At 42.8% G+C, this 113,692-nt stretch overlaps 4 protein-coding genes and 2 long non-coding RNA genes across 16 annotated transcripts; 3 read left to right on the forward strand and 3 right to left on the reverse strand.

The window, feature by feature from the left end:
• The first annotated feature begins 1,575 nt into the window (after window positions 1–1,575).
• On the forward strand, window positions 1,576–31,885 carry LOC115374887 (neurocan core protein-like). The gene is made up of 21 exons (XM_030074037.1): window positions 1,576–1,697; window positions 1,788–1,970; window positions 4,501–4,580; window positions 9,248–9,451; window positions 10,953–11,135; window positions 11,782–11,956; window positions 12,389–12,516; window positions 12,762–13,046; window positions 13,717–13,840; window positions 14,004–14,119; window positions 14,229–14,404; window positions 15,525–15,693; window positions 17,370–18,620; window positions 21,603–21,719; window positions 25,853–25,966; window positions 26,912–26,963; window positions 27,214–27,320; window positions 27,618–27,700; window positions 28,121–28,265; window positions 29,662–29,844; window positions 30,630–31,885. The coding sequence occupies exons 1-21, from the start codon at window positions 1,576–1,578 to the stop codon at window positions 30,743–30,745; spliced, it is 4,113 nt and encodes a 1,370-aa protein (XP_029929897.1). The 3' UTR covers window positions 30,746–31,885.
• Window positions 31,886–32,847: 962 nt separating this feature from the next.
• LOC115374993 (transmembrane 6 superfamily member 2-like) lies at window positions 32,848–36,817 on the reverse strand. Its single transcript, XM_030074217.1, has 10 exons — window positions 36,372–36,817; window positions 35,593–35,696; window positions 35,392–35,489; window positions 35,171–35,274; window positions 34,968–35,050; window positions 34,741–34,865; window positions 34,503–34,604; window positions 34,300–34,392; window positions 34,083–34,202; window positions 32,848–33,975 (listed from the first exon to the last, which is right to left on the reverse strand). Exons 1-10 carry the CDS (start codon window positions 36,461–36,463, stop codon window positions 33,766–33,768), a joined length of 1,131 nt encoding a protein of 376 aa, XP_029930077.1. The 5' UTR covers window positions 36,464–36,817; the 3' UTR covers window positions 32,848–33,765.
• Window positions 36,818–37,557: 740 nt separating this feature from the next.
• On the forward strand, window positions 37,558–43,495 carry LOC115374995 (uncharacterized). 2 transcript variants are annotated; one of them, XR_003929687.1, is made up of 4 exons: window positions 37,558–37,954; window positions 38,621–39,636; window positions 40,571–40,659; window positions 42,423–43,495. It is a non-coding gene; the product is annotated as an uncharacterized LOC115374995 (long non-coding RNA). The 2 variants fall into 2 exon arrangements; XR_003929686.1 differs by lacking the exon at window positions 37,558–37,954 and having other exon boundaries at window positions 38,390–39,636.
• A 1,002-nt stretch (window positions 43,496–44,497) lies between these two features.
• Window positions 44,498–69,900, reverse strand: LOC115374996 (uncharacterized). The gene is made up of 3 exons (XR_003929688.1): window positions 69,886–69,900; window positions 55,914–55,920; window positions 44,498–44,592 (listed from the first exon to the last, which is right to left on the reverse strand). It is a non-coding gene; the product is annotated as an uncharacterized LOC115374996 (long non-coding RNA).
• LOC115374991 (myomegalin) lies at window positions 52,207–102,691 on the forward strand. Of its 9 annotated transcripts, XM_030074216.1 has the most exons (50): window positions 52,207–52,382; window positions 54,325–54,377; window positions 54,503–54,570; window positions 58,337–58,447; window positions 64,418–64,494; window positions 68,593–68,716; window positions 68,812–68,969; window positions 69,061–69,217; window positions 69,737–69,790; window positions 78,663–78,800; window positions 78,938–79,057; window positions 79,709–79,801; window positions 79,934–80,164; window positions 80,269–80,427; window positions 80,511–80,612; window positions 81,614–81,751; window positions 82,445–82,624; window positions 82,889–83,083; window positions 83,245–83,427; window positions 83,524–83,640; window positions 83,739–83,825; window positions 83,967–84,073; window positions 84,172–84,314; window positions 87,161–87,276; window positions 87,442–87,629; window positions 88,000–88,342; window positions 89,601–89,805; window positions 89,940–90,056; window positions 90,162–90,433; window positions 90,551–90,765; window positions 90,966–91,031; window positions 91,148–91,265; window positions 91,417–91,534; window positions 91,665–91,719; window positions 93,265–93,509; window positions 93,604–93,705; window positions 93,810–93,971; window positions 94,255–94,512; window positions 95,061–95,192; window positions 95,309–95,425; window positions 95,511–95,700; window positions 95,811–95,932; window positions 96,217–96,453; window positions 96,695–96,796; window positions 97,017–97,237; window positions 97,352–97,495; window positions 97,667–97,805; window positions 98,013–98,059; window positions 98,312–98,366; window positions 100,117–102,691. In XM_030074216.1, exons 1-50 carry the CDS (start codon window positions 52,333–52,335, stop codon window positions 100,254–100,256), a joined length of 7,071 nt encoding a protein of 2,356 aa, XP_029930076.1. In that variant the 5' UTR covers window positions 52,207–52,332; the 3' UTR covers window positions 100,257–102,691. The 9 variants fall into 9 exon arrangements, with proteins under 9 accessions (XP_029930076.1, XP_029930067.1, XP_029930068.1 ...); XM_030074207.1 differs by lacking the exons at window positions 52,207–52,382; window positions 54,325–54,377; window positions 54,503–54,570; ... (4 more) ...; window positions 69,061–69,217; window positions 69,737–69,790 and adding an exon at window positions 74,732–76,888; XM_030074208.1 differs by lacking the exons at window positions 52,207–52,382; window positions 54,325–54,377; window positions 54,503–54,570; ... (4 more) ...; window positions 69,061–69,217; window positions 69,737–69,790 and adding an exon at window positions 74,732–76,888 and having other exon boundaries at window positions 97,020–97,237.
• Window positions 102,692–103,339: 648 nt separating this feature from the next.
• Window positions 103,340–111,251, reverse strand: prkab2 (protein kinase, AMP-activated, beta 2 non-catalytic subunit). 2 transcript variants are annotated; one of them, XM_030074219.1, is made up of 8 exons: window positions 111,166–111,251; window positions 109,252–109,432; window positions 108,822–108,976; window positions 108,564–108,657; window positions 107,811–107,925; window positions 107,433–107,566; window positions 106,536–106,604; window positions 103,340–105,512 (listed from the first exon to the last, which is right to left on the reverse strand). In XM_030074219.1, the coding sequence occupies exons 2-8, from the start codon at window positions 109,408–109,410 to the stop codon at window positions 105,435–105,437; spliced, it is 804 nt and encodes a 267-aa protein (XP_029930079.1). In that variant the 5' UTR covers window positions 109,411–109,432; window positions 111,166–111,251; the 3' UTR covers window positions 103,340–105,434. The 2 variants fall into 2 exon arrangements, with proteins under 2 accessions (XP_029930079.1, XP_029930078.1); XM_030074218.1 differs by having other exon boundaries at window positions 111,091–111,235.
• Between the last annotated feature and the right edge of the window lie 2,441 nt (window positions 111,252–113,692).

The following is a 113,692-nucleotide window of genomic DNA, read 5'->3' on the forward strand; positions in this document are numbered from 1 at the left end:
TTTTCTAAAGGGCTCCTTTCATCATGGCAGTGTAGTGTTATTTTCACATTGGTGGTAAAATGTCCTTCCCTCATCTTCTTCCTTCATCTCCTTCCTCTCCCCGCCCACAACTTTGTCTGTCACTCATCTGGAGCTGTTTTTTTTTTTTTTTTTCTGCTGTTCACTCCACCGCTCTCCAGAGGTAATGGTTTTTGTGAGACATGATTAAAGAGAAGGGAAAGAAAGGAATCACGTTCTCCTGTCAGGTCTCAGTAGGGGGAAAAGACAAGACTGACAGTTTGACTCTTTTTTCTTTTTTTTTTTTTTACTGTAAAACCAGCTTCAGTCTTGAAGTCTAATAACACAAATTTATTCTGGCTTCGCATCCTTATGCCTATTTCTAGCCTGTATCTGCTTATCATTGTTATTATTTAGATTTTTTTTTTCCTGAGAATTTGTTTTTCAAACTACATATAGAAATACAGAATAAACTCTTAAGCTTTTGCTCTATCTGAATTTCCTTTCCCATGGGGGCAAACTGAGTTCTCTCCAGGTGGGTGGAGAACAGTCTTCTGTCCAAGGCCGAGCAAAGGAGAAAAATAAGATTGTTTGACTGGAGAAAGAAGAATGTTGCACATAAACTATATATGTACTTGATTGTTTTTTTAGTAAAGAATAGGGCTCCATCACTTTGTGAAAGGTAAAAACTCTATCTCTTATTTAACTGATTTCCAGTGTGCTGGCTTGTGTGCACGTACATTTCAAGTGTGTATATAGTGTGTGTGTGTGTGTGTGTGTGTGTGTGTTTACCATTATGGCTGCATGTGTGTGATCAATCAACACTGGAGCGAACACTGGCCTGATTAACTAAATGACCTTAACAGTTTTTTTTTTTTCAATTGACTTTATTTTAGAGGCCACGGCAGAAAGGAGCTATGCTATACAACACACACACACACACACACACACACACACACACACACACACACACACACACACTTGCATGGCGATGGAAGCCTTGTGAGTATAAATATGTCATGCTGTGCACACAAACATGATTTAACTCACAACTTCGACAGGAGCTGACATAATCTGTTCCACACTTTTAATTTTTGTTTTCCAAGCAATTTTCCCACCAACTGCAAAACTCAAGGAGATTTGGGTCGAGGGGCCCATCTCTCCTGCATCACGATGATGGCGAGGCCAGTTGGTCTCCTGCTTCAACAGATTGACAGCTTAACGCTGAGCCATAATGTCGGTCTGCCAGCCTCGTCTGTTAACTCTCTTTGGATCTCTGTCACTCCACCCGTAGGCGCTCAGAATTTGTTCAGAATGCATCCTATTCAGACAACAACGTGAAAATGTGTCGAATGGACATCCACATTGAAGTCCATTGAAGCATTTTAGAGACTTCTGGCTCTTTTCTTCTCCAGACACAACTACGCCTGTGAAAGTGAAGAAAGGAGGTTTAGAGGGAGGCGTTCACGACATCTGATGACTCGTCGTTAACAATAGGCGGGACTAGTTAGTATGCGGCTGGTGTGATTGGATGGTCAGGGCACTGTATGTTGTAAATCCCCTCTGGTAAACCTTTGAATGGCTGGTGTGTATAGGCACGCAGACTTCTATGAGACGCCCATAGGTCGGTCTCTGTATTCTGGTGGTGTCGGCAGCGGCTGCTGGGCCCCTGCCAGTCCCATGCCCTCTGATGGAAGACTGTAACCCTCTCTCCTTACAACAGGATTGGGCAAACTTCTCTGTGTCATGACCCTCTCCAAGCCTTTAGAAATCTCTTGTCACCCACCTAGCGAGCTCAACCAATGGTTCAGGCCTTCAACATGCACCCAGTCCAATGGCTCGACCCCAATCTGTCACAGCCCATCACAGGGTCCTAACCCGCCTTTGGAGAAGGGATGCCTCAAAGTGTGTGGCGCAGCGGGGTCTCACCCCTACCAGACTCTCCTGCGCATAGACCACCATGGCTACTCTGTGTTAAAATGGCACAACAAATTGCTTTTTAATGACAGTTAAGTTTAGCGGGGATCAACCTCTATTCAGTGCTTTGCTATCTGAGAGGAATACTTTTGTTTTGTCCCACAAACTCCAGCTTTTTACTATATAAGACTTTAGTGAGGTTTCACATGACAGGAAAAGATAATTCACCATTATTGGGCTTTTTGTGTGATTTATAAAGGCTTAACCTGGTAAACTGGTGTTGCATAATCTTTTCTCTAAGCATCAGGGATGCCATTGGCATGGGTCGCTGTTACCTTGGTGAATGTTATGAGGCTTGTGCCTTTACTTCCATGGGTGAATCATTTACTTTAAAAAAAACTGCACTTTAGACAGCCCAAACATGTCGTACTAATTTCTGCTTCACGTGCTGCTCCATACCGTCTGTTAGCCTGTCTTGGGCATGTCTGTGTAGTCACGAAGGTACCAAGAACAGATTTTGTTTCCATTAGTAAATGAATAATTTAGAGTCATTTGTTTTTCTTCTCTCCCCTTTATGTCAACTAAAAGATGATGCATTATGTAACACAGATGTACAGTATGCTTAAAACAGCATATTCTCCTCCTCATGCCCATATCCTGCCAGAGCTGTGCAATAAACACTGTCTCATGTGTCCTTCCATTGAGCTGAGAAGCTTCAGGCCCGGAGCCAAATCCTCTGGCAAACTCAGCAGCTCGATTCTAATGTGGGCTAGGATTTCCTCTATGTTGTTCAGGAGGAATGCACAAAATCATGTTTTTACTGCAGATATTTGCTGAAGGGACTAAACTTAAACTTTAAGATGATGTTGAGCACTTATCAGATTTAGTACTTGGGTGAAAATGAACGCCATAGGTTTGGGATCATCAGACAAATTAAGATGAAACCAATTTTTAGATAGATATCTATCAGCCCTTATGTGGCACAGAAGTCAAGTTTGCTGATATGCTTTTAGATTTAATAATGGGGAAAATGTTTCATACCCTATTTCAGCCAGATACCAGCCCCTATTGAATACTGATTTTGGAAGTGATGCATCCTTAGAAGACAGGTTCAAAGGTCATTTTATCTCATTGCAGTGCCAGTGTGGTTTACAGCCTCTCTCACACAACACAGCAGTCGATCCCAGCGATAGCAGCTCATTTTGTTTTCCATGTAGCTCACTGCCTGCAAGGCATTGGATGCAGACACACTCACACATGCAGGCAGAGGTGGTCAGTTGCATTGCAAATATAGGGCAGGGCCTCGTCTGACAACAGATAAAGGAAAGTAGAGTATTTTTTCTTATTCTACATCACAAACAAGCTCCAGAAAACTGTTTCTGAATCCCAAAAATATACTGCAACTCTTTTCTTTACATTAAAATACCAATAAATAAGCAAATTATCAGTCAACGTCTACCTCTATATTCTCCATTTGCCTGAAATCGGCTTTTTGGCAATGTTTGGGCCATTCTGTGTCGAATGGGCCTGTCCAGCAGGGAGCTGGCTTGAGGCTGTCAACATGGTGCTAATGGCCACAGAGCAGGGAAATGACACATGCTGGTTACCTGAGCCTCAGGCCAGATGCTGTTTCAAGGTGGACAGCTCATCAAGATGAGTGACAGGTGTGGTTGTTTAAACGTAACCAAGTGAGGGGTCAGTGGGCGGGACCAGAAACACACACATCTGTGTTACCTTGACCACCACGCAGTTTATTCAGCTGATTTTGTAAACTTTTCATCCACTAAATGGTTGTTTCATTTTCTTAACAGTACACTATGCAAAATTACTGAGGGCCAATTGAAGCGAGGACTGTTCAGACAACTGACAAAAAACATGGACTAAGCATGTAATGTGATGGTTGAGTGTACGTGGCTCTCATCGTCAGACTGACCCACAATGTGCAATCGATTATGTGCTCATTCCATATTTTTGTCAGTTGAGTCTAAAGGGCCCTTGTTTCAAGCAGCCCTTCACAATTTTGCAAAATGCACCTTTAACCCATAGAAAAGCATTTAATCCTTCAACTGAGGGATTATATTAAAGGATAAAATAATTACATGAAAGATTTCAGTTGAAAGTGACCAAAGCTGAAGTCACAATGTTCTCACCCAACAGCAACAATATTGCAGCTCTGTTTAGTATTCCATGTCAGCGGATAAGATTGTGCATTTACGTTTGATGTAAGACCTACATAATTTTTTTTTGTATTAGTATCTAGCCTATTTATTATACAGTGGCATGTAGTGATAATAAGTAACTGTGTTGTCAAGTTTGATTCTTATCTTTACATTGATGCACAAACAATATGCTAGACTGTCTTTGAGGGGCATACACACAGAAATGTATTATTTTATCACATAAAGCGTGAGATGATGGATGGTCTGGGGAGATGTAGAAAAAACATTAATAAAATAGTCATTTAGCTCCAACAATACAGTGCCACGTGCACCATATACCTGCAGATCTTTGTGTCGCTTTCCCCCTCTCACCCCTGACTCTGTCTCTCTGCACCCTGTCTCACTCTGTCTGCCCGTCTCTCTGCAGGTCCAGGATGGTGCTCGCTCTGTGTGCTGCTGGGCGGCAGATCCTTACGGCTCTGATGCTGCTGCTGTGCGTCGGCCTGGGTGAGTCTGTCTCCCGCCTCCAGTGTGAAAATGTCCTCTCAACACCAACCTCTGCATCTCCAGCTGCTGCAGAAACCGACAGGCAGTTTCCAATCAAAAGAAACAATAGTCAATACTGGTGGATAATGACACATCATAAGTGCTTGAAGGTAGAGAAAGGGGGAGGATAGAGCCAGGAAGGAAGAGGGGAGGGGTGGAGGGAGAGGGAATTGGCCGAAAAGGAAAAATGACATTTGACAGTTAGAGGAAACAGCTCCATTTTATCTATCTATCTGTCTATTAATTAATTAATTTTATTTCTTTATTTATTTTAACCACACAGGCCAGTTCAATATTAATGTGGGGGTTGTAAGTGAGAGCTGACATGCTGAGGATGTTTGCAGACATGCTCTGTGGGATTGAGCTGGAAAACCTCCAAGCCCATTTATGCAAGTTAGTCGACCATCTGTTCAATTACAACTATGCATAAAATTCACAATTATGGAACAAAAAGACAAAACATCTCAGAGCTGCAGGTCTCTAGCTGATTGTATCGGAGGTTTGAGGTTGTGCACACACACTGCTGACTGCCTGCAGTAGAGATAAATTTCTTCCCTTAATTACTTTACCTATGATTGGCATGCATGATGGTCGGGGTCAAGGTTGGCTTGTTACTCCAGCAAAATACTGCATCAATACTTTTAAATGAGCATTACATTAGCTATTACTCACTGACTGTAGCAATTCATTACTCTACAGACAGCAGCATTCTTGTCATGTTTTTGCTTCATAATATTAAAATATAATTCCACTGGGAGGAAGAGACCTTTTTAAGCACAACTTGTGTGCACGTGAACAGCAAGAGTAATTACTGTTCATACAAAAAACAAACTGGAGGATGGTGATGGGATACTGGCTTTTGATTGCTCAGTTCTGGCCTGTTGTTGTGTATTGTTTATTGTTTATTGCTCATTGGATCTTCCTGGGATGCATGCAAACAAATGCACAAAAAAATCTAACATACAATTATAAATAGTGCACCTTAACACCACCAACAAAAATAGGAATATAAAGAAAGTAAAATGCAGCAAAAGGAAAGAAACTAAGATTAAAACAAGCATGGGAAAAGACAAGTTTAGACAAAAAGGACCCGGTTTCAAATGCTAAAGTAGGCCCAAACAAGACAAGAACTTTTTTTTTTAGATTTTAGATTTTAGATATCATAATATTCTGATTAAGGATAAATGTTGTCTTTTCCTGGTTTTAAAGGCTGCATTACAGTAAAGGGATGCAATTTTATGAACTTGGTAGACTGTTAGACTTACTAGACCTTACAAATGACTGTTCATCAACAATCTCTTGTGTATAAATATCTTATGAAAGCACCAAAAAACAGCTGCTACAATCATGTTACAATATTGATATCAAAGTATTTGATCAAAGATGTTGTGATGTTTGATTTTGTCCATATCACTCAGTCCTACGTGCCACCATGGTGCAGGATATGTTGGATATTATATCATTATGGTGATGTGTGTGTGTGTGTGTGTGTGTGTGTGTGTGTGTGTGTGTGTGTGTGTGTGTGTGTGTGTGTGTGTGTTGTCTCATTTGAGTGCAACAACTCAATAACAATACATTTCGGTAACTTCATACTTAGACCCCACAGGATCCCCCAATACAAAAGGTGATCATATTAGATGTTGCTGCACCTTGCTGCATACGTTTGCATACTGATGAGGGAAAATGGCAGGACATTAGGTAGCTCAAGTGGCTCCTGCTTTCAAGACTGGCTTCAAACCCCTGGAGCTGCAAGTGTCGACAGGCCCGCATCAGACTACCACCACCTCCATTTTCAGGCATTTTAAAATTCATTATGCTTTTCTTTCCCCTTGATGGAAGGGGATATTATCATAAAAACTGCTTCCGAGTTATACTATATGTTCCTCGGCCTCTTAACCCTCAACTATAAAGCAGTGCAGTAGTGATAGTAGAGACCCTGGTTCAGGTCTCTGTCATAACAAGTGTCTCTGCTGCTGAAGTGTTGGTGAGCAAGGCGCCGAACACCAACCAGAAACAGGGTGCTGCTCTATAGCTGAACCTCGCCACTGACCTCGGTGTTGTATATCACAAAAAAACTAAAACGAAACAGAAAAAGCTCCTTTTCAGTTTTTCTTGGAGGACATAGAAACACATACAATAAGAGAGTGTCTGTGGCACTGCAATAGATATTAAGAAAATGAATATGAACATACAGAATTTTGTTCAATGTTAGGAAATCCATATTAGAGCCAGGCTGCTATTCATTCTTCTGAACATCTGGTAACAGAAAATTATCCATTACTGATTGATGGAGGTTCCTAACTAACCACAGTACATAAAAAACTGCAATGAAAATGTATTTTCTTTGCACATTTTATTTATTTATTAATCGTGAAATCTTGTTTTCTATGAATTAATTTTGTATTCAAAGGCCTATTTTCTCAGTTTAGTTTCCTAGTTACCATTGAGTCAGTGTGCTGGGTCACCCTGCTGCAAAGAGCAGCTAACACACCTAAAGTAATGTCATTAATTTGGGTTTTAGCATCTGTTATGAGGCGTTTCCATCTTGCCAAAAACACTCGGGGAAACACTGACTATGTGTAATAATTTGGCATGAAAATTGCCAAATTCAGAGCTGCTTAATATTAGCACAAAATATCGTCCATCAGCAGCTGATATGAGCCTCAAAAACCCCGTATTAGTGCAACCCTGATCCAAACAGCCCAGTGTGCTCTCAAGGAGGAGTGACAGGAATAAGAGATGGCGTCTGTTAATGACAGCGAGTGTCCTTCATGTCACTTCCAGCACACTGTTTTTCTTACAGGCTGTTTTTCTTTTGTCCCGTCTGTCACAGCCACGCTTCAGGGTACATTTGTCATCCAAAGTCTCTCAATTTCCACTATTCATTTTCTTAGACTCTCTCGTTCTCTCCCTCTGTTCCCCTCTGCCTCCAGTAGTCTCTTTCTCTCTCATGCTGGCTCTCTCTCTCTCTCTCCCTCTCTCTCTCTCTCTCCCTCTTTCTCCCCCTAGTATTTGTGATTTTGTGATTACCTCTGATTTGAGGAGAAGGTGGCGAAGGCGTTTCTCAGCACAGAGAGATGCTCTCAGGGGGTTCAGCGTGAGAAAACATTCCAATCAAAATGCAGATGGAGATATCATTTGGGGATTCAATTCCACTACGCAGCTTAACTGCATTACTCCAAATAGGGCTTTGTTTTATTTCAGCCAGTGTTTCTTATTAAGCCCATATTGGTTTTCTTCAAATTGCTGTGTTTGAATTACACAGTGGAAATTTGAATGTGGTGGACAAAAATGGAAAGCAAATTGCAAAGATCCTTGAGCAAATTTTAGCTGAGTTGACTAAAGGTTTGAGAGAAAACCTAAAGTGGCGTCATGCGGGTGTGGATGTTTCTTGGAGAGTCTCACATCTTACAGATAGTTCATGGTATTTACTGATGTCACGAGCTGAGAATGGCAGCTCATGATGTACTAAGGATGAGATACTATAGTTATAAAACTCAGCGTGATATTTCAAAAGTGAATTAAAGTGATTTATGCCATGGAATAAAGGTTGTGATGTGTGTGGGGGGGTCACCTTTTTAAGGTTTATGGGTTTGGAATGGTGCTCTTTTTTATGGTTTGTTTTTTTTTTTTTAAGCTTGGTCTAAGTGTGAGGATGATAGAGGGAAAGCCACAAAGTGGTAACATTCGGAGGGTTCAAGGTAATGTTTTTACTGGTGATGCAGTTGCCATGGTTACATCGAGCCTGTATATCATGGCTACCAGACAGAGTGAATTACTGCTATCTATCTGCAGAGTCATGAACCTAGCACTTTATACAGTGACACTGCCCCTGACCCCTTTACATCAAATCACGCCAAATTAGTTTGAGTGGGAGGGGGGCGGAGAGGTGGAGAGTGACAGACGCAGTGAGAGGCAGAGGCCAAGAGTCATTTATGTTAAATACAAGAGAGGATGAGAGAGTTAACTTTTATTTATTTCCAAATATTTACACAGACATCAACACTACAAAGAACAGATCACGTAGAACTACAAGATACATTTTTTTCATTCCATCAGTGCACATGTTTATGTATTTAAGTATTTACAAAGAGAGTGAGCAGATTTGTGATGTGATTAGGATAAAATATACCGTAGCTGCACTGGTGTGCATATGTATGTGTGTGTGAGTATGTGTGTGTGTGTTTGCTCGGCAGCCTCATAATGGGCTGGTGTTGTGTTACTTTGCTGGAACATGAGAAACAAGTTTCTTCTTCTTGGATTCTGGTGTGGAAATGTGAGTGTGAAATTGCTAATGAATCCCCGAGGTCTTGTTATCAGACGCCTTGGTGAGAAGCTGCAGCCTACACTATCTATGTGCCTCCTCGACTGCTTGCTGCAGAATAAGTCATTTACCCTAATAGCCCAACAGATTGATTCATGTCTTTGTCAAAAACAGTTTATCTGCTGCACACTTGCTCAGAGCAGACGTGCACGTCCGAGTCTTCTCTATAGGAAATATGTTGTCTTTACTGCATTTTCTCCTGTCTCTCGCTCCCTGCCGTGATATCTCACCTGCAAGCGATGTTTCCTCTAGCATATTTAATTGCATACCAACCATGCCCTGCTCTCCCTCTGTTTCTTTCCAGGTGCAACCTCCTCCATCGTGAACATGCGTAGAGTCACCCACCCTACAGTACGAGAAACTCTGGCTGGCAGAGCCCTCCTCCCCTGTGTCTTCACCCTACAGGCCAGCTCCACCGGCCAGCCTCCCCACATCTTGTGGACTCTCCTCAGGCAACCAGCAGGGGCACCGAGGGGACCTGTGGAGCAGACTGTGCTCTCTGCGAGGGGTAAGATGAAGGGCTCTAGTTTCGCAGACCAGGCGAGGCGGGGGCGTAGCGCAGATGCGCTTCGCCAACTGGGAGTGGCCAGGCGGATTTTCCAAGTTTGGCACGCCGGTCTCGGTGGCGCAAGTACTCCGCCGTCCCTCCTACCGGCGGAGGGGAGGAGAGAAGGCATGGAGTGGGTTTGACACAGCCGATTCACATGTAACCAATCAAATGAGCCCCTGTCCTTGCCTTTAAAATGCGCTGCGCGACGGCGTAATGAAAGTTTACACAGCTGACATGGAGGTCTATTGCCGCGGGCGGAGCGGAGCTCAGGAGACAGGCGCGGAGCGGAGACCGGCGAGCAGTGCGGACACGTCACCAAAACCTCACCGGCAGGCTCCCGGAACGTCAGACACATGAACAATGCAATAAATACCGAAAAAAACACTATTCAATGCTACGATCACAATCAGCACATACATATATCTCCATATCAACTGTCCCGTCACAGCTGATGTCAGATCAAAGGAGATTGGCACCGTTTGTGCTGATTGTGAGGTTTTGGTGATGTGCGCCAGCCAGCCAAACTTCCACTGCGCCGGCTCCGCTCCGCCTTGCGCTGAAAGTAGACGTGGTTTCAGACGGCGAGCTTTTGGCGCACCTCGGCAAAGCCTTTTGGCACAAAACTGTCACTGCGCCAAGCCGAATCTGTCGGCACCTCCCCCCGCTGCGCCACCACTCCCATCTCGGCGAACCTCCGCCTGCGAAACTTGGACACTGTCCGCCTCTCCCGCTTCGCCGGTCGAAACTAGCTCTGCGCGGGGTTCGCCTCACTGCGCCACCCCGCGCTGCGCCGGGAAACTAGAGCCCGAAGGCTTGACAGTCTGAGAATCTGAACTAGAAATTACCCACACCATGCATATGTAAATGTTTTTTTAAAGGTGTCATAATATTCTCTTGATGGTTTTATTTCTCAAAACCACCCTGGCTTAACATAAGGATAATATTCTCTATTACAGTTTGCAGATAAATGTGTGAATGAATGTGAAATCCTCACAGGCAGAACAGGCAGAGTACTCTAATCTGGCTGTCTGACAACACCTGGTCCTATAATTAAAATGAAGTAAACCTGCTGATTTCCATTGCGGTGTAGGTGCAAAGTGGTGTAAATTTGCCAGACAAGAAGGATTTAGCAGTTTTTGTTTTTTTTTTTATGAAGGGGGGGGGGCATCAAGACCATGTCCAGCTGTGATGCACAGACTTACAGTCTGAAACTGCCTGTAGAAGAAGGTGGACTTGAAGCCATGTCTTTAAATTCCACCACTCAAACAAAATCTAGTTTTACCAATGCCTGAATGACACACTGTTTATATACATACTGTACTCTTTGATCATATATGTGCATAAACAGAGATAATTTTCAATTACCCTAATAGAGTCCCTGTTGTTTCTCATTTCTAAAATCTGCAGGATGTGAAGAGACACATTTTGTGATGAACAAACCTCTCTCTTTTTGCCAAAGGTGATGTAATCAAGGTGAATAAGGCTTTCATTGGCCGCGTCAGAATGCCAGGATACACTGCCAATCCTCTGAATGCTACCATGGAGATTCACGGTCTCCGTACCAACGACTCGGGCACCTACCACTGTCAGGTTGTCATGGGTAACAACTATGAGAGAGACGTCGTGCCCCTGGTGGTTTCTGGTGAGCGCAGCACCCACCGTGGTTGATTATTCCCTGGATGTTTTGCGGCACAGCCCTCCAAGGAGGCATTTCAGCTAACCGAAAATGCTTCAGGCAGACTGAGTTAATGGTTGTGCTCATACAAAGGGCTTTTTTTGGTTCTGAATAAACTGATTTGTGCATTTTCTCACATTCTTGGTTCCAATACACAAAAGATAATAGTGGCTTGAAAACAGGAGCACTGCTAACCTTCTTTTATTTAATCAAACATTGATTCACCATATCTGTATTATTATGCCAGATTTAAATAATCTATTTCTCTGGGATGACTTTTTCAGCTCATTGTGTTTGTATTGTCATTATCTGTGTTTCACAGCTGACTAATTGTGAAATCCTTTAATTAAGGTGTTTGGACTGAATATCGATGATCATTTTTCTGTCTAGTTGTCCATGAAATCATCACCAGAAACTCACTTAATATTTAATTGATTTGATTGTGGTCACAGGAAAATGTTCAATTTCATCACATCCCGCTAATCTATTGATTTTTAACTTCATTTATAAATGAAGTGCTCAACTATGTTGGCGGATCTTTGAACTAAGATGATTCACTAGTTTGACTATCTGCTGTCTATTTCACCACCTGTCTTCCCATCTGTCTGTGTAGGTGTGGTGTTCCACTACCAGGCACCCAGCACCCGTTATGCTCTTTCGTTCGCTGACGCCCAGAGGGCCTGCCAGGACAACTTGGCTCAAATTGCCACGCCAGTGCAGCTGTGGGCAGCGTACTATGACGGCTTTGCCAGCTGTGCGGCCGGTTGGTTAGAAGACCAAACAGTCCGGTGAGAAGATGTTCAAGGACTTGCTTTGTCACGTCCCTGTGGTGTTGCCAGCTTTGCTTTAATGACTGCAGTGCTTTCATAACCTGCCATTAGTGTTGTTATGAAGACATTTGCATTGCTGTTTGCTTACCACTTACCCCCTCCCCTCTTGAACAAATGTAAATGAGTTCTGGATTGATATTATAAAGTCTAAATGAACATTAATGTAGAAGTGACTTCACATCAAAAGGAAACACTGTCTTGATACTGGCAGGCTTGAAAAATGACAATGACAGTCCACGGGAGCACTTCAGTGTGCAGCCTCTATTTTAAGATAACGTTAATACATTGAAATTCCCATATAACCTTTATGCTACTTATTACCAGTCATTAAAAAGGTGAGAGATAAACAGTCAGTAGGCCCTGTGAATGACTCCTCGATTTTCTCCACAGCTATTCTGTCCAGTTGCCAGAGCTTGGTTGCTATGGACACAAGGAGTACTCTGCTGGCGTGAGGAACTATGGGAAGAGGGACCCAAATGAGCTGTTTGATGTGTACTGTTATGCAAGAGAATTGGATGGTACACACACACACACACACACACACACACTGAACTGATATTACAGTATCTCATGTTTGTATCTTATTCTGCTGCTCTATGAAGCATCAGTACCATTAGAATAAACAATTTTACTATTTTGCCATATGTCACATTCATATACTGCTTCACTGCATTGTTATCCACAGCACAGTCAATTAGGCAGGCAAAACTTTGGGAATCATCTGCTTCTTGACAAGCACCCGTCCCGTGTCTGTCCCCTCCAGGTGAGGTTTTCCACACTTCAGTCCCAGGGCGGCTGTCTCTGTCTTCAGCCTCAGACCGCTGTGTGTCCCTGGGGGGCCAGCTGGCCACAGTGGGGCAACTTTATCTGGCGTGGAAGGCCGGTCTGGACAGCTGCGCCCCAGGCTGGCTCTCTGATGGCAGCGTCCGCTATCCTGTTACGTGGCCTCGCCCTGACTGTGGAGGGGACCGGCCAGGAATCCGCACCATCACCCCCACCAGCGCCCCTGACAACACCACAGCACTCTATGATGCTTACTGCTACAGAGGTGTGGTATGACTGCAGTGAGATTGATTATGTTATGTAGTGTAGAGAGAAGAGCGTTGGTTGCATTTGCATGACATATTTGGTTACACAGTGAAGTGGTTTTGAAATCAGAATTTATCATCATTGATGGTTTAGGCAGCACTTAATGTGTGTATCCAGAGTCTACAAATGGTTTTATAATTTGAATGTGTAGAGCAGGAGGTATGATAAAGGTTGAGGGGATAAATGGATACACTGGCATTGCTTTCCTCAAAGAAGTCCTGTTAAAAGACAGCATGCCTTGATTGAGTGCTAGCGATGTAGTAACCATGACAGTAAACACTGCTGCCACTGGTGTAGCTATGGCAACACTGATTTCTGGCCTCAGTTATTTTGAGCTATCCCATTATTATATGTCTGCTTAACTGCAGGATTGACAGAGGCCTTGAGAGGGAGATGGTTTTAAGATAAGTGAAAAAGAGGATCTCCTAAAATTAAAACTTCTTGATACATTACTGAAATGATTAGATGCTCAGCTTTCAGTTCAGTCCTCCACACTCTATGTCTCACTTCTGTCACTTGATGTTGGCCTATGTCTGCGGAAGAAAAAGTAATCCTTTGAGATACTACACTGGATACAATTCTTCAACAACTACCACGCCAGCGGCAAATCTCTGCAACCTGTCTCTTAGGAAATGTGAAGAAGACGAGTTCCATCTCTAAGATCTACACCTCCCTCTGGAAGCCCTGGAGCTACCTGGCGGGTTCAAGTAATGCTGACTCCCCCGGGACAGATAGTCCCAGCCTCGCTACAGAGCAAACCACCACTAACAGAGGTTGTACATTTGTCTACGGTTATCGAATGTGTAGCAGTGTCATCCATTCAATCAGTCAGTGAAACAGCCAGTTTGTAAAAAGACACTGGAAGGATGCACAGAATAAAACAAACATTACAAATAAACAAACATTATAAACCTAGAAATACAAAATCTGTTTTTATTCACACAGATAAGCCATTCTTGGATGGCCGTGACCTTTCACCTTCTAACTGGACAGGACTGGTTGATTTGGAGGAGGAGGCCACACCGCACAATGGTGATTCTTGTAAGGCAGCAACAATGCAGAAATAACTGCTGAAATTTTCTTCAAACGATAGACCAAAAATGTGGATTCCTAGTTTTCGTGCAAACATTTGTGTCCTCAGCCTCAGACCCCTGGTCCTCAGAGTCTTCAGGCATGTACGTGACCCTTCAGCGAATCCCAGGACAGCTGTCCTTTGACTGGGGAGAGCCACTGGAGCCTGGGCCTAATTCACAAGAGTTTCTTAGACCTCCAGTCCCTGCCACCACCAACCCTCCTCCCACTCCTACTGAGAAGAAGGTTGAGCTCCTTTTACATGTTTGCCTTTAACAACACATCTTATGCTTTTGTATGATTATTATTCCACCAAATTTCGGCGTGTTACCGCACCCACATTACCCCCATACGCCAAACATGAAAAATGTACAGCCCGATTATGAGAAGTGGGCTATTACTTTTCTAAACATTCCAACTTGCTGATATTTCGCAATTCCAGTTAAAATGCGATTTTAGAACCAGGAAGGTCCGGCTGTAGGCAGTTGTCTTCTTGATGTCTTTCTTTGCAATTGCAGTTTAAGTGGGATTATTGCAGGATGTTCAGAAGCGGGAGCTAGAGAGCAGGTCCCCTCTCACTGAGCATCCCAGCAACCACCCCACACACCTTAGCAAGTGCCTAACAAGCACCCAAAACCCCCTAAGACCCACCTTGCAACCACCCCAAATTCCATGGCAACTGCCTAACAATGCCCTGGCAACCACCCAGAACACCAAAGCAGCCACCTAGCAACCACCTTGAACACCCTTGCAACTACCTAGCAACCACCTTGAACACCCTTGCAACTGCCTTGAAACCCCTTAGCAACCAACCTGAACAGCCTAGCAACCACCTTGCAACTCGCTAGCAAACATCAGGAAAACTAGAATACCAACACCATAGCAACCACCAAGAACAACATAGCAACAATTTAGCAAAATATTACACGTATATCACCATCTATGATCAGCATAGCAAAAGAAAGGCACACAGCCACATTTTTAACACAACAGACAACCACATTTAAAGTTTCTTCAGAAATTTTAGCCAATTCTAGTTGTGTTTAAATTGCTTGAGCAGCATAATGGAAATTGGATATATTCATACTAGAAACAGTAAGTGGTAAAATAAAAAAGCAAACAAACAGACAAACACATAAATAAATAAATAAACAAACAACTTTCAAAGTGCTTCCAAAGTGGCTCACAGCATAATCAAAAACAAGGTTGGATGCTTTTGCTTGCAAACACACGTTTAATTTAATGACGCTTCATACGCTACATGCAATATCAATATGAAATGTTTTGAGCTTCCTCTGATGACATTTTTTGGATTTTGATTGGGTAATTTTCCAAAATGAATCCTTCCATCCATTCCTTAATTCAGGTGATCTCAAAGATTGTCAAATCCATCTGGAAGCCGTGGAACTACCTGGCGGGGGAGGGTGATGAGGAAGGAACACCGGGACCAAGTGAACAGGACAGGAAGGAGGAGACAGCCACCAAGGGCAGCCAGACGGATACAGGATCAGATCCCCTCAGCACACCAGCTCCAGGTGAGGCAGTGTGTTACTATGCTGTTTACCCAGGATCAATGAGGTTATATGATCTATCAGCTAGGGTTTACACCCTTACACCATGAGGTCACACGCACTGACTCAGCCTTCTCAAATTTACTAATCACCCAAGCTGCTCCACTGGTCTCTGTGGTTGAGGCTGACTCTCTTATGAGCCCGCTGGTGAGCTGTAGTTGACACCAGGTGTGATGTTTGACAAGGTCCAGCTGTAGGCAGTTGTCTTCTTGATGTCTTTCTTCTCCCTCTCTCTGTTTTGGCTTTTTTTTTTTTTTCCATTTCTTCTCCTGGCGGGTATGTGTTGGCCCTGGTTGAAAGCGGTTTCCAAATGGCAGGCCTGCCTTGAGCTTTCTATTAAAGTCTGTGGTAATTTGTGAGATTCTAGTGTTTAGTTTTGTAGTGTTTAAGTCTGAGTCTGTTTGATCTGCTTGTGTAAGTGGGCATGTTTGTGCCTATGTTTGCATATTAGTCCTTCTGCTATATGTTCCCATCTGCATTATAGTTGTTGTTGTTCTCTTTGTACAGCACTTTGGGCAATGATGGTTGTTTTTCATTCCATTGTGTTTAAAGAGAAGTGTGGCTACCCTTTGCCTTTTTCTGTCACCGAACTTTTTACTATTTTGTTTTGCCAGTACATTTTGTCTGTATTTGATATATTGCCACCTAAAATACTTTTTAAGCTTTCATGACCGATGCACCAGCAGCTTGAGCACTGACTATTTGGTCTCTTTGGTGCTCTGTTACTTGTCTAATGTTGCTTTGAAAATTCACATATTAAAGAGACGAATGCTAGACATCTTTTAAACCCTGTTACTTGGCATCCAACTTCATGTGGCTTTCCTGTTTATGAAGGCCAAATTGTGATGTAGTTACTTCACAGTCCTTTTCCATGTGCTGTTGTTGTCACTTTGTCCACTCCCTACATGTTCTCTGGTCACAATCATCCCAATCTTGGAACCCATCAGCTATCATCTAACGACGATTTAGCCTCTGGGGGCAACAGATATTTTGGGGCTTCCGGTGCAGCTGCTGGCTGCTCGTTTCCATTACTGTTTCGATTTCGGTTTCTTTTATTACATGAGTCATACATTGCTCCACACAATACACACACATCAATACTTTTTGTAGGTGTTTTAGGTCCAGATGACATTTTAGCCAATGCTTTATGCCTCTTTTTGCTCCCCACACAGACTCTTTACCCCCGGCCACGTGCACACATCTGACACCTCAAATCTTGTCCCTTGCCAACAGATTATCTATCTATCTATCTATCTATCTATCTATCTAGAGATTATTCATCCCAGTGGCATGAATGTTTAACATAAATCTTCAGCATGTTGTCTGCATTATTTAAATCTTCTCTTCAAATAAATGTTTTTCTTTACTGCTTCAGTGCAGAGCTAACAGGCCTAGTGTTGATGATGGGGGTGTGGAGAAAAAGCTGGTGGAAAGACAGAACAAAACAGCTGACAGACAGCTTAGACAAAGAGCTTAGAGCTGTTTGTTTTGTCTATCTTGGCACCACAGAGAGAATTCATAAGATGATCTTCGCTTTGTTTGTCACTCTTGGCTTTGTCTCTTCCACTCCTTTTTCTGTCTTTATTAATTCCTCTCCCAACTTTCTTTGTTCGTTGCTTTATTTTCTGTGCTCTCTGCAGGTTTGTTTTCCTGGGGACGTTCATGGTTCACGGGTCCCTCAAGGGGAAATGCTGCATCAGTGAGTGAAGAATCACCCACTGGTCAGTCAACCACTCTGCCAGCCTCCACTGAACACCCCACGACTACAGAAAGCAATCACAGCTCAGTGAAGCCAGAGATCCAGACCTCCGCCACCTCCACCCCTGCAGTAGAAACCACCTCATCCAGCGGGGGAACCTGGGTCCGTGTTGTGCCCTCAAAAGCGGAGACCACAACCCAGCTGAGTGACAAGAGGGAGGAGACGGTGACCTCTAGGGCTAGTGGTAGAGGAGGTAGAGGAAGGGGAAGGAAGAGGGGAGAAGACAGAGGGAGAGGAGAGGACAAGGGCAGAGAGGAGAGGGGGAAAGGAGAGGAGAAAGGGAAAGGAGAAGAGGAGGGGAGTGGCGAGCTTGGTGGTGTGGAAGCAAAAGGGGAGATCCAGTTCACTCGTCGACCAGTTGGAACAAGTAAACCAAGAGAAAGAAACAGAGAAAGATCCAGAGAGAGGGGTCATCGGAGAGGCCAGTCCACGACTACCACCACTACCACCACCAGTCCTTCCCAGTCTACATTTATACCCGTAACTGGGTCAGACAGCACAAACCTGTCCTTACCCACTTCACCATCTCCTACCCCATCACCAAGCCCATCAACATCTCTATTACCAAACACATCCCAAAACGTTTCCTCTCCAGAAACTCCATCACCTTCACCCTCCCCATCACCATCCCCCACAGCATCCCTGTCCAACTCTTCATCCCCGCTCCCTTCTTCTCCATCCCCATCTCCAACCCAATCCTTGTTTGAATCCCCATCCCCGCCCCAATCCACATCCCAATCCCATTCTCAGTCTCCTTCGCCATCCCCTTCATCATCTCCCTCATCGTTCCCATCCCCATCCCTATCGTTTTCACCATCTCCACCTCCATCTCATACCCAGACTTTGGGATCAGGGTATCCAGCTCCACCCCCACGGTCAGACAGCCAGCCCGTCTCCAGGGACGTCCTCCCGTCGCTTCAGTGGGTCCCAGTGGAGAGAGCAGTTGTGCGAGGAGCTGTGGAGCACGCAAAGGGGCCTCCGGATTCTCCTCCATCACCCTCCGGCCCCCCAGAGGAGGAGGAGCCTGCTTGGTCTCATTCTGTGGGCTCAGGGGCTCTGTTACCTGGCAACATGGAGGACGAGGGCAGCAGAGGAGGATTCAACCTCAGCAACATGACTCTTGGCCCAGCAGGTTGGTCTTTTTTATCTCTACTTTTGGGCCCTTGTACTTTTGTCTGCCCTGTGATTATTGCTCTCTCAGTCAACCAGTTTTGTTTTTCCCTTGTCTCTGTGCCTGTGCATCTATATATTCCTTGTACTCAGTCGTAGATTTTTATTCCGTTCCACAGAAAGCCTAATAAAATGCTCCCCTGCTGGCGCCCTTAAAAGTGAGATGGAGAACTGCCGTCGTTTTCCTTTAACACCATCATATAATGTCTCCTCTCCTGACCTCGCCACTGGCTTATTTATTCAGAAAAACTGTGTATCGCAGCCTTCTGCATGCCTTTTGTTGAGATATAGCTTGCCTGTATTCCCACAAGGGGGAAGACACCACATTCCCGTCTCCGCACACAATCTGTTGATTAGGTTCACAGCACGTCATATCTCAGTGAAGTTCCTGGCTGGCCACCTGGTTTACTGCTTATTTTTCACTTGATAATGAGAGCGCATAGAGGAAACATCCTATCACCAGGCAGTTGGATGCCCCGTGGGCATAATACTATCACACATTTCTGTGGTGATTTATTTTGCTCCCTTTGCAAACAGCTCATGTCTGTTGCAGGGATGGGTGAGCTGTTTTCTTCACGGAGACGAGCTGCTGCGAGGAGTCAGCCGTGGATAGAGAACAACTGTAAACTGTATCGACAGGGAGCCAAGGGCAAGCAGCTCTGATGCTGGTGTATATAAGGGTTGATTGATTGACTGGAAGACCCTGAAGTCATCTAGGAACCTTGTGTTTTGTAAACCAGTTGCATAAACAGTTCTGATATCTTTGCTGCACAAACAGAGAAAGTGGATAGAGGAGCTCACGGGAGACTAGATCTGAATAATGAGTCACAGTTTGCAAATCTTCCTGTCACGCACTCACATTCTCTCATTTTCACTTCTCCCAGTCTGGTGTAGTGGGGGTCAGCATTTGTTCTCCTGACTGGATCACAGAGCACTTCATCAGTCACTTCAATCAGTGAGAGAGAAGATGAAGAGGAGCCCCATGTTGGCTTCACAGCTCTCGAGGACTCTCAGCAGCAATACACATTCTTGGCATCATTATCAGTCACACACATACACGCACACACACACACACACACACTCTCTAACATATGCACGCTACCACTGTCTGGTGTTTTTTTTTTTATACAAGCGTCTATGTCACCGGATTTTTCACTTTTGCATCAGTTTCTTTGTTTCTTCCTTCATCTTTGATGCCCTCCCCCTCTTCACAGAAATGCCAACATCAACTGCAACTTTTAAAATGCTGGAATACTGTGTTTGTCTGAAAATTGTATTTCCAAAGTAAACTTTATTTCCACTGTGTCTTGGCAGTCTTACGGTGGTGAAAGAAAGGCAGTGTGTGACATGTGGATTAATACATGCAGGTATCTCGGCATGGCTTTTGCGATGTATTATCCCCTAAGCGTGCTATCTCTGTAAACTTATTTGTTGGATTTTGCTGTTGCCAGCTTGTTGTTGTTTGTACTGCTGGTGTCAAATGCTGTGCAGAGCGAGGGACCGTCCACCCTGTCAGCTCCTTCTACAGCCTATTGATTTTTCTGCACCACTTGCTTTAATGAATGGTCAGCCGCACAAGGTTTATCTTTCTCTCTCTCTCTCTCTCACACACACACACACACACACACACACACACACACACACACACACACTCACGGACGTTTCTTCTTGTCATAACAGTTGATATTTGTCAAGGGATCCCATGACCTTGACTGAATCAAAACATGCTAGTGCACACCGGCCTGAAGTGATGCACATTTAATGAAATGCATCGCCGGTTTGAGCACCTGACTTCAGCAGAATTCTAACTGTGAGCAAGGAATTAGCTCGCAAAACTCATCATAAATCCAGTTGAGGTCAGTGAGAAAATGTGCACTGTTATTGGAGACCTGGCAATGGAAAACTGAGTGTTCATTTTATGTTTCCTAATATAGCAGGAAGTATGATAATTTAGAGGCTGTGAGCTTAAGACATCTACTGCTGGCTGGCTGTTGACTATGATCAGCCTCGGGGCTAATCATAGCCAAGGTATTGATTTTCGCTCAGCTTACTGTGTAAACACACACATGACTACACACACACACACACACACTCTCTCACACACACAGGCACACAACCTCACACACCACCCCCTCCTAAACAGTGCTCAGTGTCAGAGAAAGCTGGCAGAACAAAGACTCCCACAGCCTAGCTTTGTGGCCAGATTGAACGAGTGGTGGTTTTCAAAGACCTTAAGTTGCCATAATGAGCGGCTCAGGGGAGAAACACGTGGTAGTCCATCCATTGATATGGAAATTTATAATTGTGGTAGGAGACCACACACACGCACACATTTAGTGGGTGAAAAGCATGGCCCAGGCGCTCAGCGGGAGGTCTGCTCATTTCTGTTGAGGATAGCTAACGTCTGAAGTTCTCTCACTGCCCACTACATTCAGCGGAGTGAGCCAAGGCTTGCTTTCCATATGGTAACCATGACAACTGTGGCTGTGAGTGGATGGTGAGGTTGGGGCTCTCTGGCTCCTGATCCCTTTGAAAAGAGAGTGTGTGAAATGGATATGTGCGTGCGTTGTAACCCTTGGTTTTGGCTGTCGGATGGAAATTGACAGCGGGGTATTTTTTCCGGTGCTAATATCTGCACAAAAAATTGCAAATCTATTCTGCATTTGCCCAAAGCACTAGTAGCAGTCAACCAGTGGTAAAGTAAGTTGCATTTAAAGTAGCCAACTTCAGGGGATCACCATGGAAAAGAGTGTCTGTAATGCTTTCATGAGCTAATTTCTAGGTTCAGATTTGCTTTTCCCCCCACACACAGTGAATCAAATTTAATAATAAAATGACTGTTCTATATACTATCCTTAATTAATCCACTCCTCTCATATTGACTGTCTCATTTACCCCCAACCAACGCCCCCCCCCAACACCCCCACCCACCCACTTCTATTAGCTGAGGCGGAGCCCTGCGTGACTAACCCGTGTCTGCATGGGGGAAAGTGCCTTCCTCAGGGAAAAGGCTACAGCTGCTACTGCCCACAAGGATACACTGGGGAGAACTGTGAGATTGGTGGGTATCCTGCTTAACACACACACACACATGCACTTACTTGCTCACTCACTCACACATGTCGCTCCCCCAACACACACTCACACAGACACGCACACACTCATGCACGCACGCATGTGGCATGCACACATTAACATAATAAAGTCAGCTCTGAGTCGGTCCGCACGTATCGACGCGAGGCTTTTTAACGGGCTGCCAGCGGGTCAAAGGTCAGGCTCTCCATCACAGTAAGAAAGGGCCCGCAGTGGCTGTGTGGAGGCAGGGGTCAAAGGTCAGGGTCTGACAGTTAGAGCAGGGTGAGGGTTGTGGGCCGTGAAGGTCAAACCCTTGTCCTCGTCAAAGAGTGGTAGCTCTCAGTGCAATCAGTTTGGTTTTACACACACACTGCCCGGCCAATCAAGTGTCAAGTAGCAAAGGCGCTGATGTCATGTACAAAGGGATCTTTTTTCTGTTCAAGTATGTATGAACCAGAGAGCCGCGCTGGGCAAAACTCCACTTCTACTGAACAATTTCCCAACTTGCTGTTACACCCAAAGACATCAGACTATCTCTTACGTTTCAAAATCTTCAACACTGCCGGTCCCATAGGTGGTTTTGTCGTTGCTGTGTGGCTGTGCTTTGTTCAAACCCACAGAACTTTATTTTAAATTCTAGTGGAGATCCCAGAGTTTTCAAAGATACCAGCTATGTCCCGCTGAATTACAGGGAAATGTTTATGAAAAGATGCACAAGGTATCTATGTATTTTCTTTTTAACGTAATGGTACAGTCATGACACAATGGCATCTTGGGTTTAAGTATTTCACTCAATATAAGTGTGATATAGGTTCAGTGAAGAATTGAAGCAGATATAGGATATGTGTGTGTGTTCAGTGTGGAATGATTTTTTTTTTCTAATTGTGAAGCCATTTAAGGGGCAATTTAATAGAAAAATCAGAGTTCATGGCGTTAAGTTAAATTGATTCCTTAAGGCCTGCATCCAAGTCTGTCTCCATTAGTTTCACAGTTGTGGCCCAAAGATTTACTAATGGCAAAAATCACAGATCCAGATCAGTACCAGAAACTTGGTATGTGGAGTTCTTTGTATTATTTTTTAGATGAGCTGCAAGCATACAGTAAGGTGAAGAAAGTCACAAGCCAAAAGATTCTTTGCGAAGGTAATAAGACCACTGAAAGGAGCTGATCAGTGGTGACTTTACTGTGAGAGATTTGATAGATACAGAAAGGACAAGGTCAGGACAGGCAGGCAGCCATGCTGAATCAGACTCTGCTGATGGTGGCGTGAGAAGATGAAGGATAGAAAGAGATTGACAGCACCTGTACTCCACATTCGCTATCACTCCTATCTCTGTCACTCTGGCCAGCTGCGCACTAATCCAGACAAATCTGAAAATGCCATTTTCGTGTCAGATTGTTTTCTGTCCACGTCAGCATTTTCACAAAGTTTTTGACAACTTGTTTATGCACACCCAAACACCCAAAACGCTTAAATTTATTTTAAAGACAAGCGCAGAACAACACTTATATTGCTTCGCTCACCGTGTTGAATATTTTGTTTCCAGCCAGCCAGGATCACACATCATGCATCACAAAACTGCTTTCCCCCATTTTTGCTGGCTACACTACAACTGGCGTTTGCAAAATGATCCACTTGGGAAAGCATTTTCAAAAAGCTCGGTGGATGAAAACAACATTTTAGTGAGGACCACAGGGCAAAAATGAGAAATAAAAAAAGTGTTTTCAGATACCCTCGGATTGGTGTGGGCATGGTCCCTATTGTTTTCTGTTAGGCAGTAGCCAGGACAGCTGAGGGGTCCAAACTGTCCTCAACATGTGCTCAGTTAAACCAAATGAAGTATTCAAGGAGTAATGAAATGAACTATATTCCATAATTATATGTGTTAATAGTCCTATCTGTGCTCTACTCTTACTTCAGTATTCACCTCTATGACCACCTGAAGGCTTATAAAGTGTGAAGCTTCATCTCAGTCATTTTATTACTGAAGCCCTACTGTGTATGAGGAGCCATTCTCTGAAGTCATCATTCCCAGCTATCACTTTGGATTTTCCATGCTCTAAATGTCCAGGTCCAGGTCTCTGTCAAAAAAATAAGAATTTCCCAGCTTCTATTAGTACACGCATCTATCTCAGGTCACCAAGTTGATACCAGATTTTCTATTTTACCTCTGTTTGGTGTCGCAGACAGACGGATGGATGGACGGGCAGATAGGCAATCCGACAGACAACAGCTGATGCTTGGGTAGGCTGGGAAGCTTTGTATGGATTTGCAGAATTTGCAGTATTATCTCTCTCAGGAGCAGCTTTCCCTCTGCATAATGGATGAGAGGGATGAGAGGATCAGACGTTTTATATTTAACAACAAAGAGCCCAAGTGTTTTTAATGGGGAAAGAGAAGCGGCGGCATGCGGTAAACAGCGAGATGGAGTGTCAGGAGGTCAGCACTGAGAGGTCGTTCAAGGTCACGCTGGTCATGATGACCTCAGAGACCGCTGCACAAGATATTTCATATTTGGACAGGGCTGCATTTTGAATTACTGGCACATGTGCACCACTGGGATTGTCCTGAGATTTTTGTATGCTATGTCATTATATTCTGGCTGTTAAATTATCAAATTTTGTAAAAAGAGTCTGAGAAGAGCGTGAGTGATTACATATTCCTGGGAGAGCCATTTTCAGGAACCCATGAACACAAACTCCCTCAAAAAATGAAAATGAAATATTTCAGCACTGTGCCCATCTGCCTTCAGGAAGTCCAAGAACTGCACCTGTTGGCTAAATGGGCTAATATGGGATTTTAAGATTCATTATGTCTCAGCATCCACAGTAATGATTCTCTTGGCAGTGCCATCCGTTGATCTCCCTTCCCCAAAAATGAAAGCCTTCAACATGGTGCAATGAGTCTGTCACTTGGAGAATGTCCCGTATCTGTCATACATGCGGAGCTGAGCCCTGTGGTCTAAAATCATCACACTGACTTGAATAATGGGCTAAAGGTCCTGTTAGTTTGATCTGTTTGACACTTTTTAGCTCTTTACAGTGGCTGACCTTTTTCAGAGTTCAGTGTCTTGCCTGAACTGAGTAACCCTCACCAACCGAGGACATCCTTTGAAGTATCTTTGAGCTCTTAAGTAGCTTTTATCCTTGCACTCTCACTGTGAGTTTTAATAGATTTCTGTGGGCCTATGGTCCAACTGTTACTCTTTTCCAAAAAAAACAAAACAAAACAAAATAATAATAATAATAATAATATGGTGAAATAATGTTGCATGCTCTACATTTCTAATGATAATGTGATGCTTTATTGATCTCTGTCGGGACATTTTCCTTTTGCTTGCCTTCTTTCACAGAAAGGTCAGAGAGCACAGTCAGAGAGAGCAGAGCAGCAGCCCTGGAGCTGGTGGATTCTGTGTCTCAAGGACACTTCAGCAAACAAAACTCTTACAGGAATGGGGGCTTGAAGTCGTGTCCTCCAGTTTAGGGCTAGTTTCCCAAATGACTCATCCAACCAGTGTATTTCCATACCCTCACGCTTTTAAGGAAAGGCAATACAGTTTGCAGGTTCTTGTTATTCCTCTCTCGTGCCATCTCACATTTTGTACACAGTTCTTATTACTAACAGTTCATCTTTTGTATAATTTACTTTCATTGAGGAGCAGAGCTTGGTAGTCATCCCAACCTTACGTAAATAGAGAAAATATGACAAAAAGAGATAAAATAACAGATTAAAAGACATATGTCATGTCAACCTTAAACCCTGCAGATGCATAATGAAGGACATAATAATCCCTGAGAGGCTTTTAGAGATCTTGCTTCGTGAGAAAATGAGGACAAGAAAGAAAAGCAAAAGAGATTAGCGTGTCTCTATTCTCCTCACACCCAATTTGGGTTATTACACTGTACTTCCTGAGAGATATGCATGTTTTCCACAGCCAACATAGACACATTTCTCCAGGGCTAATGACCAGCTAATGTGTTAGTGCTTGATTGGCAGCAAAAGCCTGTGACACGGTTTTTCCTTTTTGAGCAATCTGCTCTCCAGCAAAATCAATCCTTTTAATCATAACTCTAATGAGATCTTCAACCTGGCTGCTTTTGCTCCTCTTTTCCCCACAGATGTTGACGACTGCCAGTCCGACCCATGTGAAAATGGAGGCACTTGCATCGACAAGATTGATTCGTTCCTCTGTCTTTGCCTGCCCAGCTATGGAGGCGACATGTGTGAGAAAGGTCAGAGAGAGACAGAAGGAGAATACTGCACACATAGAAATGAATAAAGAACAGATTACTCCTAGCTACAGTATGTGAGTGGAATTGTCATGCAGTATTGGTTCATATAAGATGTGCATGTATTGTGTAGTATCAACAAACTCAGTAAATAGATGTTTATTTAGAATGTATGGTAAAATTGTTGCAATTCTTTACCATCTGATACTAGCAGTAATGGGCCCGTTGCCAGCTGTGCTGGTGGAAATAATCCTGATCAGTGTGCAGAGTGTGTTGCAGGCTATGTCACAACCCAATATCACAGGGCTGCATCTCTCTGCTGCTATCAGACAGTGTATCTGCAGGTGTCACGGGGCTGCAGGCTGACAGATGCAGACTGAAACTCCTGCATACGCACAAACACAAAGCACATGCACACCCTGAAAATGGAAATATGCACACACACTCTCGCCCATGTGTGCATGTTTTCGTATAGTTTTTTTCTTCACCCCGTTCTGCAGACATTCACACTTTTGTACATGCATATGCACTCCATCCCTCCCTCCTTCTCTCTCTCTTGCTCCCACATACATACACACACACCCACTCACACACAGTTTCCTCACCTCACTGGCTTCAGCCACCTCCAGCTCTTGATCTCTCCTCCCCATGTGCGTATGTGCCGTGCACTAATACTAATGAGGATTAATGAATATCTAACCTTTGCAGTTATAAATGAATCCCCAATCCTTGGCGTTAATAATGAATACTAATAGCACAGAGAGAGGGCCACATGTGCTGTGAATTGAAAAAGAGTTTGCATAATTACAGTTCACATATTTAGGTTCTTACGATGCCAAAGTCATATGTTTTAGCTCTTATTGCTTCTGCTCCCTCTCTTGGCAACGTATTTTATCTCACATGTTTTTCCCATACCCACTGTCCCTACTCCTCTGTACATCTCTACAGACATTGAAGGTTGTGAGCATGGCTGGAGGAAGTTTCACGGCCACTGCTACAGGTAGGAAGGATGAGAAAGTGGATGTGCCATGTAAAGAAATGAAGGTGCAAAAAATCTACCTGTAAGCACCGATGCCCTGACTATCTGGATTACCCTCTTTATACCCTTGGGTTATCCTTGACATACTTACCACAGCTCTCTGTACAGTTTGAACTCATCTTGCAGCATAATATACTCCATACGCTTCTCTGCTATCGCTGTTTTTGCTTTTACATCTCTTAGCCTATACATGCAAGTTTTTTTTCTACAGATACTTCACACACAGACACACCTGGGAGGACGCAGAGAAAGACTGCAGAGAGCACAGTGCCCACCTCAGTAGTGTCACCTCCGCCATCGAACAGGAGTTCATCAATGGTGTGTATGTGTGTGTGTCTGTATTTTCACACCTCCCTGTCATTGTTCATGTTTATATGATGTGGGGAAAGCATGGAAGAGAGGAAGGAAGCCACAAATAGAATAATGCACAAATGAAATGACAGAACAAAGTGTAATAGCTGTGAGAGAAAGTGACATGCAAAGAGAAAGAGAGGGAGAAAGAAAACGACATCATTTGGTGTGTGTGTGTCTGAATGTGTGGCTATCAGAGTTTTCACAGATGTAGCTAAGAAGTTAAGTCTCATGAGAATGTGGCGGTGGTGTATTTTTTTCCAGGTCTGGGTCACGACAACGCCTGGATCGGCCTGAATGACCGCACAGTGGAGGAAGACTTCCAGTGGACCGACAGTAATGAACTGGTGAGGCTCAGGGGTCACCTGCATATATTGAACACCGGATTGTTCAGTTTAATTCAGAATGAGCTTTGAATAATACTGCTGCTACATGGGACCCTCGGGCCTCCAGTTTTAGAGCTTCTCATTTTTCAGGACTTATTTCAATTAGAATCCCATCATTCATTTCATTCATGCACAAAATCCTGTATTTTTTCAAAAGCTGACAGACACATTAATCTGAAAATATCAGCGTTCATCATGTACCCTGGGTAAAATAAAAAAGATTGTTTTGGAGATTTGAAGTTTTTGTCCGACAGTGGTGACAAATGAAAGCACAAACAACATAATTAAAATGGGACTCAGGATCACTTTCCTCACCAAAACATCCACACATGACATAAAACACCTGCACACACAACAGTAAAAAGTCTGGCATTGTTGCAGGTCTACGAGAACTGGAGGGAGAGCCAGCCAGACAACTTCTTTGCAGGCGGGGAGGACTGTGTAGTGACCATTGCCCATGAGGACGGCAAGTGGAACGACGTGCCCTGCAACTACAACCTGCCCTACATCTGCAAGAAAGGCACAGGTAGACCGCTCTGGACTGACTTGCACCAAGCATCGAGAATTATTCATGAACGAGTTAAAGTACTGAGGGCTTCTGTACCTCGAGTGTAATAAGACGTTTGGGATAAACAGTCTAATGTAAGGCACATTAAAATCCAGTCAAATCTTGACCACTGGCATTATATTCTGTCAGTGGGTGATGAGGATGATAACAGTTACATGCTTGACTCGATCCGCAAAATATTAATATTATATGATCAATGGATATTCTCGTGGGTGGAGAAATTTTACTTATTTCATTCAGTTGTTTTTTGCTCGTGTGGTATCATTGACCAGCTCCTGTTACACATCAGTCTTGCTGCTCTGTACTGAAGCGTCTTTCCAACCCACTGAAATTACACACAAGGTCAGTCAATAGGCTGCCTGTCAGACTTCAATAGCCACTAAACATTACTTGCATTTTTTTCTCCGTAATAGATCACAATAGCACATGCTCGAAAAAATTGATGAAAAAGACAAAGTAAGTGAAAATTGTGGCTGCATCTCAAACTTTTATTGATTTTGAGAGTCATATCAAGCTCTATCCACCTCATTTTGCCATTTCTCTCTCCCAAGGGCTCACTTCACCAGTCCAGACAACAACACTATGATGCAGTTATTGTCAATTACTGCCTTGTTCACAAATAACATCTGAAACTCCCAGGAGTCATTTTTGCCCGGTTCTCTTATACTCACACCCCACCCACACCTTCCCTCCCTAACCCTGTCCAGCCAACCTGAATGTTAATGCAATGAGATCCAGTGGGGTGCAAAGACATGTAGAGAAAGAGACAGACTGAGGGCACAGGAGATAGTAGGAGGAAGGAGAGAGGAAGAGAGGGAGAGAGAGGGAGAGAGAAAGAGTAAGCGCTGAAGGAGGGGGAACAGGGGAATTCAGCACTGTGGGGTTTGTCGTTTATCTGGCCATGGTCTCATGGCTCTGTGGTTTGGCTGTGGTCCCTGTCTGCTGCAGAGACCCGTTACCTCCCTCTGGCCACGCTACAGCTCCACTCACGGCTTCGATTCAGCAACAAGGCTGCCATCTAGAGGCAGCCAGTGCCTGCAGCACTAAGGACAGCATTTGCTGTGCATAAATGAAATCTGTGCTCAGTAGATGCATAATTAGTGAACAACTTCTATGCTGCTCTGTATTTTATCATAGATCTCCATAGTAGACGTTATGTTGCTGCCATTCATACAGTGACTACAACTTTTAAATAGTTTAGTCTTTATTTTTGGTCCACATTCGTCCTCTAATGTGAAAAAGATATTGATTAAACCCTGAGCAAAACAAATAAAGCTTCATCTCACTGTCATGTACTGCTCACTCTTTTATCTGAATGTGTCATCATTCATTTCTGTCCAATCACGTTTGGCAGTGTTATGTGGGACCCCGCCTGCAGTGGAGAACGCCCATTTGATAGGCCGGCGGAGGTCACACTACGATATCCATGCGGTGGTGCGTTACCAGTGCTCTGAGGGTTTCTACCAGCGCCACATCCCCACTGCACGCTGCCGGGCTGATGGCAGCTGGGAGCGCCCCAAGATCATCTGCACAAAGTGTGAGTGGCCAGCGGCTCAGTGACACACAGCGGTGCTCAGTGCAGATTTAGCTATCCTTTATACTTTAAATTCACGTTTGTGTCAATTACTATTATCATAACATTATTTTATTTTTTCCTCCCTAAATTCATCTTCATCAGGATGGATTTTTCCTCATGTCAAGCTGTCATTTCTTAAAGGGACAGTTCATTCAAAATTATGTTTTCCAACCCTTGTGCAATCTGTCCATGCAAAGTTTCCATCCAGATAGTTACTTACTGATTTTGCAAGATTTCCAGCGACATGGGAGAAGCTCCACAGACAGTGGCACGGAGACATAACCCACAGCCTTCATTAGCGACAGGTTGGAAACTATTTCCTGCCAAAGAACACCATCAGACCTCCCAATGAGTAGATATAAGAGGTGGGTAGATACAGTTTGCCATCGTTCTTTGGCAGGAAATAGTTCCCAAAGGAGCTCTTTGCCCCCAAGGGCTGTGGATGGAGCTTCACAAAGGAATACACATCCAGCCCCATTGTACTGGTGTAAAGGGAGATGATGTTTTCCTTTAACACTAAAATTACAGCAAAGCCACAATAAGGAATGCCTAAAGGTCAAAGCTTTAGTGCTCTTAAAAAATCCTGAGACCATAGAAAGATTATGTAAGATAAAAGTGCACGGGACAAGTGACTAAGAGGTCAAGGCCATAATGATCTACAGTTTGAATATGTGTATACACACATGTATGCCATAAATCCCAGTAAACCCATGTGTGTTTTTTTTTTTTTTTCTAAATGCTCTCAGCCCGGCGATCCCACCGGTACCGACGCCACCACCATCAGCACCGTGAGCGCCGAAACCACAGGAGACACGGAGGAGAGGGACACAGGGCCAGAGAGGACACACACAGCCACTACTGAACCAAATAATACCATGTTCGCAATGCCTGGGTGCTAACCACGGCCCATAAAGAAAGACAATAGTTCACATCAGTACCATTCTCATCCTCTTTTCTGCTTTCTTCCCATTCTCAGTTTAGGCTTATTCCTGTCGTTGAATAATTTACTCCAGTTCTAACATTTATCTCCATAACCCCATCACTGATCTCTGGTGTTTTGGGGCTTTTTTTGTTGCTGTTGTTGTTTTTGTATTTTAACTCCTGTCTCCTTCCCCCAGGTCCATGTGAACACTAACTCTTTGTCTTATTAACATGGTCTGTAACATCTCGGTAAATCCTCAAACTGTCTATTAATAACCTCTCTCGATCTGAGAGACCGTGTGTGTGTGAGTGTATGCATGTAAGAGAGGAAATTAGAGAAACCTGAGTCACTTTTTTTTTTTTTAAGTTTGCTTGTTCTACATGGAAAATTATACTCATCTTAGTATTCTGTTTACAAAGCACAGATGTAATTGATGCAAGATAGCTTTCAGTCCCTGATAACCCTGAGCTTTTTTGTATGTGTACTGTAACTGTTACTTATTCCATAGAAGAACTGAATAGCTGCTCTGTTTTATTCTACATACATGCTTTTTTCTAATATATGCTATGTTTTTGTGTAATGTTACTATTTATTATGAGCCATTTGCTAGTGAGTATGCTTTCTTTTTTACTTCTAATTCAGACAGCCAATGTAACATCCTTTTTCTATACCGGTGTACCATTCCTACAATCAATCAGTAACAGCATTAATTCTTGATTGCCTCTAATCACTGTACTGTAAATATTGTAACGTTTGTCATTGGCTGATCCTTGATTAGTAGCTGGACATTGTCCAATCAAATAGTTCCCCATCATCATAAGCATTCTGAGCTAATGAACATGTCCCATTGACCTGCAGTAGATTGTGTGGATGGGATTATACAAGACTTTCCCGAGATAACTGCTTGATTGTATCTGAATTGCTAAATACTCTCAATCTTTGCACGGCTATATTCACGTGATGGGTAGAATGTCACAGCCTTTGTCCTTGATCCCTTTGATATTTGATCAACCATCCACTTTTTTGGTGTTCTTAAGACTTTTTGTCCTGCTGTTGTGTTCCATTCTTAATAAAGTGAAAAAAAATGAATGGCAACATTTCTGATCATTGTTCTTCATTTACCATCAACTCTGCGTATTCTCAACATGCTCGTACAGATTAATTTAATCCGTCATCTGTCTTGACCGAAAAGTGCTGAAGTGCACACGGATTGCTTGTACCGTACCACCTTGGCTCACCTTGGCAGATGAAACCCCATCGACAAGCTTTATCCGCTTGTCCTGTTGCTAAGGTTTCTGAGCTTTATTGTTCACGTCATTTTGTGCGCAGCCCAGTGAACAACAGTTTCATCCTGTCTGGTGCAGGAAGTAATTTTCTCATCTCTGTTGTGTTTTTGAGTGGACTCTTGAGAGAATGGAAAAGATGATCCAGCAGGTGAGTGTGACACAAGATCGTGTTTCCACGCATGACTCCATTACCCAACAAAACAAGAAAACCCACAGTATCAAAAAACAATTCCTCAAAAAACATTTTCTGATGGTGTATATAAATTTGATTTTAGCCCACTACCAAAGTCCAAGCCACAGTTTCCCCCGGGATACACTGCACCAAGGTCTGCAGCACACAGCCTTCCTCAAAAACTAATGTCTGTTGACAAACCCATCTGCAGACTTCACATGTGTGCCTTTTCTTGTATGTGACAACTCACCTCAATCCAGGGTTCACCTCTTATCACTTTGAGAGCCGTGGCCACGAAGGACAGAGTTTACTGGGTCAGCAGTCCATGGTGCACAGGGCGCGATGACATCACCAGCAGGAGACAATGTTGACATCCAAAAAGCTAATATTCTGTCCCAATACTCTGTCTTTCTACCTTTCATTCTGAGAATTAACACTAATCAGCTGATGGCCTGTTACAATTTAAAAAGGACAGACTTGAAAAGAGTGGTCAGCTACTGGAGATCAGAGGTTATTTCAGGTTACTCACAAATACAGACTAACACAATTAATACTGTAAAAGGAGAAGAGAGAGGATATGGTTGGATGCAAATATAATTTAATCAAATACATAGCAAACAAAAAATAGAATTGTCCTGCCAAACCTGGCCAGATCAAATGATCTGTATCCCAGTCACAAGCAGTCCTAATACAAGTAGTCCTAATTCAGTGTTTTCACCTTTCACCTTCTTATTATTTAAAAAAAAAAAAAAAAAAAAAAGCATAGAATAAAAACACATGGAAAAACTAAATGGCAGGCACAACATAGTTTGATGACAGCAAATTTCAAATACTATTTAATGTAGAAGAAGCAAAGACGTTAGACAGTGAAAAGCACTATCTTTTATGGCTTCTTCCTTTGTCACTTTGGGAAACTTATCAGCAACTCCGTTATCAGCAACTCTGAGTCATTTGGCTTCTCGAAAACTCAGTGAAGTCTGTAGCATGAACACACACTCACATGGGTAAAAGGTGAAGCCTGTGGTTACAATAAACAACAGTTTTCAATGATCCTATTAATTTTAGAGAAGCAAAACAAAAAACTGTGTAAACTAGAATTGCGGGGTTGAAAGAGTTTTGTTGTGGGTTGCTGCGGATTGGTCTCATAGATAATGACTGTAACTCTCTTGCAGCATCCCACTGACCCGTATGATCCAGGTTAATAGTGTTGGTCTGGGAAAATGGCAACTAAGTGTTTGTGTGAATCTCTTGAAAGCTGTGTGAGCTGATCACAGTCCTCACTTCCACAAACAGCCTTTATCAGGGTTCAATAGTCCATGCAGGGAGTGCTGCATACCTGATTTTGAACAGTGGAGTCAGAGAGCAGCGTTTTCAGACGATTTCCTCCAGGTCTTTGGTTTAAAAATGCTAGTTAAACACACTTTGTGTGCCAAGTCCAAAAATCAGCTGTCATAGCACAAAACAGAGAGCAGAGCCTTGACAATCCACAGTCAAAGTGCGGTCTAGTTTTTCTTCTTCTCATTGTTGGTCTGTCCCTTGGGAACGGGCTTCATGAAATAGGCGGGGTTGGTGTAGCACCGCAGGGCCAGTAGTACAGGTGTGGCGACATACAGTACATTCAGGATGATCACAGGCCACCATTTGTCTGCTGGGGTTCGGTACGTGAAGGGAGTGCGGGAGTGTAGAGATGCCCCGATATGGCACCACTGAGTCTGGAGAGAACAGAAGGAGAGAAGGTGGAGGCAATCAGTAACCAATGTGAATCCTAAGGGTTTTTTTGTTTTGCTTTTTAATGGGATATGAATAACTGCAAGGTTACCTGGGCAATGGCCCCGGCAAAGAAGAGGGTCCAGTCCAGCATCCAGCTGCATCCAGGTGTCCTCAGACCGTAGATGAAGACAGCCAGGAATGGCAGAGCATAGAACAAATACACCAGCATCTACAGTGATGATACACAAAGAGGGAGACGGTGCGACTGAATGTGCATTATGTTGTAGTCAATTAATTTTGTGTGTTTCTTATGTATTCAGACTCACCATAACCCTCGGGAAGCCAACTGGGTCTTTGAGGTACGGCTCGTACTGGTAGATGTAGTTGAAGCAGATGTCTAGAGGACAGTCCAACACTACCTGTAGAGGGAGGAGGGTGTAGAAAGAGTTAGTATCCACATAACCTCATCTCATAATCCTTGCTGAGTCCAGCAGGATAGGCACCAAGGCTTTTATATGCTGATACTCACAAAGCCCCTGAAAATGGAGAAGGCCATTGCTCCTAGCAGCAAAACTGAAAGCAGCAAGTCAGCAGGCCGAGAAAGCAGGCCTCTCTTCTGCTCTGCGGCAACCTGTTCAATACAGGGAAATCTTCAGTAGGTGTAGACAGAGAGACTTTACTCTAACAGTAATCATTTGAGAGGAACAGCACCTCTAAAGTACAATCAGCAGAAGTTATCCTTCAAATATATCTGTTCTGAAAGTCACCTTGTCTGCCGTAATGACTGGGGTCTCCCTAGGCCTGCTAAACAGGAGGGAGGCTGCCCAGAAAGGCAGCAAAAGGAAGGGTGTGTTCCTCCAAAAGGCAGGGCGAATGTTAGACCCATATTTACCTGGATGAATGAGAATATAATCAATCATAAGCACTCTAAAATAGCACTATCATCTGAAGGACAAAAGTAGGCGTGGGTGCATGGACTGCAGGTAGCTTTTACCAATGACAACCCCAGGGATGAAAACAAGCTGTTGGGCGATGGAGGAACCCGCCCACAGCAGGCCAAGAATGCGATAGGACTTCCTGCACAGGCAGGCAGAAAAAGACCAGGTTACATCAGAAGTCACACTGAATGCAAAGCAGATGGCAATAAGAAGGGGAACCCCACTATGGGGCACTGAGGCTAAAAAGAACATAGCTTACCCTCTGGCCATGCGATGAATTATAGTGAGGAACAGGACAAAGTGAACCAAGCCTTCCCAGTAGCACATCATCACAGAGTGGGCAGAACTCAGATGAGGCTCACCCTGAAGAGATGGCATTAGTAAATTTAAACTTTTGTTTTCAAATGATAAATGTCTATTAAACCTGTAAACCAGGGACAAAAGAGAAGAAGCAGAAGTTTAGCCAAGACTCCATCTTACCATCCTCAAGTAGAAGCCCATGAAACCGGAGATGAACCCATCCTGCTCTAAAGCATTGGTAAGGCCCACCAGACAGGTGAAAGAAAACTCTGCAAACACTGTGGGACAAACACACAGGGGCAAAAAATTACTCTGCTTTATTCCCAATTATCATCATTTCATTGATAGATCTTGGGTGTGTGTGTGTATCTGTGTGTGTACCATAGAATAAAGGGTCCACACTCTTCTTGTGTCGCACAGTGAGGAGAAGCAGGAGAAGTACTGATCCCAGGACAACCATTCCCATTCCCAGGATAGGCAGAGGTCTGAGGAATAGAGTTAGTGACCACATAAGATGATAGCCAGTGCACAAGAACAGGAGCTGAGATTTAGAGTCAATTATAAACAGTTTAGGTTTTAGACAGACCTTCATCTATTTGTATAACTCCACAAACTCTTAATTTTCATTATTCTATCAGGGGAAAAATTTTCTTCCATTATTTGTTCAGTGGGGGTTTTAGGGGAGCAACCCATTTCCCATTTCCTCAAAGTTCTCACACTCAGATATCAAATTCAAAGACTTTTCAAGACATTCAAGGTTTTCCTTGGCGTAATTCAATAACTCAAAGGTGGTGTGTTTTGGGGTCATGCTGAAATGTCCGGAAGTACAGAGGGGAAAATGAACACTGCTGTGTTGAAGGGAATATCAACTGATGTTACGATATAACGTGATGATCCTTGGAGACCAAAGACAGGAGGAAAACTGGAGGATTTATTTCAATTCATCAATGTCGAGAGCAAGCAATCATTTTCAAAAACTTTCAAAACCTTTTTATTTTTTTTTATTTATTTGTTTGTTTGTTTGTTTGTTTGTTTTTAAATACAAAATGCCACAGAATTCACAGAACGGTGAAACTTTTTTTTTTTTTTTTTTGGCAACCTGACGTCGTTTTAGGCTAACAATATCGGAAGAAGAAAGTCCAATAAGAGTGCATACTTACTCCTGAAGCGCAGGGATATTGTTCATGGTGTATAAAACTCCAGGAGCTAAAAGGGAAAGCAGAAAAACGCAAACTTCAACCGGCGGCCGCATATTGCAAAATTTAATAGTCCAGCAAAAATCTAGATGGGGGGGAATCCTGAGAGAATTATTCTCCGCTAAATGCTCTTGGTTGTAAAAAGAGGCATGTTAGAGCCCAGGGTCCTTCTCACTGCCGCCGAGGTGAGGTGATAATTAAAAGGAGTGTCATCCGCTGCCTTTTGACCAATGATTAGGCAACGCATTGCTCCCAGCCTGTGATGCAGCCACTATCTGGGTTTCAAAGTCCAACAACTGTGACTGATGCAACTCAATTTATGAAGACAGGGCGACATTTAGTTCATATGTAATCGACTGATGAAGCAAAATGTTCTTCCACATGCGATACGCATAGACCGTAAAGGTGTTGATATTTGGACCTTAGTGTCCTTAATCGGAGCCCGTGCATTGTGGAAAACCTCTTTCCCATCCTTTGTGTGTTTACTTGAGGAGAGACTGCCACCGTGTGGTGAAACTCATATCGCCCCAGTTGTGTGACATGTTTTTTCACCCTTACGTCTTTTTCTCTGAGCTTACAGGACTGTAGATGTCTTTCTGCTTTTGCTTTCTCTCGTTACTTCATTTTATACAATACATGAGATGAAACTGTTGTAGCTGTGGAAAAATCTCAAGCGAATTGCATACCTGTCTGCATTAAGTCTCATGTGTTTGTCAAAGAGCCATCTGTCCTAGTTAAGATTAAAAATTCCTCCATCTGATGTCTCCAGTCTTGATTAGATTCTGGATTATATCAGGGAGAGAATAAAGGCTGGGTAAAGATTATGTTTTGTGAGCCAGGGTTGCTTAAAGGTAAATGGTTCATCAAAAGCCCCATTGTTAGGAGTTCTTCACAAAATGCTAGGTGATCAAACATTTAAGCTGCCCAGTGTTTGAATATATTCCTTACTTAAAATTTAATGTAAGAATGCTTGCACTACCCAATGCCCATTCATGGTAAAGCATTTATAATGTAGGCCTACATTTGATGCAGCTTTATCTTCAATAATGAAGCAGCTGAAGAGGATTATAGCGCTGTAGCCACGTAAACTTATGGCAGCCAGTGGAAAGAGTGAGTGAGAGTGGAGGGAGGGGGAGCAGACAGAGAGGTTATTCAATCAGACATATGACGCTCTTCACACACACAGCAGACACATGGTGGCATATCTTTACAAGTAAAGAGTCCACCCAGTCTGCGACATGCTACACCCATTACTGTTTACCGCCGCGGCTTTCAACATCTCTGTCACCGTGATCTACTGGCTCACCCTCCTCAACGATCTCTATGACAAGTGGAAGTCAGAGCCAGAAGACATGCCCAAGAAGCCCACTGTTGCCCCGGCTGAAGGAGTCTGAACTGACTGAAATGTAGTCAACCAATGCGACCCAACCTGTAGCTTTGAAACTGATTTGGTAATTTCATCTGGAGAAGGTTTGGAGCCACACTAATTGAAATAAATGGACTGAAGCTGAATCTGCAAAGGAACAAGAAAGACAACATTTTTACAGGTAATGCATGTGATTCTCCCATCAATTTACTATGATGAGAAATCTTGAAATGTGATTTATTGTTTATGAAAAGGATTGCAGTGTTTATTAAATGGCCAAGTGCAATTTACAAATGGCAGGAGCTGCAATTTGTTGGCAAAGGTAAAATGTTTGACAAAACACCATAATAAATGAAGTATTGTGGTGCTACAGAGATGCCCTGGCCTCCAAATCATATTCTCCAGAGAGAAGAAAATATGTTTTCTTGGTACAGCCAGTAGCCTGTAGTATCACTCAGCTTTTCAAGCTGTGTATTTTAAATAATGCCAAATCAGTACCCATATTTTTTTTTAATAAGCTCTTCTACGTGCATACCCAGTTTACTAGTGGCAATGGCATGTGCCAGCAAAAACTGATCTGGGATTACAAGCTAACACCTATCTGCTCACAGCGACCGCCTTATTCACTCGACAGCCTCCTCCTGAACACATTCAGTGAACACATGTAGACCACCGCTCTTCCAGTTCAGGCCTCCTGTTTATTTTATTTTTCTACTTTCTTTTGGACTCTTTCCATCATCTACACAACATGGCAGACTACTTGATTTACGGCTTTCATCCCTTGTCTTTTTTCATTCTGGTCTTCAACACCTCTATAACTATCATCTACTGGGCTGTCCTCATGAAGGATCTGTATGAAAAGTGGAAGTCAGACCAAGAATATGTCATCAAGGAGCCTGAACCCAAGAAGACTGAGGAAGTCTGAATCAGTATGGACCTGCCTGACTGAAAAGACTGTATGTAATTTCATCTAGATTATATCAGTCAACCAGGGCATTCGTAATGTAATGTTTGTAATTTTGTAATTTCATGTGGAGAAGATTTGGTATCTATTGTTAAATTCAAATTAATGGACTGAAGGGAATCTGCAGAGGAATGAGGAACATAACACAAAATAACAGGTCATCAAACATTTTAGCTGCCCAGCGCTTTTTTGGACATTTCTTATTTAAAATCGAACGCAAGACTGTTTGCATTACCCACGTATATATATGGACATTCACAGTAATATTCACATTAATATTCACAGCATAATGTACGCCTATGTTTACTGCAGTTTTATCCTCAGTAATAAGCAGCTGAAGAGGATTATAGCACTGCAGGGACAAAGTTATGGCAGCCAGTGGAAAAAGTGAGTGAGAGTGGAGGGAGGGAGGGAGGGAGGGACGGGGGGTGAACATAGACGTGATTCAGTCAGACGTCTGAAAAGACACTCAACAGTCACACAGCAGACAAACAGAGTGACATATATTCAAGAGTGAAGAACCCAGCCAGTGTGCACCATGACCCACCCGCTGCTCATCAGCATTTTGACCGTCAACACCTCTCTGGCTATCTTCTACTGGGCCATCCTCATCAATAACCTCTACCAAATGTGGAGGCCAGACCACAGATACACCCTGAAACAGCTCAACGAGTTTGAACAAGTCTGATGCTGTGAGGACCAAACCGGCTGAAGTGGCTGCACATAATTTCATCTAGGACTAGTCAACCAGGGCAATCCAGCCTGTAGAGCTTCAGTGTCTGATTTAAAAAAAAAAAAAAAAAAAAATCATCTGGACAAGTTTTGATATCCCTTGTTAAATTCAAATTTATGGACTGAAAGGAATCTGCAAAGGAACGAGGAGGGAAACATTCTTACAGGTAACGTATGGGATTCCCCCGTCACTTTACTATGAGGAGGAATATTGATGTGAGTGATTTATTGTTTGTGAAAAGGGTTACGGTGTTGTTTGAGAGTGAGGGTGAACAAGAATAAGAAAACAACTTTGTTTGGCACTGACCATGGCAAGAAAAATCATACTTTCCTCATTTTAATGTTTTTTTTATTTTTTTTTATTTTTTAAGAAAATAATGATGACTTTATTGCTGAGCCCTAATTGAGGCATATTGTGTCACTCAACTGTTCAAACTGTGCCACAACCCAACAGCAACAGGTATGCCAAATAATGCTAAATAAATACTCTTTTTTTCTTATTTACTTTCTCCTGTGCACGGCCCCCATTTTATTTGTTTACTGGTGACGGTGACGTGTCAATGAAATCCCATTATGGATTACAGGGGAATACCTTTTTGCTGACGCTGACCACCTTATTCAATGGACAGCCTACTCCTAAGCGCACGGCAAGAATACCTTCAGCCATTACGGAGGCTCAAAATAAGATTCCTTTTATACTTCTTACTTTATTTTCAGTATTTTTTTTCTTGAATTACAACCCTTTTTATCCTCTGTATGACATGCCGCACACCTTTTATTACGGTCTGCATCCTGTCTCTTGGTTTATTCTCATTTTCAATGTTGGGGTCACCCTCATAGAATGGCACTGGCTCATTTTTCAGTATAAATATCTTCAAGAGCACCCCAGTGAAGAAACTACTAAGGACTAGAGGAAGAATCAACACCCAGAAGAAACTAAACAAATTTGGATGACTGCATCAATAGTATTTTGAATTACCCACCCTGTAGAGAATTGCAGTGATGGTGGGTTTCTTTTTCCTGCGATAACGTGCTCAGCAGGTATGCCCATTGCTTTGAAGACCTGTAACCACAGTGCTGTGTTTTTGTGCTTATTTTCAGAGTCATCAGTTTGCCCCTTGCACAATTCTGGAGTTCACACACAAGCTAAACAACACAGCCGACGAGAAGTTTCGGCTCTCCATTGCAAGGTAAGGACTGATGATTGAAAATCCTACCTCTCCCTTTCCGTCCTCATCTCCAGTGCTGTGCTTTTTTTTTTTTTTTCTTGTGTATGCTTTGTTAGAATGGAAGCTGAAAAAACTCTGATAGTGCCACATTGTCATTGCCAATGATATTTCATGAATGTGTGCTTGCAATTCAGTATATTAACATAAATATATTTATGTAAAGTACATGCAGCTTTGTTTATTATGCTTTGAGTGGTTCACAAAAACCCATTGTCATACCTGTAAACTGCATAAGAGATGGGAGATATATGTGTTATGCTTAAGGTGTAAAAAGCATGGGATATCCATAAATAACTCCCTCTTTAAAACCAAGAGAGGCTAGGTTTAGTATACATATTATATTTACTGTATGTATATGCAACCTCATCATGGAGAACTGTAAGCCTCTTTAGTGTATTACTGTCCGCCTCGCCTCTTTCATATCTCTAATCCCTGCAGATGGAAAGCTGATATCTCCCTGTGTCACAGACTCAATCCTATTAACTCTGTCTGTCCTATATTCACCTCACCTCGGTCTTCACTCCCCGGGAAATTTGACCAAGAATTCTCCTCCAAAGACCAGAATGAAGAATGCTGTGACTTGAGTCTAGACAAAGGCTTAGGAGAGCCGGCACACTTAGGCTATAAGAACTCATTTGTCTTGTGACCTACATTTTTTAATGTGCTGTACTGTTTCATTGCTGTCATTCCTTAAAGATGTACCACGTCTTGACTCTTGAACTTCACTGATATTTCCAAACCTCTGCCATCTGTTAAGCCTACCAGTGTATGAGACAATTTTAAATGCTCAAAAGGCTCAGTATTAACTCCCCCTCCTTCTTTCTGATGCACTTCTGTTGCTCCCTTTTCAAAGTGTCCACAGTGCCATGAAGGAGTTTGGAGACAGTTGAAGCAGAAAACTGATCTTTCATCAGCTGCTCACCAACAAAGAAAACTTTCAAAGTTACATCGTGGTCTTTGTGCAGACTCAATTTAAAGAGCTGTCGCTTATTAACATCTATTACGTCTAAAGTGGACCATGGAGCAGCGACCGCCGCTCTCTCTGAACTCGTCAGGAGGAGGCCTGACATGGAACCTCACACAGCTGCTGCTCCAACACCGACAGCTCCTGCAGCTGTCCAGAAGGAGGGATGAGGATGCCTATTTCGTGGACTATATCCCCCCGGCAAGAGATGCCATCACTCTTCCACGCAATGTAGTTTACATCCTAGTTGGTGTGGTTCTGGTTATAGTGGCCACTTATGCCATAGTGGGACACCTGATCAAGGATCTGATGCATGATCTAGCAGGTAACCCCAGGGTGCTGTTGTGAACTCTCAGACATATCCTGAACCGACGACTCTCCTTCCCACCACACATCTCCCATCCTGGCAACCCTGTTCTGCCTTGTGGTGTGTTCGCGGCCCTTTGTCATCCTTGGATCTTTTCGACTGTGGTTGAATCAGCCAGCCATCTTTTCCATTTCGTGTATGACCCTTTCTTCCACGTGTGTTTGTTCCTTCATTTCATCTGTGGTTTGAGTACATAGGTAATTTCCAAGATCATTCATACCTTCCCTCTGATAATGCCATCATGTTAAAATGCCATCAACAGAGCAAAGTTGTGTGAGTGTCTAGGTGGAAGAGAAAACCCCTACAAAGTGAGATCTTATTGGAATAGGTATAGGCACTGAGAAAACACTTTAATTTCATTCTCTCTTTTTCTCCCCTCTTCTTTTCTCACAGACTGGATTCTTGGCCCAAAACCAGTTCAAGATGACTCTGAGGGAGGAAGCACAGAGATAAAGGAGGAGCAGCGGGCAAGCATTTCCTGTGTGCTGGTGGAGGAAGACAGATTGAGGATGGAGAAGGAGAGGGAGGGGGTGTTGCCAGGGCTGGGAGCTGGAAGCTGCCGTCCCTCTATCGCCCCGCTAAGAAGCTCTATCACTTCTTACCCGGGGGAAAAGAGAACATCCACTCATAGTGTGTCCTTCGCTTGTCCAGTGACCCCTTACGTCACTTCCCTCTGAGTTTTTCAATGCCATTTTCTCACACAAATCACTCAGTCCGTTTTTTTGCCACCATTTCAATTTCCCATGAGCGCAAACATACATGTCCCCTGTTTATTGTAGTGATGCTTCAGAAAAGGCACTTGATATACTGGAAATGTTCAGCACTTTAAATTTGTCCTTGTTTTACTTCAAGAGATGTAATTGTTCCCTTACTTTGTAAAATATTTTGTAAATTAATTATTCCAGTCATGTTCCAGTACTTTATTTTTTCACTCTGCACAATTTCTCAAGAATTTCCCACAAATGATATTACAAACTAATGATAGTTTTCAGAAATGCTTGTCTGGTCACTGTTACAACCACAGCAGTCACAGTCTGTTATCTGGCAGGAGCACTGATGTTTTTCTCATAGTACTTCTGCATAAATGCCACCTGAGCCTGAGATGTAAGAAAAAAAGTGCATTTGCGTATAGACAGTGTAAAATTTAATGTTTTGTGGCAGTGAACTGAGTTCAGTTCACTGTCATTTCAACAGGGTGGGGATTACAAGAAAAGGCTGTCAGATCTTTCCAAGAAAATATCAAGAAAATCGGAATAAATTGCAAATGAATCGCAATTTCTATTTACTTATTGGTCAGACTGAGAGTGGACTGTCCCCCGCTGAGCTGTATATCCAACGCAACAAACAAAGCCGTTATTTTCCCAATGCATCACACGTGTTACTGTAATCTGTCCATCAAGTACAAGTACATGTTTTCCTGTTCTGCTGTTGGATTAAGCTTGTGTCTAATAAAGGACTGAACAACAGGAGAGTGTTATTGTGTCTGTCTCTTCTGCTAATCCATCTTACCTACCTCTAATACCAGGAGGAGCCCAGAGCAATAACCTTGTCTGTCAAGGCAAGGATTATATCAGTCAAATTAAATATGACACTGATAATGAGGTGAAGGACAATATTTCTCATCAGCTAACATAAGTTGATAGATAGATAGATAGATAGATAGATAGATAGATAGATAGATAGTGGGGGTGCAAAACCGAGTTGTAAAAAAAAAAATGAACCATTCACAATACACAATACATCCTACAAAGTGCACTGATACACATTCACTGTATGAGAGCCAGACAACCACACACAGTAAGCTGATGAATTAATGCATATACTAAGAGTATGTTTTAATTTGTTTTTAATAGTCTAAGTAGATTTTTGTCTTTGTTGATTTAATATATTTATCCCAAATCTCTGAATGAAAAAGAGCTATTGTTGCAAATAAAACAAAATACATAGAACATTAAAATGGTAGTGGGTTTTTTTTTTCTCCAATGTACAAACTAAACCAAACCAAAACTGAAATTGTAACCCAATAACTGCAATACAAACCGGTTTATTGAACTGTTACACCCCTAAAAGATAGGTAGATAGATAGATAGATAGATAGATAGATAGATAGATAGATAGATAGATGGATAGATAGATAGATAGATAGATAGATAGATAGATCAGCAAGCACTGGTCAATTAACCTCTGCTGCCACCGTGCCACTCGGGTAAACACCCTCTCCCTCATTGAGAAACCGGGCTCACAGCCTCGCTCCTCTGACCTTGAGTGGCTCAACCTGCAGCTAATCTGGTTTCCATCGACGCACTTCCACCGAAGGCAGACAGGCAGGCAGGCAGGCAGGGAGTTTGTTCAGGAAAACAAAATAAAAACTTCACTGATGACAGAAATACAGCTGTGTTTATAGAGTGAATGCAGTATCAAGTAGTGGTGCAGGCCTACAATACATTTAGGCAGAGGAGTGTATAGGAACTCAGTGGACTGGAGGATCCTCGTCTGCTTCACTGCTGTATGTACAGTATTATTCATGCCGCTAAACTCTGGGCAGCTTCACTGAAGTGTAATGCTTATTGTAATGTTTATTGTTTAATTTTTTTTTTTATTTGAACATCCAAAGTATATTGAATAAGTGCTCACATATTTAGTGTGGTTTTAATGCTTGGCTCATTTTGTTATTAGCAGAGTTGTGAAGAGCTGTGTGATGGAAACCACAGAGGAGCCGCAGCTGGGACTAAATGCTCGTTACAGAGAGGAGGATGGGACGGTGTTCTTCGAGAGCTACATCCCCCCTGCCAGGGACGCCATCCACCTGCCTCCCCATGTCCTCTACATGCTCATAGCTAGCTTCATTGTGCTGTTAGTCCTCTACGCTATCATCGGTCACCTCATCAAAGACCTCTTCCACGACTTTGCAGGTACCATTGAGTTCTCACAGAGTGGACAGCTGTTTCTTTTATTCTGTCCCCCTCATGTATATAAATAAGGAGGACAAAAAATAGAAACCTCTCAATATAATGGAGTCCAGTACAAGAGCTCTGCAAACTAAAACTAAATGTACACATTCTCCACAATGTCAACAAAAACTGAACAATATAAACTTTCTTGAAAGGTAAAATTTATGGCAGAGCTGTTGCATTGAAGTGCATTAGACTGTACAGTGGGCCTAATAAAGTGGCCCCTGAGTGTGTGTGTGTGTGTGTGTGTGTAAATGTTTATGATACAAAAAAGTGTATATGTGATTAACATTATGTTTTGATTTCTCAACATTCAAGTACAGCATGGAAACAATTTAATACTCATATCATCATATCCAGCCTTGCTCTTGGTCCTCATTTTCTGTGTTTCTTCCCTGTTTCCCTTCACTCTCCTTCTCTCCTGTTCATTTGATCCAGACTGGCTGTATGGGAAGCAGCCTGAGGAAGTGGTGCACAACTTCTGTGAGGCCAAGGATAAGTTCATGGTGGACTGGTGCCCAGAAACCTCCCCTGAACTGGAGGCGATGGCCAAGGCCGAGCAGAGCAAGATGATCCTTGAAGACTTCAGGCAACACATGGACAACCAGCCTGTGTGGGTCATCCCCGACAGGACAGACCCACAATTTGCCAGGACGGCACCACGTGTGGCCTTCGGGAGGAGTTAGACCTGTAGGAGGACCTGTGGACAGACAGAGGAAGAGGAGGAAATCAGAGACTTGTTGCTATCAGGGGTGGAAGTAACGAATTACTTTTACTCATTTCATTGTAACTGAGTAGCTTTTTTACACATTTTGGCCATTTTTAAAAGACAGAAATATTACTTTTGCTGAAGTACATTTTTGCTCAAGTTTTGTACGCACAGCTACATTCCCGATCACCTCCATTACAGAGTACAAATTTTATAGGCTTCCTGTAAGCATCAGAAACTGGACCATCATGAAGTGACTTTCCAGCCATCAGCAGAGAAAAGAAGATGAATCTGCCTCGACTTTGTTGATACACTTTTTTGTAATTTCAAAATTTCCAATTAAAAAGAAACAAGTTTGAACCGCGTACTCTCGTCCTTTTAGCATCACATGGAAAATATCTAACAAAGTGATTGCTCCAACAAATTATCTCTGTGGTTTTTACTCACAATTTAAACAAGCTACCTCTTGCTTTTACATCCACACATTTTCACAGTGGCATGACTGCTTTTGAGTAAAATATCAGCAAAGTACAATGCTGTGCAATAACATAAAATAAAATAATAAAAGCAAAAAAGCAATAGAGGTAACATAACATCTCTATCACAAAAGCATACACAAATGAATTTCTAAAAGGATAAAGGATACTCAAAGGCCTGTGAACACGTGTGTCTTACGTTTAGCGTTTAAAATGACAACAGAGGGGGAACACTTGATTGAAAACGGTAAACTACTCCAGATCTTTTGGGGTGGCTACTGGGAATCACCATCACTCCTCAGCCTCGATGGTGGGGCAGCCAAGAGCAGATGGATGAGGATGTGAGCGATCTGGAGGTGCAGTGGAGCAGAGAAGCTCAGAGATGTACTGGGGCATTTCAAGCTTTAAAAACAAACAACAAACCCTTGAACTGGGAGCCAATGCAGGGACTCCAGCAGGCTGCAGGTGTGATGCTGTCTCTCGTCCTGGTACCTGTTATGGAAATCTTCTTTCTTTGCTCTTTCATATTGCAATATGGAAAGACGCAGACATAATGTCAAAGTTTCCTAATTCAAAGAATGTGGGGAAAGTCCACCTTCTTTATATGTCCTGGTTACATATCATTACATATCATCAGGCTTGGTTAAATTCTGACTGGTTAGGACTGTTGCCGGGCAGAAAACAAGGCTGCCCTGTCTCCATGTTGGATATTTAGACACAAAGTGGTGAGTGTAATGGATTAAAAAGGACACTTCAATTCTATCCCTAATCAAAGGAGCTCAGCTTGCCAAACACAGCAGTCTCTGTCACGGCTCAGCCTTGACTCTAGTGTTTTCCCTTGTGTTCTGTGTTCCCTGCTTCCCTTGCGTTGTCCTCCTCTCCTGTTTGTCTGTGTATGTGTGTGTGTGTGTGTGTGTGTGTGTGTGGCGTGGGCATGATCTCTCTCTCTCCCCCAGACTCCTGTCTCACCACCTCACCTGCGTTGCCCTCCCCCTGGACCGCCTGCCCCTCTGCTCGGTCTCCAACAATCATCACACACCCGGATACCAACCCCTGCCTCTTCAGCCTCACCAAACCACCTTCTTCAGTAAATCCTCCATTTTTACCAGCTGCTCTGTGTCTGAGCCTGTGTTTGTGTCCAGCCAAAACAAATCCATAGCAGTCCCGCCACTGATAGAAAATCAAAAGTAAAGTGTAGTGAGGATAGTGTAGCCTGGGATTTCTGTTTTCTGCACAGCAACACACACACTGAGCTAAACACTGTTAGAAGCTCCCATAACAAAATGTGAACATGGAACATACACCAGCATGCACCTCAAAAGTATTATTATTTACTGTGTCACCGCACTGATTCTGGATGAATATGTCAAATCCATTAGATCATAGAAATGACACCAGAGATGCAACTGCTGGATGCTTTAGTTCTGTGCGGTTTTTGAATAAAAATCATAGATTTGGTATGCAGGATCACTTTTACTTTTACTGAGTCTGAAGACACAGTAAAAGTAAAAGTTTTGAATTTCAATACATTTTAATTTCATTTCATTTACATTTTGTAGGTAGATAGATAAATGTTGATATAATTTGTGGGTAATTTCAAAGAAATTTCTGATAGGTTAACCTAATTATCACCTACTTCCCATGAAATTCGCAGCTGACTAAAATAAAGTGTTACACTGTTATCTTCCATGTAAATTCATGCTGGAGTGCACAGTGGCCTTATGAGGACATCTAGTGTCTGTTGAAGTCATTACAGCTGATCTGCAGGAGCCGCCCTGAAAAAACACACAGCACACACCACCAGACCACACAAAAATGTCAGCATAAAGGTTTGTTAAACACTGACAAAATTCTGAATATAAGTCTTCCCTGATACCGACTTTACTCATTTTATCTTGCATTATTCCTTGTCTTACCACTGTGGTGGCTCTATAGTTGTCAAACCACCTTAACTGAAAACCAGTAAATTTTAAGGATGAAGTGTTTCAGCATCATTCCGAATGAGAGGCCTTTGCAGCTTCATTCTACCTAAGACCAAATAATTCACACCAGTGCTTTACCCTGCAAAACACTGTATTGATTGGAACTACTCTGCAGTCAATAATAACAATTAACAATAACAGCAATTAGATTAAGCGATCAATCACACCAAAGTATTCTTTCATTTTTGCAACAAGATACTAATGTTTCTTTAAAAATAGCTTCTTTTTGGCCTAGTTTTATGCTCTTTCAGTGAACACATCTGTCAGTGGCATTTTGAGCAATTTGCTTTTCACTTTGCCAAATTGTTTACAGTAGGATGCAGATTGCAGAGTGACAGTACACCTAAGAGCCTAGGAGGTCTTAGTTGAATGGAAAACATCTTCATGGCATAGACTTTAACGAATAAATAAGACATTGCAATGTGGAAAACCCAGAGCAGCTTTGAAGGATTTATCTTCCATCTTGTCTAGATATCAAAGAGCTAGGAAGATGGCTCAGAGAAGAAAGAATCCATGTCAACTGAGTGATAATGACTTTAAAGAAAATACTAAAGGAAGAGACTGCCGGTTCTGTAGGTCCACAAAATCTTTCACATTAAGGTTAGGGCTATAATGGCTGACAGGAAAAAAACAACACGGGAAATGGTAATCACAGGAAACAACCTAAAACCACAATATCACTCATTAACCTGCTTATAGATGAAAAGAGTAAGAAGTTCCCCAGAGACAGAAAAAAAGTCTGCTGCAACTCCAAAAGGAGACAGAAACTCACTCGCCAGAAAGGTGTGACACATTGAGTTTCAATAATATATATTTTAACGATGACCAGAATCTGATAATTGTGCAACCGACTTCTTAAATGTATGTTCATGAAAAGGTAAATATAGATCATAGTCTGTATTCTCCCAGAAACTGAAGGTACATGAGAGCAGAATCATATCTTCAGACAACTCATCTTGTCTCATCTCTTCTCATCAGAAAATGGGAACCAAGATATGGCAACTGAGGCAAAAGTTGGAGTTCTTTGTGTCCTTTACAAAATGACCTACAGGTGAAGAAAAAAAGATTTTTGAAGATACTTAAGATACTTGAAGATACTAAATATGGCTGGTCCTGTTCGTGGCATTGTCATATAAGACCCCTTCTAACAGAGGAGCACAATCCTTACACAAGCACTGTTCACAACATGTAGTTTGTGTTTCAGAGTTGTTGCAATGGCCAAGATTTTTGGCTACAGACTCAGCAACTTAATATAGCATCCACCCAATGAATACACACAAGAAAGGATGCCAAAAGAAAAGAAAATATGGTAGAGAAACTATATGTACTAAAGGAAAATGAAAGCCAAACCTCGGCTGCTAATTGTTTCGCCCTGCATGGTACAAGAATAAAATGGGGCCCACAGTTTCCCTTGTTATTTTAAAATATCTACATTTATGCATGATGTGAAAACACTGGCTACTGTATGGTAAATTATTTTGTTTACAGGGTCATGCTCTGCATTATCTAAAGAAATTCAATGTACAAGAGGACTCATCAAGGAACTGTAACATCTCATAAAGAGGGCAGGTATTTGGGATCTGACTAGGATCTCCTCAACTAAGGTTTTCTGCAATTTCAGTTTTAAAAATTTAATTGCAGAGTTGTAATACACTAGACTTTCCCTGTTGCTCAGTCTTGAAGCACAAACAGCACAATTGCAACATCCGTTTGAACGGTGCACAAAATAGCCTCTCCACAAAACAGTGTTATTTTAGATCTGTATCTACTTCATTCATGTTTGAGAAATACACTCTCAGTGAAGCTCATGTTCTTGCGATAGAGAAGGAGTTGACAGACCAGACTTGGTGGATGCATTACACCCACATGGAGCAGCAAATACCACGATGTGGGTAAGAATCCAAAGTATGACTTTAAAGGAAAGCTCCAGGAGCTGGTCATGAAGTACAAGGTCAGGGAGTTGGTGAGGGTGGACCTCCAGCAAAAAACTTAGGATCTCCACTCTGCATTGGAGGAGAAGACAGCTATGCTTGAGTCCTGTGAAGCTGACAACAGAGCCCTCCACCACACACTGGAGGAGTGGAGATTTAAGTTCCCCAAGGAGAGAGCCTCAGGCTCCAAAAGTCTTGTCAACCAGCTAAGGGTTTGTGCAATGGAAAAGCTTCACAGTGCCCACAAACTGGCTGAGACACACACAACCTGCAAGCCGGAGAAGAAGGTCCTCCAGCAGGAGGACTACTGCTGAAAAACAGAGGAGATGGAAGAAACACTCAACAAAGAAAGGGCCCTGAAGACCCAGGAACAAGCACTGAATTTCATAGCCAGTGAGGAGGCAGTCTGCCAAAAAACAGAGGAGCTGAACATGCTCCAAAAACAGACTGAGCCTGTAGGAATTTGCCAATAAGCTCAAGGAAAAGATGCAAGAGAAGGATCCATCTGGCAATAACAGGAGCATCTCTGCTGAGAAACTGAGCAGAGAAAGAAAATGGCACAGAGAGAAGAGGTTCTGCTCACCAAGGAGCAGGACAAGCTCAAGGCCTGTGAGGAGGCAGTGCTGACAGATTCAGAGGAGCTCAACCTACTGCAGAAACAGAAGGTGAGCGCCCACAAACGTGCTATTAAGCTCAAACTGGAGATGGAGACAGAAAATGAGACGGAGTAGGAAATCCAGGACCAGAAGCAGAAGACTTTGATCATCCATGATCTTACAACACAGAAAGAGATGAAGCAGAAGTAATCCCTAGGCCAAGAGATGGCAACACTTGCGACCCCTCAAGAATGAGACCCTCCTCTGTCTATACTCAAACTAAACAGCACAGAGGAGACTTTGGAGAGCAAGATGAAAGAGTTTGGACAAAAAGTACAAAATCGGTCCAAGAGGCTGTCCATCCTGAACAGAATATTCAAGATTTTTGCCCCAAGACATCAAATTAAATAAATAAATAAATAAATGAAGGAGAGGAAAAGGAAAAGATGGGGGGAGTGCTCAGGTGCTCACTCATTTCCCTTAACACACCTACAACCTAATCCAACACCCCTTTGCATATACACCCCTACCTCATTATTTTTGAAATTATTATTATTTTTTTCAATAAAATATATCACCAGTGGTATCCCTAAAACAATGCAGCACCTCTATTATTGGCTGTGTTGAATTGGTTGTGTTGTTTTACATTTGAAAGGCTCATTAATTCCATTTACCTCTACATGTACATGAAGTAACACTCGAATGCAGCTCCAAAACAGCTCTTTGCATATTGCTGAATATAGATATAATTATATTTGTTTTGCAATAGGCTGTGAAATGTGAGAAAACGGTTTGGAAAGCTTAATGTCCATCTGCAAGTGTCATTGTTAAGCAGCTTGCTGAAACAAACAATGATATAATCACCTCACCTTTGCTCCTGTTAATCTCCTTGCCACTGCAGGCATAAACATCTGTGGAGGGCAATGACGGGCTGCTCTTTTAGAGAGAGACAACTCCCCTATCTACTAACAGATAAAATGATCAGGAACAGCATATCCTAGTGTTTATACTCTTAAAAACCATGACACAGCATCACTGTGTTGATCAACAAATTTTTCATCAAGGAGAACTGAATGCAAGCTCTAATGCATTACGTAAATTATAGAAATGCCTGGATGTTGGGTCAAAACAATGTGAGCTCATTCTGCTTGATAATAATGATGTTCTGTCTTAGATAGGAAAGTGAAATAGTAAATGCAATTTTTCCCAGCAATGCAGTTCAATATAATTAGGGAGTGTATATGGCGTTAGAATGGGTGTAAAAAAAAATCTTGCTGGTGTCTTAATACAATTTGAAAGCTCATTTTCTGTGTTTGATCATTCCATTGGTCTAAATATAAACAAAGAAAAGGAAAAGATTTCAGTGTCTTATCGAGTTCCTCTTTCCATTTCAGTCATGTGCCGTCCTGGCGGTGGGCCACTTGAACAGCAGGGGGTCTGGTCTATGGTATGGGGGGCTCTGTAACACCCCCACACATCTCTGCCTCTTTTTTTCAGGGCGCGCATCTCTACACACCCCCTCTAAACGTAGCTGTGGTCGGAGCATCGGCCACGCACACAACCTCCTATGGCTGATACATCCGAGGAATGAATCATGGACGGGTGATTTAAAAGCAAGGGTTTACACCGGTGTGGTTGCCCTTGCATTGACGGAATATATGGATTGGACCTCATCGTCGCCAGAGCAAACCTGGAGAGAGCCTGCAAGGTAAGGCAGCGCATCAATACTGAGGGGGACGGACACGGCAGCGACAACACCGCTGCACATTATGCATTTTGATAGACGATAACCGAACAGATCGGCGGTAATTTATTAGTGATATTACCTATCAGCTAAAATGCTGGAGGCTATTGTCTGTGTTATCTCCGGGCTGTGTCAGGAGCCAGCTGTGCGCGCCTCCGACCCAATAAAGGCCTTTTCCGACACAAGACGGGCTTGGTGGCACATACAGTAGCCTACATCTGCATCCACCTTAATTACCTCCATTTGGGTCATTTCCCAATCTGACTTTGACTTTGAAATCGTCATTGTCACCAACCGGATGCTTATCATTAAAGAGCCATAGCGTCTCGTCGTTTTGATGTTTTTTGTAGTAGATAGGGAGCAGAATAACGAGCGGGATAAATAAATAAAAAGAGACGCGCGGCATATGGCTTTATGCAGGCGGGCATTTACAGAGACGCACACACCACCAGCGATACACTGGTATATAATGATGTGCAGTGATGCCATTGGCAAGGAGGCAGTAGGGCCCGGGAGACACTCACTGTACTGTATACAGGCCGGGAAGTGATACGCCTTAAACAAATTCCATCATACACTCAGGTGTGGACAGAGCCGCCACACTGACTGATTTAATGAGGGCAATTAAAATACACACAGGACACAGGTCCACCATGCGATTCTGCACCCAGGAGTGTGTGTTACATGTCGATCAGACCATGTCATTGTGATGGTGGTCTTATTTGCAATCCACATTACACATGGATCAGTGGATGATCGTGTGCACACAGTATGAAACAATATCAGCATGTGATGATGGCTCCCATCGGCTGCCACTGTCCTGTGAGAGAGACGGTGGCTGTTTATCCACCTGCTGAACTATTATTTCTCTGGCACGCAGCAGCTGCCTTTACATTTTCAGACCCAGCAAGTGCTAGAGGAATTTACCAGGAATGCAATGGGAATTGGTGTGGTCGGTTGGCATGCATGTGGCTGTGGAGTGGTAGGCCTAATTGTAGCAGTGGTAGCAGTAGTAATAAGCCTACTAGCTGTAGCAATAACACAACAGCAACAGCAGTAGGAGTAGCAGTGATTAGCAGTGGTTGCAGTGGGACTAGAGGCAACAGTAGGCCTACTATTTACAAGTAATATAATATCTAATAGTAGCCATATTAATAGGCTGTTAGCAGCAATAGTAGTTGTGGTTGCAGCAGCAGTTGTAATAGCAGTGATAGCAGTAGCCATAGTAGGTTACTAATAGCAGTATTATAGTATAATAGTACTAGTAGTAGCAGTTGTAACAGTAGTAGTAAGTGTAAGTTTAATTTTAATTTTAAGTTTAATTTGTAGGCTAGTTTGTGAGTGTATACTCTATATGGCCTTCTGCATGGGTCTCTGTGACTTTACATGATGATGTACTTGATTGGTTGTCTAAAATATTGTCTGCACCAGTGAGCATTTTTGACCAGTAAACACAGATTTGGGTGTAGTAGGCCTAATGTGTGGAGAGCCTGGAAATTGTATACGGAGAAGAATATAAAAAGGTTTTGTTAAACTCTGACACTCCCTGGCTCCTCCTGTCCCTCCAAATCTCTCCGCTCCCCTGCTGGGACTCCCTTGCACCTCCCTGATGACCCCGCTCTCCCATGGAGGTGCAAATGAGATAATACTGTGGTGAAGAAAAGATCTGAGTGGTTTTATTATTCCTGGAAGGCCACATTTCCCCCCTGGTTTGCAAAAAGGAGGGTTTGATGGCTTATTTGAAATAATATTAATAATCGTATGTGCAACTGATGGCATGACTGCTTGGCTTTTGGTTGTTGTTTGGTTGTTTAATTGCACCATTGTGTTTTTTTGCTTGCTTGGGTTTGTGTGTGTGTGTGTGTGAGTGAGATCTCTAACACTTTTTTGTCTCTGTGTTTCTCAGGGACAGTACTGTGGAAGAGGAGACCTCATCCAAGACCACAAGTCACATGACAGGTAGCCCTCTTTTTTTTTTTTTTTTTAACAACTCTTATTTGACACACAAGTTTACATCAAACTGCTTGTATGGCCTGTTTATGCTATGATTTCTTATATTTTTAATTTCCTTTACCCCTTTTCAGATTTGTGTAGTGATGAAACAGACAACTCCCCTCCTCTTCAGCTACACACACTCAAGCAGTTTGAGCAGGTGAGATCCACTATTATTATTTTTTTTCTTTAGACTTTGTGTTTTACCTTAATAGTCGGGCTATGACTTCTTAATCTCCTAAGTCACATTTGGTTTCACATCAGCACTATGTGGCCAATAATGAGATAAAAAAAATCTGCTCTATGGGGCCATCTTGTGGCTCAATGATGTTTTGCTACAAGATGTAATTAGATGATTTGGCACCAATTGTTTTGATGCAGTGTCCCCTCATGGGATCAGATCACAGACTGCTGGTGAAATCAGGAGTAAGTGTTGTGAACAGACAGGCAACACCTGCTGCGGATAATACAGCAAGGAAAATACCCCAGCCTTTCCCGGTATTTTAAATATGCCTCTGGCAACAGCCTGACCCACTTTAGCACTTCATATCAGTCTCTCTGCTGCCCTATTTCTGTGGTAGGGACCCAGACTAAATGTATCTTACAAAGAAAAAAAATGCAATAACTGTACCTTTTAGTGTGCAGCAGGAAGGTGGTGCAGGAAGTACAGAGACTGCCCTTCAGCCAGAGGAATGAGTTTCAGGCCCCCGTGTCAGCAGTAAAGCCTGCTGACCTGTCCTTGAACAAGACACCAATTCCCCACCAGCTTCAGGGGAACTGACCATATACCACAAGTAGAAACTGTTAAATAGGTTTAGTAACATCATTTAAAATTCATACTAAGTTAAATAAGCCTTTTACAAACCACCATGGACTATATTAATGTCACTGCTGTATGTTGCTGTTATAATGACATATAATACTGACATAGCTCACCGTTGCCATCATATCACACCAGAATATAACTCGGTGGCACTAATCTGCCATTCAACATATGCAGGAGCATATTTAAGGAGCAGAATGATGAGCCGTTGTTTGGCCAAGTTTTTCCATTCCTTACATCCAGTGATACAAACAGAACCTTTACCAATCTGTTTACAACATGTAGGATTTACTTGACATTTCCCTGGAAGTCGCATGTAGCTGACTCAAACTGCTGATTACGAGTGAGGCGTATCTCCTTCAGCTTGCTCTCTTCTTCTTTCAGAGGGAAATTACCATGAATATTGATGGGAATACACTCACTGACAAATCTGTGATGCTAAAATCAAGAGAAATAGACGAATGGTTGATGCGTCATGACAGACATGGAAAAGAGTTTGCGGATGTACTTGTGGTTTTGACAGCCATATGACTGATGGATAGAAGGAGGTCTTAAAGTTAGTTTGCACCCATAATCAAAAAGCATGAATGTCTTTCTCTTTCTCATTTCTCTTCTCCTTCTCATACTCCACTTACACACTTCTCGCCTCCTCTTCCTCCTCCTCCTCCTCACTGTTCGACCATGTTTCTGACACATGCCTGATCAGAATAACACACATGGTGGAAGACGAGCGCGAAAAGCTCTCGCTTCAAACTGTGATGGCACTTTAAGGCTATTCTGGAGACGATGCCTAGCCGCGTTAAAACGGGAGGTGTCACCAGCTAGTCACGAAAAGCTGAAGTTACTTTCTGAGAGAGAGAGCACCCAACTCAAAGCAGGAGTCACTTTCACAGACGCCGACTCTTGGATGTGTCACGTTCACACCCTCCACCTGTCATAAACACGCTCCGACACAGACGTCCAGTACATAAAAGTGCGCACACACTTTTTGTTTGATCAAGAACTGGAAGCGGTGGCTGTGTATAAACGGCACGGCTGTCTGTACCCTGTGTGGAGTTGTTTAAAAACACACACACACAACCCATGATGTCATCTCTTATGTCATGTGGAAGCTCAACTTGGCCGGGGCCTACGTCTCTGCTCTGAATTATTTAGCTCGAGCATGTAACATGACACTTTAATGGACACACTTACTGAATACATCAAGAATGCCAACTGATATGATGTAATAGAGGCTCTTGTCGGTTTCTTGTCTTTGTCACTCAGTTACAGAAGCACGTTGCGTTCAGCGTGCAGGCTGAAACCTGAGGATTTTAGAAGGAGTCATACACTGCTTTTAATAAGAAATAAAAAAGTTGAAATGGCTTTGGACTTTGCAGAGCCCCTGTTCCCCCCTTTTTACTTGCCCTGCACGTCTTCCTGTTCCCTCACCTCACCGAGGGACATTCAGGGATTCACCGTTCTGTGAGATTGAGGACGCCTCCCTATTAATAGCGCGTTGGCTCAGAGCTCCCAGGTCTCTTATTTCATCCAACTTGTTTCCCTCTCTCAGTGGATTCCTCTCATCTGCCTGTCCTCCTGCCCTGTCTCTCTATCATGAGTTTTCAGTGTGTGTTGTTAGTCTTAATGAAGGGTGTTTCCTATTTTGGGTGTAACCGCACATCTCTGTTCCCTCGCTCCGCACTTGATATGATTTGATTTAATTTTGTTCGCACTAGTTACAAAGCAAAAAAAAAAAAAAAAAAACAGAAAATAGAATATACAGTCATGTTTGGGTGAGGTGTAAATCCTTATTTAAAAAAAAAGCTCAAAATACTCGAAAAAATAAATAATATAAATAAACAAGTCAATCACAAAATCAAAAGCCAGTTAAACTCCACCATTAAGGAATGTGTCAAAGCCAGCAGAACACATTCACTCAGTTAACAATATAATAAAGCAATCAATCTTAGTAAACAGACTCATGCTTAAGAGACTTTTGCTTAATTTGACAGAAATATTTGACTGAAAAAATTACCACCAGATGTCTTATACATCATTATAAAACCATTAGCATCTACAGGTATTTATTTCAAGTAAGTGCTTTCATGTGCACTGTGCACGAAAAATCAAATTAAGTATAATATTAAGTGTATTATAAGTAAATTAAGTATATTATCACCTTTTATAATTTCCCTGTGAGGAAGAGTGACCTGTACGGCTGTTGAGATTGCATAAGTTGGAGTTTCAGCTGTTCATTTCTTGGAGATCTCACTCTACACAGGCATGGTATACTGAAAGGGGATGGGGAGGGGTGTAGAAATAGAGTGGGAAATTTGGTCAAATCCATTTCATTTAATTTCTGATGAACCTGAAACTGGCACAGGCAGCACGAGAAAAGAAGACAGGGACACGTTTCTGATTCTAACCCTCCCTTCTCTCCATTCTTTTCATTTCCCTGTTTGTTCCCTTTGCTGAGGGGTGTGTTTTCCCGTCATATCACAAGTGCCTGTGAGCCCTGTGCCTCTACCTCCCTCCCTCCCTCCTCTGCTCCCTCCTCCTCCTCCCCCTCCTGTGCCCATCTCCTCTGGCTGTCTGGGATTCCAGGGATGTCTCCTTCAGTAAAATAAGCTCCTGTCCCGTCCCGCATCAGACCAGAGCACACCATGGAGCTGACATGGTCGCAGCTCTGACCGCTCGGGCCGCAGAGTAGCCCTCTGCCCCGCCAACACCCCCTGTTCTCTCCTGTGTGTGTGTGTGTATGTATGTGTGTGAGAGTGAGTTAGTTTTAGCCTGTGTGTTTGCGAGTGTGTGTGTTTGCATGTGGCATCCCAATGGCCTTTTAGAGCCAAGGATGCCACTTCTTAAATAATTTGTCTCTTTCTTTGCTCGTTGGAGCTGCGTTATGCTCTTTGGGAAGAGGAGGTAGCATGTCTAACGGTTACCGGACTCTGACACACAAGGACATGTCTTCATAGGCGGCGTCCTTTTAAATGGATTCCGTATTCTCTCGTAATACGGACAGGTCGAAGGAGACTGTTCATTTCTGACCTGTAGCGGACATGTCAAACTGTGTCGGTGCTCTCTGACCGTCATGTCTAACGGTTACCGTACTTTATCACAGCACCTGAATGACTTGAAGAAGGAGAACTTCAGCCTCAAGCTCCGCATCTACTTCCTGGAGGAGAGGATCCAGCAGAAGTACGAGGAGAGCAGTGAAGATGTCTACCGCACGGTGAGTAGGCCCGCTCTCTCTCTCACGGCATCAGGAAATGAAAAGGAACCGAGTGGTGATGAATGGGACAGTTGTGTGGGCGCACTGTAGGGGCCAGAGGTTGACATCCTGATTAAAACTCATTGATTTTGCTTTGTTTAGGGATCGACGACTGAAAAGGTAATCAAAGTGGTTAAACCTCGCTTGTGTCAGTGGCCAGTGTGATTGTGCTGTATGTTATCCTGACAGTCTACCTTATTGAGCTGCTTCCACTGTTTGTTGTACAGCGTTGACTCAGCTGTCAGACTCAGCTGGTTTAGGTGATGTGACCATCACTGTGTTGACTTTACCAAGTGTTTATTGTGAGATAAACCGCCCTGTGAAGGAGCGCATAGAAACTAGATCTTTGCTCAGGATTCTTACCTGAGTGTCCCTTTACTTGAGTGTGCTAATAGGCCTGCGCAATACTGTGATATTCAGTATTATCATGATATAGTTTTTTCTAAATTTTTCTTTGAAAATCTCCCAAATCAAATGTTTTATCTCCATGATTTGCACATTAATCACCAGAATTACATATGCAGGTTATTACTGTGACTTTATGCATCTTTTAAGTGTTAAGGAGGGAACCTGCAACCAGCTGCAGTGGCAAAAATTTAACAAACTCCTTTAAATTAGAAGTTTAGTCTGAAACAAAAATCAATATCAAATCAAAAATGCATTTCAGTGCAAAAACTTGCACTGAAATGCACCCACTGATACAAGTATTGAATTGAGACTTCCAGCGCCTTTCAGAGTAAATCTATCAAAACAACTCAGATCAATACTAAAGAGTTGTCCTGTCTAGTAATTCTGCTTTGGTCCAGCTACAGTGCAGGGAGATTTGGTATAGTAGAAAATATTGCATATGGCTGCAAATATTGCAGTATCCAATTTCATTTTCATATTGCCCAAGTTTACTGTCACTATAGTAGAGGTTTGGGGCCTCAGGAAATTACGTCTGGTTTGGGTCGGCAGATATGGATGATATTCCAGTCGGAGAATACATTAGAGAGGATGATCAGATTTATTGATTTATTCAGAGAAAACTGCTGGTTAGTTACATTGGGTAAATAACAGAGTGTGTTTATGTGTGTGTGTGTGTGTGTGTGTGTGTGTGTGTGTGTGTGTGTGTGTGGTATCTAGTCAATTATGCACAAGGCAAACACACAAGGAGGAGAAAAGTCAGGAGGTCTTTCTCTGTATCTCTCTAAGACTGACACTTGCACGTGCATGACGTCACCGCTTAATAGTAAGGGGCCAAACAGGCTTTCTTATAGTTATACATATGTTCAGTTTTTTCTGCTCTTAGCTCAGATTGTGTAAATTTATTTTCACCCTAGAATCCAGGGTTCCTAAATCAGATCACTCTTCCTATATGAAAGCCAAAAGAACAAGCTTGTAAACACATAAGGGATTCCTGACAGTTTTAAGAAATATTATAAGGGAAAAAGTGGAAGTATATCATTATACAGCACAACATTTACTGTATGCTTGTGTGTTTCCTGGATAATGCTTTGTCTTTGTCACAGCTTTGTGTCCAATCAGTATGTACTCTGTGATACCTGGTTATCAACAGGCTATAAAAAATGTCAACACCTCTATATTAGAGATGGAATGAGTTACTTTAAATTGTGATAAAATATCCCACAGTTAGTTACACCATTTTGCCATTTTTGATTAGTACATTTTTTTTAAAAAACTCAGTTTTTGCAGTACATACTGTCTAACATCGGCCAAAGTCAGCAACAGAGAGTCAGTTTTCCTGTTAACACTGTGTATAGCTCTTATAGGCACAATAGACATATGATCTGGTTACATGTGGTTGTGTTTTTTCAAACCAACACTCAAGGAGAACTCAGAGAGAAACGTGTCTTTTTGGTTGCTGCTTTCTCTCATCTGCCACGTGCACAAGGTGCATGTCTCTCATGGCCATGGCACCATAATGCATTTGACATGTGTGTGTTTTGTACTCCACATGGCACTGGTTGTGTTATTACTATTTGAAAGTGCACAGTTCATAGTGCTGGTAATTTAATTTGTGGTTTTCAACACAAAACATGTAATTGTGATTTTGAATTTCGATTTTGTCCCATCTCTACTCTTAACACTCTCTGTACATATTTGTTTGTGTGTTTGCCACTGGATGTGTGTGCATTTGTCCCTGAGTTTGTCCCATTTGTCTCTGTGTAGGTGTGTGTTTGTGAGTGTGTGTGTGTGTAAGTGTGCACGTACAATAAGGTGACCCGGCTGCTCAGCTGTTGTCTATGTGCCTAAGCCAGCCGGCGTTTAAAAACCTCTTTCTCTCTCCCTCAGTCCAAATCCCTCGTTATGATCAGTAAACCTTTGATATGAGAGCCGTGTAAATAAGATGGCCACTCAGCCCAGATGAACAAGACCTGAACGTCCTGCCACTCACTTATCCTCGTTGATTACTGCATACCAGCAGTGATTGAGTAAACTGATCCTATCACATCATACAGGTTCCCAACTGGGTATTAATCTCTGTGCCTCACAGTCTCTCACTCTGTGAGGCTGAAGCTTAATTAAGTTTAATAACTTTTTTTTTTTTTACTGGAGACTTAGTATCACATTGTTCAATAGCTGGCCTGAGTCGCTCAGTGCCTTATTGGTTTGTGTCATGACATGGCGCCAATGTTCCTGTCCGCTCTCTCAAGCATTTCGCTGTAATACAGTACATACCAGTAGTGTTGGTTGTCTTGGGCACATACTGATCTCACTGAGAGCCAAGCCTGAGGTTGAGAGGGACTCTATTTATAGATCCAGCTTGAGTTCACTGATTTATTTATCACATGTATTCATATGGGTGTACAGCCTCCATTTGATGCAAGACATACAACATCACGGGTGTATTTCTTTTAGTGTAATCATATGTTTTTGTTCTATTACTGTGCCTTGTATTGTTCATTTTCAGTCATGTAGCAGTTTGTTAATATATTAAATGCCTCAGATTTTCTCTGTTGCAGTACAGGCATGTAAGTAAATAGATATTTAGCATTATGCACTGAATAGTAATGGTCAATTTGGCTGTTTTTGGAGATGCAGAAAAAATGTATCCAAACACAATGTTTTGAGTGTGGAATACATCAGAATAGGACTGATCATCATAATTCAGAAAAAAAGTTCAGGTCACGCTTGTCAGTCAGAGGTCAGTGAAACAATTTCTGATATCTGATTTTACGATCTGTGAAGAACTGAAAAGCATGTTCACATGTGTAGGCACCTAATCCAGGCAGGTTGTCAGGTGTGTGTGTGTGTGTGTGTGTGTGTGTGTGTGTGCAGGGTGACAATCCTAGTAGGCCTGGGCAACGTACTGATATTTTGTTGATTTATTGATTGATATTTTGGACATTGTAATGTTGTAATATGACATGTATGACAAATGTTTTCCTGGTTTTTAAACGCTGAATTGCAGTGGAGGAATGCAATCTCTGAATTTACAGGACTTTTTTAGATGCTCTATTATTTGCCTCTACCTTCTTGGTCATCATACTCACATTACTAATAATTGTCTATCAAAAATCTCTTGTGTGTAAATATCTTAATGAAAGCACCAGTGATCACCCCTACAGTACAGATGCAATATCAATATTGAAGTATTCAGTCAAAGATATCATGATATTGGAGTTTGTCCATATCACAAAGCTCTACCTGTTAGTTTTGATAGTCCAACCGTTTCCTTTCCTCCGCTCTGCCTGGTTATAAGGGGATCTGTTGCTGAGGGCGGCCGGGCCAGGAGAGGAAAAAAATAGCAGGTGCACTGTGATGGCGGGCTATATATAGAGCTGTTTGCAAGCCGGGAAAACATCTCTCTTACAGTAAAACATGTTGTCACACACACTCTTACAAAATATGTTTGTCCATTCTTACATCTTACACGCATCTTACATTATTCATTTTAACAATATTTAGGCCAAATATTTGAAATTTCCTAGCTACAGAGCATTCAATACAATTCAAATTACTGATGTATTGCAGATATAACAGGAGGATGTTTTGTGAGGTGTATTAAAAATATGAGGCAAGGCATTCATTTTGAGATTGTAGTTTTGATTGTATTCTTTCATCCTAATCTGAAGTGTCCAGTCAGTGTGTGGGTGGCTTCTGGCTGCACATGCACTCTGCATGTGCGACCAGATGGGATAGAATATGCATGTGATGTTGGGGGTAGGATGCCGTCCGCGAGTGGTGCTGCACGTGCAGACCAGGTCGTTTTGAGTGTTAAAGACAGATAGCACTGCTGACTGGGAAAGAGTCCTGAGAAACCCACTGACGGAGAGAAGGGAGGGAGGGGGGGGAGCGGTGGGGGGGTGAAAAAGGTCAGCAGACTTCCATGGTAGGAGGCAGTGAAACACCTCAAACAGAGTGAGAGAAGAACAACAGAGAAGGAGAGGGAGAGACACATACGGGGGATCAAATCAAGAAACTCTATGAAAGGGGCAGCTGAACTGAGATGACAGACGTGCAAAGAAAGTGACAAATGTCACGACGAATGTGATCCAGGCCGCAGTGATAAAGGTGATAAAGCCAGTGAAGGCAGCTATCTGATCCGAGTCCAGCAGGCAGACGGACAGACAGACAGATAAACTGTCCTCTCCTGCTTGTGTAAGGTCGAAATGGAAAGAATGAGCCCCAGGATTCTCACTGTTCAAATCCTCTGTCCCCCTAGCCCGGTCTAAGAGCCCTGATTGGCCCCCAAAAGGTTCCCCACGGGCCCCACAGGCCTGTAGGAGCAGGTAAACAAACTGCAGAGTTTAGCCTCTGGCCACAGGGATAAGTGTTTGAGCTGCCCTGGATTCCCCTGCTCTAAATATAACGGGACACGAAAGCACGGTGGGATGCTCTGTACTGGTGACATGCAACACTCACCAGCAGAGAGGGGAGGGAGCAAACCAGGGTGTGATGGAGTGATATAATGACTGAGGGAAGCTGAGCAAGGAACAGGTGGTAGATCAGTGTAAGTAGGTGTGTTGAGATTTGTGAGGGAGAGATGGATAGTAGAGATTTAGACAGACTGAGGTGTGCTGAGGTATAGTGCTACACTGACACATCTCTAAAAAAAAAAAACTATGAATCTTTGCTTTTCACTTAAGTGATTTAGCTTTTTTGTGTATAATCTTTAACTTAGTGCAGTGAAATCATACAGGCAGACACTAAGCCAAACACAAAATCACAAAAATATTTATTGTTTGATTCCAATGCAATTGTAAAATAGATCCATTGGAAAAATGCCTGTGTTCCATATAATCAGACATATCAATAACGCAGCATACGATTGACAGGTCATTGTCACTCCTTTAGTTTGCAGTGGCTGCATACTGTGCACCTTCAGTGAGCCTTGATTTATGCTGTAGGCCAGTTTCAGAAGGTTATTGATCTGTTGTTGCTCAATCTGTTGATGCTGCTGGTGCCAGTGTGCCAACAATGGGGATGATTGTACATCTTGTGATTGATTCATTGATTAGTTGATTGATTTATTGCTTGTCTCATCATCAAAACTAGAATTTTGAGGTATTTATGTATGTATGTATATATGTGTGATATAAAATGCACATACAATTGATAGGTGATACAGATAGTCATTACATCATGGTCCATTCATAGGCTAACTTAAGAACCATTCAGTTTTATTTTGCTAAATGGAAAATGCAGTAATCCACAATGGTTTCATGCAGTGAGGGCTTAAAGTCCAATGTAATAAAAAGCTACTGCAGCAGCAACTAGAGATTAATTCAGGCATCCAAATCCAGGTATATGTTTTTTGTTGTCTGTCTGTTTGTTTTTATTATTGTTTTTTATTAAAACAGAAATAAATGAGGAAGTGGTCCACTCAGAATTGTCTGTTTGTATGTTTACTGTAGTACTGCCATGTCTTGTTACCAATATGTGCTGTGATTGATTGATTAACTTCCTGCTTTCCATCTGTTGCAGAACATCGAGCTGAAGGTGGAAGTAGAGAGCTTGAAGCAGGAGCTCCAGGAGAAACAGCAGCTTCTGGACAAAGCCCTGTAAGTACTGGAAACCTCTGTTGTGAGACTGAGCATATTACACTGATGCCAGAACTTATGGGTGTCTCACACCAACAAGAGCACGGACTTGGCTGAAATGTCATCCAATTTCCACCAGATCATGTTGTGAATGGCCAGTGCTGTTTTTTTTTTTTTTTTTTTTTTCCAGTTAATTTTTTTTTCAGCAGTGAATCACAGGCAAAGTAGAAATCCATTGCCTCACTTCATTGAAATGTCCCTTTTAACATAATAAAATCCAGATCCCTAAATGTTTTCCATAGGCACATATACCTTTATTGTCTTATAGTACTTAATAAATTAATAGACTAAATAGTATGGTGGTATGCAGCAACACAAGTTACTCATATGATTTACTCAGGGCTTGAACACCATGAGCCTCTTTGTGATTTTTTTATGCAAGGCTGAGATGGGTTAAGTCTTTCATTATGCCGTTGGACTGTCTTATGGAAGGTGTGTGTGTGAGTGTGTGTGTGTGTTTGTGTGTCTCCATCATTGGGTCTTAGCATGCGAGGAGTAAAGTGTGCCCCCACCAGAGATTAGTCATGGCTCTCTACAGGGTCCTGTCTTAACTGTGGTAACACCTCATGTCTTTAACAGCTTATATGTCATACAGCAGCTGGTGGAAATGAAACACACACACACACACACACACACACACACACACACAGACATTCTGCTGGTATGATGAATTAAACTCACAAAAAATCTTCAAAGTCTTGTGATTTCACTACAGACTGCAAAGTGCTGAGACTCCTGGTGTGGCTTTACCCTCCTGTGAGAGCAACAATTGCAGTCATTGTGGTCCCTTTGTGTGTACGTGTGTGCGTTAGAGAGAGTGTGTATGAGTGCTCCTTTTTGCATGTGTGTGTTTCTTTTCCTGCCAAAGTAAATCCATGTATGAGGAGCTGTCAACAGTGGATCAGCAGATGATTTCATATATAGAGACTACATCATCTATAAAAGGGGGGGCGTGTAATGGTACTCCATTGGAGACAAAATGGTTTGGACAGCTTTGTCCCTGTTGACACCACAGTGACTTTCTTCATGCAGGGTTTCTGTCTCCCCAGTATGGAGCTAAAGTTGATGTCTGGCAGGCTGTTGGAGCTGCTGCAGGAGTTTCACAGGATGGGCTCCGGGTAAACAGGCAGGAGTGGATGCTGTTCACAGTGAAGGCAGATGGCTGTCGTTGTTGTTGGGTTGTTGGCACAGTCAAATTATTCTTCTGCTTCTTCAGTTTTCAAAACACCATCACTGAAGCCCTCTGCAAACCAGTCCTCAGTGCTTTTATGTGATGTAGAAAGACACTTGCTTCTGGCTCTGAATTTATCAGGGATGCTGCTGAACATATTTGAGGCTCATCATAAGGTATTGTTGTTGACCCTCGCGTTAGTGCTGGTGTCAGGGTTCAATGACGGCCAGCTACCGGTGTTTTTTAGATAGGATAGATTGGCTGGGAGTGCTGGTTGCTTCGTATCCCGGTGTGTTGTTTTATACAGTTTAAGCCATGGCTTTGTGTTGTGAGCCTCTGAGAGTAAACCAGCCTTTGTTCCACTGACTTTGATGCTTCTATTGATCTAGTTAACAGGGATGCTGCTTGGCAGTTTTAATGTCGGTGCTATAGTTGGGTAGACAATGATTTCTGCTGCTCATTCCCAGACCAATAAAAATGGTTCTTGCGGTCATATATTGTGGTATGATACTTTTCAAGAGTAGTTATTATTGGTTAATAAGACTGGTTAATTTGGCTGAACACACAATAGGCACTGCTCTACCCTGCCTTTACAGCCTTTTCTCCCTGCTGAAGTTGGGAAGAAGGTACCGGATACACCAGGCCAGCACTGAGAGGTGAAGAAGAGCTTCTACCTCTGAAATGTGGCCTCTTCCTAAGACTGACCCCTACTCCCCTCCAATCATACACATATATGTTACTTTTACTAGACTTATTTAAACTCTTAAATGCATAAATTGAAGGAACTGGCAGGATTACATTTCACTGTGATTATACCTTATATGATTTCATGAGACAAATAAACTTGATTGCCTAACTGACTGACTAAGAAGAATAAAAAAAAGTACTTTTTTAATGTACTTGATGTATAATATACTTCTCTGATGAATTAATTATGCTGTTGTCACTTAGGTATAGATACTCAATTGTATATATTCTGCTGTAATTATAGAGAAAATGTTAATCTTATAAAATACAGACATCAAGACTGCACTGTGTTGCCAATACCTCAGTGACATTTGGATCTTTGTTTTCATCATTGGTTTTCATTGGTGGACTGACATCACATCATCAACTTTTAAAACAAATATGCACCCAGAGAGGCCCCTGACCCATTCACATTCACACAGACCTTTCTTTAGTTGATAGACTTAGAAAAGTAGCCAAATTTTCTTATCCTCTACTTGGTGCAGAATGTATCGAGCTTGGGTCTTCTTCAGAGGGTTAACTTTGTCCCCTCACTTCACCTAAAGGACATTTGTCGGTGAGACTGCAGACAGACAGTAGCTTTACAGACTAGTTCAAAATATCCCAGTTATTTGAGCTGCTGCATGTGGTGGACAGAGTTAAAAACGTATGTAGAGAGCAACCAGAACAGACTCATGGCGACACAGTGGCGTGTGCCATTCTGGGAGCAGGAATTCTGGGATAGTTATGGTTGACTGACTAAGTGATACAGACAGATGCTCGCACGGTGGGAGTCGGAGGAGTGAGAGAAACACTTGGCGTCATGAGCCTCACGATGTTGGATAAGGAGCGTTCAGAGAAATACAACAAACTGAGGGAGGAATTTAACATTTCAGTTGTAAAGCTAATTAATTCTGTGATTGTTCCATGTTGGGCTCTTAAAAATCATTTGTTAGAATGATGTTAGAATTTGTTGGAAAATGTTTTGTATAAACTACCCCATCTACCAGTAAGCTGGCTCAGTGTTTCCACAATATTCCTGCAAAGCCCTGAGTGAACCCAATAAAAACCGACACCATGAGGTGTGACCGCAGCAATTGGAAGATCATTTAAGTTTGGGGAGCTGTAGTGAGAGAAATAACAAACCTACAGGGCAATGCTGGCTTGTTCTGTCGTGCGACCTGACATGCTTCTTGGCTTTTTGTATTACTAGAAATATAACATATACCACAGCCTTTTGCCTTAGATTATAGGTGTAAAAAATGTGCATTTTGAAACATGTTTTTCAGATGTTAGAATAAAAATCTGTTGCAAAGTATTTAGTTTGAGCAAAAGTGAAATGTATTTTTTTTTTATGTGAAAATTCCATACATAATGCGACATTGTAATATAACATACTATAATAGGAGCCAAATGTATGTCTTCGTCTTGCAAGTACCAAGTCCCATTGTGCACAGCAGACAACACCATATCCAAATACACACATTTAAAACATGTCCAAAAGCCCGTTGTGCACAGTGCATAAGGACATATCCATAGACGCACAATATTTTAACAGGTCTACTGCTGCCACTAATTGCCCAATCGCAGTTTGCTGCTAGTGTCTTGATCTGTTGATCAACAACAGTGAAAAACTCATGTTGTTGTGTTTTGTGTCACTGGTTCCATGGTTCTGCTCACTCTTGTGGTGGTGTCTGGCCCACCTGCGAGGCACACGTTTCAACCTTGTAGACCATCTCCTCCACAATTTCATCATCTCTAAGTGCCGCTATGTGTTCTTTGAGCACATTTGCGCATTCAAGTGGCCCAAGGGCACTTGCTTTGGAGCTCTGCAGGCTCCAGGCGACTACCTCGCAGGGCATCATCTTGCCATCAGGGCCTTGGGTGTGACAACTTTTTATTAGCTGCTTTGCTATAAGTGGTGGGTGTTGGGTGTCCCATGAGCACTTGAGCAGCAGACTGGGTGGTTATGACATCATATCATGTCCTGGCTATTATTTATGTCCCAGCACAACCCAGAAATGACTCAGGGCTGATTACATTTATGATTATAGACCAGGCATTAACAGCAACATAGTGTGTGTGTGTGTGTGTGTGTGTGTGTGTGTGTGTGTGTGTATTTTCATGTAGAGATCAACTGACTTCCCTCTTTTCTTTCTTAGCACAACAGCAGAGAGCTTGACCAATCACAATGAAGCAGAGCTGCAGCGGCGGTGTCAGGAGAGACAGCAGGAGATCGACCACATGCAGGAAGTGCTCGAGACCAAGATTCAACTCCTGCAGGAGGTTGGCTCCCTCACACTCTTGTCTTGTGGCATTGCTATACATTTACTCAGGCTTCTCAAACTAATCAGAGCTACTTCCATGTGTATGTCCTCCAGGAGGCCCAGCTAGCACGAAGCGAGGCTGAGCGAATGGCCTCACTTGCTGGATCACAGTCCCACACCTCCCTCCTCTCGCTAGACGCCCCCATGGAGGAAACCCCTGAGGACGAGAGACCTCCCACCACCCTGTCCCCATCCAACACCAGCAAAGACAGGTGCAAAGATTACTTACAAGTCTCTTAAAGCATTGCCACACACCAAATCAGACTGGCCCTGCCTTCATCATCTCCATGTGTTTGTATGCAGGCTGATAGAGGAGCTGACTAAAGAACTTTGCTCCAAGGAGGCCCTCATCACGGAGCTGAGTGGGGAGAAGAACACGCTCACGCAGAGGGTAGGAGAGCTGGAGGGAGAGGTTCAGGAGCTCTCCTCCTCTCTGCTGCAGAAAGAGAAGGATGTAGAGGTAAATGCTATCAAATTCATAAATGTAAAGGTTTTCTAGATTGTGTATTAGTTATGGACATAGTTGTCATATATTTCTGTCCCAAATGATACATAACAGCAAAAACACTTTTGAGGGTTTTTTGACATGTTCATGTGTCAGAACCCCTGACCTATTTTCTTGTATTTGCTCTTTATCCTTCAGACCCTACCTAATCTGTCAAAGCCCCCTAATATTAATCCCACATTATATAATCCTCTGGCACAGCATCTCACCCCTGGCCAGGCTGGTGTCATCGTATCTTCGGCCTTATTTTAACAGCGATGCATGTAGGTCACAAGAACTGCTTGTGCAGACAGGCTACTACTACAGCACACACACACACACACACACACACATTCATGTATGTCTGCAGGTACATACACATATATACACACACATAAAAAAAACCCACTTAACATCCTTGTCTGTTTGTCCTTAATCCCCAAGTTAAGTCCCCAGAGGTTCAGTCGGTCTCTATAACCAATTTTCTTCCCACAGTTTTATCAAGAAGAACTGGGTCGGGAGAGGCTGCGCATTGAACAGGAGATGCAGGTACGTGGATCATTATATTGTCATGCAAAGAGACAGTATTTGGAAAGCATGGCTAAAATTGGGAAAAGGTTTCATATACGACTATTACCCTGCACATGATGTTATTATATAGTTCTCCATTGAGTGTCAGTGCAGCATCGCTGTGCTCAACACTGAAGTGGAGGGCTTTGTTAGTGAGAGTATGCCTCCCCATGGAGAAGTTACACATAACATTTTTAAGCATTTTTAATGCGGCATATAATATAATCATTTACTACTTGTTATAAATAAAATATCTGTATAAGAAAGAGGGAGATTGGCATCGTCTCTCTTTAAGCAATTGCTTTTCTGTCTGAAAGTGCATCCAAACTCACTGGTGTGACCATTAAACAGTTAAATCAAATATAAAGCTGAGGTACATATCTAACTATGAGACTATAAAATTTACATTTTTTTTTTACATTTTGTTTAACTTGTGGTCTACAGTGTGTCTGCAGGATATTTTGTATTGCAATGAAGACACACACACACACACACACACACACACAATACAAATACTCTTTGTACTGCAAGAACAGAAACATCATTATATTGCACTTAATACAATAGCTGAAAGAACCAACTGTTGACCGTGTGTAACCAAAACAGGAAGTAAATACGGTGAGCTGACTCTGTGCTCATCTCCATGGCATCTGATCCCTGGTGTTTTGAGTCACCAGCCTAAAGGCAGTGGAGGTAGATTCCAATCTAGACAAATAATATGGATATGTATTGATGAATTCATACACTCCTCTCATGCTGACAAAATAAGACAGTGAACATAATGCAAATTACACTCTGTAAACACCATGTGCTTTGTGAAGCCCATGATGGATCGCATGTAAGCCCATAAGTGAAACGTACACCCGTATAGAAAGTACATCTCATCACGTGGAGCGCCACAGCGTCATTTTATCTAAGGGCACTGACGCTCCCGATGACACATTTCTCTTGATATATGATGAAACCACATATGCTCTATATTCCCTCGACAGCACTTCATCCCTGCTGGAGCATTTGGTGAACCATTTGTCAGATCTGCAAATCAATAGTCATCACGATAGACAGCTTCATGGATGTCTATTTGACCACATCTCACTCACACAGCGCTGGCTCTTAATGTTCATCTGTAGGGCTAATGCCTCACAGTGTAAAAACACAAACATTGCAAACATTTAACTTGTAAATCAGTTTTGGATGTGGGATGCAAATGTGTTTGGTAGGGAGGCTATCATGCTCAGATTTCACGTGTGTGTGTGTCTGTGCATGTGTTTGTATGTGTACTTAGCAGCAAAATAACAACCTACTGTACTCTGTGTTGCAATTCAGCATTTACAGAAACACCACACCACTGCAAGCTTATGTCATCATTGCTAAACATGTTCCCTCAAAAATAATTGGCAGCTTAAAATGACATCCAAGTCTCTTTAACGCTATTAAGAGGTTGCAAGGTATTAGTTTCAAATATATTTTTATTTATTTCAAATCAAAAATTCTCAATAGGAAAATGTGCACACCTGCAGATTGCACGTGTAGGTAAAGAAAGCCCTGGAGCTCAAAAAGAGATAATTCACCACAACAGTGATATTTGAAAACACTTACTCATTAGTAATAAAACAAGAGTGTGATAGAGTGTGTTTAAGTGTCAGTGCAGCAGGGAGTTATCTGTATTTAAATCATACAACAGTGAGAGAAACCGCTCAGCTGTATGCACTCATCTACAGTTTGGACTATAATTAAGTTACAACGATCAAAAGAGATCATGTAAAGATGAATGAGACTGACAGCCTTGCTTATGTGTCTTGCACATTCCTATGCGGTTGCCTTTCATGTGCGTGTGTGCGTGTGTGTGTGCGTGTGTGTGTGTGTGTGTGTGTGTGTGTGTGTGTGTGTGTGTGCGGGAGTGTGTGTGTATGTGCGCAGGCATCTCTGTTGGTTAGCAGTTGAACAGGTCTGGTTTCAGCTGGGTTGTCAATAGGTCAGGTTGACCTTTGGGTGCTCAGCGACCCCAACGCTGATATCAAGTTGTGTTGTTTCAGGCAGATGCTGTCATAAGAGCTCCTAATTAGTTCCCCAGACACCACATCCATTACGATCGTTTCTCAGTTGAGAGAGAGAGGGAGAGAGGGAGGGAGAGAGAGAGAGACAGGAGGGGTACTCGGATGGAAAAAAATCTCATGTGAAACTTTATAATAAATCTTCCTAGCGTTGCTCTTAATTAATAATAATTTCTAATGATGCTACACTCTAAACAGCTAAAGAAGTTGGCTGTGGTTTTTGATATTTGTCTCTATTAAAGACAGATTTTGAAAAGCATATAGTAAATAGGAAAAGGATATTGTGTGTTCAAGATGTTACTTGATTGCAGCCGTCTTTCACGTCTTGTTGGCTGTCTGCACTTTAATTCTACCAAATTAATGACTCAGAGTAAAAAATAAAGTCAGCCTATGTAAGCAACCTTCAAATCCTCAACATGCTTAATCAAGGACCCCCGAGCAGACATGAGGTCCCCCAGCCTCCCGCTATGACCTACTTTGAATCAGCGAGAATGTCAGGATCAGACTGAGAGTCCTGCAGGAAAAGAGCTGGTTCTTTGATGAAAGTAGATCCAACTGGGGATTGTAGCCACAGTATGAGAGTGTGGCCATCTGTCTGTGCACCCGCAGGGAAACAAAATCTGTGGTCACCGTGGAGACAAACTTAACACAGTAACATGCATAGTAGTCTGTTTGGGTCACAGGCTAACCATTGTTCACATACCAGCACAAGGGCAACGACCAGGGAACAGGGAAACCACCGATACTTCGCCTGGTATCACTAGCCTGTTTTCTACAGCAGGCCTGAACAGGGTCAGGGCCAGCTACACATGTCTAAACACAAGGTTTATGTTTTTGTTTTTGATATGACACCACATCCCAGCTAAATCTGCAAACTACAACAAAAGAAAGGAGTGACATTATTTTTGCTCTCAGGGAAATGCACAGGTATGAATAATGTGCAAGCCCTGGCTGGTCATGCGGTGGAATAGAGGCTGTATTTCCTGTAATATGCCTCCCTTTTGTCACCAGATATGATAATCTCATCAAGACAATGAATGTAGAAAGCGAGTCTGGTGATTCATCAAAAAAAAGGATGCTACAATTAAAAGTTAAACTCTGCAACTCAGACATGATATCTCAGACCTGACTAGTACAATTTTGACAAACTTGCCACTGTGCTCTGACACTTAAAAAATTAATGGTGGAACTATAATTAAAAGTGAAAATTTCAAACTTTGAAGGCTCCACTGTGAAAGACTTCTGAGGGTGAGTTGAAAGCAAAGACTCTTAAGACTCTGCTGACAAAAAAAAAAAAACATGGTGTAAGCACATAATTTTATAGTGGAGTCAGCATGTTTTTTTTTTTTATCATCAGATTGACTTGCTGATAGACTCCTTGCTTAGTCCATGTTTTTGTCAGTGGAGTTGAAATGTCTGCACTTCAGTCAAACATCAGCAGTTTTTGACTTGCGGACCTTTAACTGATCAAACTTGGGAAGGTTGGTGCATCTCACTTCTGATTGGCCCAAGCAGTGCCTGCATCATTTATGGTGGATGATATGTTTTTTTTTTTTTACCCATGAAATGATTATAATTGTATTACATGGCAATATTCTATCAAACAGGCCTCAGATCCATGATATGCAATCGAATTGTTTTGTCAGTGAGCTCAATGCTGTGATGCCGCCAAAGCACGCCAGTTAAAGTCGTCAGTCTGGTTCATCCTCATACTCCACACACAGTTACCAATCAATCAGGCCCTCCTTTGATGCACTGTGCACAGCAGCTGTCAAACACTTCATTGTCAACATTTTTGTTGCCATTTCATCAGTGGCCCTGCCCCTGAGCTCTGACTTGGTAACTGGTTCTGCTGCTCACTCATCCTGATATGAAATGGAAGTGGGACCCACCTGCCCGTCCTTATTCCATCCTCTCTGCAGCATGTGGCCTCTTCTCCTGATGGAAGACCAATGAATAACTTAGTAATCTGTCAGAGGCAGGCAGGTGACTCTGGATATATGGACAAGAATAGACTAGAATAGAATTGAATTGAATTGAATTGAATTGAATAGAATTGAATTGAATTGAATTGAATTGAATTGAAACAACCGTGGCCTGTATTCTCGTCTTGACACATGATTTATGACTTAGTTTGTCTATTTTGAAAAGTACTGGGAGGATAAGAAGCACATTTTTATAATTTTACTGGATATGAGTGTTAGGCGTCTGCTGTGCGCACGCGTGCGTACGGGCGTGTGTGTGTGTGTGTGTGTGTGTGTGTGTGTGTGTGTGTAAGTAAGAGAGAGAGACAGAGAGAGAGAATGTGCGTTTCTACGCATATTTATCAATGGAAGAAGTGCAAAGCATGAAATTTCGAGTGAGTCCAGCGAGAGTTGCGGAGTGTCATTTTAATTGGATAGCCTCCCCTCGGAGTACAGGATAATAGATAATGCCTTGCGCTGTTGGGAAGTCCTGCTTTAGCATATTCCATTCAGTGTAACTTAACGCGATTGTGGTCATTTAATTTTACAGAGCGTCACTAATGTTACTATGTTACTGTGTAGTAGCATTTCACCTGTTCAGTCAGGCGTATGGAGCTTAGTAAACTGGGCAGAAGTAAGTAATAGGCTCCCCGGGGAGCGGTGCTATTTTTAAATAAATATATCCACTGTAAGACTGACGTCCACTGGCTTGGCATTTATTTCGACCGTGAAAGAAAAAAAATCTAAATAGTGCTTAATGACAGGAATGCGGCGTGGCGACGGACCGCAGTGGTTTTAATGTGGTTGCACCGGACTCCTCCGCCCCCTGCTTTCCCTGAATGGTTTGCTCCGCCGCTGCAGGTCTGGTTCAGGCTGCCACATCATTATCTAGCCGGAGGATCTCCGTCCGCACCGATAACATATCCCAGCGTCTCTATCTCTCCACCGCTGATAACAATTCTGAAATGAATGAAGGCTGTCACTGATTCAGAGACTGAAAGGATTTCCCCGGGACGCCTGCTCCTCGTCCGTGTCCGTCTAAAGGGCAACCGATTCCCGATCCCCGGTCATGATCAACCTGCCGGTGTGCGGCTCCCGAGTCCATGACAGCCAAGTGATGCAGAGGAACGTGCGCTGCTGCTGGGAAAGGCGAAAACATCGGGTGGTGACAGGACTAAGACAGTAATTCAAAGAATGGCTGCATTTGATTGACATTACTTACGCTGAGCGTCTTTTGGAGTCCGGGTGTGCGCCATAATATTCTCATTGCACCTGCATTAGCAAATGAACGGAGCTCTTGGTCTGCTGGATAGTCTCCTTTAGACCCCGTGTCTTGTCATGCAATTTTTACTAAGAGCATTTGCAACCTAAACCAGTGCTCTACCAATATAGAATGAACTAGGTTATTGTTGTTTTTTATATTGTCTACCTCATCCGTTTATTCTCAAGACATTTAATTTAATGGCACTACCAGCACTGATGTCATCAATACCTTTACATTATTTATTTGAGACCTGAAGGCTTTCATTGTGGCCTGAAAGCACGTTAGTGTTTGATTCTTATGAATAATCAATGCAGATTGAAGATGATGCTCATTTTTATTTACATAGCAAATTTATTATGAGGACTCGGTTGAATGGGTGTATGGAGGATACTCTGCCATGACTCTTCAATGATTTCAAAAACTGCCCTGTCTCATCAGTGAAGCTTTTGGAATGCTCGACCTCAAGATGAAGGAGGCGTGTCGCATCTGTGCACGGGAGCTCTGTGGTAACCAGCGGCGATGGATCTTCCATCCCACTGCCAAGCTCAACTTGCAGGTACTGTTGTCTCACGCTCTTGGGAGAGAGCTGACCCGGGACGGCAGAGGGGAGTTTGCCTGCTCCAAGTGCGCCTTCATGCTGGACCGAATGTACCGTTTTGACACGGTGATCGCCCGCGTGGAGGCCCTTTCCATCGAGCGCCTGCAGCGGCTTCTGCAGGAGAAACACCGGCTGAGGCAGTGCATTGGTGGGCTTTATCGGAAAACTAACGGGGAGGATGGTGTGGGGACAGGGACTGTGGGAAGTGGGGGAGAAGGCCCAGGAGATGGAATGGTGGACATGTCCGGTCTCACCCACGCTAAGTACTGTGCCCTGCTTCAAGACGACCTAGTCTACTCTCTGTATGAGTCCTGGGCTGAGGATGGCCTGGATTGTCCCCATCACCACCACCCGCAGAGTCCTGCTGGTCTGGGGTCAGAGGGTGTGACCACAGGGTCACATCGATGTACACCCAGCACCCCTAGGAGATGTCGTGGATGTACCTACTGGCGGGTGGCAGATTCTGACTATGAAGCTGTCTGTAAAGTACCAAGGAAGTTGGCACGGAGTATTTCCTGTGGGCCGTCAACCAGATACTCAGCCAGTATTGTAGGAGGGAGTGTCACTGGTGGAGGAGTAGGTGGCGGAGGGGAGGAGGAACAAAAAAAGGAAGATTCAGAGGAAGCCCCCTCCTCTATAACTCTGGTCCCTGGTTCTCAGGACCCCTCGCGGACATCAGACAGCGACCACACTCTGGTGGGCCGAGCCAGCTCCAGCCCCTCCATAGCATCCCTTGAGACGGCTGAAGAATATACCCAACCCACAGCCATAACATATGGCAGCCTGGGCTTCCCCAGGGATTCAATAGATGACCGGATATCCGACTCCCTCTCTGAAGAGCACATCGGAGCCCCACTCGGCCACGGTGCACCTGGCCACAGCCTGTCCCTGGCTCTCTGTTTCCTCCAGAACTATGCTGTTTATCGACCAGTCCAGAGCCCCAAAGGCAGCAAGCTCCCAGTGCCACTCAGGCGGAGTCCCAGTAATGGAGGCACCAGGCTGGGCTTCCCCGACCCTGTCTTGGGAGTATCTTACGGAGGTCCGGATGGAGAGAGGGACATGCATGTGCGATTGCCTGAACTGGAAACCCCTCTGATCAGGCTGGATGTGGGGATGAATGGGGGTCTAGAACTGGCTGAGATGGAGGATTTGTGGGAAGATTTGTATAAAGAGTACCCACCTCCACGCCCTCACCAGGTATAATGCCTTCACAAGGGTGACGCTCAGTACAAAGATATGATTTATGCAGTATGATGGCACACTGTGCGGATAGGGAATCTTTTCTATGCAGTGCACATCTATCTGCAGCACTCTGAGCCTGGCTCAACCAACCCAAGAGGCTCTGCCGCTGGAACGCCAGATAACTATTATTCCCTCCACTTTATAGCTTAATTACTTGCATAATCCAGCTGTCAATCACTTAAATCTTCAGCGCCTCCACCAAAAGCTCTTTCAAGAGGATATGTGCAACTATGTGTTTAATTTGTGTGTATGTGTGTGAGTGTGCAAGAGAGAGAGAGAGAGAGTGTGTTCTGCTTTGGTGTCTTTGTATAGAGGTGCATTTCATGAGACCTCAGGTGTGGGAAAGCGGTGAGATCCAGCGTGTCCTAATTATCTTGAGTGTTTCATGTGTACCTGTGTGTCCAGAGGCAGTTAGCAATCCCAATGGATGCTCTTGTGTTTTTTTTTTTTTTTTTCAATATAGTGACTATATAATCCCTCAAAATTAAAAGACAGTGTTGAAAATATCGGATATTTTAATTTCATGTTTTTAGTTTCAGATCTAAGAAATGTGAGGATTTTAGCTCACACACTCACATGACTTACTGTGCATCACAGCGGCTAAATAATTTCGGGCGTGAGCACAACCTGCTGACAGATCAGAGGCGTCTTAAGAATCACCTTACCCTGTTTTTCATCAGGAAGCACTTACAGCCTCTCATAAAACACCGTAGGACCATAGCAAAGGATTTTCTGCTAGAGTATGTCAGCAGAAGTGTGTGTGGTGTGTTGTGTGTATGTACTGTGTGGGTACATGTGCGTGCCTGTAATATTTAAAATCCTACGTCTGCAAGCTAATAATCCTCAGTAACGGTTTTGGGAGGGTGTTGATCCCCTGTTCCTGAATTAGTTGCTTTTCCTTGATATGAGTGTGTGATCCCAGAGCAAGGGCAGTCGACTGAAGTAGGTTAGATATGGGGAGACGTTAAGACGGAGTGGCTCCACTATTGGCCTATTTTCACTGAGAGCCCTGCAGGCACACTGATTCACGCAATGTCAGACCATCCTATCATCTGAACATTGGTTGGCTAGTACAAAGTACAGTTACACTATATTTATATGCTATGTTAATATTCTAGTTTCCATATATAAAAAGACAAAATTGCATGGGACCATCAACTAGAAGAATCTACTGAATTTACTTTAACTATATTATACCAATATTTGGAATCTAAGTCATTATTGTTCCTTACTGTATTTTTGCACTATCCTTCCCATAGTGCTGTGAAGACTGTTGACTTAATATAAATACTTAGGTGCAGTAACATTTATGCACTGGTTATGTAAAGATAATAGTAGCACAGAGCGCTTGGGGCACACTCACTCATGCAAACCCACCCACATACATGGGCGTGCACTCATGCACGCACACACACACCTCTGCATAGACTGTCCCCTCGGCACAGCTTTCAACAAAGTGTACACATGAATGAGCAGAGAACAAGATATTTGCGTTTGTAAATGGTTTAAACACATTACACAATCCACTGTGGTGGTTATGCAGGCTGATGCTTCTGTATTTTTCATGGGTTTTGAGACTGAATTCAGCTTTTATGAGAGGCCTACACATTAACATCTTCCTCAAACATAAGACAGCTGCTAGACTGGATAAGAGGAATAATAAAGCAACCACACATTTGTAGCGATGCATTTTCAGACCTAAAAACTCTGATGTCTTAATTTATTGCAGAGTCTGGTTGAAGAGCAGCAGAGCCAGCTGAACCAGTACGAGTGTGCAGCGAGTCAGTGTGTCAGTGAGCTGCAGAAAGCCCAGCTCCAGGTCCAGTCTCTACAGGCCAAGATCCACGAGAGTGAGGCCAACAATGAGGTACGGCACCTTACAACACTTCATTACAGCTGGGCACATATCACTCATAATATGACTGCAATGCTGACGTATTCTGTATATATTCTGCTCTGATTCAAGCCTGATAATTGTCTCCTTGTCTCGGTCTGGTTCTACAGAAGCTACAGGAGAAGCTGAATGAGATGGAGTGTGAACTGCGTTCAATCCGCCAGGCTGCTCAGAACCAGGAAAGAACCATCCAGGGCCTCAACGAGTCAATCGGCACCAAAGACAGCGAGGTGTGTTATTATATTTGTATTAAGTGAAGTCATCTTACCAAAATTGTGGTAGCTGTTATCAGTGAAATTCTATGATTCTCGATACCTCATTCGATACCACACCAAGAAGAGAAATCTCATTCAGAACGCACTATTTTATTGGAAAAAACTGGAAAAACAGAAATTAACAGAAACTTTTTGTGTGCCATTATTTAAACATATGGGCTATGTTAGAATAAAAACACTGACTTACAAGTACAACATCGACCTGTGGCCTTACAAAATACTGATTTCAAATTAGAGGAGCTGCATTAAATGTCCTGCTCTAACAATAAATACTAATCATGTGTTCTCATTTTGATTTATAGTCCTGTAAGCATAACTGCAGCATTAAGTCTTTCAGTATTTAAATATGTAGACTAAAGTGACATTAGAATAAAAAAACTGAGTTACAAAGTGAAATATCAAGCTGTATCCATACTACTGATATTGAAAACACTGGTACTGGTACCATTTTCAAAATTTTGGTACAAAGACTTGCTACCTAGCTATTGATTCTTTCATCCCTGTTGTAAAGGGTGAATATATGAAGGTCAACCATGTGAGATTTTTGCCTGTATATGAGAATCCACACAGCTGAAAACACAAAGCTATGGTCTGTTTTGTTCCAAGACCCAGGAGCTGTACCAGCTGATTGAAGGCCAGAACGCCACACTGTGTAAACTGAGAGAGATCGCCCACCGCACCCAGCTTACACAATCCAATGTGAGACCTTGGACACTTGTGGCAGTTTAAATACTGTACTATAGAGCATCTGTGCGCAATTGAATTCGTTCCCAATTTGTTTGGAGAAATCTGGTCTTCATACTAGCTTTTCTTGATGTATGGTCATTCCAGCTCCAGGCTCCAGAGGGAGGCAGCGAGGTCCAGACGCTTGCCCAGCTGCAGGGCGAACTGGTGGGGGTGCAGAGCTCTCTGTTCTCCCTGGGTCTGGAGCTGGAGTCCAGCCAGAGGAGTCTGAGACAGAGCCAGAGGCAGGGAGATGACCTGGGCCGGTTCAAGGACAGAATTGACTCTGACCTGCAGGAGGCGCTACAGCACCGAGAGGTCACCGAGAAACACAACCAGGTCAGCATGGTCGAGAACGTGTACATGTGTGCGGGTGCACAGAACAAGCATGTCTTTGGAAGTTGAAATGGGGACATGTTTAACCTTTCTACTTTCTGCTGTAGGACCTTCGCAGTGCCCTTCAGAAAAGTCGCTCCGAGCTGCAGGCCAAAGAAGCTGCACTGAGGGAGAGCGAGGCAGACAGACACTCTGAGCTGCAGGAGAAAGACAGGAGCATCGCACAGCTCAAACGCTCTCTGCAGGACAAGGAGAGGCAGTTGCAGGTAACGCACAAAACAAAAAAAAAATTGTACTCACCTAGATACAAAGACACAGATTTCTTACCTACCCATATGTGTCTCTGCAGGAGTACTCAGAGATGCTTGAGTCAACAAAGAGCTCTAAGCCCAGGGACGCACTGCTAGAGAAACTAAGAGAGCGCATTAAAGAGAGAGACCGAGCTCTCGAGGTAAGACATGCGCACACACGCACACACGCACACGCACACGCACACACACACACACACACACACACACACACACACACACACACACACACAAAGACATATAAACCAGGGTCAGGAATTAATGGAGGCTCATGGAAATTAGAAACGGTCATTAGAAATGACCATGAGAAATATCCCTAATTTAAAATGAGGGATATTTCGCTTCCATCATTTCCATCGTTTTTTAGCTTTTCACAGTGTGTATCCAGTTTTTCCTGGCTCTCTGGCTCTGTCTGACTCCTTAGGCTATTGTCAGCTATTCACACATAAATGCAACTACTGTCCTCTGTGGGCCACAGAAGGTAATTCATGAGAGTCTATGACTGGGATATTTTTTTAGCACATTCTAGGCAAGGAAAATCAAGCTTTTTTTTTTTTTTATCAGTAAACAAAAGCCTAAAGCAGTAGTAAATGTTGGCACCATGCATCCAGTCAAAACAAAAAAAATGCCAACCACATACAAACTACTGTGCCATCAAAAGATAAAACAACCAATTTAGTGAAAAAACTGAGGTTGGAAGATGGGTGACATGGGGAAAAATGCACCGCTCTCCTCTCTAATAGGGTCGGTTGGAAGTTCAGCAGTGGGAAAGAAGTGCGAGGCATGTGGTAAAACAAATTTTGGCAGCACAAAATAAATGTTTGCCAATCCATTATTTCCTAGTTCAATAAATCCCCCCCACCAAATGGTTCAAAATCCCTCTAAAAATAAACATCAATAGATAAAACTGATAAAAAAAACTTGCTAGGGAAAGTCAAATACTTTTTTTCAGCAACATATAAAGGCACGCAAGGAGGTTTTGAATTCACAAGCATAAAAGATTCATTGCTCCTGGAAATCGTTGCTGGTCACATTCTGTTTTGTTCTCTTTTAAGATCATTGTATAGAAAGAGGTGAATTTCAGATGAGCAGTGTGGGTGCCTGTAAAAGCAGCGGTGTAATTTTCTCCCTCTCCTCCCTGCAGCGCTCCATCGACGAGAAGTTCCGCTGTCTGGAGGAGCGGGAGAGCCAAGTGAGGAGGCTGCAGCTCGCCCTCAGGGAGAAGGAGCGGGACCTGGAGAGACTCCGCTGCATCCTGTCCAACAACGAGGAGACCATCACGGTACGCCGAAAACACACCAAAACTAGCAACATCTACTTCTGCCACGGGCCCATATTTATTTTTTTTTAAGCGTGTCCAAAAAAAAAGCAAGTGGATAGTGTTGTTGTGATAAGATCTGTTTGGTGATCCTACATCAGCATCTCCAAAAGCCCGTATTGAAACTATTTTTCCTTAGGGACCCTGTTATGAAAACATATTTTGGTTTATGTTTTAAATTATTTCAATGTCATACTTAACATTGGCAAATGGATTCAAAATGGCGATATTAAAACATAACTTTAAGATAATCCCTCATGCATATTTTTGTATTTCAACAATTTCCAGTGAATTAAAAGAAAGTGAAACTAGTCCTTACTAGCCCCTCATGGAGCCCTGCAGGTTCCTGGACCCTGTTTTGAGAACTACTGGTTTATGTTCCCCACTTTCCTTTTATAAAGTCCCTCAACAGATAATTCCAGTCATTTTTAACCTGTTTTCCTGCATCCAGTATCTGATCATCCATTGCATGAAAACTGTAATAAAAGCAGTATTAGATGTGCTGTTTTAACCAGTGTGAGATCACTGGCAAGCAGCGATATTCTGTAAATTCAAACAGGCAGCATGTCAACCTCACAGCAATAATTACAAGTAGGATATGTGGGAATTTTTGGTAGGCTGTTTATCTCTTTAATTATGATGGTGTATGCCCTCCAGAGTCTGGACGCTCTGGTGCGGGGCAAGGAGCTGGAGCTGGAGCAGGCAGCCGAGGCCTACAGGAACCTGCAGTGGCTGAGGCAGCAGAACGAAGAGAAGGAGAGAAACACCATGAGAGAAAAAGACACCATCATCAGCCAGCTGCAGGCAGCACTGCAGACACGCAGCCAGGAGACAGAGGTAACCAACACACACACACACACACACACACACACACACATACACACTCCCACTTGCATACACATATATGCCTTTGTTGCCATGGCATTGTTTGCTGATTTGTGTTTTTCAAAGCCGTGAAAGACCAGTCTAACCGGACAAACCTGTGATAATTGTTTTGGCCTTTTCAAATACAACAGGTGTGCTGACACTGCCTTTTGTGTGTGTTGTGTTTGATGCTCTGTGCTGTGTTATGTGGGTGTGTGTGTGTTTGTCTGTGTATAGGACCTGACAGCCGCCCTCCTTGCCAGGGTTCAGGCTGGTCCCAGTGAGGTGGTGGAGGAACTGAAGGCCCGTCTGGCTCTGAAGGAGAAGATGTTCCAGGAGCTGTTGTCGGACAGGAGTCGCCAATCAAATGAACACCAAGTGCAAATCCAAACTCTGCTCAGCACTATCAGCTCCAAAGACCAGTATCTGCAGGTACGCTGTGGTACTACTGTCCTGCAGAGGCAGCAACATGGGAAAAGACGCATCATGTTAGAGAAAATAACAGATAGAACAGAGAAGAGTCACAGCTCAATCAGTTCACACAATCAAATGAAGCTCAGACTTGTTTTTATTTGTTGGCCTCTCTCTCCCAGGACTGCACTCATAGGCTGTCCCAGGTGATTGGTGAGCGGACGGGCCACCTGCAGGAGCTTCGCAAACAGCTGTCGTCCCGAGAGCGGGAGCTGTGTGAGCTGAGACGGGACAAGGAGGGGCAGACGGGTGGAGAAACGGAGCGTCTGCAGAGCCTGCTGAAGGAGAAGGAAGCCTTTATCAATGTACCTGCTCACATATTCACCTCACTTGTCTCCCTAGCTCTGCTTCCTTTTCCTTTTCCAGCACATCTGATCCTGACGATATGCTTAATTCATCAGGAGCTCATGCAGGGCCAGGAAGAAGCGATGGAGCCCACCTCCAAAGAGAGAGAAGCTGAGATTAAAGCCATCCAGGAGGAGCTGCAGCTGGTGCTGAAGAAGGAGATGGAGGCTCAGGTATCTGTGATTTCATCCTGTGGTGATCGACTGAGACTAACAATCCTCAACATCTTCTCACAGTGAAAATCTTTGACTTTTTTTCCCTCACCCTGCAGAAAGAGATCTCTGCCTTGCGTTTATCTTTGGGCCAGGCTCAACAGCAAGCCAAAGAAGTTTCCAGTAGAGGCAGCATTGATAACCAAGTAGGATTTTTTGCTTCATTCGCATAGAGAAAGCCTAGATTTGACAGCATTTGGGTGTTTGTACTGGTTCAGTTTATACATCCACCTCTCTCTTTTCCTCAATGTGCTTCCTCCCTCCTCATCTCTCCCTCCCTCACTAAGTCTGTGCTGGAGCAGCTTGTGTCAGAGTATCACAGGCTGAACGAAGCCCTCAGGGCAGAGAAGAGATTATACCAGAGTCTCACCCACATCCACACAAAGGGAGACAGGTAGGAAAACTTTACAACTCAGTTTCCTGCCAATATTGTGAGCTGCAGCTCGTTCAATTTACAGCACCTCTTCCATCTCCTCCTCTTCCTCCACACAGCAGCTCGGACAGGACCCAGGCCCTGCACACTGAACTGGACTCAGTTCAGGCGCTGCGGGGACAGCTGGAGGACATCCTAGCCAGGACCCGTAACATGGCCCTGGCACTGGAGAGGGCTGCTAAGAGGCAGCCTGACTTTGGAGGTGGGGATGGGCAGGGTCCAGCCTCCAGGGCTGCAGGGGGCACTGTCACTAACTCTACATGAAACCCAGTCCAGCACTCTCTATGTGAGACGAAGCTGCCTGTAGATACTGAGAGTCGATTTTGTTAAACAAATGTGACCCAGTAGCAGATATGGTCAGGCACACTATTTATTTAGTGTGAATTAAAAAAAATATATATAAAACTGACCTTACGTCTTCAGGTAACTTCGTTGGCTCAAGCACTCATGGTAGCACATGCTTGTTCAAAATTAACCCCTATTGTATGAAGTGGCAACGTGCAACTAAGATTTTTATTTATTAATATATTTTGTGAGTGTGAGTTATGAATATGTGTTTCTGTTGTTTTTGAAAACTGCCTGCGTATTGCTTTGCAGTGCGATTGTTCTGTATTGCCATTTCTATGTACCGTGTCTCACCGGTATCACTCTTCCAGCCTTATTGTCCCAGTGATGTTATTGTGGTGTGGAGAAACTGAAGCTCATGCCTTACAGTGAAGCGTCTTACCATCCATTATTTGTTTTTATATCATCTCTATGTGCACACTTATTTCAGGCCCAAGATACAAGTAGGACAAATCCAAAAAGATGGCCAAGTAATATGTTTCTGATCAACCTTAACCTCAGATTTGAGCTCTGATCCACAGTTTTTATAGCCTAAACCATTCCTGCTCTGCTTTAATTGTATTTCAGTCCAAAAGACCTGCATGGATAATGAAGTCAACCATATTAGATATGGTGCAGTAGATGATAAAGTCACAGTAACTTCATGGTAACTATGGTAGCTTTTGTTGTTTCTAGTGAATCTGCTTGTTGAAATCCAGTTCAGCTTCGCACCAAGAAAACAGAAAAAATATCAGCAAGGATTTTGCTTACAGTCTGCATTGTGCTTTCTGTAAATTATATGATATGTGAGTGATAGTAATAGAACTTGCCCGTATATTATTTATACTGGTTAGATTTTTCTTTCTTTGGATTTGTGCCCTGATCTCTCATTTAGCCTTGAAGATGGAATCCTCAATGACACATCCTTTTTGTATTTTAAATGGAACAAAAATAAACATGTGCTGGCTTTTTGTCAAAAGCACTTTTGGTATGGATTTCTCTTTCTTGTGTTTAATTGGGAATTTGTCTCAACAATATCCCAAACCTACAATCCCCTACTTGGACATGATGTGCTTCCCTCCTTTCCTTCCCAAAGAGCAACCTGTAGTGTGTTTAATCTATTTATCCCATCCCTCAGAACAGTAACACCTACTTTGATGTTGTTCTTGGCCTTCTCACAGTCTATTTGTGTCCCAGTTTGTTTCAAAATCCATGTTCATAACCACTACAGCACACATACTTCAAAAACTGAACATGTCGAAGTAAACTAGTGAAATGATCCAAAACTTTGTCAACAGTGCAAATCAAAGTTTTACGCTATAAATCACAAGGCCAACACAAAACTGTAAATTGTAACGTGCATTACTAGACATCACCACTAAAAATAAGTGTTTCTTCATGTTCTTACGACCTCATGCATGGAAGTGTAGCATGGTGTTCCTGTTTGCATGGCTGTTTTGGTGTGATGTGTGGTTACAAATTCACTGCACTAAATCTTGGACACAAAATGCATACAGGACCCCCCTCCCGCCCCCAAAGCAGATTCAGCCACAGTCACACTGTAATGTCTATGATCGGCAACACAAAAGGTTTGTGGAAAGTCAGCAAAACCCACGCAAACTGTCATCCACACTGTACACGCACTGCAACACCAAAAAAAAAAAAAAAAAAAGGGGGAGCTCACATGTGGATTGTTTCACCGAATGTCCCCTGACATTTTTTAAAACATGGAATACATATTTGTCAAAAAAAAACAACAACATTGTATGAAGTACACACATATGAAGCACCCCTTGTACAGTACATTCACCAGTTATGTGTGGACACATTACAAAAGGCTGCAGTATGTAAACAGGATCTCACATTGAGTTTATCTTACACTTGATTTGGTTTATATTGTTTAGTCAGCAATCCCCACCGCTCCTCTCCATCAGCTCCCTGTCCTCTCACTGGAGTGACACAGAGCTGTTTTAGTAAATCCAACTCTAATAACTAGATGGCGGTGACATTTGCTAACTCTGAACTTTCCGTGGTTATAAAACGATACCATAATTAAGTGCAAGCAACGTAATGGCCAACAGTGCTGATGCCCATATGCGTATCATGCACATTTTGCACATCTAGCACTACACTGTGTGTGTGTGTGCGTGTGTGTGTGTGTGCGTGTGTGATGTGCTTCATGAAGGCCTGTTATGTAAAACAATTCCTCTGAAATTCCTGCCAGTCACATTCCACTGAGCCTCAGCTTCCTGGCTGTCCACCAATATCCATGTATGTTTGCCTCTGTGTGTGCGCACGTGTGTGTGTCCACTGAAACAAAACTGCTCTCTTTCTCGCCTATATTTAGGTTCAGAAAACTGACATTTGTCCCAGCCACAAGCAATACGCTGTTTAATGTAAACCATTGTTCTTTTAAATCACACCAAATGTTCAATGTTGCATAAGAGATGTTCACATATACACACTCTCTCTCACACTCGACTGGGTTGGACTGGCTTGAGTGTGTTTTTGGTTGGCTGGCAACTCATGACATAACATTTCCCTTCAGTCCCATGACTTCCAAAGAGGTGATTCAGTCTAGTAAGAGAGACAGAGAGAGAGAGGGAGCATGAGTGGAGGCTAGAGACGGAGACATAAAAAGTGCAAAGAACAGTGGACTGGGGCATTAAAACAAATGGCAAAAAACAAGTGGATATCATCCTGATCTGGCTGTTGCATTTCCAGATATCAGCACAGAGGAAGAGGAGGGAGACGATGAAGATGGCAGCAGTGATGAGTTCACGGACAGTATAGAGGATGATGATGTTAAAGTGACACCCAGAAGTCTGGCCTCCACTCAGGTAAAATATTGCCATTTACATTTCACTAGTGCTCACTTACCTATCTCTGATCTTCTGTACATTTTGCCTGATGAAAACATGTTGCCTATCTAAGTTTATAACAATAATCACAATGTTTTATTTGTTTAAATGTTTTGTTCTTTTCCCCTTGCCTCTCCTCTGCAGGCCTCTGGGATGGCCCGTGGACAGGAGGGTTTGTCTGGAGGACTGGTGAGAGGGGTGCTGTCCCAGCGGGCCGAGGGGCAGAGGGATTTACAGCCACTTGAGGAAGCAAAGAAAACACCTAAAGGCGATGCTGAAGAAATAAGGTCACAACTAGAGAGGGATGAATACACCTCTTTAGCAACGATGAGGTGCATATTTGCCTTTAGCTTTGATTCTTTAAAATGTTAAAAATGTTAAATAATTGCAAACTACAGTAACAGAGCATATAGAAGTGCTCTCGGTGCTGTTCTGAGGTTAGTTGAAAACCATGGGTCTCCAAAATGGCAAGTTATTAACTGTGAAAGCAACTTTGTTATTAGCCTGATAAAAATGTGTTTTTGACCATATCCATTAGTTTTCACAGGGCTTCATAAACTCAAGGCTTGTAGATGTGTCTCATCTTGTAAAGGACCATATGATTCTTAAAACATAAAAATTGGGGTTGTGAGACTTTCACCCGACAGCAACAATATGCTCATGTCTGTTTGGGTGCCTGTCTCTTTTCATCCTCCTGTACAGGAGTGCGTCGCTGAGCCTGCAGCAGGACAACCGAGCTCTGAGAGAGAGTCAAGCCAGAGCCCGACTTTTGGGACTGAGGACAAATCCAGAGGAGAGACACAGCCTAAACCTGGAAGAGGAGGACTTTGAGGAAGAAGGAGAATTGGAGGAGGAGGAGGAGGAGGAAGAGGAGGAAGAGGAGGAGGAGGAGGAAGAGGAGGAGGAGGCACTTCCAGCGTCAGCAGGCAAGCGTGGCCCACCATGTGTCAGGCTGAGAGATGAGCGAGGGAAGAGGCACTGCACTCGGCCGCACTCTCTGGACCTGGGAACTTTATTATCCCATCAGCCACAACAGGCTGAGACGGTAAGTCATTATCCATTTAAAGGGGAATTAAGTCATTTATGAACTTCATTAGCTTCATTATCCTTGAATAGTAAGGTTGTACCTCCTGCAGATGTATTATGAACCTACCATGGATATATCATGGTTATTTTGTGCTAAGGGACAGTAAAATCCTCACTTACCAATATGTCTGTGGATCCTGAACAAGTCTTTTAAATGTCTTAAATTCAATTTTGTGAATATTGAGTCTTCAAAGTAATTCAATAGTCTTAAATTAGAATTTCAACATAAATGTTTTATCTAATTTCACTTCTCTATCTGTTTTTTTCTTGTGGGTCACGATCTTCTGTATTAGAGTCACATTTTTGATGTTATGAAACTCTTTAAGCCTGCCACTGAACCTATACTTTCCTTTTATACTGACTTGCTATATTTACCTGTTGGGAAAATGCTTGATGTAGAAGAATCTCTCGAACAGGAGTCATTATACTCACTTGTCAAATTTATCTGTAGAGAAGAAGAAGAAGCCAAAATCCTGTGCCAAGTTCTGTGGAAAAAGCAGTGGTTACATTTATTACAGTAGCTCCTTGCTATCTAACCTAAAGGAAAATATTCTAACTATTCATAGACTTGCTTACCGACCGTATTCTTACCTAAAACTTACATTTACACTGAACCTAATATACAGTACTTAACTTTACACTTAATTGCAATGCTTACTTGAATGACAAAAATTTATTATAAATGTTGATAAAATTTGCCTTAAAAAGCATTACATTTAACTCCCCGACACCACAAGACACCCCACTATTGCCCCTTTAACTCGGACAATCTGACAACATCTTAAGGAAACAAAGAAATCATAAACGGTTTAGTATATCATAGTGACACAATCCAAACTTTTGGTTTTAATTATTTTCAGTTTGTTGGCTGAACAGAAATATTTGGCAAACCCTGCTAAAGTAGCTGTTCCTCTGGGCCATCCTGTTTTATCTCTGACTCTCATCTCTGTAGTCTCTCTGTTGGTATAGCAGTCTCGACCCAGGCCTGTTTTCTTTGCCTCGTGATGGTTTATGTGAGCAATGAAGTCCTGGCAGCTACTCCTGTCTGTCCTCTCTCAAAGATCCCGGAATAGTTTGTGCACCGTGTGGTTCACAATGTGTTTCATAAAACCAAAGCACCTAAACATTGAATTGTCGTCACGCTCAAGTACTTCTAATGTCCATTTGTTTAGAATCCACATTGTTGAATTTTTTTCTAAAACACTGTGTTGTCACAGGAGGTGGAGCCTGGCAGTGAACGCGGCAAGGTCGGTGAGTTCTGGCAGCATGTAGAGGAGAGTCTCCGTGAGCAGGCGGCACGTCTACGCTCCGACCTAGCTCTGAGCCACCAGGAGAACAGAGAGCTGCAGGAGAGGCTGATGGTGTCTGAGGCCACCGTCCACGCGCAGGCTGAACAGCTTAAAGACTACCGGGACCTGCTGAGTAAGTCACAGTCAGGAACACTTAAGACACAGACAAATAAGTGCTCAAAAAAACAAAAAAACAAAAGCAAAACAATAACCAAGCTTTTCATTTTCCTGCAAGGGTCCAATGATTTGTTTCTCACCTCTTTGCAGCCGAGACATCAGTGCAGCAGGCCAGTAAGCAAGTGCAGGTGGATCTCCAGGATCTGGGTTATGAAACCTGTGGTCGCAGCGAGAACGAAGCTGAGAGAGAAGACACCAGCAGCCCAGGTGACAAACACAAATGCTAAATTACTGAAAAACAAAACACTTCCTATCTGTTTTTCCTTTCCTGTTAAATCACCCATCAACATTTCTCTTCACCTCTCCAATCAGAGTTTGATGACCTGGAGATGTGCACGTCACTGTCGCATCATCAGGACTATGAGGCCGTCGGTGGGACCTGGTACATTGGTAACCGCAGCAGTAACCAAAGTGCTTATGAGCTGGAGGAAGAGCCGGGTGCAGGCTCCGTCCAGCATCTGGTCCAGGACCTTCGCTCCCAGCTCACCCGCTGCCACAAGGTGATCCGTGGGCTGCAGCTGCGTGTCCGCTCCCTCTCCGCCACAAGCGACTATGCGTCCAGTCTGGAGCGCACTCCTCGCAAGGTAGCAATAACAAGCTGCTCTGTATTATTGATTGGTCTATTGTGTTGCTGGTTGATAATTCTGGTGCACAAAATAATTTACAATGCCTCACCTATCGTTTCTGTTGTGGTCTCACAGGTGAATTGGGCCTTTGAGGCGTCACCAGCCCCCAGTGGAGCGGAAGAGGATGAAGGCTGGATGTCAGACACCCTAGGGACTCGCTCAGAGCCTAAACCTAGCCGGGAGCTGCAAGAATTGGTGTCGCGGGTTGCCTCACTGGAGGCACAGCTGAAGAGCTCCAGGCTGGAGGGCAAAGGCCTGGGAGAAGAGGGGAAATGTGCCACCTGGCCTGGGTGAGTTGACCTAGAATAGAAGGTCAGGGTTGGGGAGCTCAGTATGCATTCTCTTTTGGTACAAATGCCTCTATAGTCTTTGTTCCCCTGAGGCAACTTTTATAATATCAAGCATTGTTTAATAAATGGACAAGAGAATAGCTAGTCATATGATAAACAGCCCTAAGCACTTTAAAAACATGGGATTTCTGCACTGCCAGGAATTTGCCACAGGGTGTCCTTTCCATTGTAAAGAGAGGCTGTGAAGACAAGTTCCCCTTGGACAAGTCGGATTGTCCAGAAAATTCAAAACATCTGCTTATCATGGTTTTAAATATGCACTGTGATAATCTGAATGATTTGAAATGTCATCGTGTTATTCTGGGGTTCATCGTCTCCACAGGAAGTACAACACTCTGATCCAGGCACAGGCTCGTGAGCTGTCCCACCTGAGGCAGAGGATGAGAGAGGGGCGAGGAGTCTGCCATATCCTCACACAGCACCTGGGCGACACCACCAAGGTACTGCAAAACCCTCTGCACGAGCCCAATTTTCCATTCTTGTTTTAATGTCGTCTGATGTGAATCTATAATATATATTCTACATGCTATCATGGGAAACAAACGTGGATCCAGGTGCAGCTGATGGCTTTACATGCGTTCAATTTCTCAGGCCTTTGAGGAGCTGCTGCGTGCCAACGATATTGACTACTACATGGGTCAGAGCTTCAGAGAGCAGCTGGCACAGAGCACTGCCCTGGCACAAAGAGTGGGCACTAAGATCAGTGGACGTAAGGAAAATCTTTACTTCACTTACAGCCTGCAGAGAGCCACTGAACAGTTTACATTTTCATTTTCATTTCATTTTTTTCATTTTATCTCGCTTTATCTCCTTTCTGCCCTCCTGTCTTGTTTCCATAGGCGACCGTGCAGAGGGCCATGATGACAAGACAGGCCATGAGCTGCTTGCCTTACGGTGGGTTGGCTTCTAGATTATGTGCACTTGGTATGTGTGCACATATGTGTGTGTGTGTTTGGTGGTTGGTCCACAAATAAAGACAAAAGCCGTTTACTGTCCCTGCCAGTAACCTTTAACTTGACAGTGGAAATATCCTAGTGTATCAAGTGATAGCAGTCTATCAAAATTATAAGGATAATGCACTGAAAATACTAAAACTGCACCTGCAGTACCTCTCTGTAGGTTAATACAAAGATTTATAAAAATGAACAAAGCCAAGGCAAAGTAAACTGCTACCTCACTGCCTAATTATACTCATCTGCAGTCATTTAACAGATGTTCTGTATATGTGTACATGCATAGTCCAGTATAGCTGTCAGTATGGGAAAGAATACCCTTATATGCTAATTGCACACGTGGTTAGAGTCAGGGACCTGCACATGTAGAGGTTTCCCTTTATCAGCTTAGAGATGAAAAAGCCAAACACAGAGATACAGCTCATGTTCTTAACACTCATGTAAAGTGAGAATAAATGTTTTGTGGACTGGTTTTATTTGCTGTCATGATTCAGATCACAATTAAAATGGACACATTCTAAATAGTGGCTCTGCATGCCTGTTGTAAAGCTTTTCTTGTAGTGTGGTCCTGCTGCATTGTGATATGTCACTTGAAATTGTGATATTTCACTCATAGGCTTCACATTAGCTTAACGTGTAGAGCAACCTCTCTTTCCCAGTGATTAGTTTGCCTTGTCATGTGACATGGTCTGGCAGGAGAGGATCCGTCCACGTGGTCCCATATGTTAGAGAGGAGACAGAAGGCTGTTGTTAATCCACAGACAGGCTGTAGAGTGGATCCTTTGCTGTTAAGTTGGCTCAGTCGAACAGAGGACTCCCAGGTGTCCTGCCAGCCTTGCTTAAGAGGCTCAGTGTGACTTGCTCCTTCATACGTCCCAGAGTGGATGGATAGCTGTTCTTGTTGAGTCTTTGAGAAAAAAAATATTTATACATTTCTAGAATTGCTCACACCTCACATGGGTCACTCCTTTTTCTTACTCCTTATTTCTGTGAATGATTTGTTTTCTTGCATTTTCACAGAATCCAAAGAGACTTTAGTCAGCGTGTCTCCACTGTAGCCAGATAAGGCTCAGCCAGCTCAGGCCGTGGTGCACCCAGCACTTGTGCTTTGTTTCTGGCCTTGATTGGTGCTCAGATGACCCTATATGGAAGTCAATGATTTCTAAAGGCAGGCCTGTATGCAGTGACTCGTTGTGGTTGGGGTGTGGACAAAGAGTGACAGCCTTTCTAAGGATGCTTATAGATGTCTCAAACAGTAAATGAGATACACATGGAGTTGCTGCGGTATAAACATGTACATACTAGCACAACATTACAGAAGTCTGGCATGGATTGTGCCACACAATGTTAAGCAGATTGTCAAGAATGAATTGCCAATTATGGACATGCTTCACTTTTTTTTCTTTGCCTTGTCTGTTCCAGTAGCTTGCAGCTAAGAATGTGATGATTTCTCTTCCTTTGTGTGTGTGTATCTGTGTGTGTGTAGGCTGAGTAAAGAGCTTCAGCAGAAGGATAAAATTATTGAGTCCCTCCACACCAAACTGCAGCAACGTCCGGAGACCCCGTCCAGCTGCCATGCCCTCTCGGAAACCACCGACCAGTCAGACAGGACCTCACTGGTTTCAGATGAGTGTCGGACCAATGAGGACTTGGAGTTGTGCTCTGATTTAGATGCCAGTGAATATCAGGAGGAGCACAGGCAGGAGCCAGGACGTGGATCAGAAAGAGAAGGTATTGTTGAAGCTCATTCTTTTATTTACCTGACGTGTCTGAAAATGCCTCAGTCCGTCCTTTTACCTTCCATTCCCCTCTCATCCTCCTCCAGTCTCTCAGTCTGTCCCTCCTCCCCATGGTCTCAAGTCTTCCAGCAGTTGTCCCAACATGTTCTGCTCAGCCCCTCTGGGTTTTGCCAGTCAGTCGTCCAGAGGTATGGGTCACACAGATCGCTATGATTTGCTAAGCACCCAAAAACATCTCAGCATACCTTTCCCTCCTCTTCCTTCATCTTGCCTTCCTGTCATCCTCCTCCAGCCCTTCTCAGTGGGCCTGTTTCCTCCTCCCTCACTCTCCCATCTGGCCCTGACATCTGGGGTCAGCATGTCACCTTTGACCCCCGGCCCAGGGCCCTGTCTGTGATCGCTGTTCGCCAAGAGCTGGACACGCTGTACAAACAGATGAATGAGCAAAACAGGGGTGAGGGTTTCAGGGAGTGTCTCTGTTGTGTGGAGTGATGCCTGAAATGTAATACAAAGTCAAAGACATAACTCGTAAAATAACTTGTTAATGGATGCAGTGATATTCTAAAACATACTGTAGACGAGACAGTAAGTTAGCCAGTGAATTATTAATCAGTCACTCTCTAACTTTCTAGACTCTAGACTTAATTTTGCAGTAACAGTCTTCTCCTCTCAAGCAGTTATTTTGTTGAAAGCTCTTAGCGGTATGTTTAACACTTTTCTGGTGTGTATGGTTACAGGTTTTATGATTTCCCATGGAAACCCTCTGTCCGGTCTGTCACCTGGTGCCCACAACCAGCACGACCTCTCCACTTACAGCCAGCTATCCCGACATGCCTTTCCACAATACCAGCTCGGCGGCATCCCCGAGGGCCACTCGCTCAAGTCTGACTCAGGTCTCATGGCAGGTGGGACGTCGTGGGATATGGACAGCATGGTTCCGCCAATCGCAAGCTATTCTGGATTATCAGGGCACCAATCAGGAAACAGCCATGCAGGTAGGACCCTGTGTTCTTCCCCATCACTCAAGCAAGAAATCCACCGATATTAAATCAGTTATTTTCCTGCTGATATTAACGATTGACTCAACACCAGTAGAAAAACCTCTGCTCCACTGCGCTCTAGGGGTTGAAACTTTCAGGCATGTTGCACTTCTGGCCACACCTGATCAGCGATGTAGCCACAGGTACTTTGCCATTGATAGCTGTTAAAAATACCTGCTGTCACGTCACTGATCGGGTGTGGAAGTTGGAGGTGAAGTTTTCTGCCATTTGTGATTTAGTGTTGAGTTTAAAGTCACAAACACCTGCAAGGGGGCAATGTGGTTGGTTGATGGCTTTGTTGGTTTTAATTTATTCTTATTTACATGTATTGGTACATTACGAAATAATCACTAGAATTATGATATTGTCCAGGAAGCAAAAGTAAGAAGATAAAGATATAAGTTTACAAGAAAAGATAACAACTGTTAAGCAGGTGTACATTATGATACAGAGCTTGATGCTAAGCTCAAGTAGCTCATTATGACTGTGTGGTTTGTCTCCAGGAGTAGATTTGATAGAGGAGCACCTTCGGGAGGTGAGATGTCTGCGTCAACGTCTGGAGGAATCCATTAGGACCAACGAGAGGCTCCGACAGCAGCTGGAGGAGAGACTGGCCACCACTGGACGTGATGGAGGTACACAGTCCACACACATTCACACAAGAATGTATGCACACACACTGCCACAATGAAAACCAATATCATTGGCTTCAGTCTCATACTATATAAAATAATTCCTGTTGTCACTGTAGGAGCTCCCACTAACATCTACATTCAGGGACTAGACACAGTCACTCAGCTGTCCAATGAAATCAGAGTCCTGAAGGAAGAAAACTTGGCTCTGCAGTCACGCCTGCAGGCCAGCACAGGTACTGCATCTGACAGCCAATAGAGCTGAAAGCTATTTTTGATCATTTTTGGTATTTACTCATTCCCTTTCTCTTTGTCCCTCAGACACATGCGAGGAGGTGGTGCAGCTGCGTGAGGCAGTGCTCACTGGACGCGCCCGTCTGAAACAGGCAGAGCTGGAGGCGGAGCAGTGGAAGGAGGAGTTAAGGCGGCTGCAGACTCACAGCCAGGAGCAGGGACAGCAGATACACACACTGAGGCAGGAACGACAGACCAGTCAGGAGAAATCCAACAGGTCTGCGTGTCCGTGAATTTGTTTTTGTGTGCATAGCGAAAGGGAAACAAAGAGTGCCTGTCTGTGTTTGCATATCTGTCCTCTGACTGTGTTTACATTTGCATCCTCAGGCTCCAGCATGAGGTTTCTCTACTGCAGCAGCAGCTGTGTGAGAGCAGGGAGTTGATTCACTCCCTGCAGAGTGAATTGCAAGTTTACGACCGTGTGTGTGCCAGCTCAAAGGCCAGTAAAGGTCAGTCCATGCACTTATACTTATTACAAAATCTCAGGGGTGTCAAGTGGTTAATGCCTGGTTCGTGCTTTCTTTGTGGCTTGGTGCACGCAAGCTCCAAATGAATTCAGACTTGCCACCCATGTACCATGGCACTCATGAATACAGTGTGTCAGAGCCTGCCCATAAAAAGCACACTTTAAAAATATTACAATACTCACCCCCTATGAACTCACATCCAAATCATCAAATTGCATCAGTTAGGCTCCATGGTGACTGTCGATGACTATGCATATTGTCTTCAGGCTACCTGTGTGAGCTCCCAGGCCTACCAGTGGAGCTTGGGGAGCTGCTGGGGGAGGTGAGGAGTCTGCGGGCCCAGCTGCAGAACAGCGTCCAGGAGAACAGTGCACTCAAACAGCTGGAGCTCCACAAGCAGCTGGAGCAGAAGCTGGGTCTCGGGTCTCCTCGGACTCCGTCCCTCTCTGCCCTCACTGCCAGCCCCCAGAGAGACAGCTTCTACAGACGACAGCTGCTGCATGGTGAGAGACAAACTAGATATTGGTATACTGTATATAAATACACTTCCCTACGACATTTACTCAGCATTTACATTTACTACATGCAGTAACATACAGCATGTGTATTGTTAGATGCTTGGACTGATTTGAAGCAGATGTGTGTTTGCTGTCCTGAGTGAAACTCTAACACGAGGTTTAACAAAGTGCCTGGTGTGTTTTGTTGTGTGACCTAGCCTCGTCTGCATATCTGTATGCTCCACAGACCCGGCTCCTTCTCCTCCTGTCAGAGACATTGGTCTGTTTAACTGTGGATCTCCCTATGCTCCCTACTCAGACCTGGATGACAGCCACAGCACTGCCAATGGTGTGACTTAACCTGCACTGCTTGACTACAACTTAATCTCTATGTGACATTTGGGTATTCAACATGAGGAGCTTTTCCTTTGTGTAACACCTTCGATTGATCTGCAAAACTGTTACCTTATTATTTGCATGACTGATCAGTGCCACGACCTCTTCCTTCCAAAATAAATCTTTTCATTCTGAGGCTCACTGCAGCTTCCTCTCTCTGTCTCTCCCCCCAGCAGACCCTCTAGACCCGCACTCAGAACTAGAAGGGGAGGCTCCTGATGGATCATTTGCAAACCGTAACGGCCGCCATGCCATCGGTCATGTGGATGACTTCAGCGCCCTGCAGCAGCAGGTCCTAGAGGGCCGCAGCCTCGTCCAGAGAATGGAGACGACCCTGCAGACCTCCCTTAGCCAGCCATTACTGAACGGCAACCAGGAGCAGACCAGTGACCTGGTGAGGGGTCAAAAGGACAATTTCTCTGTTGCCACAGAAATATTTCCTCACAAAACAATGATGACATAAAATAATGGAAGATGATGCTAGTGTCTAACTGAGCTCTGTTTGCAGGTCCTGGACTATGGAAGTGTGAAGAGTCTTCTGTCCAACACCAAGACTCTGAAACAAATCTTAGAGGAGGCCCTGTCCCTGTTGAAGATGTTCTGGAGGGCAGCTCTGCCCAGTGCAGATCGCTCCACCCAAAACCTTAAGAAGGTTTGCAACTCTTATAAGTTTTGTGTTTCATGAACTAAGACATTTAATTCATGGCACTGCTGCACAAGACTGGCGTGCTCTTTGAAAGCTTTGAAAGTCATGCACCCCAGCTAGCAATGCCAAGCCACGGCAACAAATGTTTATACATGCGTGGTATGTGTCTGTCTGTAGGAACAATGTATGCAGCAGGAGATCTTGTCCCTGAAACTGCGCATGTCAGAGCAAGAAGAGGTTCTCCAAGGGACCATCGAAAGACTGAGGAGCACCAGCCGCACCAAGGAGAGCATGGAGCACTTCATAGTCAACCAGTGTAAGTGTGTGCGACCGTGTGTGTGTATGAGAGAGAAAGAGAGTCTGTTTTTATTCATGTGAAAGGGCATTTTGCACCCTTAAGAATATGCATTTCTTCAACTGTAGTAATGAAATTACATAGATTTACCCTTGCGAGTAGTCTTCTTGTAGGTATGTGCATATTAATAACAAATGCCATGTCTATTTTTTTTCTTGTTCATTGCAGTGTCAAGGACTCGTGATGTGCTAAAGAAAGCAAGGACAAACTTGGAGGTAAGCGAAAATCTCAGCTCCATATTCAGTTTCATTCATACAGTATATATCTCATATGTAGGTTATCCGTATACATACTCCATGGGTCACTTTGTGTATCTGTAGTGTATGTTGTAATATGCCGACTGTCTTAATCATAGTCCTTTGTATTTATGGTGTAATTCAATCACTTGGGACCTTTCGCTTCAATCTCATGTGTTCTTGCGTCCTGCATTTGTCTCCCCTTTGTTCCTGCCTTCTGAAAACCCCCAGAAGAACGAGCTGAGACTTTCCTCTCTAAGCTCCTCCTCTTCCTCTCCTTATGCTGGTAACAGTTTGACACCTCGTGGCTTTCTAAATAGGTACAAGTTGTCCCAGATCTTTCAGTTTCCTGGTAACAGTATTTTAGCTCGTTCCTAATGGCTAAACTGCGTCTGTAGAGGTAATTGGATCAGGCTAATTTGAGGTCGGGGGCAACTTTTACCTCAGTGTAGATTTGCTTGTTATTATCATGCTGTAACATCACTGCTTTGCCATCATATCAGGCAGCTCACTGTGGAATAACTGTTTACTCTTTTTTAAATGTCATTTTGTGGCATTTCTGCTTTACTGTAGAGCATGCTATGGCCAGAGAGAGAAAAAAATATGAGTAAGAGGTTATAAGTCATGACAAAGTCCTTGCCCTTTAAAAAAAAAAAAAAAACTTCCTTGAGCATGTGGCCTTAAATAACTTAGTCAACATGCCTGGAATAAAGGTTTAAAAAGGTCATGAGTCGTTCCTGAACCCACAACACTCAGAGTAAAAACACTCCAACCCACTGAGCCAGTAAAGCGCCTAACTGTTGTTTAACTCTAATAGTCCCAGTATTAACCCCTAAATGTATTTACAGCTTCATGTGAAACTATTTGCAGACCCCCCACAGTGAGGATAGAAATAACAAGAGTGCTGCATAGTTTCCATTCTGTGTGTATGATATTATAATGTCACTCAAGGACATAAACACAGACATAGACGTGGCCTGGCAGATTTAAAAGGGCTTTAGCGCTGCCCCTCAATCATGGGAGCTGTGGGATCAAGTGGTGTCGTAAACAGCTACACTCACTTACACCGCCAGGCACACACCACACAGGCAGATAGGCAGCAGGTGTTGCGTGTGTGTGTGTGTGTGTGTGTGTGTGTGTGTTTGTAAGGAGACAGGGGCTTTGAATAACAGCATTGCTTATCCTCTAATCACTCATCCCCAGCTTTTCATCTGCAAGCACTTGTATTTTGGGACTCTAATGGCTAACAGTACATTAACATGGCGGACTACTTTGTGTTGCAGCGTTTAAAGGTGCACTATGAAAAGTTACCAAGGGTCAGTTGAAGGGAAGATCCTTCAGACTGACAAAAATGTTGAATAAGCACATAATTTATCAGTGAGTCAGGCTGGGGATGAAAACCATGCAGACTCAATCTTCAAATTACGTGCTTATTCCACGTTTTTCAGCCACAGTCCACAGAAATGCAATGTACGTAGAACTGGCACTCACGCGCACAAAAAAGGGTACAAACCATATCATCATGGCCACAAGATGTCGCTGTAGCTCAGACTGCCGACGTCGTAAGGTTGAAATTATCACGCACATGTGAGGTCCTGGTACTGAAGCAAAACTACAGCAGGGAACACCAGCAAATTTATCCATAGTTATGATGTTGGCTAATTTTTTTTTTACTTTTTTGTTGTTGTTAATAAGTTTTCTGAGGACAAAAAATGTTTTCTGTTGGCCGTGTTTCAAGCCTTCACTAAAATTAACTCTTCCAACACAGTGGCATCAGCGAATGTGCACAGCTGTTGCTTTAGCAACGGGAACCATCTGGAAATACTCCACATTGCTGTGTGTTCTACCCAATTCCTATGTCTGTGGTTTCTGTGTGGCGTCTAAACAGTGTTCACTTTAATCAACCTCTGGCAATTTTGCATAGTGCACCTTCGATCATTTCACCTTGTCAACCGACCGATTGTTTAATAACTGCAGAGTAATCACCAGCCTCCTTGGTTTTCCCTTCCTCTCTGTGTCCTCTTTCCCTCATTCAGGTGCGGACACAAGAGGTGCTGCCAGGGAGAGGCCTGCTGATCGGACTTGCCTGAAGCCTGGCGATGCTTCTGATGTCAGCGCGGCCACAGCCAATCAGCGTCCTGCAGCGAGGAAGCGCAGCAGCCAATGCCTACTTTAGACTCTGACCTGTTAAAGAACCAGCCTCAACGCTACCACCTCTGAACTCTGACCTCTACAATGAAAAAACAGCCAAGACCTTCCCTCCACCCCCGGCCTTACCTGTCCTGTCCCAGTCAACCGACCCTTTGCCACGACCCGTGCCCAACACCGAGAGTGCTTCCATCCTTGCCACCTCTGCCCTGCCAGATCACACCTATAGGCAATATGTGCACAATGTAATTTGCACCTCGAGCCTTACCCAAAAGTCCACTCTCCCTTTTCCTCCATCTCTCACACTCTCTCGTCTCCCCTAATTCCCCACATTTGCCTCGCTACATGTATTATTGTCTTTGAGTGATATAGCCTGCAGTTTGCCTTGTTGTGTGCGTGACAGAAGAAGGTGTTTGCAATGTGCCACTGGTGGTTTCAGTGAAGTTTGTCCCGGCTGATACCGACGGAGTTGGTTGAGGTTGCTCCTAGACAGTGATCTCAGACCAGATGTGCAGTCCCGTTCCGGTTTTGGAAGGGCACTCTGGTTCCAGATCTGCATCTAAGGGCATCCTCTTCTAAATGCCAGACAGCCTGTGGACAGAATAAGTGTTCATGCATGTGTACTCATGGCTTGTGAGAGGAATTCTACACGCGCACACACGTAAGATCGATCACTTTGCTCAAAGACAGGAAATCCTCAACTTTTGACTGCCACAAAAATGCAAGTTTACTCTTTGTGGCACTTCCTTAATGACAACATTTTCTTTGCAAGTGCAATGCAAATACAATGACATCCACAATGTATCACTAGACACAGTGGAGGAATGTAGGTAGGTCATCACTGCTGAGTAATTGTGTATTAGCTATATCTGTATTTGTGGAGGAAGCTTTTGAATGGTATGTCAGCCATCAGCCAAGGGTTCTGGCTAGCAGAACAAACAAGGTTCCATTTTAGTCACAAGCCTCCTGTTTTTGGTCTTAAGTCCTTTTTGGTAACCCATCCAATGACTTTGATGTGCTGCGGAAGATGAGACAATTCAGTCCTTAGAGCTTTTATAATTTGGTCAATTTCTGATGTTAAAGAAAAGTGTAAAGAGTAGAGACTAAGGATTGGGGTAAAGGGCTAAAATGGAACCAGGCTCAACACGCGTATTCAAGCTCCTGTGCAGGAGTTCTCATACGAGCATGTGCAATAATATTGTTTATTGAATGGTCATGGCACACTAGCTTCTTTTTATTTCTTTGCCAGACAATGGAACCTGATATAGTCACACTCAAAACATGAAGAGACCATCAGTGCAATATTGTATTGTTCTACATATTTTTTTGTTTGTTTGTTTTTCTGAAGTGTTAATGCATGACGGAGTCACTGAAGGGTTTCAGTCGAACCGAACAGGAAGTTGTGGAACAGGGGATCACCAATAGTTGCCAAAGTTTGAACTTTGAACTTACTACTTGACTTTCACTTTGCCTTACCCATGTGAATGACGAACACAGCTCTTATCTGACCGTAGAGATCTTGTGATGGAAACCTGATTTGTCCTCTTGCAGAGAGACTCGAGAACCGTAGAGACGGTAACCGTTAGACAGTTGGTTTGGTTTATTTGGAAACACGCTACATAAATGAGCTCCTTTTATGGACCAAAACTCAACAAAGTAGTATGACTTCCACGTCCTAAAATGTGTTTTTTTTATGTTATTTACCTTGGTTCAGGCTGTCTAAGCATTCCCATGGCAATGGCAATAGATGTTACCAAGGTCTTCTGGTTGATACAAACTTTGGCAGGCTACTGGTGGGACCAGCGTTCAAGAGTTTGCCTTTTGATTAGAGTGTCGCAACTCAACTTCCCTTTTGCTTTGATGTGTTTTCTTGCTGTACATTTGCCATTTTGTGCTGTAAATAATCTGCTTTTTTTGGTATTGTTTACTTTTTGTGTTGGTGTGAGTGCATACGTATGCATGTGTGTGTGTGTGCGCACGTGTGTGTGTGTGTGTGTGTGTGTGTGTGTGTGTGTGTGTGAGAGAATAATCACATCCAACATTTGCTTCATGCAAAGTTGAATATCTGGGTAGCTGTGCAATAGCTTTACACTCTGTATGCTGTATTTTGTTAAACATGATTGTATGTGGAATATGTTTGCTTATTTGACTACATTCACTTTCTGCAGTGTATGATTTATAAGCATTATATGTGCAAGGATCGTGCCATTTTTTAATAAACTAGTCACATAGCCTGTATCTGATATGAAATCACAAACAAACTATGCCTTCATGCTATTTAAGTCACTGATCACAATATTATTGTCCACCTATAACAAAGCTGGATAATGTTGCTTTGCTTGCCTTTAAATTTAGCTTGAGAGCCACTCCAGATGCTCTCAGTGGTAGAAATGGCCTTGAACTAGCGCTTGGTGTCTACCTTAGATTTGCCAAATTAGGTCTTGTTTGCGTTCAAGTCTTTAGAATTGCCAAATATTGCAATCAAGATACAAATCTGCTTCTTTTCTTTTGGAAACCAGACATTTGAGGGAAAAAGCTTTGATGAATTGTAAACTAAAGCAAAAACCACTGATGGGAAAGATTGATTAAAAAAAAAAAAAAAAAAATTGGGTTGGCACTGCACCTTGTGAGAACGTAAACAATGCCTTTTTACTGCTCATCGTTGAGAAGGGAATCAAGCAGCAGTTTGAAAGTGTATTGTTGGTCTTGAGTTTTATATGTATATAGTGCTGATTGGTGGAGCTATGCTATGTGATTGGAAAGCAGCTTTTGTTCCAAGTTTGTGTGTAATGAACTAGAATGCCGATACAGGACTCATATGGATCCTGTCTCTGATGACACTCAGTGTGTGTTGTGTTGGCGAAGTATTATCAACAAAGGGTTTGGGGAAAGAATTAATAAAACATTAAAAAAATAACCCTGTGAGGTGGTATTTCGTTTAATGCACAATTGGTTCAGCTGATTCCACAATTTACAAATGGCTAAATTTTGAGTGTAAGATGCAGATTTGGCCGTATGGTGTAGATGGAAATAACCCATGTGAAGCAAACACACCAAAATGCACATGCTAAAATCACAAGGACAGCAACAAGAAAGAAACAACAAAACAGGAACGGTTTGTCATCGTTTTTTATTGGCAAACAAGTAAAACTGTACAGTGAATACTGGCTCTTAAGCTTTTTTATTTTGTTTTTTGAATGAACAGTTGTAAAATTCAAGTTTTGGTTTCAGCCTAAAGGCGCTATAATACATCCATACTCCCTTATCATATCCATACATCTAGAAATTCTCATACAAAACTCAATGCATTGCTAGGCTTGACATTCATTTAATCGTAGTAGTATTTTTTGCTTTACGTATTTTTTTTTTCCACAAACAGGATTTATCAAAGCCCCTTTCATATTTTCTCTGAGTATATCAATTAAGGTTATGTAGACAGGCAAATGTTAACAGTCTTGTAAAAGAGGGGGGAAAAAAAGGTTTTCATCTCTGAAATCCCACCGTAACTCAAACCAGTCACTCAAAGGCTTAAAAACACAAAGGTGAACAAAGTTTTACAGCTTTAACATGTATTAAACTCCACTTGTCCTTGAAGCATTTGTAACTGATTTATGTGTGAGAGATCTCTGCTCACACTGTGATGTGAGTGTGGTCCAGCACCCAAGCTCTGTGGGCACTGGGCACCGCATGCCAACATTCTCTTTACTGGGATTTTCTTTTAATTTAATGGTATGCAGTATAAAATAACCTACATTAATTTAATACATGTGACAAGCACAAGGGAACTTAAATATCAATTAACAATATCACATGACCTTTCAGAAACTGACTCCAAAAGTGAGATCAGGGGGACACACTTGTGAGATGTGCCAAATAATCATAGCATTTACATTCAATACAAGACAATGCAAATAGAACTCAACACAGATGCACACAAATAAAGCACTGCAAGTTCAGCATATCTATAAAACTCAGACTGGACTCTACTGTCCAGAAAAGCTACAGTACAAGAGTTGTCCGCTGCATAGTTAAAAGCTTATGTCAACATTCCTGCTCACAGGATGGTAAAGTGCTCGCAAAATTGTGTCAAAATAAAGGCAATGGCAGAACTAAAATGTAGGCCTGCAGCCTCAGACCTCCACTACGCATCTGTAAGCCCAACTGGAGGAAATTCGTTTAATATGCACATTCGGTTGGAAAGGTTAAACAGTCTGCACATAGTGACCATGAAATACTTGAATTTTGAATCTTAAGCTCATTTGGTTCATATAGTGGCTCACTAAGCCGTGTGATTCTGTTGAGTGACTGCTGAATCTGGGAAAATTCAACAACAACAAAATGTATATAGAATTACATCTTTTTCTTGCATAATCTCTTGGTGAATGCTGCCTCCTCAGCGGGACCAGGGCATGATGCTTTTGAGTCAAATGTGAATTACAATTCAGCTTTTTCTACAGCAGGTTATTGTACTCAAAGCGAAACATTTGACTATTAGCTCATGCAATGTCAGGTCTGCTGTTCTCATCAGCACCTAGGCCTAGCTAGTGGCCATAAGCCACTCAGGTATTCTGCATACACTAGCTAAGAAAAATATTAAGTCAATTTATTGAAGGATTAACTGTATCATTTCCATAGAGAGGATATGCGGACACAATACTTTTAAAATCAGTCAATCCACACCAGTAACAGTCAAAATCCTATCATTGCAAACATCCTTTAAAAGCATGATGGATGAAACAGAGCCTTCAATGCATAGCTGCTCATAGTGTTATATCACAGGCCAACATGTGCCCTAACTGGGTCGTTCCTTCATCTCTTGCACTAAATGAACTTTCTTTTTACACACTAACATGCATAGAATCAAAAAGGTGCTGCAAACACTCAACACACAGTGGTTTTGCCAGTCTCTTACCTCTGGATAACTGTAGAAGCATCAAGGTAAATGCCGCAATATGGTTTTAATCTGGCCCATATGAGGCACAGGCTGAGCATCACGGCTCACACCCTACGCACTTTGCTACTTTTCTTCAGAGCCCTATACAGACAATGAGTGTGCCCTTTTAAACCTAGCCACAGTCGCAACCACCGGCCTGTAGCTCACCTGTAAACTGTTGTTTCAGTGCAAGATTTGGCTAAATGTGATGATAAAAAACCAGCAGATTACAAACATGCTGCTCTAAAGCTCTGTGGAGCACACAGGTGAGGTTTAGATAGGCTTGTAAAGCAGAGATGTGACGTATTTCTTCTTATATCTGTGTGTCGCACTGAGTACCATCACTCCATCCTGCAAAAAAACAGAAACAGAATATAGATACCAGCAGTTTATAGGCCAAACACACTGAGATGCCTGAGATATCAGCATTTACAATTTATAGTTTGCATATCTTCAGTGTTAAATTAAGCTACTGCGTGTCTTGGCCAAATGGTTACCTGAATCAAATTTGTATGTATTTTGAAATAAGCAGTTGAAATACTTGCATTGCATAACAAAGAGATTTTGGAGCCATCAAGGCAGAAATGAAACCAGCATGCGCAACGGATTCATGTAAGGTAAACAAATGTGACAGTGAAACAAGATGGGCTGATATGAGTAGCAGGGGAGCTTTGAAACCCATCTACCAAAAGTTGCTCTGGGACTTCAGGTCTCTGAGCTTCAGATTGTTTTAAAGGTATATACAAGTTTGTCAAAGCAGTAGCCTGTGCATGTTAGTTTTTGCAACATAAAGCCATAGAAAGTCACCCATCCACTCAATCACCTCTGCGGTCGCATTTCGAATGTTGATAATTTCAGTTTCAGTCATCCCCTCATTCAGTTCTATGTTTCACAAATCAGGGCTTAAAAACACACTTCCAAGTAGAATAAAAGGAAAGCTGAAATTCAGTGAGTTATCAAAAGAGAGGTCGGAAGTTTGTATGTGTTTGAGCATATATACAACTTCAGTCCTAATTTGAATACAAAAGATATGCAAATTCCACAGTTACTTCTGCTTTGATAACCTTTTGAGGTGTGTTTCAACTTTCTTCAAATTTTACTTGAAAGTGTATTTTTAAACCTCGATTTGCGAAACACACTGCAGTGAACGGGGAGATGACTGGAACTGAAAATGTCAATATTCAAAATGCGACCGCAGAAGTGAGTGATGTGGGTGAGTGACTTCCTATGGCTTTACATTGTGAAAATGATCAAATACAGGCCAATGTTCTCACTGACTTCCATATTCCTTTAAGGCAACACATAAAGCACCAGAAGTAACATGTTAACACAAACAATACAACTCTGGAACTGAAGGGATTCAGTTGTACCTACCTTTATTGAGAGGGCATACAGGTGGTTCAGCATGACATGGTTGGGTTCAGGTAGTAAGGCAGGGTCACACTGCCAAGAGAGGGAAAGAGGGACAATCACAATCACAGGGAAAACTATACAGCCTGAAAAGTGCAATGAGAAGAAAAGACAGCAACAACAACAAAAATATTTCAAGGCCCAAATTGACCAATTTGCAGCTTTAAGATGCAACTCGTTCCTTCAATCTAATTAACTCTTCCCAGGTTTTAGCTAATTCATTGGCATGACATGTAACTTATTCCCTCAATTTAATTAACTGGTTCTCACAAAATAAAACTCCTTCCCATGTTTTAGTTAATTAGTGGCCATGAGTTAAGTGTACAGTGCTTTTCCTTTCTCCCAGGAGCAGACTGCAACTGCAAGAGACAACTTTTGTCCCAGAGGATCTCTGGGGTCTGCAACCAGAGATCCTCAGGGACAAACTTTGTTCCATGCATGATAAGAATCAAGAATTTGCAGCATATTTCCTGCTGCTGTTACTAGCTTATCTGTCTGTGTTGACTGTAAAGACTATCGTGAAGCTAATTAGACCATATGAGGTGTGTTGTAAGGCGTGGGCCTACTTTCCAGCTCCTTCGGGACATTTGCTGTCTGTTGCAGTTGCAGTCTGTTCCCGAGAAAAAGGATGAGCATTGCACACTTAAATAGCGGCCACAAATTAACTAAAACATGGGAAGGAGTTGATTAAATTGAGGGACACTTATATCTTGTAGCCACAATTAGTAAACTGTGTCTGCAGCAAATGGTAAAAAAAAATGAAACAAGAGAAAAATAAAAATGAGAAAATACAGAGTGAATTACAGTAGCAAACAGAATTCAGGGTTAGGAGATTTGGCTAATAAAGAAGGAGAAACTGACAGATATGTTGGTGTCCTTGTTGAGTATGACTTGAAGCAAGTGAGGGGGGAGTATAGGTGGGGCTTTGAAACGCTCCTCAGGTCTGAAGATGTACTGCTCTTGTCCATAAGGCCCTGGAGGGGAGCTCGACAGATCTGTGAACAGAAAACAGACAAATTTATTGGTAATGTTAGTGAATGTACATGCACCTAAAAGTAGTTGTATGCAAATCCGGACCGAGTTATAAATGCATCACCGTCTGTGCGATATCATACACAACATGCTATGGGTGCAAGCTCACCTGAAAACAACAATTACCCAACAGCTATTTCTGCTGATGGATGACATTTAATTGGCAAGAAGAAAATCAGTTTCAATGCTATAAAGACATTCGCTGACCTGATGTGTCAGAGCTGTCGAGAGAGTCCACCTGCAGGGCGTCAAACACCTCAAAGTCAGACTTCTTCACCTGGATCAGGTTGTTGATGGTCCCGAGCTGGCTGGTTACCACTGGCTGCAAGCAGAAATATTCATGATGGTAAACATGGAGGAAAGTCAACTATGATCAATTATTATTTATAAGTGGCTTTAGACGTTTCACAAGCCTTAGGCAGCAATGTTATGTTAGCATTTCCAAAGCTTATCTGCACCTTTCAGGGTGATAACTGATGGAAAAACATCAATGTCAGTTCCTTTCGGGATTCCTTTTTAACAGTTCAACTTCTGCACTAAATCGTTTACTGGTTCATTTCTTAAAACAACACTTTTTGGGAGATTGTTTTTTTTTTTTTTTTAAATCTACCAAACCCCTCCCTGTGCATCCAGTACAAAGAATACTATGAACTGCATGAAGCCCATAGCTTTAAATTTATAAACATTATAGATTTTAGTCCACTGAATATTTTAAGTCTTTATCTGAGTTTAATTAAATCTGCCAACAATCCTAATTCATAGCATGCAAAAATGGTTGATTATTGAAAAATCATAAAATTATTTAAAATGGTGTGTGTTATTTCAGGAAAAATAACGTGCAGATAAGATACAAAGTACACTTCATATTTCATGTGGATTTAAATGATGTAAAATTGAGGATTTTAATAAGCAGGAAAACCCCATATTTTGTAGCACTAAAATGACTGAATGCTGCCGTACCTCTGATGGATCATGAACCCACTGTCCATCCACAAAGAACTTGTACTGATGCTCTCCTTCTGGCAAGTCCAGGATCGCAACAAAGTCATTATGGCTGTGGAGAGAGGCGGATGTACCAAGATTTAAAAAAAAAAAAAACACCCAAGTAAAACTATACAACAGCTACTGTGTGTACCTGAAATGATTAAGCTGAGATCAATATAAGCCATTCAGTCTTCCAGACAGTGAATGTACAAGCACCTAAGCTAAACTTCTTACCTCTTATTCAGAGGGATCTTGGTGGTCCAGTTGTTGAAGGAGCCAGCTATGTAGACCTCCTTCCCCCCACCACCCCAGCGGATGACGGTGGGTCTAGCTTGAGGACCAGTCTTCACCAAGTCATCCAGGTCCGGGGTGAATTCTTTCTCTCCTGCCTGGAAGCAGAGAGGAGGACAATCAACAGCAAATTCACAGAGTCAGCAATTTATTTCATTTGTGGTTTTAATTTTACTGCCAACCGTGGCTTGATTTTGATTATTTCAGTCAGTGGGCAAAGCAAAAGAGAAGACTACGAGATCAGGGAATTGCAAATCTCAATTATGAGTATTTTTTTAATAATGAAGTTGCAGGAAAGACATAGAAAGGTAGGTGTTCTTGGGGAATAAATTAAATGTACATCAGTGTACTCTTGTATTTTCTTCATCACTACCTTGGACTCTGGCCCGTGAGTGTTGAAGATGTTGGGGTCGTCTGTGCTGTCCACCATCTTGCTGCTGGGTTCATGGTCTTTGTGGCTGCCACCGCTGTCTGAGCGATGAGCCTTGGCTCCATGGCGATCTCCAGACACCCTGTCACTGGTGTTGCCCATGATGCCTTACTTTTAAGTGCTCCTGGGGGGAAAAGATCATTTCATACCGGGATGCCTTGTACACAAGCTGTAACCTGCACAACTGTTGTTGTAGCCCTGCCATATAAAAAAGGGACCATACATAAATGTGACTGTGAGCAGCACACTGACTGGTGTTGACTGACTGTTCCATACCATGTAAAATGTGTTCTGTAATACCAACAGTTTGAGGCTAGTGCTTCATTAACTTAGATCATCCAGTTACATTATTCTGAACAGCCTCAAGGTGTGGGTGATAATGTTAAAGGCAGACTGTGTAGTTTCACATGGGAGGGCACACCACTTTGTTTACTAATGTTAAGGTTGAGGCTGAAGAAAACTCCTACAGTTAAACTAATAAATTATGGAATTAATGTAACACTTTTAAATACCTGTCTTGAATCTAATGTTTTGATGTCAGATGAACACAAAAATATAACTAAAAATAGAAATGGAGTGAAATGCTCCTATGTTTTGGGTGATGATGTGGGTAAAAGAGTTGTCCTGAACTTCTGAGGTATTTCTAAGTTCAGTTCATTTGAGAATGAAGTGGCATTCATAGTTCTTTACCTCATCACAAGGTGGGGGGCCCTTTGAAACTGCACAGTTTGCCTTTCATTGTAAGCCAACTTATTTCCATTTTGAGGAACCAGCACAGGTAATGTCAAACATTAAAATAATCTTGACAACACATCATGCATTTGAACTGCAAATAAATAAATGGCACTTGATATCAGTATCTCAAAAGGAAACAATATGAACGATATCCAATTCAGGGTTAAGCATAAGACAGTGACTAGTATGTTCTGATCAATGAAATATTTTGTTAAGTAAGCATATTTTCGACATCCAGTTGCTAGTATTATGCTATTTTTTAATGCTCAATCTTCACTGTCACACGTAAAATATTGTTGCAGCGGCTGTCGAAGCAGAGGCTGCAGCATTTCTTATAATGCAGCCGAAGAGTGTGATTGGTCTGTTCGGTTCCTTTGTGAAGTAACTGCATTTCCATTTGGAATTATGATATTGTATTTTGAAAAATCCTTAATTTTCACTGTTGCAACAGTTAAACAGGGGTAGACTATACGAAGTGCGGCCACAGCAACATCATACTTTGTTGCAGAATAACTTTTGAGGATATAATAAATACACCTATCGACTAACACTGTGGGTCTGTCAGAGTTCAAAGACTTGTCGGATAGCTAGCTGGAGCCGTGAGCCAAACGCAAGCTGCCGTATTATAAATTACAGGACTGCCGTTGGCTAACAGAGGAGAGGGTGATCAGACTGTAACGGTAACCGCCGTCAACGCCCACCGCTCAACCAGCAACAAGTCCTCCGCCACAAATGTTAACCTACGGCGAACATTATAGGCTCGATAATCCAATTAACTATCCACAATATAGGTAAAATGTTGTTAAGAGCACATATTATACCAGCTCATGTTACTTCTACCAAAGTCTCCCCGCTAGCTAGCTAAACTGTGTCCACCTCTGATCCTCTGCTCAGCACGGCTATTTTTTTAGCCGTTGGCTAGCTAGCTACGGCTAGTCAGTAAGCTACTAACAATGAAGCGCGTCTATAAAATCAAGGTGTCAACTGCGACAGCGCGATGAAAACGGCAATTGACACGATTAGAAACGACAAAGCAAAAAATCTCACCGATGAAGTGTTGGTATCACTTATTATAATTTTTTTTTTTTTTTTTTTTTTTTTAGCAACGGGCCCACCTCTTACCAAGCAACTTCAGCAGGGTGTCCCAACTACGGTGCCAGAGCAGGACAAACCGAACTGGGGATGGTGAACGCGAGTAGGAAAAGGACTTGAGAAGCAATTGTGTTGTTTACTTAAATACCCGATATACACATGATCTCAAGATAACTTAAAAGAAAAAAAAAAAGCACAGCTAGTCAGAGGAAACCAAAGCAAACGCCTGCACAGCTTTAGTCAGAGAGTGAAATCCCTGTAAAGGCATTCTAGGCTGGGCATTTTTCCTCAGGCCAGTGCTGACATTTTGGTGACTCCATGCAGGCCACTTAGGCAACTGAAGCCTTCTTGGATTTAAATTTAACATAGATTCAGACAGACAGTGTTACAGTATCTGGTGTTACACGGGCTTTGAGACAGTTGGTGCATCTGGATTCTTCCACTGGTTAAAGCAACATGAGCAAAGGGCTGTCACTACTCCCAGCTGAGAGAAAGCGTGCTGGAATCCTGTGCTGTGAACCTCTGCTGCAAAGTGTGTGATACCTCTCTGATGCAATGTGATACTAGACACGCTTCATTAAATTAAATGCAGAGCACAAAAAGCTCTTCCTGTTTTAGGCCCATGAATCACTGAACAAGCCTCTAATTTCTGTCTGTGGAGGGGCAGGCATAAGGCTGCTGGTGGATTCATATCTATAGTCACTTATTAATCTATTAATGGGTGTAAAGTTTTAGGTATTTGGAGTAGATACAGATCTACAACTCTTCCCGTGTTTTTGTCTGCACACACTCTTACAGGAAGACACCTTTTCTGCAAAATCTCCTTAAATAAATAACTGAAATTAAATCTATTGCAATAAATTGAGATTAATAATAAGACAACAAAATATACACCCTGCCAGTGTCAGCCATCCCACCCTAAAAGCTGATCAGTTATGTCAATCTCACTTCTACTGCTGGGGATGCATTTTTTGTTCTTTGTCCTCTCATCAGTCTTCTGCCTGATATTACCCAGTTCCTCATTCTATCGTTTCATTAGGCCAGCTGGTATTCATTTTGTAATCCCAGGTTGTTTACTAAACCTGAAGAGGCCGATATTTCCAATCATCTAAAGACTGAGACAATAGAAGGAAAATAATGTATTATATAGTAAGATGTCTTTCACTGACAGTCCACTAACATACACCAACATAATCATTAGTGTTGCAAAGGGGTGGAAAGTTTCCGGTAAATTTCCCAGAAAGTTTCCGAAAATTCCTGTTGGAATTTTCACTCTGGAGTATTGGAAATTTTCAGAAGATTTTTGTTGTCACTTTTTTTTCAATTTTTCCGAAAATTCCCGGGAAAATTTGGCTTGGGAATTTTGTTTTTTTTTCTTGTCATCAATTTGAATGAGGTTTTTAAAAAGTTTCCACAGAAATTTAAGCTTTTAAGAAATTAAGAAATTTTGTTTTTGTTGTTGTTAACTTAAGATGAATGGGGCAAAAATAAACAATCAATAAATCTCCTGAACTCAGGACTCACCTCTAACCCAAAGGCCACAATGCCAGCATACTGTAAGGCCACAATGCCAGCATACTGTAAAATCATCATCGCCATACCCAAGTGTGTGAAATAAAACTTAAATATAAAACTTAAATATAAACAGTCAACTTTGCATTTTGGTGGAAACAAATATGTTGCATGATTCAATGCAAATTCAACTGTCCACCATGATTCACATATGCAATTAATTCGAGCACATTTGATCATCATCAATCAGTAGCCTATACTCCACTAGGCTACAGCACTTCCACTGAGACAGACGATCATCACATCAGCATCACGATTCAATATCCTGCATTTCTATGCATTTTAATGGGTAGCTTGAACCACTTCATACGCACACCTTAACAACAGTACTGCACACAGTCTTATGCCTGAATTAATAGCCTAGACCTCTTATTAACGCTGTATAACTGCTGGTCGTTGTATTAATATCCTACAACAGAACAAACATAGGATTATTATAAAGAGAAAATTTGTTGCACACGGGTGATACCATTAATATCTTAATGTAGGATATTTACATAAAACGCCCTGGATCAGGTTAATTTCATTTGAACAACAGATTTCCCGAGCATTTATATGGGCTACTCAAACATCAATCCACATGATAAAAATGAATCCACGGACCACCAAAGTAACGTTTGACTGTTTAATTAAATCAACTTAAAATTACTCTGGCACGGTTGGAGGGGGTGTGCTCCAGTACGGTACGGGCGCTCATGCAGGAGCACATGCACATCCTCCTGCTTCCGCAAAATCCTCCTGCTTCCGGCAGACCTGACCGGGTGGCCACGCACACCGTGCGGTGCTGGCCGGCACCGAGCAGGCATCCTCCCCCAAAATTTCACAATGTTTCCAGCCAGGGGAGCTCATGTCACCAGCAGGGGAGCTGTGCTCCACTTTGCTCCCCCTTATTTCGCACACTGGTTATGCCAATATTCATGACAGTTAGACTCAGCTAGGGAAAATTCCCGAAAATTCCCTGGAAATTCATTATAATGTAACATGT

This window comes from Myripristis murdjan, chromosome 17, assembly GCF_902150065.1.
Source record: "Myripristis murdjan chromosome 17, fMyrMur1.1, whole genome shotgun sequence".
NCBI lineage: Eukaryota > Metazoa > Chordata > Actinopteri > Holocentriformes > Holocentridae > Myripristis > Myripristis murdjan.

Bases quoted from the DNA above. Each gene is read 5' to 3' on its own strand.
- LOC115374993 (XM_030074217.1), bottom strand. From the start codon at position 36,463: ATGCGGCCGCCGGTTGAAGTTTGCGTTTTTCTGCTTTCCCTTTTAGCT. The intron at 35,275-35,391 runs GTAAGATGGAGT...CCATCTCTTCAG, and splicing joins TGGGCTTCTACTTGAGGATG to GGTGAGCCTCATCTGAGTTC. The intron at 34,866-34,967 runs GTAAAAGCTACC...TCATTCATCCAG, and splicing joins CATCCCTGGGGTTGTCATTG to GTAAATATGGGTCTAACATT.
- LOC115374887 (XM_030074037.1), top strand. From the start codon at position 1,576: ATGGCTGGTGTGTATAGGCACGCAGACTTCTATGAGACGCCCATAGGT. The intron at 12,517-12,761 runs GTACACACACAC...TGTCCCCTCCAG, and splicing joins TTATGCAAGAGAATTGGATG to GTGAGGTTTTCCACACTTCA. The intron at 13,047-13,716 runs GTGTGGTATGAC...CCTGTCTCTTAG, and splicing joins TGATGCTTACTGCTACAGAG to GAAATGTGAAGAAGACGAGT.
- LOC115374991 (XM_030074207.1), top strand. From the start codon at position 75,545: ATGCTCGACCTCAAGATGAAGGAGGCGTGTCGCATCTGTGCACGGGAG. The intron at 83,641-83,738 runs GTATCTGTGATT...CTCACCCTGCAG, and splicing joins AGAAGGAGATGGAGGCTCAG to AAAGAGATCTCTGCCTTGCG. The intron at 95,193-95,308 runs GTACACAGTCCA...TTGTCACTGTAG, and splicing joins CACCACTGGACGTGATGGAG to GAGCTCCCACTAACATCTAC.
- prkab2 (XM_030074219.1), bottom strand. From the start codon at position 109,410: ATGGGCAACACCAGTGACAGGGTGTCTGGAGATCGCCATGGAGCCAAG. The intron at 108,977-109,251 runs GTAGTGATGAAG...CTCTGCTTCCAG, and splicing joins CTCACGGGCCAGAGTCCAAG to GCAGGAGAGAAAGAATTCAC. The intron at 107,926-108,563 runs GTACGGCAGCAT...TTCTGCTTGCAG, and splicing joins GGGTTCATGATCCATCAGAG to CCAGTGGTAACCAGCCAGCT.